The sequence below is a fragment of the Prionailurus bengalensis genome, chromosome C1, assembly GCF_016509475.1.
Source record: "Prionailurus bengalensis isolate Pbe53 chromosome C1, Fcat_Pben_1.1_paternal_pri, whole genome shotgun sequence".
Taxonomy (NCBI): Eukaryota; Metazoa; Chordata; class Mammalia; order Carnivora; family Felidae; genus Prionailurus; species Prionailurus bengalensis.
The window spans coordinates 71,367,450-71,511,628 of NC_057345.1; the positions used below are offsets into that span (position 1 = coordinate 71,367,450).

Here is a 144,179-nt window from a genome sequence, read left to right on the forward strand (position 1 = left end):
TTTTCCAGAAGGCTTCTCTAACAATCCTATTTAAAAGCTGCAACTGCCCCTCTACCCTCTCTTCTTCCTTTATCCGGTTCTATTTTTTCCTTGCCATGTGTTACTTTATAGCTCATCACACTATTTGTGTACTCATTTCAGGTCTTTCTCCAGTAGAATGTAAATTTTATACAGCAAAGACTGTTTTGTTTCAGTATTTTGAGGATTCGGCAGATAGCAGATGCTTAATAAAGACTTCTGCGAACTCATCACTCCACTATTCATACAGCTGGGCAGCCCCCCTAAACTTTCCTCAAAACTAAATTTCAGCACCTTCTAAAACTGCTGAAGCTCACAAAGTAGTCCACATTTTTCTTTAAGAACTTCCTGACCCCGGAAGTAAAAGACTAGGTAAGGGAGTCGGAGGGGTAAGCTATTTCCGTTTCCGTACAGACGCTACGGGGCAAACACCATGGCGAAGGCCGGGGATAAGAGCGGCACTAAAGGAAAGAAGGGCCTGAAGCGGAAAGCAACCGCCGAAGAACCTCAAGAGGCCGCAGTCGCTGAGGATGGGGCGACGGAAAGCGGGGTCCAACCCCCGAAAACGGCTGCCTTTCCCCCAGGCTTCAGCATTTCGGAAATTAAGAACAAACAACGGCGACACTTAATGTTCACGCGGTGGAAACAGCAGCAGCGAAAGGTATGACGGGGCTGAGGCTGCAGGGCGCATGCGCTGCATCCGCGCGCGCGCACGACAGTGGGGAAGGGAATAGCACTTGCGTGGTGGCCGTGGCTTGGCGTCCCAGAGGCGGTAATTAATCGAGAAGGATGACGCTGACGTTCTGATGCCCTGGTCCCCTCGCACTGCTTTGGGGATTCTGTCTAGGTTCAGCTTTTTGCCTGAGCGACGGAGGATTCTCTTTCCAGCCCCTGCCTACGTTCCCTGGCTGAGAATGAAAGCAAGAAGTCCCGCTCTCCTAGCAGTGAAAAAAAAAAATTTTTTTTTAAAATCCCCCTCCTGACCTGGAAAGAGAAAGTCTCCCATCTCTGTGCTTCGACCCGTGCACCTAACGTTGGCAAATTTCTAGAGCCTGTAATACAGGCAGTACGTGAATCCAGTGATGCTTTTCTGATTCCTGGGCAGCAACTCTTACCTAAAGTATTTCTGTGAAGTTTCTGGTAATAATATTTGTAGCGTTGTCCTCATACTGTTCTAGGAGATAAACAGATATGAGGAGATAAAGCTCAAGATCACAGTGCTTATTTGTGGTTACGTTGCACCCGGAAGCAAGCATTTGTTTATTCCTGTACATCATAAAAGTTCCCGCACATAATATTCTTTTTACTTGCCTGTCTCCTCTTATTAGATACTACATCTTTTGAGGCCCTGAATAGTGCCTTACTCATAAGCGCCAGAGTGCTTTTGGAGTACGTAGAGAATCTAACTCATTCTGGTGAGCGCGTTTGCGGGAAGGGCCTCCTCGAAGACTTCTTAACACTATAATCTGAGATTTGATGTATGGAGGGTCTACAGGCGTTGGGGGGGAGGGCGTGCCCGGGAGAGCACTTTCTGTGTGTGTAAGTGAGCATTCTGTTCAGAAATGTCCAGCAGGTGCAAATTTACAGTACAAATGTAACTCACTTTGCAAGTCCTTAATAATTTTAAAAGCATATTTTGATTGTAAAATTTATGAATAACTAATGGTGGTTTATTGGAAGCAATCTGAAAACGCATCTCCCATTCTCATTTACTTGTAGTATTTTCCAAGAGAAGCAACCGGCATAGCCATCATGGTTTTCTTTAGAATGCAACTGGTTAGGAATGCAAAATAAAACAGCCACAAAAACGTGTTAACTAGTTTTAGATGGGCGTTTCACATTTTCACTTAATTTGAGGCTTTATAGTAAGATAAAAAGTAAAAGGTAAAAAGGCAAACTTTAAATATTCATACTTGCCAATTTCAATTTTTTGAAGGAGAGAGACCTTTGTTTATTGATTAGCCAGCTTATTTGGTTTACAATAACTTTGGTATGAAAGTCTGTGTCAGGGTGTTTGCTTTAATGCGTTACAAAGATTGCTGAGATTGGCCGTAGCATTAGTAATGTGTAGTTTCAGTATGTGTTTGTGATATAACTGATGGTTTCTCAATATTTTTCTGTTTTGTTTTTTTTTAAACCTTTTAGGAAAAGTTGGCAATTAAGAAAAAACTTAAAAAAGAGAGAGAAGCTCTTGGTGATAAGGTAAATAACATTTTTGGCCACCTGCTTTCTGTCTTATGTTGAGTAATGCTCCCTTATGTTTATGTTGTATCGCTTTCTTTTAAAACTTACTATAAAATATTTCCAATGTATAAAAGATATGAAAATAAAATAACAAACCCCTTCCCATTCATTACCTAGCTTAGAAAACATTGCATTAGCAAATAATTTTCGAAGTCCTTTGGATGCTTCTTACTGATTGCTTTCCCCTCCAAAGCTAACCACTTATGAAATTGCCATTTTCTTGTTCCCATGCATTTCTTTCTTATCTTTAGGTTTGTGTCCCTAAACAACGAACACAGTAGTGATGTTTTGCATTTTTTTCAAAATTTCGTGTAAATGGTGTGTCTACTTTAACTTGCTTATTTTACTTAATTTTACGTGTTTGAGAGATAGGGACTTATCTTTCTGACTTTGGAAAGCTTTTGGGGAAGCTTCCCAGTTTAGGCCTGTCGTTGGAGTTTTTGTGACTTGAAGCAAAGGCTCTTGGGGAAAGGCAGGATGCATGCAGCCTGTTCTGTTGTAGGATTGAGGTGTGTAGGAATGAAAGCTGATACAGAGGATATTAATCCTTTGAAGACTGAGAATGGCAAGTGGGAGGAAAGTGAGATACTTGGATGGACTATGGCAAAGAAGAGAGTAAAGATAATACATCCAAAAACGATTTGGCTACTTTTGTGATATTGATAAGAAATGAAGTCTACTGAAAATTTTTAAAAGGACTGCTAAATACATCCACAACTAAGCTGTTTTCCTTTAATTTCATTTTATTTATAGCTAGTGTTAGATTTTGATTTGTGCTTGCAAAATTTTTAGAACATACAACTCTTCCTCCTCTACTGTCTCTTAAGATAAGGTACCAAGGAATGATAAGCATTTTTGAGGAAAATGAAAAATGTAAAGATTATATGCAAACTAAACACTCTGCCTTTTCATGCCTTCTCTTAATAGGACTAGGTTAAATCACATGAAATTGCCAGTTTTAGACTTTTAACCTGCAGAATTCTATCAGCAGTTATTCTCTTTTAACTCTCAGTAATCAGCCAGTTATAGCAAATATGCCAATCACCTTTGGATATATCACCATTCTTGTTTTTGGACTGAAAAAATGAATTCCTAGAACTGCCTCCTTTAAAAAATTACTTAAAACTTAATATTTGTTTCATAGAGTAATAAGAAATGAAATCCTGAAGAGTTTAGCAGTTCTTATTTCTTCCTATCTCTGCTAACATTCAAAACCATATGTTTTGAATTTGTTTTAGTCAGTGTATGCTTACAGTTCTGTATTCCTGCTCTGTAGCATTTCATTTACACAGTTTTTTTCGTCTAAGCTGCGTATACATGATTGCCAATTCTAACAATATTCCATTATGTTGAAGTGTCACAGTCTTTACCCTGTTTTTGGATGTTTGCCGTATTTGCTGTTCATAAATTGCTTCTCTCTTTCATACCTTACCATAAATGCCTCAAACTGGAATTACGAGTTCAGCAGATAGATTTGTAGCTTTGGTTGTTTACTTCTGGTGTTTTTTAAATTTTAATTTTAGAGAGAGTGTGCATGTATGTATGCGTGTGGGGAGAGGGACAGAGAGAGAGAGAGAGGAGAATCCCAAGCAGGCTCCATGCTTAGCGTAGAACCCCACACAGGGCTCAATCCCTAGTCCCTGGGATCATGACCTGAGCTGAAATCAAGAGTTGGGCACCCAACTAACTGAGCCACCCAGGCAACCCTTGTTATTTATTTCTGAAGAGCTTTCTGAAAGTATTGGAACAAAGTTCCATATATATGTACCTTTGTACATTTGACTCTTGAACAACATGGGGGTTGGGGTGCAGAATACCAACTCCACTCCTGCACATGTGAAAATCCCACACCCTACTATTGGCCTGAAGTCTTACTGATAACATAAAGTGAATTAACACATATTTATGTGTTATATGTATTATATGCTGTATGCTTACTATAAATTTTTTTTTAATGTTTATTTTTGAGAGAGAGAGAGAGACAGAGCATGAGCAGGGGAGGAGCAGACAGAGAGGGAGACACAGAATCCGAAACAGGCTCCAGGCTCTGAGCCATCAGCACAGAGTCCGACGCAGGGCTCAAACTCACAAACTGTGAGATCATGACCTGAACTGAAGCTGGACGCTCAACCAACTGAGCCACCCAGGCGCCCTTGTATGCTTACTATAAAATAAGCTGGAGAAAATATTATTTGGAAAATTATAAGAGAAAATACCCTTATAGTATTATACTATAAAAAATGCACATATAAGTGGGCCTGCACAGTTCAAATCTATGTTGATCAAGGGTCCACTATAATTTTTCCAATCTATTTGATATTTTTCTTAGTGTATAATTACTTTGATCACAGTTTCTTCTTTCTGCTACTTCTGAATGGTTTTAGACCATTTCATTCAGTTAGCAATTCTTCCAGTATGTTTAGGTCTCTGCTTAGAGTTAAAAAAAAAAAAAAAACCTCTTACTCAGTATTATTATTAGGATTGATACAGCAATGGAAATGAGGAACAGATTGAGCCTTTGGAATATTTACAGATTTCTGTTACTCTTCCCTAACCCAAATGCAAAATTATTAATGTAAAATCCTTCTAAAACTTAATCTGTTTTTTTTTGTTGTTTTTTTTTTTAATTTAGGCTCCCCCAAAGCCTATACCAAAGACCATTGACAACCAGCGAGTACATGATGAAACTATAGTAGACCCTAATGATGAAGAGGTAATGTTGGAAGTCTTAAATAAATTTGGATGACCACATTTGACAAATTATTTGTTCATATGTTGATATTTAAAGTACTGGCTGGTGAAGTTGTGTAATGGACTGATTCAGCTATAATGTTGGTATATTATTTGCTATAGATTGTTTCATAACTGAATTTCTCAATAATGCTATGGGAAAAACTCTGATTCTACTTATTTTATAGAAATGTATTATATTTTATGACCAGGTAAACTTTTTGTCATTTAATTTATAGTACTTCTGTTGTTTTTAATATCATTTGAAAAGCATTTCTCATTATAGAGTTTTATAGTACTAGAAATTTTGATATAAGGATAACATTTGATATTTTTGTGTCCTCATAAAACTCTTGGTTTCAAGATAATCATCCACTTTTCACTTTTCACATTTCCCTTTAAATAGTTTGTTACAGTATGGTGAGAGAATCAAGTTTTAAATTTTTTGTGTGTGTGCAGGGAATTTGGTTTTGGTTATGTTTGTTTGCTTTCAAACCATACAATTATTGACATTCTTTCCTATTTCCTCACATAGTCATTCATTCATTCATTCATTCATTCAGCCAGTCAGTCAGTCTTCTAGCAAATGTTGATTGATTGCCTGCTGTGTACTGGGATCTGTTTTAGGAACTTGGCATCTGTCAGTGCACCAAGCACCGTGCCACATATACACACAAAATATCAGCCTTTTTCTGGGCTATTGGTCAGTTTGGTCAGTTTGTCACTGTATCACTTCTTTATTTTTATAATTATTTATCTTCATGGTAAGTTTATCTATTAGAGCAAGATGCCCCTCCCCACCTCCATCCTCAAATGTCTCTCTTCAGGAATGTTCATTCTCTTTTTGGACCTTTGGTCTGCCATATAAAATTATAAAAATTGTATTAAAGCAGATCACTCAGGGGATCTATTTATATATTGCTCTTTTTAGGTCTTTCAAAATGTAATTCAGTGAATTTTATAATTTGCTTCATGCAAGGTGTACATATAAATCTTGTTAGAGCTATTGATGGCTATCTTATGTTTTTTATTAGTGTAAATAACAACATCTCATTGAGAATTGTTTTATTTGCTGATTGATAAAAATACAATTGATTTTTGGACTGTGATCTTCTAAACAGTAGATCACCTAGATTCGTCTCCAATAATTTGTCTAAATATTGTTTTCATTTCATGTTTAGCTAATCATTTCTACAAATAACTTTGAATCCATTAATCATTTATTTCTTTTGTGCTGACTAGAGCCTCCAGCATAACGTGAAATAAATAGAAAACGCAATAGTGGCATCTATGCCCTGGTCCTGGTTTTAAAGAGAATACTTCTAACATGCCATGTTTAATGTTTGTGTCATTAATGGTAGATTCTCCTTATATGTTAAGGAAAATCTATTTCTTTTTTTGCTGCAGGGAGGGGGGTGTTTGTTTTATCATGAATGAATGTGAAACATTATCAAATCCTTTTTCTGAAAATAGAGATAATTATGTACTTTTTCTGCAAATATTGAGATAAATATGTAGTTTTTCTCCTTTATAGTACCAATGTAGGAAATGAAATGGATCTTCTAATGTTAAATCTCTTTTGCATTCTTGGGGTAAATACAATTTAATTACAATGTTTTATCTTTTACACGTTTTGGTTTGTCAGTACTTTGTTTAGAATATGTACATCTATGTTTATAAGTGAGACTGCAAAAATGTCCCTTTCCATTCCTAATATTATTTATTTGGGCTTTTCACCAGAGATACATCTATTTTGTTACTCTTTTCAAACTACTTTTTTCTTTGATCATCTCTTGAAATTTTGTTTTCTAATTTATTTATATCTCTCCTTATCTTTATAATTTATTTCCTGTTACTCTGTTGAGTTTATTCTTCTTATTTAACTCATTTTTCATCTTCCTTTCTATTTCTTCCTTTCTATTGTGAGCAATTAAGGCCACAAATTCCCTGTAAGTACCACTTTTGGTATATCCCACAGTTTTAAGATGTGTTTCTTCATTATTATTCAAATCTAAGTATCTCCTTTAATGGGAGATTTGTTCATTTCTTCTGGTAATTTCTTTTTTTTTTTTTTTTTCTTTGCTTGATGTTTATTTCATTGTTTTCCCCCGGTTCTTATTATATTGTTTCTTTTACTTATTTAAGGTTTCATTTATTCTTCTTTTTCTGGTTTCTTAAAATGGAAGCTTACATTACTGATTTTATACTTTCTTTCTTTTTAATATAATCTGATAAAGCTATCATTTTCCTCCAAAGCACTGCTTTAGCTACATCTCATACCTTTTGATATGTTTGTTGTGTTTTCATTTTCATTCTGTTCAAGATATTTTCTAATTTCTCTTGTTATTTCTTCTTTGGCTCATTGATTATCAAGAAGTGTGTTGTTTAATTTCCAAATATTTGAGGATTTCCCACATATATTTCTGCTGTTGATTTCTAATTCAATTTTATTGTGGTTCTGGAACATACTCTGTTTGATTTTAGTCCTTTTCAGGTAAAGAACTGTTCTGTGTTTTAGGATAAGATCTATTCTTGAAAATGTTCTGGGGGCGCCTGGGTGGCGCAGTTGGTTAAGCGTCCGACTTCAGCCAGGTCACGATCTCGCGTCCGTGAGTTCGAGCCCCGCGTCAGGCTCTGGGCTGATGGCTCAGAGCCTGGAGCCTGTTTCCCATTCTGTGTCTCCCTCTCTCTCTGCCCCTCCCCCGTTCATGCTCTGTCTCTCTCTGTCCCAAAAATAAATAAACGTTGAAAAAAAAATTAAAAAAAAAAAAAAAAGAAAGAAAATGTTCTGTGTTCCTTTGGAAAATGTATATTTTGCTGTTTTGAAGTATATTAAGAGTTGTTTTAAGTTGTTTGATTGTGGTGTTCATGTTTTCTATATTCTTGCTGAATTTTCTATCAGTTACTGAGAGAGGAGTATTGAAACCTCCAACTATAATTGCTGAATTATTCATCTCTTCTTATTCAATTGACCCTTAATCCAGTGTCCCATATTGTCCCATCCCTTCGATTGTCCATAGCCGTATTGCTTAATGTCTATTTTGTTTCATATACACATAGCCACCTAAACTCTTTTATGGTTACTGTTTGCATGGTATATCTTCTTTTTTACTTTCAACCAGTTTATATCTTTGAATTTAAAGTGTCACAGGGGCATCTGGGTGGCTCAGTTAAGTGTCAGACTTCAGCTCAGGTCATGGTCTCATTGTTTGTGAGTTCGAGTCCCACATTGGGTTCTTTGCTGTCAGTGCAGAGCCTGCTTCGGATCCTCTCTCCCCACCCCTACCCCTGCTCTCTCACTCTCTCTCAAAAATAAACATTTAAAAAATAATAAAGTGTCACAGATGTTGCTTTTTTTATTCAGTCTGACAATTAGTATGTATTTTTTTAATTAAAAATTTTTTTTAATGTTTATTATTTATTTTTGAGAGAGAGAGGGACAGAGTGTGAGTGGGGGAAGGGCAGAGAGAGAGGGAGACACAGAATCCGAAGCAGGCTCCAGGCTCTGAGCTCTCATCACAGAGCCCAACGCAGGGCTCAAACCCATGACCTGTGAGATGATGACCTGAGTACAAGTCAGACGCTTAACTGACTGAGTCACCCAGGCACCCCTGACAATGAATATTTAATGTTAACTATTGATGTAGTCATATTTACATCTGCCCTTTTACTTTTTCTCATTATATTTTATATATATTTTTTTAATACTTTTTTTTAAATGTTTATTCTTGAGAAAGATAGAGACAGAGCATGAGTAGGGGAGGGGCAGAGTGAGAGAGAGACACAGAATATGAAGCAGACTCCAGGCTCTGGGCTGTCAGCACAGAGCCCGACACGAGGCTCAAACTCACAAACCGTGAAATCATGACCTGAGCTGAAGTCAGACGTTTAACTAACTGAGCCACCCAGGTGCCCCACTATATTTTATACCTTTATTCTGTTCCTCCTTGACTTTCTTTTATATTAAAAAAATATTTTTATTATGCTATTTTAATACCTCTTAATCTTCTAAGTTATATATTTAAGGGTTTTCTTAGTAGTTTCTGTAGGAATTACAGCATGCATCTTTAATTTTTCACAGTGTACTTCCAGCACATACTGACATGATTCTGGTAAATACAGCAGGTTTCCACCAGTATAGCTTTGTTCCTTCACTCTTGTTCATGCTGTTGTCATATATAACATTTGTCTGTGTTATGAATCCAGTGTTGTAATTTCTGCTTTAAAATATCTCATTGTTGGGGCGCCTGGGTGGCTCAGTCAGTTGAGCGTCCGACTTCAGCTCAGGTCATGATCTCGTGGTTTATGAGTTCGAGCCCCGCATCGGGCTCTGTGCTGACAGCTCAGAGCCTGGAGCCTGCTTCGGATTCTGTGTCTCCTCCTCTTTCTGCCCCTCCTCTGCTCAGTGCTGTGTCTCTCTGTCTTTCAATAATAAATAAACGTTAAAAAAAAATTTTTTTTAAATATCTCATTGTTTTTTAAAAAAAGAAATTTACACATTTTATAGTTAACTTCGTGTTTACCATTTACAGTCCTTTTCTTTCCTTTCCTTGGATCTAAGTTACCATCTGGTGTCATTTTCTTTCAGCTTGTAGGATTTCCTTAAATTTTTTTTTTTAGGTTTGTTTATTTATTTTGAGAGAGAGAGCATGAGCATGAGTGGGGGAGGGACAGAGAGAATCCCAAGCAGGATCTGTGCCGTCAGCACAGAGCTCTAAGTGGGGCTCGGTCCCACAAACCGTGAGATCATGACCTGAGCCAAAATCAAGAGTTGGACACTTGATTAACTTGAGCCACCCAGGCACCCCGGGAGATTTTTACTCTTATCTTTGGTTTAAAGTATTTCTTTTAGGTTATTTGCTTGGGGTAGAAATAGATCCCAGGCTCTGAAGTTTGGCGAAATCATTCTGACCTTGGTAAAAGTATAACTTCCTTGGGAGCCCAGGAGCAAGGCCCACAAACATTAAAAGTTGAATTTCCTTTAACAGCACTGTGTCTCCACTTGTTTGTTTTATTGTTATTTTTAACCTGCCTCCTGAGTGATTGTCCTTGTGTTTGTGTGGCTCAATCGTAAGCCAGTGATTCTGGCAGAGATTGTGTTGAGATACCTTGAGCCTCTGAGCCCCTATCAACTGAGCTACCTGTGGGTTGAGGACTGCATTCAAAGTTGCAACCAGTTTTCAAGTCTCCCTCACCTTTTGTGTGCACTGGTTTTTTTAGGTCTGTCCCATGTATAGTTCAGCTGTCAGCCAGGGATTTGTAGAGAGATTATCTCAGCTCCTCTATGGCTCTTACATTTCCAGAGCTCTCCTTTAAATTTCTGGCTGATCCACACCTAACCTGAACTGGCCCAGTAACTTTAGACTGGCAAAGCTAGGGTTTTCAAACCCACCTCTCCCCAAATCCAGTTTACCACCTTTGATTCAAGATTGCTGGTTCTTGCCTACCATCAGACCCGAAGTTGATAAAGTTACTATTTTTGTAGCCATGTTTATGGAAGAAATGGAATAGTTCTAAGGAAGATTCCTGATGTTTTTGCCCACAGCCCTAGCCATTTTTCAAGAAAAAACAGTTCAGTTTGTGTCTTGAAATTGTTTTTGACAGTTTTTTCCAGTTTTATACTTGTATTCTACAGGTAGAAAATCACCCAACCTCTTTATGTCACCATTAATATAAGTCCCTCCTGGCTGTCTTTAAATCCCCTATCAGCCAGGAAGGAGGTCAGTGTCATAGGATCCTGCTGGAGCTACTTTTAAAATTCTGGCCCAGTACAGTGTTTGATATAAAATTATCCTTTTTCTGTTCACAGGTTGCTTATGATGAAGCTACAGATGAATTTGCTTCTTACTTCAACAGACAAACTTCTCCCAAGATTCTCATCACAACATCAGATAGACCTCATGGGGTAAACATATCTATCAGTGTAGTTACTGAATTCTTAATTTTCTTACATTACTTAGACTATTTAAAAGAACTCTTTTCAGAAGATCTGAGTTAATTAGTAATTTAATAGATAATGCCTGTGAGTAAGCCAAATAAAATGAATACTGGTGATGTGATGTAGGTTCTCTAAGCATGATTCTTCAGGATAGGGTTTATCAACCTCAACACCATTAGCATTTGGGGCTGGGTAGTTTTTTGTTATGGGGGTTGCCCTGTTTATTAGAGGGTATTTAGCGGTATCCCTGGCCTCTACCCACTAGATACCATTACCAGCTGTCCCCTACTATTACCACCAGTCATAACCACCAAAAAATGCTTCTAGATATTGTCAAATGTCCTCTAGTGGGGCCTAATCACCCCCAGTTGAGAACCACTGCTTTAGGATGGTCAGTCTTTGATAAAGGATTAAATACTGTTCAGATTTCATTTTTTTCCCTACCCTTGCTCTTTATTAATAACACATATTAATCATTGCTCCTTTCCTTATTAATGTATACCAACTTAAAATTTTTATTCCTTTTCACCTCAGAAGATTTCTGTTATTTTGTTTTGCAGAGAACAGTACGACTCTGTGAACAACTCTCCACAGTTATACCAAACTCACATGTTTATTACAGAAGGGGATTGGCTCTGAAAAAAATTATTCCACAGTGCATTTCAAGAAATTTCACAGATCTGATCGTTATTAATGAAGATCGTAAAACACCAAGTATCCTTTCTTTATTAAAGTTTCCCTGTCTCACCTTCACCCCCTTTTAAAACATATTTAAAAGAATAAGGAAATGTTTTCTATAACTTACAGAACATAATTTTTTAAACAAGAAAATTATGTATCTCTATCCAAGAATCTATAAACTATTTTTTTCATTTAGCAAATATTCATTCAAGCAAATGCTATAGGCAAGACATTACTTTAGTCCTTAGTAAAAGAGGAGAAAATAGACATGTAAACTAACAAAAATGTAGAGTGGGTAGTACAGTTAAAGAGAAATACAGGATACAGTGCACACTCTGGTAAAAATCTGCCCTGGGGATATCAGGGAGGAAGGACTTGACCGGAAAAAATGCTTAACTCAGTTTGGTGAATATGGGCGAATGAGGTGAATAAGGCAGAGGAAGAGTGCCCAGTGCAGAGAGACCATTTGTAACAGCAGAGGCATTAAGGAGCAGACCCAGTTGGGGATCTGCAAGTAGTTTGATATGGCTAGATTTTATGTTACCAGAGGTGGTATCACAGGATTACATTTTTGAGGCAGATCTGAGCCCATTTTATGTATTTACTACTGTTTCAGATGCCAAGAATACTCTATCCTTTTTCTGTGAGTCTCAGATCCTAGGTGACTGTGTCACTTGAAACCAAGGTATTTTTTCCTGTTTGCAGAAATGAGATCATATAAAGAATGCCTATATTTGTTGTTGCTGTTGTTTTACTTATTTATCAAATTGTGGCTGTGAGATCACTAATTTTAAAGATGATCAATTGAATGGGTCAAATTCTTAAAATTATTAAGGATTCATAAAAAATAGGGACAGGAGTTTCCTGTTGCCAGGATAACTTTTTTTTTTTTTTTAATCAATGAACACTGCTTTAAAAAAAATGGTGTCAAAGCTATTTTTTAAAAATCTAGATAACTTTTATGGTTTTTACTATTTTCAATGGAAGTTAAAGACGTTATCCACTTGTACGAGTTGCTTTCTAGAGACTAAAATAGACTAAAGCTAGCTTTGTAATGTGATGTTTTTTTGGCCATATTATAATTTGGCTTGGATTTTGGGTTAATGTACCAAAATAACTAAAATCTCTTGAATACTTAACTATTCCAGAAGAGGTCTGTTTTTAAAAATGTAGTTGCTGCCTTCTTAAAACTACCTCCCAAAATAAAGTGGCAAGGTCTGTGTTCCTCTTTTATTTTTGGCAGTTAAAAAAACCATCATTATTTTAAGGCTGCCAGCAGGTATTCATCAATTGAATAAACATTGTATCCTTGTTTTATCTGAGCTATTTTATATGGATACTGCGTTTCACTTACACCATCTATTGCCTTTAGAAAGCTATGTTCTCTTTTCCTTATAAAATTGTATTGTCTTTTTACTCAAAATGTATTAATATTTTTCTGATTACCATATTGGACACCCTGTAGGGTAAGTTAACCATTAGATTAAGATACCATCAGTACACAGACCAAATTTATATTAAGGAAATAACTAGGCTAATGAAGTAATCCAAATATGAGATTGCTTCTCCTATACACTTAAATATATATGCACACAGGTGTGTATGGGTGTCCCAGGATTATAAGTTTTGAGTATAGAATTATGCAGCAGTTTCTAAAAGTCCTAATGAATAGAGTTTGTATCAGTATAATCCTGCCTAGATGTTGATTTTTATAATTTCAGAGAGATTTCATTTTCTTTTCTAATTGATATATAGTAATGAGTTAATGGCAAATTATTGGTGAAACAAGCTAGGAAAGCAGACCTCCTAAATTGCTTTTGTGTTCTCTGTTAACAGAGAATCGTCTTCAAGACTAATGAGGAGATTGCTGGGGGGCCCTGGAAGTCCATCTTGGATAAAAAGTTTGTAAGATAAGGCCTAGAAACTCTGAATAAGGTCAGATATCCTGGCTTCAAAGACTATGTGCACAAACTTGTAAAGGAGACTTTGCTACTCTGGGGGAAGATACATGAGACAGGCAAGTGGAGGAAGGAGGGAGAAAGAGGACTGCTGGTTAATACATGCCATGATCCAGAAAAAAACATGTCAAATAATTAAAGGGAGACTAATTTGTAAGCGCATAATAGAAATGGTGTATGATTCCTAGGGACTTAACATGGGCTTACAAATAACAAATCATGACCCCTAATGATGACACTTGGAGAAAACTTGAAAGAATTGAGGATGTACAGCCTTTGGGAAATTAGAATATGGGGCATGACAAGATACCGAAGGGCTGCTGTGTAAAAGAGTAGTGCCAAATGGTGGGAGTGGCTTATAAATTTTCAACTTAACTCTAGAAAAGAGCTTTGTCAACTATCTAAATTGAGTCTGGTGGCTTTGGGTCAGGCAGATGTAATGTTAAATACAGACTTCATTACGTGTGACTTTTGTCAAGTTTCTTGGTTTCCTCATCTTTTAAAATAGGAAATGATACCTAAATCTTCAGGTTTCCCACAAAGACCACATTAAATGTATTATGTTTCTTTTTAAAAATTTTTTTTTTAATGTTTATTTACTGTTGAGAAAGTGAGACACAGAGTGTAAGCAGGAAAGGGTCAGAGAGAGAGGGAGACACAGAATCTGAAGCAGGCTCCAGGCTCTGAGTTATCAGCACAGGCCCCATGCGGGGCTCAAACTCACAAATGGTAAGATCACACATGAGCTGAAGTCAGGCGCTTAACTGACTGAGCCACCCAGGCGCCCCTAAGGTATTATGTTTCTTAAGGCATACCTTAGTCCTGTTGTGGGCATTTTAGTAAATGTTATGGTATAGGAGAAAGCGCGGAAGTTTTTCCTGGAGACACCTAACATCTTCTATTGATTATTTCTAAATGGAAATTTGAGTTAGGTACGTCTTTGTCCTATACTTTTGGCAGCTTGTAGGCTGTTTTGCTTTCTTGGCCTTTGGGGACTAAATGTCCTTTTTGCCCCAGTCATCATAACAAAATACCTGTATGCATTAGGGCTTGGGCACAGGTGTAGTCCCACCTGTTACGATCTGCCACCTAGCTCTGAAATTTGAGCTTATCTACCTAACCTTTCTCAACCTCTTTTCATTGTTACTAAAATAGGGATAATGAACTCCTATTCTTCAGGATTTATGTTAGGAATTAGTTAGGAATTTATGTTAGGAATAAGTAAAGCTTTTTGTACAATGTGGGTACGTAGGAAAGAATTATTTTGGATTTTGTAGTTTTGACAGAAACCACAATTGAGTTGCAATGTCCTAGAAAGTTGGGGATCTGCAATTTGTTTGATATTGCAGATTTGATTTAGGTTGGAAGTGTTGATTTAGGTTGGAAGAAATTACCTTTACCTCTCTTAGCTCCCATGAGTGTGATTTTTTTCATTGTGCAAATGATCCAGAAATACTTCTGGCTGTACCTCAAGAAGTTGAACCTGTGATGAATTTTTGAAAAGAAGGAAATTTTGAAAAGAAGGAATTCAAACATTACTGATCATCTGGTATGTGGTAGGCACTAGTATTTATCAGAAACAAATGTATCTTCCAAAAGTTAACAGATTAGTTGGGAAGAAAGTCATTTACATAATTATAACTCAAATCAGTGACAAGTGCTATATATAGTTAAGTAACAGTGACAGCTGAGATTTAAAGCTTAATGTTAACTGTGTAAAAAGAGGTGGCATTTGAAGTGAGCCTTAATAACAGTACTGCCCTTCTTGGTCAAGCTTGCATGAGTCCCAAGGCCACAAGCTCCTTCCCCAGTAAACCAACAGAAACCCCCGCCCATACGACATCTCCCTATCTGATTGCTCCGCAGGGCTTCAGTTCTAGTGGAAGTAGTATCTTGTCTCATTTGATAAGCAGATCAGAGCACACCTAGTGAAAATTGACCACATTCTGGCCAAGTACTAAACATTGCCCCCTGCAGGCAAGGCCAGCCTCTGCAGATGACTGGCCTGAAGGATAGAGCAGCCAAAACACAACTGAGCGCACACAGCACACACGAGATATTCCCTCAAGTGCCAGGCCCTGGACATTATGGGACCTCTTCTTCATAAAGCCATTACTCTCAAAAGCAGGAAACCTAAAGGGCTTTTCTAACACAGAGAAGAAGGCAGAGACCTAGAAAAAAAATGCCAAGACAGAGGAATTAATCCCAAGTGAAAGAACAAGTGAAACAGACATAAGTAACATGTCTGCTGGAGAATTTAAAGCAACAATCATAAGGATACTCACTGGGGTTGAGAAAATGAAAGACTCTGATCAAAATCAAAAGCAGTCCAACACCAAGATACATTGTAATTAAACTTGCAAAATATACTAATAAAAACATCTTAAAAGCAGCAAGACAAAAGAAATCCCTGACTTAACAAGGGAAGACCCATAAGGCTAGCTGCAGCTTTCTCAACAGAAACTTGGCAAGTCAGAAGGGAGTGGCATGATGTATTCCAAGTGCTGAATGGGAAAAACCTACAGCCAAAAATAGTCCAGCAAGGCTATCAGAATAGAAGAGATAAAAGAATTTCCCCAAACAAAAATGGGGAAGTTTGTGACTATTAAACCAGCCCTGAAAGAAATATTAAAGGGAGTTCGTGACTATTAAACCAGCCCTGGGGCGCCTGGGTGGCGCAGTCGGTTAAGCGTCCGACTTCAGCCAGGTCACGATCTCGCGGTCCGTGAGTTCGAGCCCCGCATCAGGCTCTGGGCTGATGGCTCAGAGCCTGGAGCCTGTTTCCGATTCTGTGTCTCCCTCTCTCTCTGCCCCTCCCCCGTTCATGCTCTGTCTCTCTCTGTCCCAAAAATAAATAAAAACGTTAAAAAAAAAAAATTTTTTTTTAAACCAGCCCTGAAAGAATTATTAAAGGGAACTGAGTAGAAAAATCTCCAGAAACGATGACAAAACAAGTATTAAATGGCACTAAATGTATATCTGTCAATAATTTCTCTGAATGTAAATGGAGTAAATACTCCAATCAAAAGACATAGGGGGAGTGGGTGCCTGGGTGGCCCAGTTGATTAAGTGTGTGACTCATTAATCTCAGGGTTGTGAGTTCAAGCCCCGCATTGGGCTACACGCTGGACATGAAGCCTACTTAAAAAGCAAAACAAAAATAGGGTCTCAGGATGTGTAGAGAAACAAGATCCATCTATGTGCTGCCTACAAGAGACTATTAGACCTAAAGACACGTGCAGATTTCAAGTGATGAAAGACTTGGGATGAAAGACACGGGATGAAGAAACATTTATCATGCAAATGGATGTCAAAAAAGCCAGAGTAGCAGTACTTGTATTCGACAAACTTTTTTTTTTTTTTTTTTTTTTTTTGGGACAGAGAGACAGAGCATGAACGGGGGAGGGGCAGAGAGAGAGGGAGACACAGAATCGGAAACAGGCTCCAGGCTCTGAGCCATCAGCCCAGAGCCTGACGCGGGGCTCGAACTCACAGATCGCGAGATCGTGACCTGGCTGAAGTCGGACGCTCAACCGACTACGCCACCCAGGCGCCCCTCGACAAACTTTTTAAACAGAGTGTAATGAGATGAAGAAGGGCACTGTATCATAATAGACAATCTAACAAGAATATATAACATTTGTAAATATGCCCCCAACATGGGGGCACCCAGATATATAAAATAATAGTCATAAAGGAATTCACTGATGAAGTGAGCCTTAATGGAGGAGTTAAATATTGCAGGTGTTTCAAATAGCATGAACAAAAGTACATGATAGGATTAATATGTATGGTGTATAAGACTGTAAGTGTCTACCAGTTAGGAAACATGGGGAAGGCATACAGATTAGAAAGGTGGTTTGGGGCCACAGAGTGTTACAGTGATGTTTTTACTCTGTAGATAAGCTGTTGTGAGAGTATTCTGAAATTAGGTACAGTTATCAAGACTCAAGGTATCTAGTTTGTTTTTCAGTTAGCACATGAGAAACAGTGGTCCAGATACAATGAGTCACATCCCATAGCCTACTATACAAATTTGATTTACCGTCTGTATTAGAAATGTACTTGGAATGGTGGGAGAGACGTTAGGCCAGCAAGGATCCTGTTTTAATCTAGTTGGAAAATCTCAAGGACCTCAACTAACAATAGCAGTAAGGGTGAAGAGGAAGTTATGGAAGTGAGGAATTTATGAGGGTAAATAGGATTTGGCAAGGAAGGGAAGAAGGAGGAAGTTGAAGATAACCATAGTTTTTAATCTGGGTTAATGGGAGAATGTTGATACCTTTATCAAAAATGGAAACTTCTGTTTTGTAAAACTGTGTGCAGTTAGATTTGAAATAAGTAGTCTGATTATGACCTCCTTTTAAGGTTCAGTATTTGGAAAAATCAAGTTGTTACAAAAATTTGAGGAATGTTATGTTAGCTAGCTGCATTCCAGACTTTTAAAGCCCTAGCACCGCTACCCCTGCTAATTGTAGGTAGGGCTCTTATACTTCATTTGTAGTTGAGAGTGTCTAGCACCAAGTCTGTTTGTGGTAGACAATCAGTAAATGGTTATTAAATAGTTGATTCTAATTTGTGGCACAGTAATCCCAAGAGTAAGAGCTGGTCTTTTGAGAAACACTAATAACCTTGATTTTAAGAAGAGAGCCGAGTCTCTGGTTTATGGGACAGTATTTCAAAGCTGACTGCATATACTTACAAATGTACAAAAAAATGTACATACAAATGTGTAAGTATGCATTTTTAGGGTTATAAGGCCTGAACATTATACTAGAATTCCATCCGGTCTATCATTCCTATTAGGGTAGTGTATATAAGCTCTTTGAAGAAACCTACTTTGTTGAATATGCAACATACCCTCTTGAGAGTGATGAGGTATTTATCATACCATGAAGAGACAAAGTGGGACTACTATAGGGGGACTAATATAATCTATTTTTCTGAAATATTTGGTTGACTTATGGTCTTTAGTTTTAGGTATGGTAAGAAAATTTCTTTTCACCCAGAGGAATACATGTATCTACCTATTCATCTAGCTACAGAATTAGGAGCCTTTGCACATACACAGGATCAGTTACTTATGCAATTTAAGATTTAAATAACCGAGTTCAGTGTGTTCTTAGCTTTATGAACAGATGGATTAATTCTAAGTCACTTGCCCAGTGGCCCAACCGCTCATTTTAAAATGAGCAGTGTTCGTTTGCGTAAAGAAATTAAGGTAAGTTTTACGTGTTCCTTAATTGGCATTGGTCTCCTTGCAGTTTTTGATTAAACTCTGTAACATATATAGATCTAATTGCTTTTATAATGGCCTTTGCTTTCCTGGTTAAAGCAAGTTTTATCTACCAGTAGTTTTCTTATCAGATTGTAATTGAGTTATGGCAGACAGGCAATAATAGCCTTCATTACTCTGAAACCAGTTTCTTTTCTAGTAGGACTTTTTGGTACAGCCACTACATGTTAAAGTTATTTTAGAAGTATTATATTTCATGGAATTGATGTTATCTGTGGTAATTGATCATTAAGAAAGATACCTTTAAAGTTTATCAGTTTGTCAGGTAAATTCTGAAACTTGAACTTGCAATAAGGATATTAATTCCTTAATGTGATTTTTTTTCATAATTTTTCTAGAGAAGAGGTAAAGACCCTACAGAACACGTACCAGAAATAATTTTGAATAACTTCACAACACGGCTGGGTCATTCTGTGGGACGTATGTTTGCATCTCTCTTTCCCCATAATCCTCAGTTTATTGGAAGGCAAGTTGCCACATTCCACAATCAACGGGACTATATCTTCTTCAGATTTCACAGGTGAGGAAGGTTCTTTAACTCCATGGACTCTGATTTCAATTATGAAATACATTTTCAACATAAAATGTTTTCTAATGTATTGTGACAAGTATTGTAGATGAGAAATAAGTATCTTTTGAACTCTGTCATATTAAAGAAATTACATTTGGCTTATTCAGACTGTTTTCCCTAATTCTTTATCTTTGAAGGTACATATTCAAGAGTGAAAAGAAAGTGGGAATTCAGGAACTTGGACCACGTTTTACCTTAAAATTAAGATCTCTTCAGAAAGGAACCTTTGATTCTAAGTATGGAGAATATGAATGGGTCCATAAGGTATGTGCCTTATTCTTTGAAGAGCCATTTTATATCATTTCAAAAGTATAGAATGAGAAGGAAACTTTGTACTTTAAGCTTTGAGTGCTTATACCTTGTGTTTCTGACCTCCACGAGCTTGAAAGAACCAATCTCTGATAAGGTATTTGGGTCTGATGACTAACACTGGTTCATTTGAAGTATCCTAAATTAGATCAGTGGTCCTTAAAGTGGGACCACCACTGTTAGAAGGCAAATTGTAGGGCCATAGACCTAATCAATCAGCAACTTAGGGGCCTAGCACTGTTTATAAGCGTTATGATTCTGCTGTATGTATGAAAACTGCTATAGAGGTTTCATAGAAGTTTGGAGATCACTTTAAGTCCTAAATGAAAACTTAAATATTTTAAAACCCATCTCTTTTCTAATAAGCAATATTTCACCTAAGTACTTACTTTAAAATTTTATACATCATTACACACACACATACATATTAGAACAGTAACTTCTAAAGACTATTCAGTCTCAGAGATGGACCCAGAGGTTTTTTTTAGCATTGTTTACTTTTTTTTTTCCTTCTAATTTTCAGCCCCGGGAAATGGATACAAGTAGAAGAAAATTCCATTTATAAAGTACTGAAGGAATAGTATTGGATTGTGCTACAACAGGGCCTCTTGGATTTCAACTCTGGCATCTTTTCAAAATGGCATCTACTGGTTGGGTTTCATAAACCTTTCATGTCTGGACAAGTGCCATGAATTATCTTTCACTGTTTATGTAGCAAATACAAATAAAAGTCATTTTGGTGAGTTTAGAAATTGCAGTTTAAGAGTCCTAAAATTTAATTCTCTTATTTCTAGGTATTGTGAATAAGTTGTAATCAAGATTCAAAGTAAGTTTCTCATGTGTACTTTCATGGAACATTCGGTCTGGAGAAAAAATACAGTCCTTGGTAGATACTGTGTAACCCAGGGGCTTTCTACCAGAATAAACTTGGATCTGGCACATCTTTGGAGGCCAGGTTTCTGGGATATTTTAATATTTCTTTAAGCCTTTCAGAATGGCAAATTTTTAAAGCAAAATGGTTTACCAAGGACTTAAGGCAAAATTGCAAATTACTGAAGCTAATCTTCAGTTCCATTTTTCTTGGTACTTTGTACCTCATTACATCGTACTGTAATATTCCACTCAAGAATTGTGTAAAACTCTGAAGTTTTTAACATCTTCTAATATTCCCATGTCTTCTCTCTACTGTCCTTATTAGGAGAGCAGTCTATTAAGTAATTAATTTTTAGGTGTAATGGTAATACCCTACACAAGGGAGTTTTTTAGTATTTCTCATTATTAAGTAACTTTTATTAAAACAAAGTTAATCCTGCAAATAACTCATGTGTAGAAACTAGTATTAGCAGCCTCCTCCTGACCTTGAAAGAAAAAAGTTTGCAACTTATGTTTAATTCTCTAACAGTCTTTCATATGTATGGTATACAATTATGTGAGATGAGCTGTTGAACAAGCCCTAAAACGTAAACCTCTTCTTAATGACATTGAGAAATTGCCATTATCTTATGTGTTCAAAACAAATTAATACATAGTATATTCAATACCAGTAATTAACCAAAAAACTTTTACACTAAGTATTTTATTGTATGTGGCTGCCAGTGTATATAAAATAATTACCCTTGTGAAATAGAAATTTATGAAAATTCAGAGAGGTAGATGTTAAGGACTGACGAAAGTAGAAGTTTATATAGTATGGCACGTGTTATAGGGATAAGCTTTCATACAGGCTCCAAATTTAGTTCTCCTTTGAATATGCACTGGTTCATGAAAAATGGTTTAGAAAACCTGAAATGGAAAAGAAAAGAGTGGATTAGGGGAAAGGACCAAAACACAATAGTTTTTTCTGAAAAGTAATACATCTTCTATTACTTTGAGGGCATTCATTTGCATGTTAGCTTATACAATGCTTTCAATTAAACCAAGCCTTTTAGGAAGCAGACATATCACAGGGTTTCAAGGGAAAAAATGAGAAATAGATCTCTGTGGTATATAAAATAGAATTTTCTCTTAATTTTCACAACCACTCTGAAGTACAAATCACCCATGGTTTATAAAAAACAGACTTACAGATTAACTTGCCAAGATCACTGCCAAATATACTCTATATCCTAATTTTTAAAAGTTAACATAAAAATCTCTTAAATTCAGAAAAATCTGAATATCCCTAGAAAATAAGCAATAGCATTGAGGAGAGCAGTTTGATAAATTCTACTAAGGTAGAAGATGCAATCCCACTTCTATTTACTGTAGAGGCCACTTTTAGGCAAACAGGCTTGAGCCATGGAATGTAAAAAGTGCCCACATGGATCCCCTGCCTGGATACACACAGGCCCATCAGGCGATCCACATTAAAATATCCTTAGGCCCTAACTAACCAATGGGCTACTTACAACTAGGCACAGTTACCAAAAGGAAGATTCCATACATCGCCTCATGTTCTCCCTTTAAAAACAGCCCCTAACTGCTTCCTCACTGCAGAAAGCCTCTCCTTTGCTGTCCTGCCCAAAGCTCCCCCTAAGGTGTATTCCATTCCCACTGCCTCATGGCACAAGCCTTTCTGCTGTCCTGCCTTCCCGGTCCCTTATGGTGTATGCAATAAATTTCTATCTCCTTTGTTCTGTCTTGGGTAAATTCTTTCACCTCCCTCACCATCAACTTCCACCTGATCACTGCCTCACATGTGGGGGCCCCCATTCAACTGGACAGACACCCCACTTAACATTTACCTAGATAAACCTATACATAAAGTGAAACATACATGGATGTTGACTATCGTGGTGTTTTAAGAGGGAAGAACTAGGAATAGCCTAAATGTAACTCGGCTGGGGAATGGATAAACAAACCGAGGTTTATACACACGTTGAATACTAGAGATAGAGAGCAGGTAAAACAATCTACAAGGATCAACACAAATCTCAAACAATAGTTGGTTCTTAAAAAACAGTAACTGTTTTAAAACTACAAAACACAAGAAACATAGTAAAAAGTCAAAACATGGGTATACCCACTTCAGAGTAAGTTACCTATACAGAAAGGTAGAAAAAGTGTCTTTTATTTCTTTTTGAAAATTAGTAACGGGGCGCCTGGGTGGCTCAGTCAGTGAAGCGTCCGACTTCAGCTCAGGTCATGATCTCGCGGTCCGTGAGTTCGAGCCCCGCGTCGGGCTCTGGGCTTATGGCCCAGAGCCTGGAGCCTGCTTCCGATTCTGTGTCTCCCTCTCTCTGCCCCTTCCCCATTCATGCTCTGTCTCTCTCTCTCTCTGTCTCAAAAATAAATAAACGTTAAAAAAAAAAAATTTTTTTTTTAAATTAGTAAGGTAAACTACTTAATTCAGGATGGTAGATACATGGTTCTCTATACTTATTTGGAAATTTCTATTGTCTTAGAACGAGAATGTTCAAGAGGCTTAAACAGAATGGTGAAAAAAATGTTTAAGCTCAGTCAGTTAACATTTGAATTACTAGATCAGTAGAAAAACTAGAAAAAACTAGATCAGTAGAAAACAGTAGCAAATAGGCTGAGGTCTGTTTGGCAAGGGCTCAAGAGAAAGCACTCTTGAGCTCCATGTGGAAAGTTTGTTCCCAGTTAGCAAGTGTTATTAAATTTTAAATGTCATTCCTTACTGAATAATCTTACTTCTAGAAATTTATCTTAAAGAAAACAGGTAAACTATACATAGGAGTACCAAGATATTTGCCTCAGTGTAGCAATATTTAATGATGTTTAAGCTGTATTAATGATGTATAATACAGCCACTAAAAATTTCATTTACAAAGAATTTTTAATGAAATAAAGTTCAAGGTTTTTTTTTAATTTTTATTTTTGAGAGAGAAAGAGAGCATGAGAGGGGGAGGGGCAGAGAGAGAGAGAGAGACAGAGAGAGAGACAGAGACAGAGATAGAATCCGAAACAGGTTCCAGGCTCTAAGCTGTCAGCACTGAGTGGGGCTCAAACTCACAAGCCGTGAGATCATGACCTGAGCCGCCGAAGTCAGATGCTTAACCAACCGAGCCACCCAGGCATCCATAAAGGTTTTTAAAAAGCAGAATAAAAACTGTACATACTGTCTGTAAACCAGCATATAAATTTTTTTTCCTCTTAAAAGGAAATCTAGATTAATAATGATTGTCTCTAGGTCTGCTGATCATGGTCTTTGTATTTTCCTTGTATTCTAACCTATTGCTAAGTTATCTATGCTGTCTCTCTTTAAACTATATATTTTTAAAAGATGTAAATATAAAGACTCAAATATAGAATCTGTGTATCCCGGCCATTCAGTGTGGGCCCAGGACCACCAACATCTGTATAACCTGGGCATCTGTAAGAAATGCTTCAGCCCTATGCCTGGGTAGCTCAGTTGGTTGGGGATCCAACGTCATGGTTCATGAATTCAAGCCTTGTGTCAGGCTCTATGCAGATGGCTCAGAGCCTGGAGCCTACTTTGGATTCTGTCTCCCTCTCTCTCTGTCCTCCCTCACTTGTGTGCAGTAACTCTCAAAAACAAACATTAAAAAGAAAAAAAAAAATCCTTCAGCCCTTAGAATTCAGACCTACTGAATTTGAATTTGCATTTTAACAAGGTAATTTGCAGATACATTCAAGTTTCAGAAGAAATACTTTTACATCCAAACATCCTTTTCTTGGCCCAAGGTGCTTAAAATCATATCCATAAACCTGTTTTATTAAACTGCCAGGATTAGTAGCTGTTATTTAAAAAAAATTTTTTTTTTCAACGTTTATTTATTTTTGGGACAGAGAGAGACAGAGCATGAACGGGGGAGGGGCAGAGAGAGAGGGAGACACAGGATCGGAAACAGCTCCAGGCTCTGAGCCATCAGCCCAGAGCCCGACGCGGGGCTCGAACTCACGGACCGCGAGATCGTGACCTGGCTGAAGTCGGACGCCCAACCGACTGTGCCACCCAGGCGCCCCAGTAGCTGTTATTTTACTTTGAAATCTGGGTTCTTATCCTAGCTATATTATAATTTTGAGCAAGTCATTTAAACACTTATCTGCAGACTCCTACAAAATGAAACTGTTAACAGCCAGGTAAGAAGCCACGTTTCTTAACAGTATTTTATATCAAATGAAAATAAACCACTTTATAAAGTGAATACAATGGGGAACAGAGGTTTAAAAAGAATCTTTAATAAGCCATAAAAATATGAAATACCCAAAAACTGCCATGAAGAATTAATATTGCTGAAGCAAAGAAGTATTAAGTATTAAATACGAACATGTTAGGCTGTTAAAAAAAAAAGCTACTTCCTTATGGAAAACCTGTTACTCAAAGGTGGTTTCTGGTGTTTCAAAATCTTTACCAATCATTGTATTTACTGGAAACATGCTGACTTCCTGGATACTCCCAAATCCACAAAGCTTAATTAGGGAGGGCACCAACTATGTAACATGGTATTTTAAGAAGCTGGCTTCCTGCACTTTGAGGAGTTAGAATGTTTGTAAAGGGTGTGTGCCATAGTCTTTTTTTTTTTTTAAACACTATTAGTTTGGTTGCTTCTCATAGGTCAATATGAGTACACCCTCTGACTTAAGTACTGTGAATTTATAAAAGGTAGCAGCACCCTTGGATTACATATTAAATTATCCACAGCATGTTTTTTTGATCAAATCTCTCTTGGATTAACATTACACAATTTTGCACACTGACACTTGAAATGGAAGCCACAGATTAACATATGGATACATGCTTTAAACCAGCCCATCCTGAAATCTGAAATCAAATCCACTGCCTGCCACCATGAACTCTCATACACTTCATTTCTCTCTTGTTGTATCTTTACCTACGAATAAAGAGTAAAACCTGTTATCCCCCACTACAAATGTCCACAACCATGTCAGTCTATTCAACTATATCCTGAATTTCTCTTGCATTCCCAATTCCCAATTAATTCTCTGCTATGCTGTGCTACAGCTGGTTTCTATTAGAGAAATGACATCAGAATCCAAATCAATTGGTAGTACACGTATTCAAAGTTGTCCCCATAAACACTGCAGTTTAAAAAAAAAAAAAACCCTAAATATTAAAGAAACTTACCAAAGATTCGTTTTACTACAAAAAGGAACAGACTTTCTGGGGTCTGAAGGGATTTGTACTTGAAGATACTCCAGTCAGCAGGGGATCGTGTTGAGCATTCTGCAGACAGAATTGTTTCAAATCTGCAGCTGCCTGGGAAACCTGTACAAGACAAAAGGAGGGGGTAGTGGGAGGAGGTGAGAATGTTTTCAGGAAGGTTTTCTCAAATCTTTGAAATACCCGCAATAAACACTTCTCTTAACTCAAAAGAAGACATATAAAGAGTCATACTGAGCTCATCATACTCAAAACACTGCACATACAGTGGACTAGTTTATAGTATGCTTTCTTTTGCTTGCTTATTAAAAGCATCAAATGATTTAGTACATCTGCAAAGAAAAACCCATCTGGGTAGTTTATTAATAAACTTCAGAGGTACTCAACCTTCAGGTTACTCAACATCTTGTTTTTTACTAAAAGCAGTACACAAGATGCAAACAAAAGGTGTTAACTGTCTTGAAAGCATATATATTACTGAGAAAATGAACATCATGTTCTAAATCTGAACCACTCAGTTCATTGTTTTGGCATTATGTACCATCTGCTGTTTCATGTTACAAAACTGGACAGTTCAGTGTCATGTAACTGAAAAGCCGATAGCAAACACTGAATTATTTTAGCCACTTCACCAAGCAGCCTGCCTTTAAGCAGCAGTGTATTTGCTTAAATGTGATTTAATTTTCATATATGTATCCAATGCCACTCAAACAGCACTTAAGGAATTAGGTATCACTTAAACACCTACGATTTGTATATATTCTGATTAGGTGATGTAGAATACCAGAACGGTGAACTGAACGGTTCAGATGTAGAACATGAATAAAAGATGCTCCAAATGAATACAAGATCCTAAGTCTTGAGGTTTAGGAAGATGGTAAAAACAATCATTTTATTTTCAGTTTTAACTATCCCCAAGAAGGGTGAGAGCAGGTGTCCAGTTCAGTTGGGCATTTGAAAGGGAGGTGAAAGCATCACAAATACTCTAAGAAATCCTGCAGATTACTGCTGTAACCCAGACATTTACCTGGTAAAAGGATACACCATCCCAAAATGAATCTCAAACCTTGAAATGTTTGTACATTACACAGTATTTTATCCACTTACACAACAGTTTATCCACAGGTTAGCAACTGTGTAAAGTAATATGTAAATACCTGTTAGCAAGTGCTACAAGTGGCCACCCTGTTTACCCACCAAGAGAAGGTGTAGCTAAAGTGGGGAATGCAAGGTATCATTTTACACAATCTTAAAACCTGGTTTCATTCACATTAACTAGCAGTAAGGATAAAGTATCTGACAACTTTCTGCCTAAAGTGTAGGCAGGCTTCTAACTTAATTAATTCCCTTTCACAAACTTCTCAAGCACCACTATGTGCCAAATATACTTCTAGGCACTGAGAATACATAAGAATAGCCAGGTTCCTGTTATGGAGGTGACAGTTCAGGAGAAAATACAGACAAGGAGCTATTCAGAAATAGAGTGGTTAGATCTTGACCTAAGGAAAAGTGTCTCTGAGGAGGTGACATTTTTTTTTTAATTTTTTTTTTAATGTTTATTTATTTTGGGGACAGAGAGAGACAGAGCATGAATGGGGGAGGGGCAGAGACAGAGGGAGACACAGAATCGGAAGCAGGCTCCAGGCTCTGAGCCATCAGCCCAGAGCCTGACGCGGGGCTCGAACTCACGGACCGCGAGATCGTGACCTGAGCTGAAGTCGGACACTTGGACACTTAACCGACTGAGCCACCCAGGCGCCCCGGAGGTGACATTTAAACTGACATCTCAATGACGAGATCCAGCCAAGTAACTATCAGTGAGAAACAACCATCAGCGAGAATTCCAAGCAGTGGGTGAACTGAGACAAAGGCTCTAAACTCAAACAAGCTGCTAGCCCCTAAAGCACAGTAATAATCACCATCCAGGAGATTGAAACCTTATAATCCTGGCATAATTATTAGTGCCCTCTTTCACTCTCCAAAGTGCCCTGGTTGGCAATACAATGCATGGTCACCCTACATATGGTATAGTTTGTCAAGCATTTGTGAAAATTTCTATCAACTGTGGTTAAACATAAAGGTTTAACAGTAAACTCGTGCTAGTTTAAAATATCACCAAAAAAAGCATCTAGCACAGAGTCATGGATAAAATAGGTGCACAAAATAAAATCTAACCAACCACACTTTACAACAGAGTTAAAAGTTCATTTAAAGTCCCAAGGTGGGACGCCCTCCCCTCCTTGCTACATCCCTAGTAGGAGATGAAATAACTCTAAAACCAAAGCCACCTGTGGTGACTTTAATCCTCCAGAACAGAAGCCTCCTGAAGAATTATGTCCAAGAGGCAGGCATCACCTGGAAGAGTCACTGGAGTAGCTGGTGTTTTCATAGTAAAACCCTCAGAGTACTTTAATCTGAGGCCTTCATCTCATTTTCTTTGGAGACAAGGAACTAAGTACCCCCAATGAACACTTACTACTTTCAGCCAGCTTTTTTTTTTTTTTTTTTGCATCCCACTCCCATTTTTTTTCTTTCCTGGGCCACTCTAACCTGTGATAAAGGCGCACATGTGTGATAATGTAATGGTTGGTTAAGAAACATAGGATTTCGGGGCGCCTGGGTGGCTCAGTCGGTTAAGCTGCCTACTTCAGCTCAGGTCATGATCTCACAGTCTGTGGGTTCGAGCCCTGCATCGGGTTCTGTGCTGACAGCTCAAAGCCTGGAGCCTGCTTTGGATTCTGTGTCTCCCTCTCTCTCTGCCCCTCCCCCGTTCATGCTCTGTCTCTGTCCCAAAAATAAAAAAATAAAAAGAAACATAGGATTTCAAGTTTCAGAGTTAAATCCAACCGAGACTGACCATAAATCACTGAGATGAGTTAAGAAGCTGGAGATGAGAGAAATGGATTCCAAACAGCAATGTAGTCTACAGCACTTAAAGGACAGGGAGGGGAATCCCACACCAAACTGATGGGAATTTCCCTTCCCTCCTGAGGTGACCACAACTGAGTAAGCTAGGTCCCTGACATTTCTATTTAAGGAAGTAGGTAAATGGGAGGCTATCTTACTCCATAAAACATTTCAGGGAGAAGTAAACACTGAGCCAGATGAGTACACAATCAAGTCATCTTGAAAAGTGGCTGCTTCTTTCAACAGAGGGCATGATTTATATTCTTGTTTCTTTTTTTAATTACAAGAAGTGTTTCACTTGTAAGATGACCTGCACCAGAAAGAAGCCAATCCACTTAGGATTTTAAAAATCTGGAGAAACTTGGAACAGCACTTGAATGTCAGGTTGTCCTGCCAACACACACAAAGGTTTCTCCCCGCAAGGTAAATGCCCCAAGACAAGGTCAGTATTAACTAGACGGCAAAACAAGTAAGAATGGTCCACTCTGATCACTAAGGTATGCAAACCAATAGATATTTCCAAGGTCAGACACAGTAAACTGCCAACTAAGTATGAAATGCACGCTTTGTATGAGGTTGTACAGAACACACCAGTGGTAACCTTAGGCACCGGGGACGTTTCGAAAACAAACATGCTTCTTTAACTTACAGTTTGCGTTTGCAAAAATTCGTTTTCAAGTATGTGTTCGGTGGATAAGAGGAGCTGGCAAGGAGTGGGTTTGGGAACGTTCCGACATGCAAATAGGTTCTGTTCTGAATTAAAAGCCAGGTAAAACTCTGTCCAGTGAAAATAAAGGGTGGAGTCTGGTAAGCTAAGGACTAGAAGGGTGCGGACGGCGCTCGGAGGAGCAGCTGTTGCCCAAGCCAGCCGCGGAGTCACGGCGGAGGGAGGGAGAGAGAAGGGCCACCGGAATGCGGAAAGCCATGGTTCAGCCCCGGGGCCAGCCTGCCTTGGAAAGTCCTGGCGCGGAAAGGCGCACTAACCGACCCCCGAACAACAGCGCCGATCCGCGCCGCTACTTCTCTAAAGCTGGCACTCCCGGATCGGGTCGTCGCCGCCGAGCGCGCGTCCTCCCCAGAGGAAACAGGAGAGGGACAAAAGTGCCGCTCGCCCCAGCCACCTCGGCCGCCCGATCCCATCCGCCGCCGCCGCCGCCCTCCCCTCCCCCTCGTCCGCCCGCCCGCCCGCCCCCGCACACCTTCACGCGGTTGAGCCCGGCTTCCAGCCGGAGCTGTTGAACCACTTTCTTCATAGCGGCGACGCTGGAGGAACCCGACATGGCGCTCGCGAGAGCCGGGCAGATTCGTCGTTGCGGGAATCGGTCCGGTAGAGGGTCCGCGGGGTCTGACGGCGGGGCAGCGCGGCGGGGGGCGGGGCTCCGAACTTTGTCTCTAAGTTTCCGGTTCTTTGCCCAGCGGCTCCACCCGCGGCGCGCATGCGTGTCCTCCACGGCTCTCAGTTCCAGCTCCTCTCCCCACGCAGGAGCGGAGCCGGAGGAAGGGGAAGAAGGGAGTGAGAAGGGGAGGAGCGCGCTTTGGGCAGAGGAGCAGCGGGACGCCAGCGAGACCCGTCGCCCATCTTCCTCTCCCGAGAGGCCGACTTAGGAGAGGTAAAGAAAAAGCTCCTCATTAGCCGCCAACACTCGAGGGGAACCTGAAAAGGACTGGTTAGGAAAGGCGGGTGCTTGAAGGAGTTTATAAAAGGCCTGCTGGACAGGTGACAAAGAGGTTCCAGTTCTCCTGACGGCCTTGGCGGCAGAGGTTGTGGGAAGAGAGGGGCCCAGCCGAGGAGTAGGAACCTGAAGTAGCCGGCGCGAGTAACGGACACCCCGTCTCCTTAGAGACGCGTCTCTAAAACGCTACCCGAGTTTGTGGGGCGGCCGGTCTTCAGCCAGTTTCCGGTCCTCAGACCCCCCCCTGAGGCCCAAAGCTCTCTTTAGAGCTCGGAGGTCGCCGTAACTGACCGAGGAAAGCGGGGCGGCGGGGAGCAGGGGTGCTGGTTCGCTAGGGGAAAGTGCGTCTTCTCAGGATTTGGCTTCTCTCGCTTCTTATCTCTTGGTTTTCTCGAAGAGGTGGTGAAGAAACCAAAGTACTTGCAGAAGATTACACCCGTCTCATCTTGTTATCCACTTCACTTGGGGAATTAACGCTTATTATACCTTAAAAAATAAAACAACTTTTTGTGCTTCCGGAAAGTTTGTTTTGTATTTCAGTGGTAGTTTATTACCTGCTGCTTGAAATTGACCTTCAGAGGAGTTGCTGGAGAGAGAAACAGTAGTATCTAATCAAGCAAAATAGGCTCAGCCAATGAATGTCTCACCCATGGAAACTTATTTGTTATGTCACAGCGCTTAGGATAAGTGTTTCCTCCTATTCAACGATTAAAGTACATCAAGGAATACACTACTGTTTTCTTTCTATAAACGTGAATAATCACTGAGACATTTCAGATTTTTTGTGTAGTGAGAAAATCCACATATAATTTGCTCTAATTGACAAATAAAACATTATTTACTAAACAGTTTAAATCACTTTACAAAAATGTACAGGGTGCTTTAGTAGTTTATTTAATTCATACAATAGATGTAATAACTAGGGTTAAAAACCAAGGTTTAAATTCTGGCTCTACCACTTACCTTGGTATTCTCCGCCACCACCCCTCCCCACCCCCTCCTGCAAGCCAAAGCCATTTAAACTTTGCTGAGGCACTGTTTTCCCATTTCATAATGAAGTAATAAATCTATCCAGAATTTTTTAAATTTAATTGAAGTATAATTGACACACCATGTTAGATTAGTTTCAGGTGTAGAACAGTGATTTGACAACTCTCTTCATTATGCTATGCTCACCACAAGTGTGGCTGCTACTGTCACCATACAATGCTATCACAGTACCGTTGACTCTATTCCTCGCTGTACCTTTTATCCCAGAGACTTATTCATTCCATAGGTGGAATCTTGTACCTACTACTACCCTTCATCCATTGTGCCCATCCCCCCACCCTCCTTCCCTCTGGCAACCCTAAGTTCTCTGTATATGGGTCTCTTTCCGGTTTTGTTTGTTCCTTCATTTATTTTTTCGATTTCACGTATAAGTGAAATCATATTGTATTTGTCACTCTTTGATTTATTTCACATAGCATAATATTCTTTAGGCCCATCCGTGTTGCAAAGGGCAAGGTCTCATTCTTTTTTAGAGAGGAGTAATATTACATTACTGAATGACATTCTGCATGTTCTTTTTTAAATAACTTTTTAGTGTTATTTACTTTTGAGAGAGAGAGAGAGAGAGATGGAGTGTGAGCAGAGGAGGGACAGAGACAGAGAGAGGGGGAGACACAGAATCTGAAGCAGGCTCCAGGCTCTGAGCGGTTAGCACAGAGCCTGGCGCTGGGCTCGAACTCACAAACCGTGAGATCATGACCTGAGCCGAAGTTGGATGCTTAACCGACTGAGCCACTCAGGTGCCCCTACATATTCTTTATACATTCATCCATTGATGAGTACTTGGGTTGCTATCATACCTTGGCTGTTGTAAATATTGCTGCAGTAAACATAGAGGTGCATATATCTTTTCAAATTAGTGTTTTCATTTTCTGCAGCTAAATATCAGGTAGCAGAATTACTAGATGGTATAGTGTTTCTATTTTTAATTTTTGAAGAACCTGCATACTGTTTTCCACAATGCCTGCACCAATTTACATTCCCACCAACAGTGCAGGAGAGTTCCTTTTTCTTCACTTCCTTGCCAACACTTTTAGTTCTTGTGTTTTTGAAACTAGCCATTCTGAGGGGTGTGAAGTGATCTCCTTGTGGTTTTGATTTGCATTTCCTTGGTGATTATTGATTTGGAAGATCTTTTTATATGTCTGTTGGCCATCTGTGTGTTGTCTTTAAAAAAAATGTGAGTTCAGGTCCTCTGCCCATTTTTTAATCAGATTGTTTTTTGGTTATTGAAGTATGATTAACATACAATGTTATATTAGTTTCAGGTGTATAACATGATTCAACAGCTTTATACATTACTCAGTGCTCATCACAATCAGCATACTCACCATCTCTCACCAAACAATATTATCACAATATTATTGGCAGTATTCTTATGCTGTACTTTTTGTTTCGATGACTTATTTTATCACTGCAAGTTTGTACCTCTTAATTCCCTTTATTTCACTCATCTCCCTACTGTCCTCTGGCAACCATCAGTTTGTTCTTTGTTTTTAAGGGTCTGGTGTTTTGCTCATTCATTTGTTTTTTAGGTTCCACATGTAAGTGAAATCATATGGTGATTGTCTCTCTCTGTCTGACTTATTTCACTTAGCCTAATACCTTCTAGTTCCATTCATGTTGTTGCAAAGGGCAAAACTACATTCTTCTTTATGGCTGAGTAGTATTCAATTGTTTATATAAACCACCTCTTCTTCATCCATTCATCTGTCAACGAACAGTTGGGTTGCTTCCATATCTTGGCTAGTATAAAATAATACTGCAATAAACATAGGGGTGCATATATTTTTTGAATTCATGTTTTTGTTTTCTTTGAGCAAATACCCAGTAGTGGAATTACTGAATCATAGGGCATTTCTGTTTTTAATTTTTTTTTAATTTTTTTTTTCAATGTTTATTTATTTTTGGGACAGAGAGAGACAGAGCATGAACGGGGGAGGGGCAGAGAGCGAGGGAGACACAGAATCGGAAACAGGCTCCAGGCTCCGAGCCATCAGCCCAGAGCCTGACGCGGGGCTCGAACTCCCGGACCGCGAGATCGTGACCTGGCTGAAGTCGGACGCTTAACCGACTGCGCCACCCAGGCGCCCCACTGTTTTTAATTTTTGAGGAACCTGCATAGTGCTTTCCACAGTGGTTGCACCAACTTACATTCCTACCAACAGTGAATGAGGGATTCTTTTTCTCCACATCCTTGCCAACACTTGTTCGTGTCTTTTTGATTCTAGCCATTTATATATGTGTAAGGTAATAAATATCTCATTGTGGTTTTGATTTGCATTTCCCTGATGATTAGTGATGTTGAGCATCTTTTCATGTGTCTGTTGGACATCTATATGTCTTTTTTGGAAAAATGTCTATTCAGATCATCTGCCCGTTTTTTAATTTGATTATTTGTGGGTTTGGTGTAGAGTTGTAGGAGTTCTTTATATATATTGCATATTAACTCCTTGTCAGATATGTCAATTACAAAAAAAAAGAGAGAAATCTTCTCCCATACAGTAGGTTGTCTTTTCATTTTGTTGATGGTTCTAATGCTGTGCAAAAGTTTTTTATTTTCGTGTAGTCTTAATAGTTGTGTTTTTTTAATAATTTTTTAAAAAGTTTATTTATTAAATTTAAGAGAGAGAGAGTAAGCATGAGCAGCGGAGGGGCAGAGAGAGAGGGAAAGAGAGAATCCCAGGCAGGCTCTGCACTGTCAGCACAGAGCCCTGATGTGGGGTTCGAACTCTCAAAACCTCAAGATTATGACCTGAGCCAAAATCAAGAGTCAGATGCTTAAGCAACTGAGCCACCCACGTGCCCCAGAGCTTTTTGATTACCAACTGAATTTTGTTACTAGTAATCAGCCTGTTCAGATTTTTTATTTCTTTCTGATTCAATCTTGGAAGATTGTATGTTTTTCTATGAATTTATTCTAGGTTGTCCAATTTGTTGGCATATAATTTCTCATAGCAGCCTCTTATAATTCGTTGTATTTTTGTAATGAAGCTTGTTATTTCTCTTTCATTTCTGATTTTATTGAGGCCTCTCCCTTTTTTTCTTGATGAATCTGGCTACAGGTTTATTAATTTTGTGTATCTTTTCGGAGGACTCACTGTTAGTTTCACTGATTTTTTTTTTCTTCTGTTTCATTTATTTCTGTTCTGATAGGATTTCCTTTCTTCTCTGGTTCCTTTAGGTGTAAGGTTAGATTGTTTGAGATTTTTCTTGTTTCTCAAGGCAGACCTATATCATTATAAACTTCCCTCTTAGAACTACTTTTGATACATCCCCAAAATTTTGAACCATGGTGTTTCCATTTTTATTTATCTCTTGGTTTTGATTTCCTATTTGATTTATGACTTATTGGTTGTTTAGTAACATGTTTTCAAATCTCCACATTTGTATTTTTTCCTTTTTTTTTGTATTGATTTCTAGTTTCATATTCTTGTGTTCAGAAAAGATGCTTGATTTTATTTCAGTCTTCTTAAATTTATTGAGACTTGTTTAGTGGCCTAACATGATCAATCCTAGAGAATGTTCCATATGCACTTGAAAAGAATGTATATTCTGCTGTTTGGGGATGGAGTGTTCTGTATATATCTGTTAAGTTCATATGGTCTAATGCATAATTCAAAGCCAGTCTCTGTGTTGATTTTCTGTCTGGATGATCTATCCATTGATGTAAGTGAGGTGTTGTTAAAGTTCCCAACTATGATCATATAACTGTCAATTTCTGCCTTTATGTCTGTTCATATTCTTTTATATATATAAGTACTCCTATATTAGGTGCACAGATATTTACAATTGTTATATACTTTTGTTGTATTAATCACTTTATCATTACATAATGCCCTTCTTTGTCTCTTGTTACAGTCCTTGTTTAAAGTCTATTTTGTCTGATATAAGTATTTCTACCCTAGCTTTTTTTTTTCCCACTTCATTTGTGTGAATATCTTTTTCTATCCCTTTACTTTCAGTTTGTGTCTTTAGGTATGAAGTGAGTTTCTTGTAGGCAGCATTTGGAGAGTTGTTTTTTTTTTCTTTTTTCTTTTTTTTTTTATATGCGTTTTGTCACCCTGTGTCTTACCTGGAGCATTTAGTCCATTTACATTTGAAGTAATTATTGATAGGTATGTACTTACTATAATTTTCTTCGTTGTTTTCTGGTTGTTTTTATTGTTCTCTATTCCTTTCTTCTCTTGATCTCTTTCCTTGTGATGACTTTCTTTAATGTTCTCCTTTGTCTTTATATTTGTGTATCTGTTACAGGCTTTTGGTTTGTGGTTATGAAATTCATATACAACATCCTAAGTATATAGCAGTCTATGATAAGTTGATGGCTGCTTAAGCTTGAACACATTTTAGAAGCATGACATTTTTACTCTTTCCCCCTTCACGTTTTATGTATATGATATCACATTTTTCACCTTTTTATTTTGTGACTTCCTTAACTACTTTTTTTTTTTACATATAATTGATTTTACCACTTTTAATGTTTAACCTTCGTACTAGCTTTGTAAGTGAATGATTGACTACCTTTACTATATGTTTGCTTTTATTAGTGAAATTATATCCTTTTATAATTTTCTTCTAGTTATGGCCTTTTCCACTTAAAGAAGTCCCTTTAACTTTTCTTGTAAGGTTAGTGGTGATGAACTCCTTTAATTTTTGTTTGGGAGACTCTATCTTTCCTTCAATTGTGAATGATAACCTTGCCGGATATAGTATTTTTGGTTGTACTTTTTTTTTTCCTTTTAGTGCTTTGAATATATCATGCCACTCCCTCTGGCCTGCAAAGTTTCTGCTGAAAAATCGGGTGATAGATAGCCTTATGGGGTTTTCCTTGTATGTAACTAGTTGTTTTTCTCTTGTTATATTTGAAAGTCTCAATCTTTAGTTTTTGATGTTTTAATTATTAGGGGTTTGATGTGGACCTTTTTGGGTTTATCTTATTTGGGATTCTCTCTCTGCTTCCTGGGCCTACTTCTCTGTTTTCTTACCCAGGTCGAGGAAGTTTTCAGCTATTATTTATTCAAATAAATTTTCTGCCCCTTTCTCTTCTCTTTCTGGGATTACTACACTGCAAATGTTCGTATGTTTGATATTGTCCCAGAATTCTCTTAAGATTTCCTCATTTTTAAGAATTCTATTCTCTTGTGGCGCCTGGGTGCCTCAGTTAAGAGCCAAATTTGGCTCAGGCCATGATCTTGCGGTTCGTGAGTTCAAGCCCTGCGTGGGCTCTGTGCTGACTTCTCCGAGCCTGGAACTTGCTTCAGATTCTGTAACTCTCTCTGCCCCTCTCCTGCCTGCTCGCTTGCTTGCTCTCTCTCTCTCTCTGCCCCTCCCCCACTTGTGCTCTGTCTCTTAAAAATAAATAAACATTAAAAAAAATTTTTTTTAATTCTTTTCTCTTTTTGCTGTTCAGCTTGGGTACTTTTTGTTACCCTGTCTTCCAGATCACTGAATCTCTTATTGTTTCCCTATATCTGTTATTGTTTTCCTCTAGTGTATTTTTCATTTCAGTTATTATATTCTTCAACTCTGGTTGGTTCTTTTGAATGTTTTTATCCCTTTCTTGAAACTCACTTGATTTATTCACTCTTTTCTGCAGCCTGGTGAGCATCTTTTTGACCATTCTTTGAACTCTTTATGAAATAGGTTTCTTATCTTCATTTCATTTAGTTCTTTCTGTGGTTTTGTTTTCATTTAAACAAATATTCCTCTCATTGAAACCATATTCCTGTGTCTTCTCATGTTGTTTCATTTTCTGTGTATGTTTCTATGAATTAGGTGAAACAGCAATCTATCCCAGTCTTGAAGGAATGGTGTTGTATAGGAACCATCCATGTGTAGACTGCATGTGCCTGGTGACTTTGGCTGGCTGGCTGGAGCTGGAGTGGGCACAGACTGGGAGTTTTGTAGCATGCTGCATCGGGGCCACCCCAGTGGGATGCCTAGAGCTGAAGTAGGCCTGGGCTGGCAGTACCCTGGATTCTCAACACCAGGTCATCAAGTGTCAGAAATTTTTAAGCTTGATTTTTAGTTCTGCTGCTTACCCCAAAATGATTTTTGGAGTAATGCAGAGAAAGTACGATAGGTCATTCTCTTTAAAGTACAGACCAGATCAAAGTGACAGGTGATATATCTACGAGCACTTACTCCCTCTCAAACCCATAATTGACTAATGATAATCTATTTTTGAGAATTCTGAATCTTGAGTTCTCCCAGTTCTAATTTCTAAGGTCTCATCTTTATATGCAATGCCATTTTATTGTCCAGGATTTAGTCTTCAGCATTGATCCAGTCAGAAATGACAAAATGGAGGTATCATTCAAAATATGGCTTCTTTGCTATACCTTTAGAAGGGATAACGTAATGGGGCAGTTTACCTGAGGACAATATTAAAGCAGGTCTTGGTTAATGACTTGAGTTTGCTTAATTAAATATTTGTTCTGAATGAAAATGTCAAGTTTTTTTTTTTAATGTTAATTTATTTTGAGAGAGAATGTGCACATGTGCACAGGCCCATGCTGTCAGTGCAGAGCCCATCTTGGGTTCCATCTCATGAACCGTGAGATCATGACCTGAGCCAAAATCAAGAGTCAGAAGCTTAACCAACTGAGCCACCCAGGCACCCCAAAAATGACAAGCTATTAATGCATGCACAGAAATTAACAATCCTAGCCTCCCAGTTTTCACATCAGTAGCAATTTGCATGCCCATGGACTGTAATTCTTATAGGTTATTACAAATAATTTTTACATAATAAAGACATTACCATATATGTATCTGAGTTGTGTTTAGGTTCATAATATAGGCTGATATTAGTACAATGGCAGAAAGAGCCTTTGGGTAGGTATAGAAATGGAAATATCTAAATAGTTAAAAAAAATACTAATGTAATTAAAATAATGTTTGAGATGGTTAAAATAACAAAACATTTTAAGTTTTAATTATCGTAAGAAATTTGCATAGGAAGTAATATGTGAAACTAACTTGATTTAAAAGATGTTATGTCCCAGGATATAATTTTTTAATTTTGATACCATTAGAATAATTAGTGGTCTCTGATATGATTTCATAGAGCTGTAATCAATACCAAATAACAGAAATTTTAAATTTTGTTGCACTTACTGTTTTAATATAAATCAAGATTGTGCAATGCTTTGAAATCTTGAAAAGGCTTCTGTTCTGGTATTGGTATCACATCCTTTACTTAAGGATTGTCCTACTTTGATAATTCCTGTTTAGAGTAATTCAGCTACCTTACTTTTCAATTTTTATTATATAATTTAAATGTTATTGTGGATTCTTGTAAACTGTTTTAAATCCTCTGAGAACAATACAGGAAACAACACAAACATAGCTTAAAGTACTTAAAAACTGGCATTTTCATCTGGAATAATTATTCATATTATATTTGAGATATCCAAGCCCAGGAAGAAATGTTTATGGTAAAACAGTTTTCATCATTGTATAGCCATTTGCACAAATTTAGTCTTTATACTTCCAGAAACATATTTCTACTTTATATAAAATACCATATATATTTAACTTTAATTTTCAACCTTGAGAAAATTGTTTAGAATACTAAAATATGCCCTGGTCACAAGTCTTTTATAATGTAATTTAACAATTTAGTTGTATTGAAGATATATATATATGTGTGTGTGTGTATATATATATATATATATATATATATATGTATACATATATAGATGTGTGTATATATATATGTATATACCCACACACAGACTTACTAGTAATAGGTCTTTTTAAATTATGAGATTGTGTACATTCCTAAGTTTTCATTTTCAGTGTATTTTAAAGCCTTTTGTGTTTTTCTTTTCACTTTTTGAATGAATCAGAGACCAGAATTGAGTGGAATGCTATCTTAAACAAGTCAAAAATCTGTTATAACCTTTACATATACTACTTAAATGAAGAAAGGTAAAACACCCCACAAAATTCCAACTGATAATCACCCTATTCAGACACTGGTGAATATGTCCCTCAGTCCAAGCCGACCTTCTTCATCAGAGGTAAGAAAATCTTGTAAACTAAAATATAAGAAAATATAAGAAAAGCTTGCTTAATATTGTTTTTGAAAAGTTCTGAGAAAGCAAAATATGGATTATATAAAGTATTAGATATTAACTCCACTGTGTATCCCATTGTCTGATTACAATTATTTTATCCCAGTTCTTTTATCTGTAGTTCATTTCCTCTAAGTACTCTGATTTTATTGGGTTCCCAGTGCATTGATCCTATCACCTGTTTTTTGTTTTTGTTTGTCTGTTTGTCTTATTCATCACCTTTTGATGCCCTCCACAGTTTAAATACCATAGAACGATCTGGATTACTCTCTTTCTGATACTTTTGACTCCTTGGCCCTCTCTCATTTCATTATACTGCTTGGCAAAACAAAAACCCTGGTTAATCTAATTCTTCACCTATGCTATACCTATACCTACAATGGAATGTGGCTGGAGAAAAATATACCAACATGAACATTGTTCTCACTTTAAATTCAGGACCATGAATCTCAACTGGAACCTTTTGCTGATAGGCAGACTGTCTTCCACTCACTCATTTACTTTTCCACTGTTCTATGAATACCTTCTCAAACCCCCAGTACCTTCTCTCCATTTTCTCTTTAAACCAGCTCCAATCAAGTTTTCACTCCACTACTGCACCAAAATTGCTCTTGTTAAATTCACCTCTACATTACTAAATCTGTTGTTTAATTCTTATCCTGCATATTTTTGGTCTATCTGTGTGCAGCAGTTGACACTGTTGATCACTCATATTTAACATAATTAATTCACTTGGCTTCTAGCATACACATCTTGGTTTTCCTCCTGCTTTCCTTGTTGTTCATTTTCAGTCTTCTTTGCTGGGTTTTCGTCTTCTTCCTGATCACTTAATACTGGAGAATTTCAGGGGCCAGCTCTTTGTTTCTTCTCCATCTGCACTCATTCCTTGGTGGTCTCATTCTGTATAATAGCTTTAAATACCAACTTTAGGCTAAGGATTCCCAAATTTATATCCTCAATCTAGTCTTCTTTCCCAAACTGCAGATTCATGTTTTCAGCTTCCATCCCACATGGATGGCCAATACACATCTTAAAATTAGCATATCTCAAACTGAACTATGGATCTTTTCTCCCTCCCCTAAACATGTTCTCCCCATGACATTCTCCATCTCAGGTGATAGCAAATCCATCCTTTGAGTATCTGTGGCCACATGCCTTAGAGTCATTTTTGTTTGTTTGTTTCTCAAACTTCACTTCCAATGGACTAACTGTAGCTTCAAATTATATGAAAATCTGACCATTTCCCATCACTTCTGCTAGTACATTGGAATGAGCCACCATCATCTCACACTTTATTCAGATAGCATCATAACAGGTTCCATTTTCTTGTCCCTTACAGCCTGTTGTATTAACCCTTTAATAGTTATTGAATATAGTAAACTTTGGAAGTAGAACATTGTATGTGTCCTATTGAAAGGCAAAATGAAATACAGGGCACCATTTATAAAGTATTCTTGCCCCCAGCTGACTAATTGTGTCAGTTGAAGACTATACACAGTTAACTGTTTACAAGAGGGAAGTCTTTGTTTCAAAAACGCTTGTTGAACAAGGTTGGCTGGGAAGATGGTAGAGTAGGAGGACCCTAAGCCTGCTTCATCCAAGGATACAACTAGATAACACATCATTGTAAATATCCAAGAAAACTACCTAAGAAAGACTGGAAGAACAAACTCTACAACTAAGGTAGGGAAGAGGCCACATCGAAGGAGATAGGAAGGGCAAAGACAGGGTCTAGGAGCAAAAGGGACTATGGCCATCTTTGGTGGAGAAGGAGAGGTGTAGAGAAAGGCAGAAAACAGACTTTCACACTGGGGCACCTACAAACAGGTGCCCCATAATATTTGCCTTTGAAAATGAGAGGGGCCAAATTTCTTGAGTTCTTACAACCAAAGGGACTTAAAGCCTGGAATTTTAAAAAATCAGCATACTCTACTCTGGAAGAGTATAGAGGGCTGTAGAAAGCCCCACCCATAAAGAGCACAACAAACAGTCCATGAAGACACAGGGTAGAACCAGCTGTTTGAGACATGTTAGGGGAAGTGGGAGGGTGAGTGATTTGTCACCACAGAGTGTGACCCAGAGACACAGGGATTGCTGAGAGACACCTCCAGGAAAAGGAGCAGACAGGCACCATTTCCCTTCCCTGTTCCCCCTCCTCTGGAATAAATACTGGCCACCTGTGGGAACCAGGGTGGTGCCTACACTCGTTACCTAACTTGCTTGCACTGAGTCCTGCCCCCTCATGCTTTGGCAGATCAGCCCTTCCCAGTCACACCTACCTCAGTCCCCACATTGCACATTCCTCCCCCAGAATACTGGTGCAAACCCTGCCAACACCAAATCTGCTGACACATACATTTGGCAGGGCCTTATTTCTGGGAGCAGGAGGGGCAGATCCCATTTCACAAGCTGACTACTACACACCATGTTAAAATGTATGCCACTCCTGTTGAGGACCACAATAGGCAAAGAGAGCCTCTGCAGACAACTGGACTGAAGGAAATAAGATACTAAGACTCAACAGCAGAGCACATGCAATGCACATAGGAAACATTCCCTGAAACACTAGGCCCTGAGGAACAGGGGACACTGTACTGCAAGGTACTATAGGACCTCTTCTTCATAAGACTGTTATTGTTAAGAGCAAGAGAAGTAGCTGACTTTCCTAATACAGAGAAATGGACACAGAAAGTCGGACAAATAGGGAGGCATAGATATCCCCCAAATGAAAGAACAGGACCAAACCACCAAAAGAGACCAAAGCAAAACAGTTAAAAATAATATGCCTGATATAGAATGTAAAGTAATGATCATAAAGATACTTACCAAACTTGAGAAAAGATTGAAGACATCAGTGAGACCCTTGACAAAGAGATTAAAAAAAGAGAGAGACAGATAAAGAACACAGTAAATGAAACTGAAAATATATTTGATGGAATAAATACCAGGCTAGATGAAGCAGAGGAACAAATTAGTGACCTGGAAGACAAGTAATGAAAAGTAACCAAGCTGAGCAAAGGAGAGGAAAGAAAATTATGCAAATTGAGAATAGTGCAAGGGAATTCAGTGACTCCATCAAGCATAATAGTCATAAGGGATCTCAGAAGAAGAAGAGGTTAGGGGGCAGAAAATTTACTTGAAGAAATAATAACTGAAAACTTCCCTATTCTGAAGAGGATAATAGATGTCCAGATCCAGGAGGCACAGAGAGCTCTCTAAATATTCAATCCAAGGAGTTCCACATGAAGACACATAGTAATTAAAATGGCAAAAAGTAGTGATAAAGAAAAAAGTTTTTAAGCAACAAGAGGAAAAAAAAAGACTGTTAAATACAAAGGAAACCCCATAAGGCCATCAGTGAATTTTTCAGCAGAAACTTTGCAGGCCAGAAGGGAGTGGCATGATATATTCAAAGTGGTGAAAGGAAAAATCTACAACCAAGAATATTCTATCCAGCAAGGCTATAATTCAGAATAAAAGGAGAGAGAAAGAGTTTCTCAGACAAAAACTAAAGGAGTTCATGAATACTAAACCAGCCCTACAAGAAATATTAAAGGGGACTCTTTGAGTGGAAAGGGAAGACCATAAGTGAGAGTATGGAAAGTAGAAAGCAGAAAAGCAGTAAAAATAAATATTTCTGTTTTATAATATTGATATCATAAATATCAAAGGACTCATAAAATAAAAAGATGTAAAGTATGATACCATATACCTAAAATGGGGTGAGGGGATAAACAATGGGTTTAGACTTAAACTGACCATCAACTTGATATACACTGCTATATGCAGAAGATGTTATATACAAAACTAATAATAACCACAAATCAAAAACCAGTAATACATATGCAAAGAATAAAGAGAAAGGAATCCAGTCTATCACTAAAGAATGCCAACACACTATAAAAGAGAACAAGAGAAGGATCAAAGAAAATCTGTAGAAATAACCATAAAACAAATCACAATGGAAATAAATACATGCCTATAAATAATTACTTTGTAAATGGACTAAATGCTCTTATCAAAAGACATACAGTAACAGAGTGGATAAATTAACAAGACCCATCAATATGCTGCCTACAAGAGACCCATTTCAGACCAAAAGACACCTGCAGCTTGAAAGTGAGGGGCTGGAGAAATATTTATCATGAAAATGGATGTCAAAAGTAACCTGGATAACAATACTTACATTGGAAAAATAAGACTTTAAAACAACTGTAACAAGACAAGAAAGGACACTATATAATAATATTTATGTACCCAACTTAGCACAGAAATACATAAAACAGTTAATAACAAGCATAAAGGAAATAATTGATAATAATACAATAATGGGGCACTTTAACACCCCACTTAAATCAACAGACAAATCATCCAAATAGAAAATCAACAAAGGTATAGTGGCTTTGAATAACATACTGGACCAGATGGATTTAACATATATTCAGAACATTCTATCCTAAAACAGAGTACACATTCTTTTCAAGTGCACACAGAACACTCTCCAGATAGATTAGGTCACAAAAGAAGTCTCAACAAATTTTAAAAAATCAAAGTCCTACTGTGCATCTTTTTTGACTGCAATGCTCTAAAACTAGAAAACCACAGGAAAAAAATCTGTAAAGAGCACAAATACATTGAGGTTAAAATATCGTACTGCTAAACAACGAATGGATCAACCAAGAAATTAAAGAAGGCAAAAATTACATGGAAACAAATGAAAATTGAAAAGACAATAGTCCAAAGTCTTTTCCTCAAGTGTGGTCCTAAGAGGGAAGTTTATAGGAATACGGGTCTACCTCAAGAAGCAAGAAAAATCTCAACCTTACACCTAAACAAGCTACAAAAAGAACAAAACCCAAACTCCGCAAAAGCAAGGAAATAAAGATTAGAGCAGAAATAAATGATTTAGGCAGCCATTGCCACAACCATGATGTTGAAACAAAAGAAGCAGAATTAGCAGCAGCAGCCACCACTGCAGCAGCCTCAGCTGCCAGAGTGGAAAGAGACTGGAGACGAGGAGCATGGAAGTCCCATTGGACCACCAGCCTTCTGGGCCTTACTCCCATGGCCACTGGAAAGCCTGGTGACTCTAAGTCAGCTCTTCACAGAGGTCTTCCAGGGTCAAGGGAATGAATGATTCAACCACTGCTGAGTCTCCCACCTCCTTCCTGGGGCAGAGGCCCAGTCTGGGGAGGCCTAGGCCCCAGGTGTGGCCCATGTGGTTGTGGTTGGTGGAGGGCCAATACTGAGCCTTTTTCCTGGACCAAGCCATGGAGGTCCTTTCAGGGGAGGCTTTCACAAAGAGCAGAGAAATCCTCGAAGGTCAAAAGTTGGTCTCTTATCAAAAATACCTACCCACCCAAGTATGGCCCCCAGGTTATGGAAAAACAAATCCTACCACCCTGTCTGCTGACATTTTGCCAAAAAGGGTCACTGTCGATATGAGGACCTCTGTGCCTTCTGCCATCCAGGTGTCAATGGATCTCCTCTGTGAGACTGTGCCTTTCCATCGAGGCTGAAGGGAGCCCTCTGTAACCTAACAGCCATATATTTCCTTGTGGCCCTGTGATGGCTACTGTGAGGCTGTTCCACCCACTGCCCTTAGACAGTGACACCCACCCCCATCTGTGACCTTCCCATTTGGGGTCCAGAGTTATGTTTCATCACTGGTGCCCAGTGTGTGGTCTTTTGTCTGATTCAGCCTCTAGAGACTTGTCTTCAGGACCCCATCTTTGCTCACTTCAACTGCCTCCTAGATCCTCTTCCCCCTCACTAACTCACTGCTGAACAGGAAACCTCTTTGGTGCAGTTTCTTGTGCATCTGTCCACCTAGCCCCCGGTACTGCCCTCGATTCTTGAGAGCCCTGGAGCAGTTTCATACCATTCCCTTCCAGCTGCTTGAGTCCTTTTTATGTGACAACTCTTACCCACAAAGTTGCCAGTTGCTCTGTGAAACTCACCAGGTTGACCTGGGGTCAAGTATGGATGACTGGTGCAGTTACTCCCTGAAAGGCCACTCTCCCTGCTTTTGGATTTTGTAGTTTCTGCATCAGTAGCATGATCCCCACTGCTCTGGTCTGGTCTGACCACAGTGCTTTGTGAAACTGTTCATCCCCTTGTATGTAGCCTCTCTCTGCCCGTGGCTTTGTGACTTCCCAACACTAGACTAAGTTTTTCTGCCAAAATGAGTGAGACTTCGTGCCCTCTAGACTTTCCAAACCTCCCAATGTGGGAGAATTGTGAAACTTTGTGCAAGACAGCCTCCCTGGTCTCCCCATTCTGGGGTCGGTTTTTCTGGGTTTGACACAAGCCCATGAGACATCTTCTAAAGCTTCTGAGGGGTTACCCTCTCCTCTCCAGCCCACTTTAGTTAGACTATGTCATTGTGAGGCCACCAGCCCTTTCATCTGAATTCTGTGAATCTCCACCCAGCCTACCTTTGGGTAGAACCTGGACAGTACCGTCACCCTCATCTAACTTTCTTCCCTCCATCCCTGGCACTGGTTGTTTTCTGTGAAAATGGCAGTGTACAGGCTCAGTTTTGAACTGGCCCCGAGGAAATGGATCAGGAATTGTGTGGGCAGGAGGGAAGGATGAGAGCCATTGGAGAACAGAGAATGATTTTTTTTTCTTTTTAACTTTTTTTTTTAATATTAGTAATAAAGGCAGTGAACACAAGCAAAAAAAAATGATATAGAACAAAAATAAATAGATCAATGAAACCAGGAGCTTTTTCTTTGAAAAGATCAACAAAATTAATAAACCTCTAATAAGACTCATTAAAAAGGAGAGGACCCAAGTCAACAACATCACTAATGAAAAAGGAGAAATAGCAACCAACGCCACAGAAGTACAAACAATTGTAACAGAATATTATGGAAACCTGTACACCCAACAAATTGGATAAATTAAATTAATAAATTTCTAAAAACATATAACCTACCAAAACTAAAGCAAGAAAAAATAGAAAATTTGACCAGACCAATTACCAGCAATGAAAGCAAATCAATAATCAAAAAACTCCCAAAAAACAAAGTCCAGGACTAGATGGCTTCACCAGCAAATTCTACCAAACATTTAAACAGTTAATACCTATTCTTCTCAAACTATTCCAAAAAATACAAGAAGGAATACTTCCAAATTCATTCTATGAAGCCAATATTACCTTGATATCAAAAGGAAATAGATACCAGAAAAAAAGAACTGTAGGCCAATATATCTCATGAATATAGATGCAAAAATCCTCAACAAAATGTTAGCAAACCAAATCCAACAATACATTAAAAAAATCATACACCATAATCAAGTGGGATTTATTCCTGACATGAAAGGGTGATTCAATATTCACAAAACAGTAAACATGATACATCAATAAGAGAAAGGATAAAAACCATATCATTTCAATAGATGTAAAAAAAAAAATCTGAAAAAGTACAAGATCCATTCATGACAAAAACTGTCTGCAAAGTGGGTCTAGAGGGAACATACTTCAACATAATGAAGACCTTATATGAAAAACCCATAGCCAACATCGTACTCAATGGTGAAAAACTGAGAGCGTTTCCCCTAAGGTCAGGAACAAGATAAGGATATCCACTCTCATCACTTCTATTCAACATAGTACTGGAAGTCCTAGCCACAATAATTAGACAACATAAATAAAAGGCATCCAAATTGGTAAGGAAGAAGCATAATTTTCACTATTTGCAAATGACATATATAGAAAACCCTAAAGACTCCGTCAAAAAAAACTACTAGAAGTCATAAATGAATTCAAGCAAAGTCACAGGATACAAAATAAATGTATAGAAATCTGTTCCATTCCTACACACTAATAATGAAGCAGCAGAAAGTGAAATTAAGAAAACAATCCCATATACAACTGTACCAAAAACACTCAGATATCTAGGAATAAACTTAAGCAAAGAGGTGAAAGACCTGTACTGTGAGAATCACAAAACACTGATAAAAGAAATTCAGGAAGACGCAAAGACATCCCATGCTCATGGATTAGAAGAGCAAATATTGTTAAAATGTCCAAACTACCCAAAACAATCTACAGGTTTAATGCAGTCCCCATAAAAATACAAATAGCAATTTTTTATAAGCCCCTTTCAAATTTTTTTTTTATGTTTATTTATTTTGACCGTGCAAGCGAGCAGGAGGGAGGGGCAAATAGAGGAGAGAGGATCCCAAGCAGTCTCTGCGCCACCAGTGCAGAGCCCAACACAGGGTTCAAACTCACAGATTGTGAGATCATGACCTGAGCCAAAACCAAGAGTCGGATGCACAATCAACTGAGGCACCTAGGTGCCCCACCCATAGCATTTTTCACAGAACTAGGACAAACAATCCTAAAATTTGTATGGAACCACAAAAGACCTAAAATAGCCAAAGCAATCTTGAGAAACAAAACTGGAGGAATCACAATTCCAGATTTCAAGTCATATTATAAAGAAGTAGCAATTAAAACAGTATAGTACTGACATAAAAATAGACACATAGATCAGTGGAATAGAACAGGAAAGCCAGAAGTCCATTATTATATGGTTAATCTTCAACAAAGAAGAAATGAATATTCAATGGGGAAAAAAATTCTTCAACAAATGGTGTTGGGAGAACTGGACAGCCACATGCAAAAGAATGAACCTGGACCACTTTCTTTCACCACATAAAAAATAAACTCAAAATGGATTAAAGGCCTAAATGGGAGACCTGACCTGAAACCATAAAAATCCTAGAAGAGAACCTAGGCAGTAATTTCTCTGACATTGGCCATAGCAATATTTTTCTAGATATGTCTCCTCAGGCAAGGAAAACAAAAATGAACTATTGGGACTACATCAAAATAAAAAGCTTCTGCACAGTGAAAGAAACAATTCAACAAAACTAAAAGGCAACCTATGGAATGGGAAAAGATATTTGCAGATGACATCTGGTAAAGGGTTAATATCCAAAATATATAAAGAACTGATATGACTTGATACCCCCCAAACAAATGATCTAATAAAAAATGGGCAGAAGACATCCAGATGGTCACCAGAGGCATGAAAAGATGCTCAACATCACTCATCATCAGGGATATACAAGTCAAAACTGAAATGAGGTATTACCTGATGCCTGTCAGAATGGCTAAAATCGAAAACACAAGAAACAGTAAGTGTTGGAGAGGATGTGGAGAAGGAAACTTCTTGCAGTGCTAGTGGGAATGTAAATAGGTGCAGTCACTGTGCAGAACATTATGAAGATTCCTCAAAAAAATTAAAAATAGAATTATCCTTCAATCCAGTAATCTCACTACTGGGTATTTATCCAAAGAATACAAAAACACTAATTCAAAGGGATACATGCACCCCTGTGTTTATTACAGCTTCATTTACAATAGTCAAATTATGGAAGCAGCTCAGGTGATTGGATAAAGGAGTGATTTTACATATATAAAAAAAGTGATTATATGTGTGTGTGTGTATGTACACACACATATACAATGAGATATTATACAGCCATTAAAAAGAATGAAATCTTTCTATTTGCAACACTATGCATACAGCTAGACAGTATAAAGCTTAGCACAATAGGTCAAAGACAAATACCATGTGATCCTATTTGTATGTGGAATTTAATGAAACAAAGTAAATGAGCAAAGGAAAAAAAGAAACCAAGAAACAGACTCTTAGCTATAGAAAACAAAAACTATAGAAACAAGGGGTGAAATGAGGAAAATAGGAGATGGAGATTACAGGATACACTTTTCATGACAAAAAAAAAGATTAAAAAAAGAAACTATAGTATGCTTAAAAAAAGAGAGGAATTGGAGAATTAAGTTAAATGTATCTTAAGGAGTTAATAAGGTAAATTCAGAATGCAAAACATTCTTTAAAACAACTACCCAGTCTCTTTAAAAAGTTAATGCCATTAAGAGGGGGTGGGGGAGAAGGTCTGGAAAATTTGCAGATTAAGATTTTTAAAGATGTGACAAACTCAATGCAGTGTGTTATCCTTGATTGGATTCTAGACTGAAAAACATTCTGAGAACAAATGGACAATTAAGGAAATTTGAATGTGGAATGGATATTATTTTACATTAAGGAACTGTTAATTTTCTTAAATGTGAAAATGTGAAAAATTAGACAAGTCCTTATTTTTAGGAGATGGATGCAGAAGTATTTAGGATTATATTTTCATGATGTCTGATTACTTTGAATGGTTTGTTAAGGGAGGGAGAGAGGATTGAGGACAATCTGGTTGTAACATCTGTCACCCCATTGATGACCAAGGTTGATTGGACTGATCTGGCTGGACAGGTGGGTGTCCCCTTTCTCTCTCACAACTCCATATGTGTCCCTCCAAAAGTTGTGTGCTGGGTTGAAGAGGACGACCTTCCCTATAGAGGAGGATCATTCTTCAGTCAAAGGGTATACAAGTAGTTCTGCTCCCCTGCTAGAACCTCCAAACAAGCTCTCAAGGTCTGATTGTAGAAGGCAGGGTAGTCAAGTTTCCAAGACTTCAGACACATCCAAATAAGGTGCTGCATGTGGCAGTCCCCTTTAAAAAAAGAGGTTGGGTGGCGGGGGGGGGGGGGGAGGGGGGGGCGGTGAGAAGAAGTAAATGTGGCATGATGTTTACTTTTGAATCTAAGTAGTAGGTATTTGGGTGTTTGTAGTATTCCTTTTATTTGTATGTATGTTTAGAATTTTTCATATTAAAATAATAAGAATCTAAAATGAATGTCAGATGTGCTTCTATTAAAACCCTGAATTGGCTTCTCATTTTCTAAGATGAAGAGCTTACAGTGGCCTGGAAGACCCTATTTAATTTGTTCCTTGTCCTCCTCATTTTTCTTACTTGATCTTTTACTACTCTCTCCCTCACTCTCTCTGCTTTAATCACACTAGCACTTTCTCACCTTAAGACCTTTGCTTTAATTCTTCTTGGAACTTTTTACTTCTACATCGTCACTCATCTAATTTCTTCTTCACCTGCAGTCTTTACGTAAATCTCACCTTTTCTGGGGCGCCTGGGTGGCTCAGTCAGTTGAGCGACCAACTCTTGATTTCGGCTCAGATCGTGGTCTCACAGTTCTGTGTTGGAGTCTGCTTGAGAGTCCCTCTTTCTCTCTCTCTCAAATTAAAACAAAACAAAACAAAACACTGAAACCTACTTCCTCTTTTATCTTCCCAGTTTTCCTCACCCTGCTCTACTTATTCTTTTTTTTCAGTACTGACCACTTTCTAATGTACTATATAATTTATCAGTGTTTTATATTTACTGTTTATTGTCTGTGTCCCTCACAGACCTGGGTCTAGTCTGAGGCAAATGAGTCACTTGCCTGAGGTGCAAAATTTAAGCCCCCCACACACACAAAAGACCCCTCCATAATTAAGATAAATAATTCAATACAAGTTTTTTTTAATGAAAAAATTGATGCAAAAGAAATCCTAATAGCATTTTAAAGAGAAACAGAATTTGATAGGCCATTTTGGAACCTGAGGCAAAAGGCAAAAATATGTGCCTATAAATATACCTTTTAATGTATTTTTTAATGGTTAGTAGTTTTGATGAAAATATTATTGATGAGCTGCTTCCATGAAAGCCATAAAAGTAAAATTATAATAAATTCATGTTTTGGTATAAATAGAATATTTAACCTTAAAATAATGTTGTGAGTTTTAGTATGTACTTTTAAAATTCTCAGTATTTTTTCAACTACTTTGTTATTCTGGAAAAAGTTAACCATTAAGAATTTTTGTTTGTTTTTTGTTTTATTTACTTTTGAGAGAGAGAGAGCGTGAGCAGGAGAAGGGCAGAGAGAGAGTGAGACACAGAATCTGAAGCAGGCTTCAGGCTCTGAGCTGTCAGCACAGAGCCCAGTGCGGGACTCAAACCCATGAACCATGAGATCATGACCTGAGCTGAAACCAAGAGTCAGACACTTAACCAACTGAGCCACCCAGGTGCCCCCAGAAATGTATTTCTTTTAAGAAACATGTATTGAGGTTTGGGGCGCCTGGGTGGCGCAGTCGGTTAAGCATCCGACTTCAGCCAGGTCACGATCTCGCGGTCCGTGAGTTCGAGCCCCGCGTCAGGCTCTGGGCTGATGGCTCAGAGCCTGGAGCCTGTTTCCGATTCTGTGTCTCCCTCTCTCTCTGCCCCTCCCCCCTTCATGCTCTGTCTCTCTCTGTCCCAAAAATAAATAAACGTTGAAAAAAAAATTAAAAAAAAAAAAGAAACATGTATTGAGGTTCATATTTTTCCTTTTGCTTAAGGCTATAATAGTAGTATTAATTTCTCTCTTTATTTAAATTTTTGATATTTTGCTTATCATGAAAGTTTTTACATTGAATAGGTTTTTTTTTTAATGTTGTATTTATCTTGATTACGGAGGTTTTGTTGCAGCCTTAAATTTTGCATCTGAGGTGAGTGCCTCACTTGCCTCACTCTTCTTCTTGTCCTGTTACCTCATTTGAAGGTAGAGTTATGCACAAGCAAGGATCTTTTTCTTACTCACTGCATATCTCTAATGCCTAGACCAGTGCTGGCACATGGTAGACATTCAGTAAATATTTGTTGAGGGAATAAATAAACACAAATCCACTATAAATTATTTTATATCACAAAATGTTTCAAAGTCCAAGAAATGTTTTAACTATATTTTCTCTGTATTGCCTACCCACTCAATTATGGAATTAAATCTATACAGGCACTTTGATTTATAGTTCATGAATTATGGAAATATTGACAGAATTTACTTTGTTTATAAAAACAAAGTAAAAATGTTTAGTTCAATAAATATTTTTTCTCCTGTAAAATATTAATTCATTTATATAAAGGATAAGGTCATATTTACTAAAGGCTTCTGAAAGTTTTACAAATATTTAATCATGTAGCTATTAAATATTATAGTATTAATAGTATAGTGTAGGGGTGCCCAGTTAGCTCAATCGTTAAGTGTCCGGCTCTTGATTCTGGTTCTGGTTATGATTTCACAGTTCGTGAATTCAAACCCAACACATGGGATTCTCTCTCTCCCTCTTTCTCTGTTCCTACACTGCTTGCGCTCTCTCTCTCTCAAAATAAATAAACTTAAAAAAAAATAGTATAGTGTAGTGTTAGCTGTGAATAGTATAGTATAGTTAGGAAATTATCTTTTAAATGCTCTGGTATTCAAAATACAGCATATGCGAACTTCAAACTACAGCAGATCTATACACACATCAAATGTATAGAAGTAATTTACTTGGTCTATAAAAACAACTTGAGCAAAACATTCAGTTCAAGAACCAATTTTATCTCCTATAAAGATTACTAATATTAATGGTAGGTCATAATCAAATTTTTAAAGTTTTACTCAGGTATTTAATACTGTAAAGTATAATCATTTGAGTTTTAATATGCAATGAATAACAAACTTCATTAGACTAAAAGATAAGACTATATTTGCTCTAATTGTTTTGTTTCTGTTGTGGTAATCTAAATATTCATCTAAGTGGAAGGATTCTAATTGAGGTTTAACAAAACATTAATAGAAAAGAAAATGGTATTGGGGTACGTGGGTGGCTCAATCGGTTGGGTGTCTGACTTTGGCTTAGGTCATGAACTCGTGGTTGATGAGTTCCAGCCCCATGTCGGGCTCTGTGCTGACAGCTTGGAGCCTGGGGCCTGCTTCAGATTCTTTGTCTCCCTCTCTCTTTGCCCTTCCCCTGCTTGTGCTCTGTTTCTCTCAAAAATAAATAAACATTAAAAATAACTTTTTAATGTTTAAAAAAAAAAGAAAATAGTATTTATTAATTTTTTAAAGTTTATTTTATTTGGAGAGAGAGCACGAGAAAGGGGCAGAGAGAGAGAGAGAGAGAGAGAGAGGGAGAGAATCCTAAGCACATCCTGCACTGTTAATGTGGAGCCAGATGTGGGGCTCAAACCCAGGAACCCATGAGATCATGACCTGAGTCCAAACCAAGAGTCGGACGCTTAATCCACTGTGCCACCCAGGTGCCCCCAAGAAAATGGTATTAAAAGTACAGATTAAGCTGGCAGACATGCCCTACACAAGAACAACCATTTCTTCCCCCATCACTGTCAGGAATAGGTTCTTCCTAGAATTCTGGGAAACAAAAATATTTCCCAGACCACAGTTGAGAATTGCACAGTTGCAGTTGCTGAGAACTAGCAATCATCACAACAATGTTAGGGAGACAATATGTAACGTGTAAGGACTCCACAAGATCACTATAACAGAACTGAGTAGGTGGGGATCAAGGGAGAGGGAAAGGTTGGTAATCAGAAAACTGATCTTGGTGGTCTGCGACTCTTACTTCAAGCCACAGAAAGAACACTGTATGTCAGGGATGTTATGGTACCTTAAGACCACATCTATGACATTGTTTCTAGGGAGAAGATGTGCTGTAAGTGCCAAGTAGCCAACTTAAAATTTTGGCTCTTCATTTTCTTTTTTGTGTTTGTTCAGAAGGATACATGTATTCCATCTTTATTTCAATTATGGTTATTAACTTTAAAATTCTAGAGGACATCAGTTGATTTTTTCCATTTTAAAAATATTTTAACTGATGTCTTCTCAATTTATTCAGTTGGTGGAACTTCATGTTTTCTATGTCCCTGAAGGATCATGGAACTATAAGCTAAATACCATTTCAATAGAAGTTGTTAACAAATTCATTTCAGCTGGATTTATAAGGCAAGTATTTTGTGGTCATGTTATGATGTGCCTGAAAAAGCAATCTCTTTTTTTTTTTTCTGCAGAGAAAAATGGGTTGTTTTTTTGGGGTTTTTTTGTTTTTTTTGTTTTGTTTTGTTTTTGGAAATTTAGGTTATAAGTGAAAAATTCTGGTCCATGTTATGGATCCAGTTTCTAACTTAATACTATCAACAAATAATGTTATATAACAGTTAATATGTACTGGAGGAACAGATGTCACTTAACCATAATACTGCCACCCAGAAAAGGTATAACTGGTATATTACTGTGGTTACACACAAAAAGAATATAGAGAGAAATTATCTGAAATTAGAAACCTGTTGAAAGCTGTGAATAGTGGTTAAACCAGCGTATCCACAATGACTTTTTCAAAAAGAAACAGAATATAAGTATATGTGTGTGTACATTTACATGTATGTGTATTTTCACATTCATAGAAGCATACATGACATTATTCCTTATCTTCCACATCACTTCAAGCATACCAGTCTCTTTTCTGTTCTGGAACACATCAGACATGGACCTCAGGACACTTGTACTTGCTGTTCTCTTAATCTAGAATGCTCTTTCAGCCCTTATGTATCCTATCTCACTCATCTTCAGGTCTTTACTCCAATATTACTTTTTTGTTTAGATCTCTGATCACTATATTTTAAATTGTAGCTACGCTTCCTTCTCTGCTTTACTTTTCTCCATAGTACTTAGCAATGTCTTATAATTTATATGTTTTTCTTATTTTCTTAATTTTTTTCTTTCCCATCATTAGATTGTAAAGTCTGTAAGGGCAGAGATTTTTGTCTCTCTTGTTGATTGCCATATTCCCATTCCTTAGAACAATGCCTGACACATACTGGGTGCTCAGTAAATACTTGTTGGTTGAATGAATTAGTTATATAATGTTTCCCATAAGATCCTAGAATAACAAGAACTCAAAAAAATAGCATAAATGATGGCTTTAAATTTTAGATTTTGAGTGATGAAGTATCCCTAAATGAGCAAAAGTGTAGAGTCTGACAACATTTGCTCATCAAAGAAATTTTTAAGCACCAGATAATCTTGTCAAACTTCCAAATAATTATCTATGGGTAAATCATTCTTTAATATATGTGTAAAAAATATGTAAGTTCCATAACAAAGATTTTTAAAAAATAATACCATTTAGATGTGGATGAGAAAAATAGGCAAGCATTTTCCTTTCAGTACAGAAAGGGCTTTTTTTTTTCCCCAATGTTTTTATTTATTTTTTGGGGGACAGAGAGAGACAGAGCATGAATGGGGGAGGGGCAGAGAGAGAGGGAGACACAGAATCGGAAACAGGCTCCAGGCTCTGAGCCATCAGCCCAGAGCCCCACGCGGGGGCTCGAACTCATGGACCGCGAGATCGTGACCTGGCTGAAGTCGGATGCTTAACCAACTGCGCCACCCAGGCGCCCCTGAGAAGGGGCTTTTATAAACAGTATTTATTTGTATAATCATTTTTTAAAATTTCCTGAAGTTTTACAAAGTGCCAGGCAATATAAAACCACAATATATTAAGTCATATATGATATATTAAATTAGTATTTATTTTTGAGATAGCTGACTAATGTTATCAAATGTGTAGTATAGCTGAAACCTATTTCATTTTACATTATAAAGCAATGTCATATTTCAGAGTATCTCCTCACCTTACTTTACAAGCCCTGAGAGAGCGTCTTGGTGAGTTCCTTGGTGAAGATGCTGTTGCAGAAAAATTTTTATTTCTGAAATGCATTGGAAATAATCTAGCTGTGGTAAGTTTTCTTATTTTTTTCTTTTTGATTAAAGAAAGCATACCTTAAGAAATTATGTTTCTTAAATGCTTATCAACTCAGCTTCTTAATATGAGATAAGTAATATCAATCATAATGAAATGACAGTATAACTAAATACATAGATCATTAAGAAAAGATGGGTTGTGGGGCACCTGTGTGGCTCAGTTGGTTGAGCAACCAACTAGGGCTAAGGTGATGATCTTAAGGTTCCTGAGTTCAGAACGAGCCTTGCGTCTGGCTCACTGCTGTCAGCTCAGAGCCCTTTTTGGAACCTCTCTTCCCTCTCTCTCTACCCCTTCCCCACTCGTTCTCTCTCTCTCTCTGTCTCTCAAAAATAAACATTAAAAAAAAAGATGGGTCTTATTAGCATATTATTGGACACTAAAATGATGGGGATATTTTCAGGTGTGTGTTTCCTTGGGAAGAAAAGGAAGACAAAGTTAAAATGTGATTGTATAAGTAATATGTATTTTTAAATTTAAATGATAGGTTTAAAAAACATTTTAAATAAGTACTTGTGTTCTGGACAGAAATGGATCCTCATTGTTTGGGGCACAGCTAGCTTCATTTGGTGTGAAATGATAGGACTCCAGCATATGTACATATATTTTGGGGGGTTTCAGCTATTATCTGTTGAACAATCCTATTTGTAGTTTCTGTGATTTAATGGCAGGCTTTTCTCAGTTTCTCCAGCTGAAATTCTTAATTCTTAAGCCATTGGATCTCAAAAGTTTCTGGTTTCTCATATCAACATGAGGTTTCTTTCTTTAATCAAGACTTTCCATGTTTAAACAAAAGTCAGTATATTCCTATTCCACTCTGGTTAACATATTATGTCATTATTATGTATTTATGTGATTATTTACTTAACATCTGACTCTGCCATTAGACTATAGCTTCCTGTGAGCAGGGACTTTATTTTATTCACTATTGTATTTATACAGTGCCTAGCAAGGTGTTTAGCTCTTAAAGACACCTAAATGTTTATGGACAAATAATGAATGATAATGGAAAAAAAATAAACATTTCCCTCCAAAGTAGTACTATTAAGGAATTTTCTATGTGGAATTCTCAGGATCAGCAGCTAGATTTGAAGTTTTTGTCACTTGAGTTCTATTCAGTATGGTAGATTCTTAATTTACTCATTAAGTTTTTCTCAAAGAAGAATAAGAACAGTTCTCATAACTTTTTATTCTTTTTCATGATATCTAAAATTACACAATATCAATCACAGAATCCTAGGTTGGAAGGTAATTTAAGTGAACTTCCAAAATTCTTCTAATATTTTACTGTTTTCAACAAATATTTATTGATGTTTTTCTACAAACAAAATGAGAAAAAAGAATTGGATATGGATCCTTCCCTTAAAGAGTATTCAGTGTAGTGGTGGAGAGAAATTAAATTAGCATATTTTGTATATTCAGAAGAAAAAGGGATTACATCCAGCAGGAGAAGAGGGGAGATGGAGAACTTTGACAAAGAAGAGATATATTCAGTTTGGAGTTTGTAAGATAAATACTTGATCTTGCAAAGATGTTGGGTGGGGAAAGCTTTCTGAGAAGAGAAAATAGAATGAGCAGCAAAGTGGAAAAAGCAGGCAGCTAAGAAAGAGTGGAGTTTTTCTTTTTTTAAATTGGAACATGGTGTGAAAAGAAATAGTAGAGAACAAGTTGTAAAGTCATTTGTTGAAGTTTTTGAATGCCAGATTAATGAGTTTTGTTTGTTTCTGAAGCATTGGAGTTTTTGATCAAAAGGTGACATGATGAGAGCCTTAAGAGACTAGAGGCAGGGTTTATAACTAGGAGACTTGCCGTGGTTAGGCCAGAGATATGGAGGGCCTAAGGAATAAGCTGCTTCTTAGATTTCATCTATTGCTATTTTTCTCCTTGATTTTCCATTTTAACCACAAAAATCTTTGTGTGGTCCTCAAATATAGCAAACTCTGTTCTGATTTATGTTCTTTGAACTTGCCTGGAAATTACTTCCCCTTGATTTTCAAATAGCTTGCTTCATCTTTTCATAATTCAAGTCTCAAGCTCAAGTATTATCTTTTCCAAAGGGCCATCTCTGACCACCTACTTTTTAGATATTCTTACTCTTAAATTACTCTGTATTCCATCACTCTTTTGTTTTCATAAATCACATATCACTGTTCTAAATCATGTTTCTTTAACATCTGTTCTCGTAAGTAGAATAGAAGCTACATGAAAGCAAGAACTCTGCGTTGTTTACTGTTGTATCTCCTACCATAGAGAATACTGCCTGAGTATGCCCTCAATATTTGTTGAATGAATGAATGGATGGATGGATGAATAACAGATGAACTCCATGGGTTATATATTTAGGAAATAAAGTATACAGCTTTGGACTCTGAAGCCAGATTTCCTGGTTTTGAGTCCCAACTTGGAAACTTCCTAGTTATAACATCATGGACAAGTTATTTAACTTCTCTTTGCCTCACTCTTGTTGTCTGTGAACTAAAACGTGTGCCCATCACATGGAACTGTGGAGATTAACTGAGCTATTACATGTAGGGCACTTAGAATAGTGCTTAGCATATAGTGAGTCCATGCAAGTGATAGCCATAGTCATTATCACTAAATGACATGGAATTTCTTTTATGTTTTGTACAGCGAATAGAAATAGGGTTATATTCTACATTTTCTAGACTCTAACCTCAGTTATCAGCTTTTAAGTTTGATTTGTATGTCACAGATATGTGCCTTCTGCAAAAAAAAAAAGTTGGACTAAAAATAATTGAAAACATACAAAAGCTTTACTTTTTTTCCTCATTTATTTGTTTCTAGGTGAAGGCAAAGCAAGAATCAGAACTGAAACTCAAGTCATTTGTTCCTCCATATGTATGTAATGTGACATTTTAAACTTACGCTAATTTTTTAACTTAACTGTTTTTTAAATTACAAGCTAATTTTTTTAATTTCCTATGTGTTTTAGGCTCTTCAGCCAGAATTATATTTGCTTCCTATAATGGATCACTTAGGAAATATTTATTCAGCATCAACAGTTTCTTTAGATGAGCGGCAGACTAATACCGGTGTTGCTGAGGCTGATGGAATAATCCACAGACCAGTTAGTGTAACTTTGGTGAAGGAAGAACCTGGAACAGATCCCAGTTTTTTAGTAAACACTTTGAAAGAGCTTCTTAACAAGAATCGAGAAGAAGGTGATTTCAACTGGAATGGGAAAAACAAAGAGGTTATTATAGTACATTTTAGTAGTCAGGTCGGTGAGCAAATTCTGGGCAAATCTAGCCTTACAAATGTGGCAGTATAAAAGGAAAGCTACAAGTCCATTGGGGGATTTTTAAAAATAGTTTCACCAAGTGAGAGAAAAAAACGCAACTTAAGTACTATGTTAAAAATCAAGTCAAAATACTTATAGCACATAAATAAACTCCACTACCTTCTTTTATAATAGTTTCAGATAGTTAAGGCTGAAGGAGAAAGGAAGTGATTACTGCATAGAACCCTGGTATTACTACTATAAGTGAGAAGGATCTTAGCCACGAAAATAGTATCAAACAGAAGCAAAACAATTTTAATGCTGGACAACATTTGTATTTCAAAGAACTGTAAATTTTTATCTGATTACTTTCATCAATTCAGTTCTTAAAAAGTGGTAGATAATTAAACAAATATATAAAGGTGGAACTATTGTCTAAGAACATATTGAAAAAAATAATGCCCATGGGAAATAAACTGTGATGGAAAAGCAGATATATTAAATATTTATAACTGAAATGACCCCCACCCCCCAGTTAATGGCAACATCCATTACAGCTGCAAAATATAGATGTTCTTAACCACTAACATTTTTCTCCATCTTCAATTATAACCATTCTTATATTCTAAGTTTATGCTATATCCAATGATAACTCAAACTTAACACCTTCTTTAATCATAGGTCCATTTAGTATTTACTCTTCTGATGTGTTTTACTATTTCTGATGAGAAATGTGGATGAGATCCACCTACTTTATTATTTGATGGCAGCAAGATGCTCAGTGAGAATCTTTACTTCCTTCTTGATCGAGTCTTCTCTCTACTACAGTGTTAAATATTGCTTTCCAGTCATAATATCACTTAAAAGGTTAAAGGGAAAAAATACCTGGGAAAAAAATTCCGAGTGGAATCCCAGTATTCCTGAAAAGTACAAGGTCAAGTGATTGATGAAGTAGGCGATTGCCCTACATAAAGCTGTGAGTAGTGTCATATTTCATATCCTGGGCTACTGGCCAGATTCTTGAATTATGATATTTGCACAAAACCCAAAACAATCTTTGGTGAGAATATTTAACCCTTGAATTTTGTGAAAGTGTAGTTTTTAAATGGTATTAATATCTTGGTGCTTCACTTCAAAAAGTTTAATTATACTTTATAAGAGGCCAGCATATGCTCATTTAAAAAAGTTCTAGATATAACAGTAACTATAAAGAAGATAACAATAATTTCACCATCCAGAGATGGCTTCTGTTAGTGTTCTGGCATATATTCTTTCAGTTATTTTTTTTTTCAGTTCTTGTATATAATAAATATTTTTTTGGCTTTTAAAAATGAGGGCACATATGAACCCTTAAAGCTTCTTCTTGTATTTTAGAATATGTCATAAACATTTCATATCAATAAATATAGATCTACATCATTATAGAATTCCTTGTGGTATAATTTATGTATCCAACCCTGTGTTAGTGTTTTTGCTATTATGAATACTGCTGCGAGCAACATTTTTTTAAGTACTTCGTGCATTTGTCCTGTTATTTTTTAGAAGTTTAATGGCTGTGTCTAAGGCTGTATTTTTTGTTGTTCTTTTTCTTACAAGCACTTTCCAATCTTGTGTGTCTTTCTCTGTCACATCTTATTTCTTCCCCAATGAACTATTACTTTGATTTTTTGAGATAATTTTTTTCTTGCTTTTATTTATAGTTTTACCAACTGAATATGTATTTATTTTTTTTTTTAATTGTCTTCATTTACTCATTTTTGAGAGACAGAGACAGAGTGTGAGTGGAGGAGGGGCAGAGAGAGAGGGAGATACAGATCTGAAGCAGGCTCCAGGCTCTGAGCTTTCAACACAGAGCCCAACATGGGGCTCGAACTCACAGACTGAAAGATTATGAGCTGAGCCGAAGTAGGACGCTTAACCGAGACACCCAGGCGCCCCTAAGTATATATTTCTTAACAATAGTTTAGTTTTGAATGTTTTTAATTTAATTTAGATGGACTCATATTGAAAGTATTTTATTTTTGACTTGTTTCTTTTGCTCAACATTATAAGATTCAGTCATGTTTCACATATAATACTATTTTTTTCATTGTTGTGTAATATTCCATTATAAGACTATACCATAATTTATTTGTTCTGATGATAGATATTTGGTTTATTGCCAGTTTAGGGATATTACAAATATGTACATTCTTCTACATGACTCTTAAATGTATAGGTCCATGAGGAGCTCAGAGAATGTAACTAGCATTGGCATTGTTTGCACATATTCAGCTTTACAAATAATGCCCATGTGTTTTCCAGAGTGGTTGTACCCATTGGCAATGTCTGAAAGTTCCTATTGAACCATAACTTTTCATCCTATCAGATATTTTCTGTCTCCTGTTTCTCTGCTTTAAGTTGTAGATAATTTCTGCAGATTTTTCTTCCAAATCTATTTTACTGATTCTCTCTTTAGTTGTGTTTTATCTGCTATTAAATCCTTACACTGAATTTTTAATTCCAAATATTTTACTTTTCTTTTCTAATGGTTCTCTTTGGTTGAACATGTTTTCATATGTTTATGGCCATTTGGATTTGCCTTTATTCAAATGTTTTGCCCATTTTCTTTCTTTTAAATATAGCTCCATTTTATATACATATAAGTTTTTTCCACCATATGTGTGCATGCATGTGTGTGTGTGTGTGTTTCTATGTTTGTATATAATTCATTCTAGATTTTAGTTTGTGGCTTCTTTTTATTCTCTTTATGATTCTTTTGATGAAAGGAATTCTTAAATTTTGTCAACATGCTCTAAAATTACAAAGAAATGTGTTGACATCAACTCTTCATCAGTTTTGCTTTACATATTTGAAGCTGTTATTAGATGAGTGACATTTAGGATTATTATGTCTTCTTGATAAACTGACCCCAATGTAATTATACAATGTTTCTCTTTATTTCTGGTAATAGTTTTTATTTTAAAGGTTAATTGCTCTAATATTAATATAATTATTCTAGCTTTTATTTTTTAAGTTTATTTATTTTGAGAGAGAAAAAGCATGTGCATGTGATCGAGGGAGGGGCAGAGAGAGAGGGAAAAAGAGAATCCCAAGCAGACTCTGTACTGATGGGGTGATCCCATGAACTGTGAAATCATGACCTGAGCCAAGATCAAGAGTCAGAGGCTTAACTGAGCCACCCAGGCACCCCTCTAGCTTTTTTTTGATTGGTGTTTGCATGGTATATCTTTCTCCATTGTTTTATCTGTTACTGAATATCCAAAGTGGGTTTCTTATGGACAGCATGTATTTAGATCTTACTTTTTAGTCCAATTTGGCAATCTATATCTTTTACTAGGGGTATTTAGACCATTTACATTAATTGTAATTATTATTGATGTGGTTTGTCTTAAATCTACCATCTTGCTATTTTAATCCATCATTTCTTCCATCTTCTATTGTTCCATTTTCTTGCCTCTTTCTTGATTGAGAAGTTTTTTGTGATTCAGTTTTATCTCCGCTATTGTCTCATTAGTTATTTCTCATTTTAGAAAACTTTTAGGTGCATCTGGGTGGCTCAGTTTAACTGTCTGACTTAAGCTCAGATCATGATCTCGTGGTTCATGGGTTCAAGCCCCGTGTTGGGCTTTGTGCTGACAGCTCAGGGCCTGGAGCCTGCTTTGGATTCTGTGTGTGTGTCTCTCTCAGTCCCTCCCCAGCTCATGCTCTGTCTGTCTGTCTCTCAAAAATAAACATTAAAAAAATTTTTTTTTAAAAAAGAAAACTTTTAGTGGTTGCTATATTTATACTTCTTTTTTTAAGATTTAAACTTTTTAATCTCTATTAATAATATATTAATATTATAATATCAATATGGAGCTCAAACTCAAAACCCCAAGATCAAGAGTTTCATGCTCCACTGATTAAGCCAACCAGGCACGCCTATTTTATTTTATTTTAATCCATGCCTTATGGATTGTTTTTTATAAACTTTTATTGGAACACAGCCATACCATTTTGTTTACATATTTTCAGTGACTGTTTTTATACTACAATGACAGATTTGAGGAGATGTGACAAAGACTCAGTGGTCCAGAAGCCTGAAAAATTTATTATATGGCCTTTTAAGGAAAAGTTTACTACTCTTGCTCTAAACTATATACAGTGCGCCTTTAAATTTGAAGTTTACTTTCAAATTGTATACAACTTCATATATAATTTAAGAACCTTACAGCAGTATTACTTCTGTTTTCTCCCCCAATTCCTTTGTGCTGTTGTCATATATTTTACTTCTGTATATAACTCCACAATACATTTTTACTATTTTTATTTTACACTGTTATCTTTTAAAGAATTTTAAAGTAAGGGAAAAATGATTTTTTATATTTAGGAGAGAGTTTCTTCCCCCTCCCCCAACCCAGTGGCAGTAAACCAATGCTTTGTATCAGTGCATGATCCTGGGGCCAAGATAATCCTTACAGCTTTTGCTTCTACCCTTCCTTCAGGCTTTGCCTAGGACTGGTGATGAGGTTTTCCACTCCTTCCTCAGTGGTAAGACTTCTCAAAGCTAATATTGTTGAAAGGGGAGTCACTACTCTTCCTCCAAAGCAGATGGCTTTTGCCTCTGTTCCTCGAGAACCAATACATTTTTGCCTGGGTCCTGAGATGGAAGAGTTTCCAGTTCCTCCCCAATTGGCTTAAGGCTTTTGCTTTGTGTGAAAGAAGAGTGTTGAGAAGGATGGAATGTCATACTTTTTTGCCACTGATGGCTCTCCTGCCAGGTCTCCTGCCCTGCCCCTAGTCTTTCATGTGAGCATATGATACACGCACCTGGAAGGGAATTTGCTATTAAGTATTGACTTCCCTTTGTGTCTGAAGATCCCAGAGATTCCAAACTATCCTCGTAGCCCACACTGGCCTTTAGAATTCCTTAAAATTTTAGCTGTTTTCTTATTTCTTTTAATAGCAGTTACCACTTCCTCCTGTGCTCTGCCAAAGATGAAACCATTTTCTCCTAGGAGGGAATTGGAATTCAGTTCCCCACAACTATAATTCTCTGGTGAAGTCAAGAAAAGTTATTATTTTATTGATTATTTGCCTTTTCTTCTTGTTCCAGTGGGAGCATTGTTTCATCTTTCTATAATCCTGAGCACAAATGGAACTGCAGTTCTTACATTTTAATATAGTCAAGTTTATTGATATTTTCATTTATGGATAGTGTTATTTATGTCTTTTTTTTTTTAATCCCTTTTCTACCCTGAGGTCATGTATTGTCTTTCAAACATGTTTTGGTTTGTTTTTCCAATTCAGTTTATTAATCTACCTGGAACAAATTTTTATGTGTGACGTGAATAAAGTTCCTTAATTTTTTTCCTATATGTACACTTCCATTTGTTGGTGGTAGTTGTATAGTTTCTTTAAAATACCAAATTACTCTTTAGTGGTGCATGAGAATGCAAAATATCTGAACTCTAACATTACATTATCAAATATAGACAGTTACAATGCGCGTAGTGGGGCACCTGGGTGGCTCAATCTGTTAAGCACCCAACTTTGGCTCAGGTCATGATCTCACAGCTCGTGAGTTCAAGCCCCGCGTCAGGCTCTGTACTGACAGCTCAGAGCCTGGAGCCAGCTTCAGATTCTGGGTCTCCCTCTCTCTCTGCCTCTCTCTCTCTCTCTCTCTCTCTCTCTCTCCCAAAAATAAACATTAAAAAAAGTTTTTTTAAAATAATGTGCATAGTATGCTTTACAAGTCCTTTAATGAAGGAGGAAAGAGTAATGCTTTACCCATTTTCATATTGAAGTGGGTATTTCTTTCCATTAGTTGTCTTCTGTTCTTTCCCATGGGTCTGTGCTACACACCTCTACATTTTTGACATGCCTCAACTTTAACATATTTAATACTTGACTCCACTGTTGCCCCCAAACTAGTGTACTTTCTTGACTTCTTTGGTTTCATCACTCTTCCAGTTGTTTAAGCTTTGAAATAATCCTTACTGTAGACATATATATATATATATATATATATATATATATATATATAAAGGAACCTTAAAAACCATATTGTAGCCCCCCTTGCTTATAATCTGCTTTCCAGTCTATTCTGCAGAGTGCAGTCAGCATCATTCTCGTTGTTACAAGCTGGATTATTTATCTGTCTGCTTAAAAACCTTTGGAAGACTCGTTGATTACTACTTAAGGCCCAAGTTCTTTAAGATGGCATTGAGAACCCTTTATATTCAGACTTCAAACCCAGGGTTGCAAATGTTTGGCCATGCAGATTGTTCACTGCCTCATTCCAGAAGGCTTCCTTCACATAGATCATGATATGAATGGGGTTTTCAGGATTTGCTTAATATGGTAATTGGTTCAGTGACTTTTAGCTGTTATTAGTAGTAATACTATTCTTCTTCTTATTATTATAATTATTATAGTTTATGGATAAAGGGGAGGAAGAAGTACCATGAAGTACAACTGGAGAAGTAGGTAGAAACTTGAACTGCAAGACCCTTGGTTCCAAAACTAAGGAATGTTTAAGCAATGGGAAGCCATATTAACTTCGTTTGTTTCAAGTTTTTATTTAAATTCTAGTTAGTTAATATATAGTGTAATTATTAGTTTCAGGAGTAGAATTTAGTGATTCATCACTTACATATAACATCCAGTGCTCATCACAACAAGTGCCCTCCTTAATGGCCATCACCCTTTTAGCCCATTTCCCACCCAACACCCCTCCAGTAACCCTCAGTTTGTTCTCCATAGTTAAGATTTTTATGGTTTGCCTCTCTCTTTTACCCCTGTGTTTATCTGTTTCATTTTTTAAATTCCACATATGAGTGAGATCATACAGTATTTGTCTTTCTCTGACTTATTTCTCTTAGCATAATACACTCCAGCTCCAACCACATCATCACAAATAGCAAAATTTCATTCTTTTTTATGGCTGAGTAATATTTCATTGTATATATATACCACAACATCTTTCTCTATTCATCAGTTGATGGACATTTGGGCTCTTTCCATAATTTGGCTATTGTTGATAATTCTGCAGTAAACATTGAGGTGCATGTGTCTTTTGGGTAAATACCTAGTGGTGCAATTGCTGGATCATAGGGCAGTTCTATTTTTAACTTTTTGAGGAACCTCTATACCACCTTCCAGAGTGGCTGTACCAGTTTGCATTCCCATCAACAGGGTCAGAGTATTCCCCTTTTTCTGCATCCTCGAAAACATCTGTTGTTTCTGTGTTGTTAATTTTAGGCATTCTGACAAGTGTGAGGTGATGTCTCATTGTAGTTTTGATTTGTATTTCCCTGATAATGAGCGATGTTGAACATCTTTTCATGTGTCTGTTACCCATCTGTCTTCTTTGGAAAAATGTCTATCCATGTCTTCTGCCCATTTCTTAACTGGATTATTTGTTTTTTGAGTGTTGAATTTGATAAGTTCTTTATAGATTTTGGATACTAACCCTTCATCAGATATGTCATTTGCAGGGGCACCTGGGTGGCTCAGTCGGGTAAGCATCTGACTTCAGCTCAGGTCATGATCCTGTGGTTTGTGGGTTTGAGCCCTGCTTCACATTCTGTGTCTCCCTCTCCCTGCTCCTCCCCCACTCATGCTCGCTCTCTCTCTCTCTCTCTCTCTCAAAAATAAAGCTTAAAAACATTTTTTAATTAAAAAAAGATATGTCATTTGCAAATATCTTCTCCCATTCTGTTGGCTGCCTTTTAGTTTTGTTGATTGTTTCCTTCGCTGTGCAGAAACTTTTTATCTTCATGAAGTCCCAATAGTTCATTTTTCCCTTGCCTCCAGAGATGTATCTAGTAAGTTACTGCTATGGCTCATGTCGGAAGAAGTTGCTACCTGTGTTCTCCTCTAGGGTTTGTTTCTCTTGTCTCACATTTAGGTCTTTCATCCAATTTGAATTGATTTTTGTGTATGGTGTAAGAAAGTGGTCCAGTTTCATTCTTTTGCATGTTACCATGTACCATGTTACATCTTTTGCATGTTCCTGACACCATTTGTTGCAGAGACTGTCTTTTCTCCAGTGGGTATTCTTTCCTGCTTTGTTTTAATAGGAGTAACATGATTGGATTTCAATTCTAGCAAAACCACTTAGGTGACACTATGGAGAATAGATTGAGGTGATAAAGATCTGAAATATGAAATGCAGTGGAACAGAAATCAGAACTTGAAGTCAAGACACTCCTAAGGATTGGGTACTGTGCTGCGTGCTTTCCATGCACCGTGCCATTTTAGAGATAAGGAAACGTAGGTTAAAAAAATAACTTAGCTGAGGTCACACCTGCTGTGACAGTGCCAAGACTTGAACTCCTGTGTGTTTGACTAAAGCCCATGCTTTATTTACAACACCATGCAAGAGTCACACTGAACTTTTCACTATTGCCAAAAATGCTGCATATATTTGTACTGTGTATTTTGCAAATGCCATTTTCTTTGCTTAAATTCTTCTTGCTCTCTTCTTTGCCAGGCAAACATCTCATAGTTCAAAACATAGTTTCACAGTTATCATATCCCTTTCTGTGAATCTATAACATTTTATGCATATATTACTGTAGCTCTCAAGACACTATTATGATTTTTTTCAAAAGTGAATAGGCCTGCTTTCTTTATGTTATTAAACTGCATAGGTATGAATGGTGCGGTACATCATGCTCTAGACTGTTACTATGAATGAGATACATGTGCCAGATCCCTATCAAAATTACTTAGAATCTAATGAATTTTTCATTGTTTTTTCTTTCTTTGGTGGGGGGGGGGAGTAGTATTTTATTATTAACCTTTAAGCAGCTGATACATCTGGTTTTTGTTCATTTTGCATTGAATATATCCTTTAGAAAATCCCTGTTTATTGTCTTTAAAAGACTATTTAAAATATACCAGCTGGGAAATATAGCAGCTAGACTAAAATTAAACCAGTACAGGCTTCAGGTTGCAAAATTCTGTGGCAACTCTTGTAAAATGGCTTTTCAAATACTAACATGACTCATTAATTTTTTCAAAATTAAAAAATTTGATTTATCCAAAGAAAAAATATCTGCATTAATATTGTGAGGTTCATGGATCTTTTGTTCATATAGATCATATAGAACATTAATGTTAACATTTTAAAGACATTGTATAGTTTTCCTATATAGGGAAATTCTGTTAAAATGAAGGGAGGTTTTATAAATAGAAATGTATGTGAAATAACAAATGACATTATATGCTCTGTATTTACACCAGCCTTTTCCAGAGAAGTTTCCTCAATACAATTTCAAAAGATGCTTTTGGCCAAAGCTTTCTAAAGACAATTAAGTTTAAGTAAAACCTAACTTACCCCCATCCTGTAGATTCACATTGTACATAAAAACAGAGAAATCCTACAAGGGGGTGTGTGATTGTTTTCCTGGTAGGGTTTCTTAATCCTTTCTTTTCCTCAAACTGAATTGACACAAAGAATTCTCCTTTCACATAAACTGTTTTATGAAATTTACTTTGGAAACTGTTGCCTTATATCATGTGTAGTAGAGTTCATGGAAAAGGACACAGGACAAGATAAGAGTATGTCCATATATATACATATTTGTATAAAATTTTATTTTACTATTTTCTTAATATTATTAACTTTATTTGCCATGGATGAACATGACCATCAGCAGGGGGAAAGGCCACTCCAAAAGGAAACCAAACTGGAAAAAATCAAATTGGAAATTCTGAAGTGCCAGGATCATCAGAAGAATCAAATAGTGATTTAAGAAACAAAAACAGGTAACTAGTATAGATGTTGATTCTACATGTCATAATCTAAACTATAAAGAATGAGATAACCAGGGTACTGTTACAAGGACTTCTAATTACAACAAATATATGAGTGAAATTAGTGATTTTTAATTAAAATTACCTTGATTCTAATCTTTAATAATGAGGAATAATTGTTGCTTAAATTTATTTCTATTATAATTCTTATGTCATCAGGAGCAGCTTTCTGACAGAAAATTTTGTCTTTGCCTTTCTTAGAATGAGTTGTTCTACCTCACTTAGATTCTTGGTTATGGGGAAACTAATCAGTATGCTTGAGTTTCATATGGTATCATTTCATGGAGAATTACAGTACTTAAGGCAACAGTTTTTCATACAGTCTTTTGAAATTAATAGAATGGATTTTATAAACAATCATTCACAAAAGAATTACAAACAAAATGTGTTTCCAAAATTTTTATGTTACTTTGCTATAGATATTATAATGTGATTTGAGTTTAGCTAGTACTCATACTAAATGTAGTTTATGAGCTTGAAATATAATGTTCTCAGGCTTTTTGAGGCTTTAATGTTACATTTGTGTTTACAGAATGTCAAATAAGATAAAATGTGAAAAGCTAATATTCATGGAATCATTTTTTAATATGACTTTCAAATTTGTCATTCCCTTTAAGTCTGTTTCTTTGGAAAAATGAAGATGATAGAGTTAATACCATTAGAACAGAGAACAATCAGGTATGATTTAAATATTTTTTGTTTAAATGGGGTATTGCAACATAATATTTATACTGAAATTGAAACAAAACTGCAGCTTAAAATGTCTAAGTTTTCTAACCTTAGAGGTGAGAGGATGGGAGATAAGCCTCAAAAAAAATTCAGGAGCCTACCAATTCAGTGAAATCTTTGGGTATACTGTGGTATGGATAGGACATATTGAGGTATGTCCTAAAGTGAAAGCCAGGTTTTTATATCTTGCCCCATTTATCACTGAGAATGAGTCACTTGATGGACCTCTTTGGAATTTGGAGAGAGATTTGCCACATTTGGATGTACTGCTCCAGTCTTTTTTTTTTTTTTTTTTTGAATCAAGTAATCCAAAAGACCGCCAACTTTGGGCCCAAAGGAAGTGAAGGCTCACAAGGTGATCTGAGAGACATTGCAAACAATGTTGCCACTTGTGTTTTAATGTCCAGCTGATCAAGTGCTGGAGTACTGAGTGCAGTCTGAGTCATGTCCTGTAGGCGAATCACAGCTCAGAGCTCTTGGGTTTCAGAGCAAAAGGCACGCCATCTTCAGCAATAATTGTCCTATCGTAATAGGACAATTAGATATTAATAAAATATGCTAGATTTTAATAAAATCTAGATATTAATAAAATATGCTATCTTCATGCTTTAAAATTTTTGTCAGTCTAGTGGATGCTTACTGCTATTTGTGTTTTGAATTTTAATTTCCCAGGTTACCCATAAAGTTGATCATGTTTTAATATTTTTATGGACTTCAGTTTGGTAACTTTTTTTGGAAGTGCATTTTCAAGTGTTTCTTTTGGGTTGTCATATGTTTCTGATTTGTATAAGTTTTTAATATACTCTAGAGATATTTATTTGATGCTTATTTATGTTGCAAGTATCTTTCCCTACTCTGTGCCTATAGTCTACCTTGCTGAATACCTTGCTTAGTATTTCTTATCCTTATTTTTTCCCCACATTCTCTTGCTAGGTAGCTGCGTATATTGCGTATATAGCAATGGTGTATTGGCATCTCCTATTATTAGTGTGTTACTGTTTCTCCCTGTATCTCCTGTGGTTTCTGGTTTGTTTAGATTTCTATGTGTTACTTGGCACAAAGTTGTTCTTATGTGAATACTAATATCACTTTTGTGCTATGAAGTATCCTTTTTTTGACTCCTTAAGTGCTTTTTTTGGTCTGAATTCTCCTTTATTGCATATCAAGATACTAACCTGTACTTTGTTTTTGCATACATTTATTTGATATACCCTCATCTTCCTTCACACTTTTTCCCCCCAGCCTTTCTGAATTGCTTTGTTTTAGATATGTCTTTTACATATAGCCCAGATAGAGTTGGGTTTTGTTTTGTGAGAGTGTGTGAAAATATTTTTTATTTAGTAGATGAATTATGTCAACTTATGTTATTGATAGGACTGATGTGTTTAAGATTTGTCATTTTATGTTACAGTTACTGTGAGTTACTATGTGGTTTATTTGTACTTTTCCCCTCTCCTCGTGTTTTAGGAAGGTTGTATTTTTGTTCTACTGTTTAGACTAATACATTTATGTTAGTATACTAGTGTTCTTTTCCCATTTTTTAAAATTTATGCTTCTGCTTTTCATTTGTTACCTCTAAAACTATCCACTGATCTGTCCTATTCAGGGTAATCAAAAAAATCTTTCTTCTCTAATGTATTTTAAGTTGTGTTACTTCTATTTTGTCAGAGCATATAACATTTATATGCCATACTTCTAGACTTAACCTCTCACCTTGGTTTTAGTCTCAGATCTGTAATTAAATATGTTCAACACACTGCTAGTTCTTTTACAGAAGACTTTTCAGTCATCTCTTGGTTGGATTAAGTTCAATTTAGAAAAAGCTCCTAGCTACAATATTCTCTTCTTCCACATTTAAAACTTTGTCTAGAGCAGAGATCAGCAAACTAGGGCCTGCAGACTATTTTGTAAGGCCTTGGACCTACAAATATTTTTTTATTTTATTTTATTTTTGAGAGAAAGCACAAGTGGGGGAGGGGCAAAGAGAGAGGGAGACACAGAATCTGAAGCAGGTTCCAGGCTCTGAGCTGTCAGCACAGAGCCTGATGCAGGGCTCGAACCCACGAACTGTGAGATTATGACCTGTGCTGAAGTCAGATGCTTAACTGACTAAGCCACCCAGGTGCCCTGGTTTTTTACATTTTTAAGGAATTTAAGGAAAAGAATCATGACAGAGACAATATGTGGCCCACAAAGCCTAAATTATTTACTCTCTGGCCCTTTACAAAATTTGTTCATCATTGTCTAAAGTTTTGATACCTGAAGGATAGCTTGATTGGATGTCACATCCTTGGCTTACATCTTTTTTTCCCTTGAGTTTCTTTAAAATGTTGCTCTACTGATGTTTTATATGTTACTGTTAAAAAGTGTGATGCCTGGTTTTCTTTTCTTTGTAAACTAGCTTGGGTATATTTGTCTGGAAGGCCAGAGGATTCATTTAACGGTACTAGTTTTACCGGGCTGAATCTTAGCTCAGAATTCTAGATCAGGTTTTTCTGGATACACAGTGGATCCTTGCAGTATGAAAATCCAGACATATTTCAAGAGCATTTCCTAAAATTATAATTTCAGAAAATAATTTAGGTAGCAGATCTATTGTTTCATTTTTTCTTTACCTTTTATATACGCTATCTTTTCTCTGATCTATTTCACTTTTTTTTTTTTATGTTTCATTTCCTTTGCATCTTTTATTTGTATTCTCCACTATCCTTACTGTATTTTTGGTCATATTTGTTGCTTCTTGGGTACTTGCTAATTTATTCATTTCTGAGACAATTTTGTTTTTTAATTTCTTTCTTCACTTTAGCCAACTTCCATTTCACATCTTCCTGTTTTTCCATTTTTATTCTGAGTTTTAAAATTCTTGATTTATTGTGTCTGTGGTATCTGCAAATGTTTATTTATATTTAATCTGTGTTGGAAGTATTGTTTAAGTTTTTCTCTGCTTCATGGCTGTCTGTTTGGTTTTAGTTCTCAATTGTGAAGGTTTTTTTAAAATGTAAATTTGTGTGGATGCTTGAATAATTTGTAGATATTGTTCATGTTTATTTGTGTTAATTTTTCTGTTTAATAACTTATTTTTATAGAGGAACAGGGAGCCCTGTGTTGGTGGTTTCGTTTGCTTCTTAGGTTGGATGCTCCCTCTTCTGTTCATATAGTGAAATGCAGTTATTTATTTATTTTTAAATAAATGGGGCTTTTGGGGTCTGTTTTCTTTGAATTCTTTTCTACTAACTTAATTCAGCAGAGCTGTTATCTTGGCCACTTTCTTCTTTTCTCTTACCAGCTATCCCTGAGGGAATCTCTCTTCCAAAGTATTTTCCTCTCTTCAAAGCTGTCTTCCCATAATTACCACTCAGGCCCCCTACATTTTATAATCCCCTTTCATTTGGCCTCCTCATCAAAAGTGCTCTGATGTACAAGATTTTATCCTTACTCTCCGGATTTCTCCTATGCATGTGGAGCCCCCTCCTTCCAGACTAAATCATGGTTGATGTTTATTGTGTTATCTTTGTATAGTGGCCTCTAATGCTTAAGCAGTCCACATCTGCTTGGAGGTGGGCTCCTGAGCACACTCTGCTGGTCTAGGGTGTTTATTTCTCCAGTTATATGCAAATTAAAGTATATGTAAATTAACGGATTTTGTGTCCTACTTATGCTGTAGACATAAGTTATGGGTATTATTTGCTCTCTTTTTATAGCAATTGGAAGGATATGTAGAGAGATTGTAATTTAGGTGGTTGTCATTATTCTGTAGGAGACTGAACTTATAATAATGTAACATAACATTAAAAACCAGAAAAAGAACAGTAAAACAAAGGAGTGAGGGCTTAATGAAGATAGAAGGAGACACTAATAACTCAGAGGTAAAAAAACTAGCAGAATTGAAAACAACTCAAGATCTATGAAGTGATGGTGGGAGAGACATCCACATTGGTAAGGCTCGAGGTAGTTTATCATAAAAGGGTAGAAACACAAAAGTTAAGAAAGATAAAAGTGACACAAACACAAATACAGAGCCAATAAAATATATGCTAAATTTTGAAAATGCAATAAATTTTCTTATTTTCTAAGCAGACATAAGTTATCAAAATTGGCTCAAGATAAAAAAAATGAATATAATCTTAGAAAAATGTTAAAGTTATAAGAAATCTTGGAAAGAAATCATGTTTACAAAGTAATAATGGATTTTTTTTCTTTTAAGTTTGAAGTACCTGTGTATAATGTCCAAGTAATGGTGGAATAGAGAAGTTGAAGCACAAGAGAGAATCTATAGTTATAAATACAGATTTGGGATTTTGTCACCATATAAGTAAAAAAAAAAAAAAATCCATTGCTGTTGTACATTATCACATGCTTACAGACAGGTGAAAAATGTGTTATTCTACCAGATCTTACTGGTTTTCATATTTGCTTACAGATAAGTAAGAAAGAGTGCATCACCCTACCAGATCTTATTGATTTTCCTTCACTTCCTTGTCAACCTGCTCTTTCTCCAGTAATAACTGATATCTCTTTATTACAGATTGAAAGTAAGTATGATGATACCGTAAGTACAAATAACTCTGTGAGGTAAAGTTAAATATTAATGGAGGGGCACCTGGGTGGCTCAGTCGGTTGAGCACCCTGTGTTGGGCTCTGTGCTGCCAGCTCAGGGCTTGGAGCCTGCTTCAGATTCTGTGTCTCGCTGTGTCTCTGCTCCTCCCCTGCTCGCGCTCTGTCTCTCTCTCAAAAGTGAATGAAGATTTAAAAAAAAAAATTTTTTTTAATAAAAAAATATTAATGGGGAATTATTGTCCAATAGGTACAGAGTTTTAATTTCGGAAGATAAAAAAGTTCTAGAGATGGACAGTGGTGATGGTTGTACAGCATCATAAAAGTACATAATGCCACTGAACTGTACATTTAAAAGAGGTTAAAACTGTAAATTTTATTATGTGTATTTTACCACAAAAATGTTAAATTATTTTAAAGAATGTGAATTATATGTTAATTACTGCATATATTTAATCAGTAATATTATTTGCGGGTAAAATTTATTCTTGCTATTTTAAGCACTTTTAAGTTTTACACTCCTAACTTTTAGCTTTTGGACATTGACGGGTTATAATCCTTTAGGAGAGAAGATTATTGAACAACTGAAACAAGTAAAGAAAGAAAGAAGATATCTGGAAAGAATTAGAGAAGAACTAATTAAAAAAGTTGAAAAACTATTTGAGCAAAGCAAGTTGAAGCAATGTCACGGTAAAATTTATTACATCTTTTATCACTATTTTGTCATTAATTAACATACTTTACATAAGGTTTTTTAAAATTTAAGTTCAAATTTTTTTATAACATTCCTTTATTCATTTACTAAATAAGTATGTATTGTCTACTGAACTTAGCCACTGTTCTAGGGGCTGAGGAGATAATAGGCAGACACAATTTTGTCTCTGCCCTCAAAGAGCTTATAGTCCATTGGGGAAATGATAAGAAAACAGTAATAATACATCCTGATGATGCTATGATAAAGGAATTACAGAATTGTATGCACAGGAGTACAGAAGAAGAACACCTAAATTAGATGGAAGAGATCAAGAAAGGCTTCCCAGAAAACTGTTAAATATGCTTAAATCTGAAGTGTGCCTCCTCTTGGCTGTAGGCTTTCAGACATGCTTTCCCTCTGCCATCTACATCTCCTTTTCCTTCTACCCACCCCTTCCCAGTTTACCTGGCTAGTTCCTACTAATCATTCAATCTCAGCTTAGATATTACTCTAGAATCATCCCCTGAATCCCTTGTCTTCTCTACATGCTTAATTTTGTGGTATGTGTGTCTGTTTTGCCAAACTGAATGAATGAATGAATGAATGAATGAATGAATAAGAGAAATTAAGTAGAAAAATAGGTAGTTTTCCTGCAACAGAATTAGAAACAAGTGTTATTAGGACTAGGTAGAAATGGAAAAACAAGCCAGGGTAGAGAGATGTTAAAGGATTGGAGAAGACTGCATTTTGGGTGGTATTGGAGGATTATATGAATAAAAGGTATATATGGAATTAACTGGTTGTAGGATTCTCAATTTACAGCAAAATTATTACTTCAGTGTTAGAACTGACTGAATGTTATAGGCAATGTCAGGAGGTATTTCTGCAGGTTCTACCTTATTAAGTGGTATCCTGGAAATGATGGCAATGACTAAGTTTTTGTCGTACTGTTAAAAGTGATTTTATCAGACAAATTTGAGTAATGGACTAGAAATCACAGGACCAGGATTCTAATACCAGATCAGTGATTTATGTAGACAAGTTATTTCTCCTCTTTGTGTCTTCCTTTTTCTGTTTATAAAATGAGAGTATCAGGGGTGCCTAGGTGGCTCAGTTGGTTAAGTGTCAGACTTTGGCTTAGGTCATGATCTCATGGCTCATGGGTTCAAATCCCCGCGTCAGACTCTGTGCTGGCAGCTCAGAGCCTGGAGCCTGCTTCAGATTCTGTATCTCTTTCTCTTTTTGCCCCCTCCCCTGCTTATGTGCTCTCTTGCTCTCTCTCAAAAATAAACATTTAAAATGAGAATGATTACTTTCTATTTCAACAGGAATGTTTCAAGATAAAAGGCATGTATCAGCTATCAAATACGTAGGAAGCCTACTATGTGCATCAGTTCCTTGCATTGTTTTAAATGCTGAGGATACAGTAAACAAGATGAACATGGCCCTGCCCTTAAGGAGCTTTCTTCTAATGCAAGGAGATAGATGTAAACAAATAAGACAATATCAGCTCCTGACTAGAGCTCAAAAGTCCCTTTAAAAGAGCAAAGAGTGATGGGGCAGAAAAAAATGTTTTAGCTTGAATTTTCAAAGAAGGCATCACTGAGGAGATATCATTAAGATGTGATTAATAAGGAGGCAGGCATCTAAAGAGATAAGAGAAAAAAAAAAAAAAAAACCAGTCCAAACAGAAGGAACACTAAAATGTCAAGGTCCAGAGATGGAAGTGAACTTGCAGTATTAAGGAGCTGAAATAACGCCAGTGTGGCTGTAACTTAATATGGAGGAATGTAGAGGAAGATAAAATCAAAAGCTCACCAAGGAACAGACAGGCCAATTTAAGGAGTTTAGATTCTATTCTAAGATGAGAAGCCATTGGAGGATTTTTAGAGATGTATAGGACTTTAAAAATATTTTTAGAACATCAGAATGACTGCTGTATGGAATAGCCCATAGAGGGGCAGGAATGGAAGCAGAGAGACCAGTTAGAAACATAATCCACTTTCAAAAGATGATTGTGCACTGACTAGGGACATAGCATTGAAGAAGACAGAATGTGCCAGATGCTGGAAGTATTTTACAGTAGTACCAATAGAACTTGCTGAGGGATTAGATATAGGACATGAGGGAAATAAATAGTTAAAATCTTGAGTTAAAATCCCATAAAGTTGTAGAATTTTAATGAAATCAACTTTTATATCTGGGGTTTTCATTTCTTTGGTAATTTTTTAAAAGAGAAGCATAAGCATATTCTGATATAGTAGCATGCAGTTTGTGTTCCTGTTAAGTTTGTATTTAGAATCTCATTGGGTCAAAATGATTCCCTAAATTGGCATTATTTGATTTCTAATTTTCTCAACTACAGGGCTCAGGCTTAAATTCTGCCCTACATACATTTGGGGATATATTTGGAATAATTTTAATAAGTGATAAATCAGAATCAGCTTATTTTATAAAACATAAGTCATTTAAGGGGATGAAAAAATATTATGCCTTTCTCTTGTTTTAATTATGATTTGAAATCAGACTATGGAAAAAGTAATCAAAATAAATATACACATTTTTCTATAGGTAGTATTTTTAATCAAGATTTTTCAGAAATAATTACAAGCTTAAAGAACTTGGTTTGGTTCCTGGATTCATCACTATTTTCTATATTTGTAGGCCAATCCTTTTATTATCTAATAAACATTTCAGTCTTTGCTTTAATTTCCTCAGCATATGAGGAAGGAAGAGTGGGGGAGTAGAAGGGTTTAAATTAACTCAAAGGTCCTTTCCGAGTTGAAAAGTTTAATCCTTTAGTCAGACTCACATTATAGTCCTTGCTTTTTTTGTAGCCTGTGATGATTGGAAGAAAAAATACTTTGAAACAAAGAAAATCACAGCATCGTTGGAGGAGGTTTTAACAAAACTTCGAGAAGATTTAGAACTTTACTATAAAAAACTGCTCATGCAGCTTGAAGCCAGGGACATTAAGATGAGACCAAAGAATTTGGCAAACATCACAGACTCTAAGGTACTTATTACTAAATGTGTTCACATTCTATTAGAGAAGTTCTACTCAAAATGCATGTTTTATTATTGCTAGTATTATCATAGGTAGAATGCTTTGGGCTACGGGTAACAAAAACTTAACCAATAAGAAAATTTATGATCTCATGTAATGGGTGCTGAGAGGATACAATTAGGAGCTTAATGAGATCTTTAAGGGACTATGTGCTTCTGGCATTCCTTACCTATTATTTTCAGCATTGGCTTCATTATAAGACTGCTTGTCCTCATGGTACCAATAGAGTTGCCAATGGTAAGTAGGGCTATCTGCCTCCTAAAGAAGAATATATAAAACTTTTCTCCAGTCTTACACTAATATTATACACCAATTATATCTCAGTAAGGTATATAACATAATTATTTATGTATGTATTATGAAATGATTACCATAATAAATTTAGTTAACATCCATCATCTCACAGTTATAGATTATTTTTCTTGTAATGAGAACTTTTAAGGTCTATTTCCTAAGCAATTTTCAAATATACAATACTGTTAATTGTAGTTATCATGCTGTACATTACATTCTCAGAACTTATTTTCACCCCAAGTTTGTGCCTTTTGACCACTTTCACCCATTTCCCTTCATTTTCTACCCTCTGGCAACCGCCAATCTGTTCTCTGTTTCTATGAGTAAAAGTTTACCATTTTAGATAAATCTAATGTAAAACTCAAATAGGCTCAAGTAATGGATTATCCATCTTAGCTGATACTAATTATCTTGCATAGCTGATTTTTTTGTTTTATCAAGTTCAATATACAATTTTTTTTCACAGAGGCAGCTTAAAATTTTAAATAGTTTTTGTTGACCATTATACCTCATAAACTTTTCTGAACAAAAATAACTAAAAAAGCTTCTTATATTAAATAGGTTTTCTTATATATAGTATTTAATTATTAAATATTTTAAAGTAATACTATCCAATTCAGCTGATAAATTGTTATGACAATTTCAAAAGGCTTGCTAGTATCTTAAACCTAGTATAGTCCTTTTATAGTAATATTTCTTACCATTAAATTGGCACCACAAAGGCAACTTGCACACATATCTACTTATTTTTATAAAACATGAATAAATGTAATACAACAGAAGGGAATGTGGTCCCTAAGACATAAGAAAAAGGTCAATTCTAATTTACTCCAAAGCAATGAGTTTATTTTGTGCAATAGGTTATTCTTATGATTTGCTTTTTTGGTATTTGTTATCACTTGATAGTTTGCAAGACAATTAAAAATAAAAATAAATAGGGGCACCTGGGTGGCTTAGTTGGTTAAGTATCTGATTCTTGGTTTTGGCTCAAGTCATGATCTCACAGTTTGTGAGTTCAAGCCCCACATCAGGCTCTACATTAACAGCATGGAGCATGCTTGAGATTCTCTCTCAAAATAAAGAAACAAACTTAAAAAAATAAAAATAAATAAAAATGAATTTACTAAATGTCTTTGTTTCATACAGAATTACCTTATAATCCAGATCACTGAGGTACAGCATGCTATTGACCAACTTAAGAGAAAACTGGATACTGACAAAATGAAACTCATAATGGAAGCTAAGGTAATTTGCATTTCTCCTAATCAGACAACATTTATCTTGAAATAAATTGTTTTAATTTTGGGTATCAAAAGCCTAAAGATAGTACAGATTGTCTTAAAGTCATTACCTTAACCAAGAGCACGAGTGAGAAAAATGCAAGAAGTAAATCCTGTGAAAAGATGCCTGTTATAACAAGGCCAAAGTAAAATTTCACTAAGAATTAAAGCAAAAGGACCTTGTGAATCAGTAGAGTCTCAATATTTTAAAAGTAATTTATTTATGGATGACTCTAATATATGCAAGTCTGACAAACCACTTAGCTCTCTGAGCTCAATTTTTTTTTAAACCCATTCTAGGGTAAGTCTCTCATTCTGATTATTTTCATGTATATATAATTAATGCTCTAAATTCATTTCTTTATCAGAAATAGCTCTACGACATGAATAATGACCCCTTTCTAGAATGAGCACTGTCCATTGTTCTACAGTGATGGAAATGTTCCATATCTGCACTGTCAGATACAGCAACCACTAGCCACATAAGGATATTGAGCACTTGAAATGTAGCTTGTTGTGTGACTGAGGAACTGATATTCAATCTTCATATAATTTGTTAATTTATATAGCTATATGTGGCAAGTAGCTACTGTATTGAATAGCCCAGTTCTAGAATCTTTTTACTAGCAGCAATTAGGACTCTCTGAATTTTAGAACAGTAAAATGAAAGCTAATTTTTGAAAGGTAATTGTTTTTGTAGGTGAGAAAACAAGCAGTTTCAGATTTACGCATGCTGAAAACTGAACTGGCACAGAAGAAAAATAACACATCTGTACAGCCTCAATTGGGTATGTTAATTTAAAACTTATTTGCCAAAAAAATGTAACCATTGTTTTCCTTGGTGCGATACTTTATATAAATCATAAGTTATATATTTTTTTCGCTTTTCATTTGGGTTTCAAAAAATGTTTCAGGAACTATTAGATGTAAAAAAGCAAAACACTAGCTATTTGGTTATTTTTGAAGTTTTTAAGTCTATTACACATTTTACAGTACTATATTTTATAAAATAGTCTTAAAGTTTAATAGCAGTATTTCATATTTATTAAAATATGATTTAAAGAATCTATCTGAATTTAAATACAGACCATTTATTCATTGTATTTGATTAAAAGCAATCTAGAAATTATAGTTTATAAATAGGGATATTGAATTTACATCCAGGGCTATGACAGAGATTAGTATCTAAGAATTCAAATTTTTAAAATTTTAGAAATACAAAGACAATAGTAATTCAACAAATACTATGGAAAATGGTTGGTTTCACTCTGTCATAAGTAATTGGATAAACAGGAAGTATTCTCAATAACAGGTGACTGAATCATCATTTATTCCAAATGAGGGAAGAGGGTGAAATGTACAGAAAAGACAGGATTTATGTAAGTCCAGAGTTCAAGGATGCAGATTTTTAATAAGTGTAACACAATTGCCCTGAGGAAAAGAACAGAGACCTCTTTACATTTAGAAAAATTATCTTTTAGAGAGATTTTGTGCAGAGAAAAAAGTTGAAAAACCAATGTCTTTAAATAATTAAAGGAAAAATGCACATATAGAAAAAAATTTAACAATGGAAAGAAATTATAGATGTTCATAAATGAAGGAATATTAATAGAATCATGTTCAACACTAAGATTTTCCTGAAAGTTTCTGCTATAACCTCATAAAAATAATTTAGGTAAAAAATATTAGGTAGTTCTAACATACTAATTCAAAATATGACTTATATTTTATTTTTTCCTCTGGAGGCTTTCAGAGAATTTGAGTACTATATGAAATCAGGAAGCAGAAAAATTTTTGGAACAAAAAGTACAGAGCTAACTGCTTCTCAAAGACTAGGTTTTAAAAAATCTAGTCTAAGCAAATAATTTCCAATTCAAATTATACATATTTTAAAAATCAGCAATAAAATTCTGAAAACAATTTTTCCTAATTATAGTATTAAACACAGAAGAATAAATATAGCAAGTTGACTTCTTACCTTTGTTTTTAGATAACCAAAGCATTTATCTGCTTTTAATTGCTTTTAAATATAACTAAATTATATGACAAAAATGTATACATTTTCATTTCTTCAAGAAACGGATCTATTTATACAGATCATTTTTCTAAATCTTAGTTTGACAAAAGATGCTCATCTGTCACAGCTTTGGGTTTAAGACTTTCCACATTTCTTCGGTTTGCTGTTTGGCTACAGCATCTCCAGAGTAGTCAAGACAATTTGCGTGCCACATGCCAATGCCTCGTAAGCCATGCTTTTGTATGTATGCTGCCTTTAAAGAAATGCTCTGAGGGTTATCATACCACACTTGATGCAAATGGCCAGAAGAATCCTAGAAGAAGAAATTAAACTATTCAGCACAATATTAAATCCAATGACTCAAAAAATGATACAATGAAATAAAGATTTTAGGGCACAATATTTTCTGCTTCCATGATTCTGTATGTGGTACTTTCTAGATATGATTGTGGTGAGTTCACAACAGAAGAGAACAAATGAACTTCATAATATATTCTATATAAAGTCCTATTCCTTCCTTGGTCTGATCTGATGATTATCAACCAAGATGTACATCTGAAGCACTTGTGTGGCTTTAAAAAATACAAACTACTGGGACCCACACCACATGAAAAAAATCTTCAGGGCTGATGACAGGGCATACATTTGTTTTGTGTTGTGCCATTCCATTAGATAATTCTGATATGCAGACACGGTTAAGGAGGATCGCTGCTCTGGTCCTCTAAGCCAGTTTATGTATTTTTTTTTCTTCTACAGTTCCTGGAAATGTGCCTAATTAAGAACTCAGCAGATGACTTCATCTGTGATGAATCAGTCATATCAAAAAGTAATGGGTGAGGAAAATATCTCCTTTTCCAGGTCTTACAGAATTGATTTTAAGAGCCTGTCGGGTGTGGATTCCATGGGTAACTTATGCACACACATTTTTGTAGATGAGAAAATCTGAAAATGGTCTTATGCTCACCTTCCACCCTTTAAAGTCCTCCTCAGCATCAACTGCCTCTAGTACTAACACAGTCTCTCCTAGAAGGTAGATAAGCTATTGGATAAAAGAAAGAGAAAAGGAACAGAAAAACTAGGCAAAGGGTAAAGGAAAGGGGGAAAAGATAGGAAATAAAAAATAGAATCAACTGATTTTAAATAATTATACTGATTTTTATATACATCTGGGAAACTTTTAAAGGCAATTCTCAATGGATGCCAGTAATAATTTTATTTATGGTAGCACCACTGGAATTAGGACTACTTTGCAGGACATTAGTCACTTGGTAAATGAATAAACTGGCATATTTAAGTATAGTAGGCTCATTTACTACAAGCATATTTTATATTCTATTTAAAATTTTAAACTGTGATTCACTATTAAAAGGCAACCTCTATGTAAATATAGAAATATTTATTTTTGCAGGTTCAGGGATGAATCCAAAGACACATATCTCTTTGCCATTATTTAGTGAGTACTTTGAGTCCTTTTGGTACTGTTAAGAAATTTCAAATGCCTCAAAGTAGTGAAGGATGAAAAACTGAGCATATGTAAAATTGATCTATTCATGATTAAGGCATACATATGTTTTTGGGAATATCGAGTGCATGATGAGGCTGCTATGGCTCAAACAGCATAAGAAAGCAAAAACGATTCTCTTCAATCACAACAAGAAACTTGATTTTGGTTGCTATGGAATTTTACAATGAATGAAAAAGAGGAACAAAACAGTTTTATAGCTAAACTGTTGTCTAAAGTGCCATTAAATAAATGGCTTTCAAAAGGTTTATCAAAAGGCTTCCTGAATTGTAAAACCTTAAAGAATTTGTCGTATTCATTAAGGAAAAAAATAAGTCAGGGACTACAAAAAATAGTACCCCAGAGTGTAAAATATTACACTGTTTGGCAAAGACAAGATTATAATATACCCTAGTTTAATGGGTATATAAAGGTATAGAAATCTCTACACCAAAGCTTTCTATATAATTGATACATATGTACATGCCTGTATAGCAAAATTTATTAAATATTTTTCATAAATTGGGACCAGGCCATTATTAAGTAAATTCCTACTGGAATCAACTTACATCATATTTTAGGGCTCCTTTTATTTACAGTAACAGAATCTAAAGTAAATTCAAAGATGGCTTGTAATTGAGGTGTGTGGAAAAGTTTGTATTATATTAAAGGTAAATTATGAAAAATATTACTTTTGCCTCTTTGTATGGCAATTACTATTTATCAAACACTACCTGACAGAATTGCTCTTGTCATTTCCTCTACTTCTTCAAGTTTCTGTTTGTAATATAATTTGTATAGTGTCACATAGTTTATACCATTTTCCACTGATTCCATGATGATGCATTCTTTATTCTCAGCCTCATGCCTCCCTATAAAAAACAGCCTCATCAGAACCTTTAGGCTACCTTGAAATGAAGGCTTACTGAGTGGTAACCTATTTTGGCCCAAAGCCACAGTTATACATAGCTGTCAATTATTACAGGAGACCCTGTTTGTGATATGCATGTTTTTATAACCTTATCTAACATGACAAGTGGCCCATGCAAAGAAGTTATATTATTAGCATAAGTTGAACTGCTCAGCTAGAAAGTAAAGTACCTGATTACAAGTTTACTCATCTAAACTCTATGTTGTACCCTAAAAGAAAACTGATAGAAATTCTTAGTATCAAATATGTAATTATGAAAACATGCAGTTATGAAAATAGAATGTTCATAACTTGTGAAAAGTCTTACTTTATAGTTATAGTAAGAGGCCTTCTGATTTTTATCCCAGTGGCTTCCAGAAATAGAACTATTTACGTGCTTCATAATTATTTTATAGGGCACCTGCTGTCCTGAAGCAATACCACAAGAGGCCCTCCAGGAAGGGACTTTTGGAATGGTACAAACACGATCCTAGAAATATAAAATGTTCATGTTATACATTTATCAGTTAAGCAAGTCTTAGAAACCCAATCAGAAAATGTAATCAAAAACTATTAAAAATAAAATATGTACTATAAGTAACCTGACTATACCTAATAAAAGTAAAAAGAAAATATATAACATTCAGAAACTTCCATGGGATTAAATAAACGCTACCTTTTTAGTCTCAAACTATGTTCATATACAAAACAGGCTCCAAAAATATAATAGAGAAAAAAATCATATAGGAAATAATCTGTTCTTACCTCCAATAGCTTTAGACAGGTATAGTCATAACCATACCAGGGGATACCCATTACAAGTTTCTCAGGATTAATGCCGATCTTGATGTAGTCATCATACCCTAATCAAGTTGGGACGGAAAAGGCATATTTTTTTCTTTATATTCTACTAATGGGTTTATACAAGCTATTCAACCATTCGGAAGCTAAGTTTGAAAAAACAAGTACATTTATGCAAAATACCAATAGAGTGTTTCTCTAATATGACATAAGTGATTTGTTTTGAATATTAGAACACATTTAAAACAAGATCAAATTAAAGCAAAAAACTCATAAAATTTACTTCTAGGAAGAATGACACATTTCAGGAAAGCATGTTAATTGTGTATTAACTGCTAAGACATGATATAACTCTCTGGCAGGGATGGCCTCAGAATTTCATATAGCATATTTCTATAACATGGAACAATTGTGCTTTCTATAAGTATGAATTACAGCTAGGGACAAGAAATGTCCCCCAATTACTCTGTATTCAATCTATAGTTAGGAAACAAAGAAATATGAACAGATTCCTGGTCAGTCCCTGCTGTGCCCAATGCTGCAAAATGTTTTCCCACCCAAAGATGTTCCAAGATTATCAGAAAATTGAAGTAAATTTGCTGTTTTTAAGAGCCTTTATTGTGTACTGTTAAATATCCAAGAGAGGGGTACAGTATGCCTTATTTCACAAACATATTTGATAATGAGCCTAATATTGTTAGGACACAATTATCTCCTTTATGAAACACAGTTTGGAAAAATGAACTACTTTGTAGTTTTAACAGTTATTTTCCAAATTATAAGTGGCATATGCATATGATCAGATTATTAATTTGGACATGATGAGGCTAGGTTCTAAGATTTTTCTCTCTAAATTGAAAAATCGTTTTTTATTAATCAATACTTAAAGCAGGGCCAATTATCTCAGAAAATTTCACTTGAGTCCAAAAGATAGCAAGAAATCTTTTATTGAATTGGCTGATGTGATATGAATGATAGATCAGAAGTACTCTTAATTCTAATAGTGATATAGCATGGGTGCTAATAATAAATGCCAAATAAGACAGTCCTCTATCAATCATGCACAGTAGCTACTCACATTATAACTATCTTTGCTATTAGCTAACATTGGTTATTTCAACAAAAATATCATGTCAAATTCTAGATAAGCAAATATCTCCTTTATGTAACTTTGGGTGAAAAGTTTTGACTTGAAGTTAGAACACCTGCTTGAGCCCCAACTAAATAATACTTAGTAGCAATACAAAGAGAACTTAACACTCATCATCCCATCTATAATAGAGGATTAATAATATATCCCACAAAATTTTTAGAAGAATTAAGTGAAAACTTTATGTAAACTTGAAAGCTCCCCAAATTAAGTGATACTCATGTTTCAAGAAAGCTTTACAAATGGAAAAGGTATACAAATGATTTAGAAATACTAAAATAACCTTAATGTTAAAGTGATCATTTTGTGGATTCTTACCAGTTAATGTCTCCTTATAGGGAGCATTGGCTGCTGCAATACATTCTGACAAGGCCGGACTTTGTTCATCATAAGACATCACAAAGAGAAAGTCACAAGCATCTGCAATTCCAGTGTAATTATAGCACCTGTCTTTGCACTTTGGAGACCAAGTTACATCAAAGGTTACCTGTGGAAAAACACGTACCATTTTATGTAACATGATCAAATATGCTTATTATGTCAGTTTTTTATTATATATATTTGCTTCATACTACCCAAGAAAAAAAGATCTATTTACATATATGAACATAGGGTTCTATATGCTTATAGAAGTAGAACAGTTCTAAGATATTTTTACCCAGATGTGTTAACCCAGACATATATTTGGACAGATACAATGACCAGGAGCAGGGCACTGTGTAGAAGAGGAATTTTAAATGTCTTTAGAGCCTAGACTGGTACCTCAACTGATTGAAATAGACGTAATGACAATAGGGTGTAGATGGGTCACTAAGCAACTAAAGAGTAAGCACAACTAAAATCATTCAAGTACAGAAGTTTTTAAAAATATTGTGTGGGCTAGATAGGTCATCTCTTGGTACAAGTTGACTGTCCTGGGTTGGGAGTCTAATATTCAATTATGTTACATGATAGGTTTAATCCAACATTACAGTTAAAGAAAGTGGTTCATGGCTATAGGGATAAACTAATCAACTCAAAATGTTGAACAAATCACTTAAATGTTATTTTATGGGAATATTCAAATAAAACCTGAATGATGAATTACCTTTCATTTTTGTAAGCCAGTCTTCAACAAAGATGAGTCTCTTTAAAATATTTATTGCCTTAACCAGATATTAATTTGCATTATTTTATATATGGACAAATGTTCTAAAGCATCATTAAAGGTTTCTTTTTCCTTTAGATACTCATTAAACACATTAATTATTACAAAAATTAAGATAATGCAATTAAAATTTTTACACTTTGGCCAATTTATTGTTATAGAATTTTGACAAAGTCCTAAAAAGAGTTGTAATTCTCTATTAACAATAATGGAATCTCAGCTTTATAAGTACAAGCTTTCCTCAATAGCACTACAGCAAAATAGGTTATAAAGTGAATTTTTTACACATCCAATCCCATTTTATCACTGCTTCCTATTATAAAATGGAGCTATACTATAGTAACAGAGAAACCAAATGATCACCTCTAAAAAGGAAAATTTCAAATCCACTGTAGAAGTCCTTACCTCTCCTGAGCATTAGTACTTTTACCTGGGGCACCTGGGTGGCTTAGTCGGTTAAGCATCTGATTCTTGATTTCGGCTCAGGTCATGATCTCACAGTTAGTGAGTTCGAACCCCACATCCAGTGAGCTTGAGCCCTGCTTCGTGTGAGCCTCACTTCTCTGTCTCTCCCTTTCTGTTTCTCTGCCCCTCATGGGATTCTCTCTTTGCCCTCATTCACTTGCACCCTCTCTCCCCCTCAGAAAAAAAGAAAGACTATTTTTACCTGGATTTCCTGTCATGGTTAATCTCCTATTTTTGCGAAAGCAGCATTCGTATATTAGACAAATCAAAATGATTTTGGTTCTAGTTTTGGCTCTGTTATAACTAGGTCTGTGTCTCTAAAAACATCTGAATTGGTTTTCCTACCTGTAAAAAAATCATTGTGTGGGAAGAACTCTTCTGGTATATTTCTAGCTCTTTAATTCTAGGACCATAATTCTGTAATATTTTTTTTTTATATATAGGCAAAATGAATTTTTTTTAAATATAAAATTTATTGTCAAATTGGTTTCCATACAACACCCAGTGCTCATCCCAACAGGTGCCCTCGTCAATACCCATCACTCATCCTCTCCCTCCCTCCCTCCCTCCCCCCTTAACCTTCAGTTTGTTCTCAGTTTTTAAGAGTCTCTTATGTTTTGGCTCCCTCCCTAACATTTTTTTTTCCCTTCCCCTCCTCCATGGTCTTCTGTTAAGTTTCTCAGGATCCACATAAGAGTGAAAACATATGGTATCTGTCTTTCTCTGTATGACTTATTTCACTTAGCATAACACTCTCCAGTTCCATCCACGTTGCTACAAAAGGCCACATTTCATTCTTTCTCATTGCCACATAGTATTCCATTGCATATATAAACCACAATTTCTTTATCCATTCTCAAATCAATGTGATACATCACATTAATAAAAGAGCATAATTCTGTAATCTTAATCATCATTTCCCCAAACCTCATTTCTCCTTCCAGACTCTATTTGTCTTTTTTTTTTTTTTTTGGTGGCCTGTTTAAGAACTTTAGAGCTATTATCTGACTTCTCTCACACCCCATAACTAATCTCCCATTTTCCTTTGGGTGGCTTCTCATAACTGGTTCTGCTTCTTTCTTTCCATTAATTAATTCAATATTTATTGAACACTTCCTGAGTGTTAGGGTTATGCCATCATCCTAATCCAAACTATAAATCTCAAGTTATTAGACTTGGATTAGTATTTACTGGTTTCCATTTCTCCTCTAGACTATTATACATACTACTATGGAATAACCTTCCCCACTTTCTACCATGTAACACACCACATACAGAATAAAATGCATATGCTTCAGTCTGACATTCTGGACCTTCCACAATCTGGCATGCCTTAGCAACTGTACCTTCCACTAATTTTGATACATGAATTTGACATAATAGGCCAAATTGTTCTACTTGCCCCTCAAAATTGGAAATAGATACTCCTATTGCAAAGTCTGCTCAATTTCTTCCTCCGTGCCCTTTCACTGTAGCATAATCTGGGCTAGCAAAGAGGTTGTTTCCCTTACACTAACTCTAATCTCTTAGTAACAGCAATCTAGAAAATGAAGGAAACATTTTCTGAGAACAAAATTTGTGAGGAGAGGAGTATGTTGGCCTGTGTACCAGGTATTTGCTATTCTTGATCTAAACTGTATTCGTCTGAGGAGGGAAGGTCCAAGATGGTGATGTAGGAAAACCCAGAAACCACCTGCTCCACAGACATACTAAATCTACACCTACTTATAGAGCAGTTCCTCTGAAAGAACTGACGACTGACTGAAGAGCTTTTGCACAACAGAAGAGAAACACACCACCTAGAAGACAGCAAGAGAGATGTAGACACGGGTACAAAGGAAGTCCCCACCCCCCTGATGCTGCTACTTGCAGTGGGGAGGGATATCTACTGGGAGACCATGAGAAGATTTGTCTGCCTTGGGGTACAGGGGGAAAAAGCAACTTTTTAATAAAAGATCAATTAGAGGGGCTCCTGGGTGGCACAGTTGGTTAAGCCTCTGACTTTGGCTCGGGTCATGATCTTACTGTTCATGGGTTCGAGCCCCGTGTCAGGCTCTGTGCTGACAGCTCAGAGCCTGGAGCCTGCTTCAGATTCTGTGTCTTCCTCTCTTTCTCTGTCTCTTAGCCCCTGCCCCACTTGTGCTCTATCTCTCAAAAATAAATAAATAAATATTCAATCAATTAGAATATACAAAATCTAGCCCTAGAACTCTGTCAAAAAGTGGGGGAGCTGCTAGAAATCTTGGGGTCAGAAGGGTTGGCAAGCACCAGGGTTTACATTCCCTCACTACCTGGACATGATGAACAGGAGCAGGGCCTGGGTGGGTACCCAAGGCAGCTTACCACTTCAGTAAGCCCTGGGCTCCTAGTCCACACCAGCCCTACCCATCCCACAAGGCAGATCAAATACGGTGCACATAAGACAACCCTGGTCAGCATTTACCATAGTTACAGCTGTCTCACCAAAGTGACAGAGGTGCATAACACCCTAAAACTTTCCAGGCCTGCACTGCTTTGGCTCCAGGCAATTTGCCAGGGCATTCTCCACCCAGAAAAGCACCCGGAGACACTCTGGCCTGTGCCTGCCTCGACTCCAGCCACCCTGCAAGAGTACCCATGCACAAATGTCCTGAGAAGTCTACCCACTTAAGCTTCACCTGTCCTGCCAAGGCACCCTCTGCACAAAGAACCCTGGGACTGTCCTAGCCTATGCCCACTTCAACTCTGACCATCTCACCAGGGTGGCCCCACCCTGCAGGGGAACGCATGCTAGCCACCACTCCAGCCAGCTGGCCAAAATTACCAGGTGCACACAGTCTACACATGGGATGATTACACACACAGGACCATTCCTTCAAGTTTAGAAATAGCTGTTCTACCTAACTCATAGAAACAAACACAGAAAGTCAAGCAAAATGACAAAGAAGACTATGCTTCAAACAAAAGAATTCAGAAAAGGAACTAAATGAAATGAATATAAGCTATCTACCCAATAAAGACTCTAAAGTAATAGTCATAAAGATGCTCACCAGAGAAGAATGGATAGACTCAAAACATTAAGAGGAGACAGAAACTTAAAAAAAAAAAAAATCAGAGTTGAATATGGTAACGGAGATGAAAGATACACAAGAGGGAATCAAGAGTGGATTAGAGGATACCTAAGAATGGACCAACAATCTAGAAGACAGGATAATGGAAAGCACTCAACCTGAACAGCAAAAAGAAAAAAAAAATTTAAATGGGGATATGGTAAGGAATATCTTGGACATCAAGTGAATAAGCATTCACATTCTAGGGGTTCCAGGAGGAGAAACAGGAGAGGAGGAGGGAGAGGAGGACAGAAAATTTATTTGAAGAAATAATAGCCAAAATTGTCCCTAACCTGGGGAAGGACACAGACATCTAAGTTCAAGAATCAGAGAGTTCCAAATAAGATGAACTCAGGGAGGTACACAACAAGACTATAATCAAAGTGTTAAAGATTAAAGACATAATTTTAAAAGCAACACAAGGAGTTAGTTACATACAAGGGTTAAAGCTATTTGATGAGTTTTCAACAGAAACTTTATAAGCCAGAGAGAACTGGCATGATCTAGTCAAAGCACAGAAAGGGAAAAACTTCCAAGAATACTCTAACTGGCAAGGTTATCATTCAGAATTGAAGGGGAGAGAGAGTTTCCCAAACAAAAGTTAAAGAAATTTGTCACCACAGTTACGAGAAATGTTCAAGGGACTTCTTTACATGTAAAGAAAAAGGCCATAATTAGAAGAAAATTATGAAAAATTTCACCAATAAAAGGAAATACAATAAAGGCAGAACAATCACTTATGTAGCTAGTATGAAGGTTAATAGACAAAAGTAGTAAAATCAATTATATCTAAAAATGTAGTGATGGGGCTCACAGTAAAAAGATACAAAATGAGACAACATACATAAAATGAGGGGGAGAAAAATGAACTACGTACAAAATGTGTTTGAACATAACTGACCAACTTATAGACTGCCATATACTTAAGACACATGAACCTCTTGGTAACCACAAACCAAAAATCTATGATGGATACACAAAAAATGAAGAGAAAGAAGTCAAAACAATGCTAAAAAGTCACCCATCACAAAAAGAGCAAGAAGACAAAAACTACAAAACAATCAGAAAACAACAAAATAGCAGTAAGTACATACCTATCAATAATTACTATAAATGTGAATAGTCTAAATATTCCAATCAAAAGACAGAGTGACAGAATGGTTAAAAAAAAAAAGACTCATTGATGTGTTCCTACAAGAGACTCATTTCAGACCTAAAACCACATATGGACTGAAAGTAACAGGATGGAAAAATACCCCATGCAAATGGAAGGAAAGAAAAAGGTGGGGCAATACTTATCTCAGACATAATAGACTTTAAAATAAGACTATAACAAGAAACAAAAATGAGCATACATAATGATGAAAGCATCAGTCCAATGAGAGGATATAACAGTTGTAAATATGCACCCAACACTGAAGCACCTAACTACATAAAGCAAAACTTAACAGACCTAAAGGAAAAAATGGACAGTAATATAATAGTGGCAGGGGACTTTAAACCCAATGTACATCAATGGATTGATATTCAGACATAAAATCAACAGGGAAACAGTGGTTTTCAATGACACATCAGACTAGATGGACTTAACGTATATATATATCTGTGTGGGTATGTGTATATAGACGTGTGTATACACAGAATACACAGTCTTTTCAAATGCAAATAGAACATTATCCAAGATAGAGGATGTGTTAGGCCACAAAAACAAGTCTCAATAAATTCAAGAAAACTGAAATATCAAACATATTTTCCAACCACAAAGGAATGAAACTAAAAATCAATTACCAAAAAAAAAAAAAAAAGAAAAAAAACAAACACATGGAAGCTAAACAACATGCTACTAAACAACAAATGGATCAAATAAATCAACTTTTTTATTATTTTTCTGATTTCTGAATAGTTATTTTTAATGTTACTATTGCAATAGTTTCAGGGTGCCACAAACCATGCCCATATAAAATGGCAAACAACCCATAATATTGTGTGTGTTCTGACTGAACCCAGTAGTTTTTGCCATGTCTCTGTCCCTCTGCTTGGGCATCCCTATTCCCTGAGACACAACAACATTTAAATTAGGCCAATTAATAACTCTACAATGGCCTCTAAGTGTTCAAGTGAAAGGAAGAGTCACATATCTCTCACTTTGAATCAAAAGGTAGAAATGATTAAGCTTAGTGAGGAAGGCATGTCAAAGCTGAGACAGGCCAAAAGCTAAACTTTTTGTGCCAAACAGCCAAGTTGTGAAAGCAAAAAGTTCTTGAAAGAAATTAAAAGTGCTACGCCAGTAAGCACATGAATTATAAGAAAGTAAAAATTGTAAGAAAGTAAAAATTATAAGAAAGTAAAAGCCATATTGCTGATATGGAGAAAGCATTAATGGTCTAGATGGAAGATCAAACCAGCCAAAATTCCCTTAAGCCATAGTCTAATCCAGGGAGAAAGTCCTTAACTCTTCAATTCTTTGAAAGCTGGGAGAGGTGAGGAAGCTGCAAAAGAGAAGTTTGAAGCAGCAGCAGTTGGTTCATGAGTTTTAAGGGAAAAAAAACCTTTCTCCATAACATAAAAGTGCAAGGTGAAGCAAGAAGTGCTGATGTAGAAGCTGCAGCAAGTTATCCAGAAGATCTAGCTAAGATAATTAATGAAGGTGGCTACACTAAACAATAGATTTTCAAGATTGACAATACAGCCTTTATTGGAAGAAGGCTGTTATCTAAGATTGGAAGAAGATGTTATCTAAGGAATTCCATAGCTAGAAAAGAAGTCAGTCAATTTCTGACTTCAAAGCTTCATAGGACAGACAAAGTCTCTTGTTAAGGACTAAAATAGCTGGTGACTTTAAGCTGAAGCCAATTCTCATTCACCATTATGAAAATTCTAGGGCCCTTGAGAATTATGCTAAACCTGGAAGAGGGGGCCATGATGCTGGAGCAGCATGGAACTTCTTTTTTTGCCTCTCTTATTTCTGAACTGCAGCTAGATCAACACCAAACTATCTTGCACACCTGGAAAACTGATTTGAGGATTAACACAACAATCTGCACAACTTGAACCACAGAACTTGGCAGTTACATGGCATGGAGAGATGAACTGGGGGGAGACAGAAGCCACAGAGGGTAGGGAGCTGTTTTTTCTTGTGGAGAGAGGACAGAGACAGGGGAGAGTACAGGAAAAGCACTCCCCCCCAACCCCCAAAAGCAGATGGAGAGAAGGAGAAAGAGTGGACTGAACAAAAAAGAGAAAAAGGGACTGCAAGCCAAAAAAAAAAAGGGGGGGGGGGAGAAAGTAGAAAGAGGGCTTATATACCATTAAGTCTCTATAAACAGGGAAGAACAGAGTCTGAAACTCTGCAGTTCAATACCTGGCGGAGCTCTGGTAGGAAGGGCAAATCCCCAGGAGCAGAGAGCAAGATCCGAGAGGTCCTCAGGGAACATGGGGAGAGGTGATTCCCCTGCTGGGAGGACAGTTGGTAGAAGCTGTGTGGCCTCCCCACAGGCAAAGGTCCCAGCAGACCCTGGAGAGCAGCCACATTCGCTGGTGTTGGAACAAGGACATTAAGGGTGAAGCCTGGCACCAGGTGTGTGTTGTGATTTACCATAATCCCTGAAATGCTGCTGCTACATGATCATGAAAACTTTTTCTGGAGTGGGCTGGCACCCAGCTGCAGTCTCTGGGCATCTGCAGCAGTTACAGGTGCATGAACATTCCAGGGGGTGGGCTGGCACCCGGCCATTGCTCAGCGAGACCATCCCCCAGAGGGTTTGAGTGGGTCAAAGCCGCAGTCCCTCAGAAGTGAGGGGTTTGGAAACAGCCCCATCTGAGATAAAACTCTGGAGGGAGGTGCCCCTGGTGGCTGACGGCTTTGTCATGGACTCTGTAGAAGTGGGGAGTGGACAGAAGCCAGAGACAAAGGAAGGGTGCATGATTGCCAGTCAGTGAGAGCACAGAATTCTGATACTAGAGACTAGGTAGCTGGGTGACACCATTTTCACCCCTCCTGCATAAGAGCATATATGCCTACATGTGTCACCCCAGTAAACTAAGCAGTGCCATCTAGTGGAGAACAGAGCCATTACACCAAGCCCTGCCCAACTGGGCCAACCGCACTCTAGAGGAACACCACAAATCTCTCCACCTGCTTAGTTTACAGATTATAAAGTGCTTCATAGTTTGACTTCTAGGGGAAAATGGATGTAATTTCAATCGTATTTCATTCTGTTCACTGGTCCCTCTATTCATTTTTTTTTCTTTTTCTTTTCTTATTCTTGAATACAGAAAGAAAAAAATTATTTTTATTATCCGTTTTTATAAAAAAGATTTTTCTTTAATTTTTTTCTTTTTTTTTACTTTTTTGTAAATTTTTGAAATTCTATTTTACTTTCATCATTTCACTTTATTCTATTTTATTGTATTCTTTTTTTTTAATTTTTGTTTTCCTTTTTTTTCCCCTTTTTTTCTTTTCTTTCCCTTTTTTTAGATCTATTATGTCAAACTTCTTTCAACAACCAGACCTAAATATACCTAATATCTAACATCCTTTATTTGATTTTTGTGTGTGCTGTTTTTAAGTTTTTAATTTTAATTTTTTTATTTTTTTATTTTATTAATCCTTTTTTTTCCTTCAAAATGAAGAAACAAAGGAATTTACCCCAAAAGAAAGAACAGGAAGAAATGACAGCCAGGGACTTAACACAGAAAGAAGCAATATGTCTGAACCAGAATTTAGAATCTCGACAAGAAGAATACTAACCGGGGTTGTAAAAAGCATAGAATTCCTTTCTGCAGAGATAAAAGAAGTAAAATCTAGTCAGGATGAAATAAAAAATGCTATAACTGAGCTGCAATCTTGAATGGTTCCCATGGCAGCAAGGATGGATGAAGCAGATCAGCGAATCAGCAATACAGAGGACAAACTTATGGAGAATAATGAAGCAGGAAAAAAAGAGGGAAACTGAAGCAAAAGAGCATGATATAAGAATTAGAGAACTCAGTGACTCATTAAAAAGGAATAAAATCTAAATCTTAGGGGTCCCAGAAGATGAAGAGAGACAGAAAGGGGTAGAATGGTTATGTGAGCAAATCATAGCAGAAAACTTTCCTAACCTGGGGAAAGACACAGGCATTGAAATCCAGGAATCACAGAGAACTCCCATCAGATTCAACAGAGGACAAACTTATGGAGAATAATGAAGCAGGAAAAAAAGAGGGAAACTGAGGCAAAAGAGCATGATATAAGAATTAGAGAACTCAGTGATTCATTAAAAAGGAATAGGGGCGCCTGGGTGGCTCAGTCGGTTGAGTGTCCGACTTCGGCTCAGGTCATGATCTCGCACTCCGCGAGTTCAAGCCCCGCATTGGGCTCTGTGCTGACAGCTCAGAGCCTGGAGCCTGTTTCAGATTCTGTGTCTCCCTCTCTCTCTGGCCCTCCCCCCGTTCATGCTCTCTGTCTCAAAAATAAATAAATGTTTTAAATAAATAAATAAATAGGAATAACATCTGAATCTTAGGGGTCCCAGAAGATGAAGAGAGAGAGAGAAAGGGGTAGAAGGGTTATGTGAGCAAATCATAGCAGAAAACTTTCCTAACCTGGGGAAAGACACAGGCATCGAAATCCAGGAAGCACAGAGAACTCCCATCAGATTCAACAAAAACCGGCCATCAACAACGCATATCATAGTCAAATTCACAAAATACTCAGGCAAGGAAAGAATCATGAAAGCAGCAAGGAAAAAAAAGTCCTTAACCTACAAGGGAAGACAGATCAGGTTTGCAGCAGACCTATCCACAGAAACTTGGCAGGCCAGAAAGGAGTGGCAGAATGTATTCAATGTGCTGAATCGGAAAAATATGCAGCCAAGAATTCTTTATCCAGAAAGACTGTCATTCAAAATAGGAGAGATAAAAAGTTTCCCAGACAAACAAAAATTAAAGGAATTTGTGACAACTAAACCAGCCCTGCAAGAAAGTTTAAAGGGTACACTCCGAGGGGAGAAAAAATAAAAGGAAAAAAAAATTCCAAAAGCAACAAAGACTAAAAGGACCAAGAACACCACCAGAAACTCCAACTCTATAGGCAACATAATGTCAATAAATTAATATCTTTCAGTACTCTAAGCGTCAATGGACTCAATGCTCCAATCAAAAGAAATAGGGTAACAGAATGGATACGAAAACAAGATCCATCTATATGCTGTTTACAAGAGACCCATTTTAGACATAAAGACACCTTCAGATTGAAAATAAGGGGATAGAGAACCATCTAACATGCTAATGGTCACCAAAACAAAGCTGGAGTAGCCATACTTATATCAGACAATCTAGATTTTAAAATAAAGACTGTAACAGATGAAGAAGGGCATTATATCATAATTAAGGGGTCTTCCCACCAAGAGCTAACAATTGTAAACATTTATGCTCCAAACGTGGAAGAACCCAAATATATAAATCAATTAATCACAAACATACAAGAAACTCATTGATAATAATACCACAATAGTAGGGGACTTCAACACCCCCACTTACAGCAATGGACAGATCATAGAAACAGAAAATAATCAAGGAAACAATGGCTTTGAATGACACACTGGACTGGATGGACTTACCAGATATATTCAAAACATTTCATCCTAAAGCAACAGAATACAATAAACATTCTACTTGAGTGCACATGGAACATTCTCCAGAATAGATCACATACCAGGACACAAATCAGCCCTCAAGAAGTACAGAAAGATCGAGATCATACTGTGCATATTTTCAGACCACAACACTATGAAACCTGAAATCAACCACAAGAAAAAATTTGCAAAGATAACAAATACTTAGAGACTAAAGAACATCCTATTAAAGAATAAATGGGCTAAACAAGAAGTTAAAAAGAGGAAATTAAAAAGTACGTGGAAGCCAATGAAAATAACACCACAGTCCAAAACCTCTGGGATGCAGCAAAGGCAGTCATAAGAGGGAAGTACATAGCAATCCAAGCCTTCCTTAAAAAGGAAGAAAGGTCTCAGATACACAACCTAACTTTACACCTTAAAGAGCTGGAAAAAGAACAGCAAATAAAACCCAGGGGGCACCTGAGTGGCTCAGTCAGTTAAGCTCCCAACTTCACTCAGGTCATGATCTCGCATTTCATGGGTTTGAGCCCTGCATCAGTCTCTGGGCTGGCAGCTGGGAGCCTGGAGCCTGCTTCAGATTCTGTGTTTCCCTTTCTCTTCCCCTCACCCACCCTCCCTCCCTCTCTCTTTCTCTCTCTCTCTCTCTCAAAAATAAACATTTAAAAATTAAAAAAAAAAAAACAGCAGAAGACAGGAAATAAAGATTAGAGCAGAAATCAATGCTATCGAAATCAAAAAAACAGAACAGATCAATAAAACCAGGAGCTGGTTCTTTGAAAGAATTAACAAAATTGATAAATCCTTAGTCAGTTTGAACAAAAAGAAAAAGGAAAGCCCCAAATAAATAAAATCAAGAATGAAAGAGAGGTCACAACCAATGCTGCAGAAATAAATAAGAGAATTAATTTGCAGAAATTAATAGGAGAATATTATGAGCAATTATACACCAATAAAATAGGCAATCCGGAAGAAATGGTCAAATTCCAAGAAACATATAAACTACCAAAATTAAAACAGGAAGAAATAGAAAACTTGAACAGACCCATAACCAGTAAGGAAATCAAATTAGTAATCAAAAATCTCCCAAAAAACAAGAGTCCAGGGTTGGATAGCTTTCCAGGGAAATTCTACCAACATTTAAAGAAGAGTTAACACCTACACTTTTGAAGCTATTCCAAAAAATAGAAATGGAAGGAAAACTTCCAAACTCATTCTATGAAGCCAGCATTACCTTGATTCCAAAACCAAAGATCCCTCTAAAAAGGAAAACTACAGGTCAATTTCCCTGATGAACATGGATGCAAAAATCCTCAACAAGATACTAAACAAACGGATCCAACAATACATTAAAAGAAGTATTCACCATGACCAAGTGGGATTTAGACCTGGAATGCAGATTGGGTTCAATATCCTCAAAACAACCAATGTGATACATCACATCAATAAAAGAAAGGACAAGAGGGGCGCCTGGGTGGCGCAGTCGGTTAAGCGTCCGACTTCAGCCAGGTCACGATCTCGCGGTCCGTGAGTTCGAGTCCCGCGTCAGGCTCTGGGCTGATGGCTCAGAGCCTGGAGCCTGTTTCCGATTCTGTGTCTCCCTCTCTCTCTGCCCCTCCCCCGTTCATGCTCTGTCTCTCTCTGTCCCAAAAATAAATAAACGTTGAAAAAAAATTAAAAGAAAAAAAAAGAAAGGACAAGAACCACATGATCCTCTCGATAGATGCAGAGAAAGCATTTGACAAAACATAGCATCCTTTCTTGATAAAAACCCTCAAGACTGTAGGAATAGAAGGATCGTACCTCAAGATCATAAAAGCCATATATGAAAGACCCACCGCTAATATCATCCTCAATGGACAAAAAAAAACTGAGAGCTTTCCCCCTAAAGTCAAGAACACGACAGGGATATCCACTCTTACCACTGTTATTCAACATAGTATTGGAAGTCCCAGCCTCAGCAATCAGACAACACAAATGAATAAAAGGCATCCAAATTGGCCAGGAGGAATTCAAACTTTCACTCTTCATGTCTGACATACTGTATGTGGAAAACCCAAAAGACTCCACCAAAAAGCTGTTAGAACTGATCCATGAATTCAGCCAAGTCACAGGATATAAAATCAATGCACAGAAATTAGTTGATTTCTATACACCAATAATGAAGCAAAAGAAAGAGAAATCAAGGAGTCGATCCCATTTACAATTGCACAAAAGCTATAAAATATGTAGGAATAAACCTAACTGAAGAGGTGAGTTGCAGCGCTAGTCGCGGTCGGATGAAGCTTTTTCATCACTTGCAAAGGTTCGCCGGGTCATGGTGCCAGCCTGACTGAGAAAAGGATGCTCCCGGAAGATGAATGCGGAACCACCTCCTCCTGCTGTTCAAGTACAGGGGCCTGGTCCGCAAAGGGAAGAAAAGCAAAAGACAAAAATGGCTAAATTCGTGATCCGCCTGGCCACTGACACAGACTGCAGTGACATCCTGCGGCTGATCAAGGAACTGGCCAAATACGAATATATGGAAGAGCAAGTAATATTAACTGAAAAAGATCTACTAGAGGATGGTTTCAGAGAGCACCCTTTCTACCACTGCCTGGTTGCAGAAGTGCCCAAGGAGCACTGGTCTCCGGAAGGACACTTGTTGGTTTCGCCATGTGCTACTTTACCTATGACCCGTGGATTGGCAAACTGTTGTATCTTGAGGACTTCTTCGGAATGAGTGATTATAGAGGCTTTGGCATAGGATCAGAAATTCTGAAGAACCTAAGCCAGGTTGCCATGAAATGATGCTGCAGCAGCATGCACTTCTTGGTAGCTAAATGGAATGAACCATCGATCAACTTCTACAAAAAAAGAGGTGCTTCTGATCTGTCCAGCGAAGAGGGATGGAAACTCTTCAAGATCGACAAGGAGTATTTTTGACTAAAGATGGCAGCAGAGGAGTGAGGAGTGCTGGTGCAGAAAATGACAGCTGCCATTCTATTTTAGATTAAATTCTCAACTGATCTTGCTTTCTATCCTGTTTGTAGTCGAATAATAGAATGAACACCCATTCCAAAGCTTTATTATCAGTGGTGGTGTTGCATGTTTGAAATGCGGTCTGTTTAAGATGGCAATCCTGTATGCAGTTTGGAGTCAGATTTCTCCTTGAACATCTTTTGATAAACAGCAAGGTGGTATGACCTTAATGTATAAGGAAAAAACTTAATTCTTGTGAGTCATTTAAATATGTACAATGTATACGCTGGTACTTAGAGTTTTTGTTTTGATTCTTTTTTAATAAACTACCGTTTGTTTAAAAAAAAGAGGTGAAAAATCTATACACTGAAAACTATAGAAATCTTATAAAAGAAATTGAAGGCGGCACAAAAAAATGGAAAAATATTCCAAGCTTATGGATTGGAAGAACAAATTTTGTTAAAATGTCAATACTACCCAAAGAAATCTACATATTCAATGCAATTCCTATCAAAATAACACCAGCATTCTTCACAGAGCTAGAACAAACAATCCTAAAATTTGTATGGAACCAGAAAAGACCCTGAATAACCAAACTAATCCTGAAAAAGATAACTAAAGCTGGAGGCATCACAATCCTGGACTTCAAGCTGTATTACAAAGCTGTAATCATCAAGACAATATGGTACTGGCACAAAAACAGACACATAGATCAGTAGAATAGAGAACCCAGAAATGGACCCACAAACACATGGCCAACTAATCTTTGACAAAGCAGGAAAGAATATCCAGTGGAATAAAGATAGTCTCTCCAGCAAGTGGTGCTGGGAAAACTGGACAGCAACATGCAGAAAAATGAACCTGGACCATTTTTTGCACCATACACAAAAGAAACTCAAAATGGATGAAAGACCTAAACATAAGACAGGAAGTCATCAAAATCCTAGAGGCGAAAGCAGGCAAAAACCTCTTTGACCTTGGCCACAGCAACTTCTTATTCAACACGTCTCCAGAGGCAAGGAAACAAAAGCAAAAATGAACTACTGGGACCTCCCCAAAATAAAAAGCTTCTACACAGCGAAAGAAACAATCAGCAAAACTAAAAGGCAACCAACGGAATGGGAGAAGATATTTGCAAATGACATATCAGATAAAGGGTTAGTATCTAAAATTTATAAAGAACTTACGAAACTCAAGACCCAAACAACAAATAATCCAGTGAAGAAATGGGTAAAAGACGTGAATAGACACTCCTCCAAAGAAGACATCCAGATGGCTAACAGACACATGAAAAAATGCTAAACATCACTCATCATCATGGAAATACAAATTAAAACCACAATGAGATATCATCTCATACCAGTCAGATTGGCTAAAATTAACAACTCAGACAACAACAGATGTTGGAGAGGATGCAGAGAAAGAGGATCTCTTTTGCACTGCTGGTGGGAATGCAGACTGGTACAGCAACTATGGAAAACAGTATGGAGGTTCCTCAAAAAATTAGAAATAGAACTACCCTATGACCCAGTAATTGCACTACTAGGTATTTATCCAAGGGATACAGGTATGCTGTTTCAAAGGGCCACATGCACCCCAATGTTTATAGCAGCTCTATCAACAATAGCCAAAGTATAGAAAGAGTCCAAATGTCCATCAACAGATGTATGGATAAAGAAGATGTGGCACATATATATATAATGAAATATTACTAAACAAAAAGAATGAAATCTTGCCATTTGCAACTATGTAGATGGAACTAGAAGATTATGCTAAACGAAATAAGTCAGTCAGAGAAAGACAAATATCATAAGACTTCACTCATATGAGGACTTTAAGATACAAAACAGATGAACATAAGGAAAGGGAAGTAAAAATAATATAAAAACAAGGAGGGGGACAAAACATAAGAGACTCTTAAATACAGAGAACAAACTGAGGGTTGCTGGAGCGGTTGTGGGTGGAGGGATGGGCTAAATGGGGCAGGGGCATTAGGAAGGACATTTGTTGTGATGAGCCTTAGGTATTTATACATAAGAGATGAATCACTGGCATCTATTCTTGAAATCATTATAACACTATGCTAACTAACTTGGATGTAAATTTAAAAATAAATAAATTTTAAAAATTATGCTATATCCACTCTGTGCTCTATAAATGGAACAACAAAGTCTGGATGAAGGCACACCTGTTTACAATATGGCTTAGTGAATGTTTTAAGCCTACTGTTGAGACCTACTGAAGAAAGTTTCTATTCAAAATATGACTGCTCATTGACAATGTACTTGGTCACTGAAGAGCTCTGATGGAGATGGACAATGAGATAAATTTTGTTTTCATGCCTGCTAACACAGCATCCATTCTGCAGTCAATGGATCAAGGAGTCATTCCAAATTTCAAACCTTATTATTTAAGAGACATATTTAGTAGGACTATAGCTGCCATAGACAATGATTCTGCTGAAGGATCTGGGAAAAGCTAATTGAAAACCTTCTGGGAAGGATTCACCATTCTAGATGCCATTAAGAACGTTTGTGATTCATGGGAAAAAAACAAAATATCAACATTAACAGGAGTTTGGAACAGGAGGGTTGATACCCACCCTCACTGAAGACTTTGAGGGGTGTAAGACTTTAGTGGAGGAAGTAACTACAGATGTGGTGGAAACATTAGGAGAACTAGAATTAGAAGTACAGCCTAAAGATGTGATTGAATGGCTGCAATCTCATGTAAAACTTTCACAGTGGAGGAGTTGCTTCTTATGGATGAGAAAATGGTTTGAGATGGAATCTATTCCTGGTGAAGATGCTGTGAATATTGTTGAAATGACAACAAAAGGTTTATAATATTACATAAATTTAGTCAATAAAGCAGGAGCAGAGTTTGAGAGGATTGACTCCAATTTTGGAAGTAGTTCTATTGTGGATAAAATGCTAGTAAACCACATTGCATGCTACGGAGGGATTGTTCATCAAAGGAGGAGCTGATCAGTGCAGCAAACTTCACTGCTGTCTTATTTTAAGAAATTGCCACAGCCACCCCAAACTCCAGCAACCAACACCCTGATCAGTCACAGCCATCAACATCGAGGCCAGACTCTCCCCCAGGAAAAATATTACAACTTGGTGAAAAGCTCAGATGGTGGTTTGCATTTATAGCAATAAAGTATTTTTTAATTAAGGTATTTACATTATTTTTCAAACATACTACTGCACATTTAATAATTGACTACAGTACAGTGTAAACATAACTTATATGCACTAGAAGGCCAAAAAAATTCATTTAACTTGCTTTATTGCAGAGAGAGAGAGTGTATGTGTGTTTAAATACTCTTGGTTATCTTGTTATGAGGCCAAGTTTGAGATCACTGATCCAGGGCCACATTATCTTTTGTTACCTATATATTGCCTGTAAATATGCCTTTTGCTCTTTTAGCAAAAAGCTAAAAGATCTTCTGCTCTAATCATGCTCACTATGGCAGTGGGGAAGCCTTTTGCCATAGCTCTGTCAAGTTCTATAGAGTTAGTCCTTTGAGACTTATTGGGCCTCAGTTTGCAAGTAATCAGAGCTTATGAAGCAAGTGACTTCCCCAAACTACCTCTACTCTTAGACAAGAGGGATTTCCGTCCTGCACTGATGAAAGCAGGACCTGGGTGGCTAAGCACTTTCTGATTCTTGCCAATCCAGTTGCCTATTTAATATCTCTAACCTTGCTGCAAGACAAGTAGGTCGGGCATTCTCAATGTTATATTGTGCTATGAATAGAAAACAGATTTAGCACTTTAAAATTCTGTAAAACTTCTCTAATTAAGAACCTCAAAAGTTCCAGAAAATATTTTTAGGATATATGTGCTGAAATTCTTTCCTACTCAATAAAGCTGAGATTCTATTAGTCATACCTTCATGAATACATTTTGATAGAGAAAATGAGTTTCCAAAAAGTAGCAAATGAATTTTTACCTGTGATCCCTTAATTTCACGATGGAAAGAGTCTGTGGCTTCTTTGACTAAAGCAGTTAATGCATAATATTCAGGTGAAAAACAATTAGCTTCTTGTTCTATGTCTATATTCATTCCGTCCATATATTGTGCTTTGGCCAACTTAACTTTTTGAGCTATCCAGGATGCTCTGAAAGTAGGATCAATTATATCTTTTAAGGGTATATCTCCTACGGAAGAAATATACATCTTTTGTGCATATGTGCTTTTCATAGTTTAATGGAATTTATTTCACAACACCTTAAAACATCTTATTATCTTGGAATACTAAGCCCCCAATTTAAGTTTTCCAAATAGAGAAATAATATACCAAAATAGAAAGTCATTACTCAATCTCCAAAATAACCATTATGAATAACTAGTAAAATCATTCTCAAATTAGAAGTAGAAATTGTGGACTGACTAGCTAAAAGTCATCAGGCTAATTAGGATTCACATTTTGCTCAAAATCAGAGTGGTTTATTTAATTCTTTAAAAATAACTATCTGTGAAATGAATTAAACAGTATCTGAGATTAATTTTAGGATGATAAAGCACATACCAGATAAACACGAAAAGGGAATTTTTTGGAAAGTCAGGATGACAAGAAATGCAAGTAAGCTTACCAATTGGCTGGACACATCTAGTGAAAAACTGTTACCCACCTTTTAGCACTACTCTGGCTCCATGTGAATGAGCATAGCACATAAGTTCTGAATCATATTTTCCAAAAATTACCACAGTTGTAATCTGTGACCAGTCATAAAATTTCCAAGTTTTATATCCAACATCAAACACAAAGACCTGCCAAAACAACAAAGATAAGCATCATTGCTTAAATCAAAGAGATTACAATGCTGACCACCCAAAATAACATTAAACACTGGTCATATACCAGGCACTGAGAGTACAACAGTGAACAAGACATAGGTGTCCCAGTATCATTGGTGGCAGGGGAAATTAACCAGGCCTTGAAAGTTGGGCTAGAGAGAAATGTGGAAAGAGCCAAGGCCTAGAGGCAGAGAAAGCATGGTGATTCTGCAACTCAGTATTGAGTATAGCTGACACCTAGGATTTGGAAGGAGACAGCAGTAAAGAACCAAAGAGATCTAGGCAGGGTTAAGTCATGAAAGGCCTTATAAGCCCTCTTGAGAAATTAGCATATTATCCTGAGAGAAAGGGTTTTAAAAGAATGTACACATGTTAAGTATGCATTTACATATGCATTTTAGAAAAATTCCTTAAGCTGAAATGGGAAGAGAGGCTAAAACTGGAAGCAGCACTGCTGACAGGAAAGCTGTTGGAAGAATCCAGGCAAAAGATGAAGGTGACCTCAGTTAAAATTGTGGAGCAGCAGAGATACGCCAGATAAATGAACAGATCTGGAAGATCCTAAGGGCAAAATTAACAGAATTCTGTGATGATTGAATGAGTAAAGTAAAAGAAAGGGAGGTTGATTCATATTGAAGTTTCTGGCTGCAGCAGCTGGAGCCACTGGCTCTATGCAAACACACCAGATAATTGCATTTACTACAAATGGCTTTTGGCGAAACAAACTTCTTAAGAAGTCCTCAAGTTAAGTTCTAAGGTGGTGGATGTTATGCTTCACCAGTATTTTCCCTTCACAGATAATTCTAGAAGCACAGAAGTCTCACTGATAATTTTATTACAAATAAAGTTTTAATTCACTGATTTAACAAATGTTTATTGAATTCCAATAAGGTATGGGGGATGCACCTCGCTAGACATTGGTGACAGAAGTTAAAGAAACCAGGTCCTTTAGCTGTTCAATTACAATCGTGTCAAGGGCTGCATGGAAATGCAAGAGGCCATGACACCATATGAAGGGGGCCTGCTACCCTGGTAGGGCAGGGTAGAGCTACACACTTTGGGGGAAAACTGAAATCTGGGTAATGATTTGGACACGATGGAAGGTTACCTATGAACAAAAAAAGAGCGTTCTCAGGAGAGAACCAAAAGATCAATGTGGCAAGATCAAGTAGGGCTTTGTAGATACTCAGAATTTTGTATTTTACTCTGAGATGTAATGGGAAGCCATTAGAGTGTTTAAGCAGGGGAGGGACATAAAATTTGCATTAATATATGAGAAAGAGGGAGAGATCAAAAATCACTGGGCCACTATGAGGAGAATGGAAGGGGGAGGGGAGATATAATAGTTAAAACAGACATTTCTTAATTTTCTCAATTTAAAAAAATTATTTCATTTCTATTCATTTCTGTTTTCAGAATTATTTCATTTCTGTTATTTCATTCTGTTATTTCATTTCATTTCATTATTTCATTTCTGTTTTCAGAATTAACTATGTATAATCCATTTTTCTCCTAGGTAACTTCCCACTAAAATAAAAATTACAGAATGTGAAATTGGAATGGCCCTTATTTTTTGGAGTTTTTAGATGCATATTTACATCACAATCCTTATCCCCTATTTTAATTCCAATAATTAAGATTGAATTTGTTTTTAAAAATACTGAAAGCTTGTGACATAATACAAATCCTAAAAATATAGCTGGATGAATCAACTGAAAGTATAAGGGAAAAAAGAGCAATGTAGTCTGTGTTTGAAGAATATAGGTCAGTAAAGAAAAAAACCATGAACTTACAAATGAACAAAATCTTTCTTCTTTGCATAATTGATTTTCCAAATGCCCACATACACTGCCCAATCCATGAAGAGGTATTGGGCGCTACAGGAAGTCTTTCATATGTTAGGTTTCCACACTGAGTAGGTTCTTTATAAACACTTTATCACCTTTACTTACCTTAAGCAATGTACATATGCCTTTTTACTGGCATTTAAATGCCTTGCCTCAAAATCTGTTAGATTAAGAACTGGAAATTGTCCCTATCTTTACAATAGGGTTGCTCTTTACACTGTTAGCCATAAAAATAAAAACTACCAGTTATTTTACCAGCAAAAAACTGCGTTTAGCTGGGACAAGCAAGCTATGGCAACAGCACTGGTAAATCTGCAGAACAAAGGAGAAGAATGCTCTTTTATAGAGGAAAGGAGGAAAGTGAGAAGGCTATTATAAACACAAAGTCAATCAGAATATACTGGAAGCTTGAAGTATGGTGGCGTTTGGTTGGCTGAGTTATGACAGTCTAATTGCTTGGGCATTAATGGGGCAGGAGGAAATCCTTTCTTCTTGCTAAGATACTAAAGTAGTATCCATGTGCAGGGTACCTCTGCTCTTCCCCATTGGGTCTTCAATCGATGACAGGTAGGACATCAGAGCTCCCTCTGCCAGTCTCCCAACTCCAGTCTAAATGAGGTTTCTTTTTATTAATTTTCACACTTCCCACTTTTGATCAAGATCCTTTTTTGGAAGCATCACTGATCAAGAGGCAAGTTTTCCACATTTAGTGATTTTGTCCCTAATACCTGGAAGGATCTTCCCTGATTGTCACAGCCTGTATTAGAGGGAAAATACTGCTATAGTTGGAAAGCACTTCAGGCCACATTTGAGTAACAAGAAAGATTAGGAGAGAGAAACTCAGGTATTCCCACCTAAAGTCTGTATCCATTCAAGGTCCTTACTACTGGAAATAATCTCGAAGAGTTGAGCCAGCATCACATTACTGGATACAACATTTTTTTTTAAGTCCAACAGGCCACAAAGTATGAAATTTAATTATACAAAGAGGAAGTAACATAACAACTCCAAATTGTATAATGATTCTAAACCAGGACACTAGGTCTAGAAGTAGCCACAGAAATATTTACTGACACTTATTCCAATTTAGGGGAGAAAGGTTCTTCCTATGTAGGCAGAGGTGGAGTCATGTATGCCTCCTGGAAGGCTCCACTTAAAGAAACCATGAAAATAGGAGCACCTAGGTGGCTGAGTTAAGCATCTGACTTTGGCTCAGGTCACGATCTCACAGTTTGGGGTTCAAGTTTCACATTGGGCTCTGCACTGACAGTGGAGAGCCCACTTTGGGTCCTCTGTTTCCCTCTCTCTCTGCCCCTTCCCCCTCAAAAATAAACATTTTTTTAAAAACTAAAAAAAAAGAAACCATGAAAACAGAATCATAAATACTGCAAGCCCACAGTAAAGGAATTAACTGAGGCATCTTGAGAAGTTACAGTGTAGGTGTAAACTTGAAGCAAGGGCTGACGAATTTTTCGTAAAACAGCACAACTTGAAAGATGTTTTAAAATAGTATTCTTATCTCAAAAGACTGTTTGGAACCAAATGTGTTACTGAAAATACAGGTTGGGGGCGCCTGGGTGGCTTAGTCTGTTAAGCATCCAACTTGATTTTGTTTCAGGTCATGATCTCATGGTTCATGAGCTTGAGCCCAGCATCAGGTTCTGTTTGAGATTCTCTTTCCCCCCTCTCTCGGCCCCTCCCTTGCTTATGCTATCTCCCTCAAGATAAATAAATAAGCAAAGAAAGAAAGAAAGAAAGAGAGAGAGAGAGAGAGAGAGAGAGAAAGAAAGAAAGAAAGAAAGAAAGAAAGAAAGAAAGAAAGAAAGAAAGAAAGAAAGAAAGAAAAGAAGAGAAAAAAAAGAAAAGAAAAGAAAGGAAAAAGAAAAGAAAAAAGAATCTGTAAGGCTGCAAACTCAGAAACCATGAATCTGGACAAGAATCCAATGTCAGTTAATAGTTCAGATGAAACTGTGAATTCTGAACTTCCTACCTTTCAAAAATAAAGTGAAAAAGTAGCTTGTCCCAGGAGCATGATAAGGCTCTTTCCAAAAAGCTATAATCAAAAGAAGAGGGTTCCCCCTTCCACAAGGGCTTGGGAAATACAGATGAGGTATTGTCTTCCCACAAAAAAAGAAGACACAACGGTGAGAAAAAGGTATACAGGCCTGGTCCAGACATCTTGGGAAAGCTGTCTTGTCAGATGCCATCCGCTTTAATTCCAGGAAATCTTAACTTTCACGTCATTAGATGTATGCGGGTCCGGTCATGGTTTGGTGCTTTCTTTAGATATGTCATGTGAATCTATTCCCTGGAGTTTTGTGGCATAAGGCTTGGTTTGCAGTTCCTGATAAGGAAGGGCCTTTCCAATGAGGTAGAAGACTCTCTATGGAGGTGGGGTTTTTTTGTTTTTTGTTTTTTTCCCAACAAAATCTCCAGGTTGCAAGATGTGATGATGTTTCAGGTCACCTTGTCCTAAGGGTGCATGGTAAGAAGATTGCTCTACCTAAGTATGGTTATTTTTGAACCCAGAAGATGACCTAAAGACTGGAAGAACAGACTCCATAACCAAATGTAAAGAAGAGGCCACATCAAGGAGGTTAGGAAGCACTGATGTGGTCAGGAGCCAAACTGACCCACGGGACTGTCCATGAGAGGGAGGGATGCCGCAGGTCTGGGTATCAGGGTGGGGAGTAGACCCCACAACAGGCACAAAGGACCCACACTGGGAAGACAAATGCCCACAAACATTTGGCTTTGAAAACGGGAGGGTTGAATTTCCGGAGTTCTTACAATCAAAGAGGCTTAACACTTTGAACTTAAAAAATCAGCTGGCTTGGCTCTGAGAGCCAGAAGGCCATAGGAAACTGTCCCTTAAAGAGACAGCACAACAAACAGCCCCACTGAGATCCAGCATAGAGCAGCAACTTGAAAAATTCCAGGGGTATACAGGAAGGAGATTTATTTAATAATCTCAAGAGTGTGTGCTGGAAGGGCAGAGATCTTTGGGAGACTTCAACAAAAGAGCTGGCCTGCACCATTTCCCTCCCCCTGCCTAAATACACAGACACTGGCAGAAAACAATGCAGCAGGAACACTCTCCACCTAGCTTGCTAAAAGCATGCCCCACCCCCACGTGTCTCTGTAGATCTGTCCCCTCCAAATTGGCTGGCCTCAGAAGTTTTCCTGGATGGCTGCAGATCCTCTCCCACTCTGGACCAGCACAGGCCTTGCTGGCACAACACACCCCTGCCCCCACGTTCTCCTGTAGACCAGACCCCCCAGTACATATAGCCTTACTCAGAGCCCATCCAAAGTAGTGCCACAAACCTGGCAGTGTGCAAGCACCCCCCACAGAGGCCAGCACCACTCCAAAGTGACTCCTGCCCTGGGGAGAGAGGAACATAACTTCACAGACCAGCACAACCACGGCCCAGCAGTGGGCTAGGGACAGACATCTGGTTGCCCCACCCACCAAAGAAAACTTCTCAAGGGACAACACAGGGCAAGTACCCTGTAGTTCCATGCTACTGCATCCCTGACAAACACCTGGTCAAACTCAACTCAAGCCAAAGGCAGCCCCAGTCTGGCGCACTAACAACACAGGGACTAAGTCCTTCCCACAACAGGCAAAAAAGAGCCATTGCAGATGACTGGACTGAAGGCAAACATGGCTCAGCCACAATAGTAGGGTGCATGCAACACACATAGGAGAGAAGTGCCAGGTTCTGGTGAACAAAGGATGTTGCACTGCAGGGCACTACAGAACCTCTTATTCATAAGCCCACTACTTCCAAGAGCAAAAGACATAGCTGAATTTCCTAACACATAGAAACAGACACAAAGAGTTAGTCAAAATGAAGACAGAGAAGAATGTATCCCAAATGAAAGAACAGGACAAAACCACAAGAGAGCTAACTGAAACAGAGATAAGTAACATGCCTGATAGAGAATTTAAAGTAACAGTCATAAAGATATTCATTGGACTTGGGAAACAAGTGGAGGGACCTTCATGAGACCCTCAACAAAGGGACAGAAAACATAAAAAGGAACCAATCAGACATGAAGAACTCAATAACAGAAATTAAAAAGCACACTGGAGGGAATAAATAGTAAACCAGAGGAAACAGAAGACTGGATCAGCAACCTGGAGGACAGAGTAATGGAAAGCATTCAAGCTGACCAGGAGGCGAAAGAAAGAAAGAAAGAAAGAAAGAAAGAAAGAAAGAAAGAAAGAAAGAAAGAAAGAAAGAAAGAAAAAGGAAAATCAACAATATCATCAAGCATAATAACATTCACATTATAGGGATCCCAGGAGGAACAGAAAATGTATTTGAAGAAATACTAGCTGAAAACTTCCTGAATCTGGGGAAAGAAACAGATATCCAAATGCAGGAGGCACAGAGGGTCCCCCAAAAAAACCAACCCAGGGAGGTCCACATCAAGACACCTAGTAATTAAAATGGCAAGAAGTAATGATCAGAGAATTTTTAAAACAGCAAGAGAAAACAGTTACATACACAAGAAATCCCATAAGGTTATCAGCTAATTTTTCAGCAGAAACTTTGCAGGCTGGCCAGAAGGGAGTGGCATGATACATTCAAAGTGATGAAAGAGACAAATCTGCAACCAAGAATATCCTATCAAACAGGCCTATTATTTAGAATAGAAGGAGAGTTTCCCAAACAAAGGTTAAAGCTAAAGGAATTCATCACCACTAACCCAGCACCACAGGAAATGTTAAAGGGAACTCTGAGTGGAAAGGAAAGACCATAGGGAAGAGCAAGGAAAGCAGGAAGCCATGCACCCCAATGTTTATAGCAGAACTATCAACAATAGCCAAATTATGGAAAGAGCCCAAATGCCCATTGACTGATGAATAGATAAAGAAAATGTAGTATATAAATACAACAGAATATCACTCAGTGATCAAAAGAATGAAATCTTGCTTGCCATTTGCAACAACATGGATGGAACTAGAGTGTATTATCCTAAGCAAAATAAGTCAGTCATAAAAAGATAAATGTCATATGTTTTCACTCATGTGGAATTTAAGAAACAAAACAGATGAACACAGGGAAAGGGAAGGAAAAATAAGATAAAAATAGAAAGGGAGGCAAACCATAAGAGACTCTTAAATACAGAGAACAAACAGGGTTGCTGGAGGGGGATGGGCTAAATGGGTAATGGGCATTAAGGAGGACACTTGTTGGGATAAGCACTGGGTGTCATACTTAAGTGATGACTCACTAAATTCTACTCCTGAAACTATTATTACACTATTATTAACTAACTTAGATTTAAATAAAATTTAAAAATTAAAAAAAAATTAAAAGGCAGGAAGCACAAAAGCAGTGAAATTAAGTGTATCTATAAAAATCAGTCAAGGGATTCACAAACTAACAGGATGTAAAGTATGACACCATATACCTAAAACATGGAGGTGAGAGGAGTAAAAATTTAGTGCTTTCAGAATGGATTCAAACTTCAGTGACTATCCACTTAAAATAGATTGCTATATGCCTAAGAATGTTATAAATAAACCTAATGGTAACCAGATCAACCAAATAAAAAACCAGAAACATACAAAAAATAAAGAGAAAGGAATCCAAGTATATCATTAAAGAAAGCCAGAAAACTGGGGGAAGACAGTAAAAGAAAAAAGGAACAGAGAAAAACTACATAGGAACAGGGTAAAACAAGTAACAAAATGGCATTAAGGACATACAGATCAATAATTACATTGAATGTAAATGGACTTAAGGCTCCAATCAAAAGATATAGGGTGACAGAGACACATTTTAGACCTAAAGACATGCAGATTGAAAGTGAAGGGATTGAAAAGCATTTATCATGAAAATGGAAGAGAAAAGAAAGCTGACGTAACAATACTTATATCAGACAAAAGACTTTAAAAAAAAAGACTGTAACAAGAGACAAAGAAGACACTATATAATAATAAAAGGGACAATCCAACAAGAAGATATAACAAATATAAACATTTATGCACCCAACAAGAGAGCACCCAAATACATAAAGCAGTAAATAACATAAAGGAAGTAATCAATAGTAATGCAATAATAGGCGGGGACTTTAATACCCTACTTACATCAATGGATAGATTATCTAAACAGAATCAATAAGGGAACAGTGGCTTTGAGTGACACACTGGACCAGACAGATCTAATAGATATACTCAGAATTCCATTCTCAAACAGCAGAATACACATCCTTTTCAAGTGCACATGGAACATTGTCTCGGATAGATCACAGGTAAGACCACAAAACAAATCTCAATAAATTAAAAAAGATAGAAGTCATACCATGCATCTTTTCTGAATAGAATGCTATGAAACTAGAAATCAGCCACAAGAAAACATCTGGAAAGACCACAAATACATGGAAATTAAACAACATACTACCAAACAATTAAAGGGCCAACCAAGAAATTATAGAGAAAATTTAAAAATTCATAGAGACAAATGAAAATGAAAATACAACCATCCAAAATCTTTGGGATATAGCAAAAGCTATTCTCAGAAAGAGGGGGTCTGGGTGGCTCAGTCAGTTAAGCATCTAACTTTGACTCAGGTCATGGTCTCATGGTTCATGAGTTCCAGCCCCACATCCAGCTCTGTGCTGACAGCTCAGAGCCTGAAGCCTGCTTCAGATTCTGTGTCTCCCTCTCTCTCTGCCCCTCCCCTGGTCACACACTCTCTCTCTCTCTCTCTCTCATTCTCTCTAAAATAAACAAACATTTAAAAAAAATGGGGGGAGGGTGTCTGGGTGGCTCAGTTGGTTAAGCATCCTACTTCGGCTCAGGTCATGATCTCACAGTTCCTGGTTCAAGCTCCCTATCAGGCTCTGTACTAACAGCTCAGAGTCTAGAGCCTGCTGCAGATCCTGTATTTCCCTTTCTCTCTGCTCTTCCCTTGCTTTCACTCTCTCTCTCAAAAATACCTAAACATTAAAAAAATTTTTTTTAATTTTTTTTTAAAAGAACAAAAATCTCAAACAACCTAACTTTACACCTAAAGGAGCTAGGAAAAGAAGAACAAACAAAACCCAAAACCAGTAGAAGGAAGAAAATAATAAAGATTAGAAATACGTGAAATGGAAACTAAAAAACAATAGAACAGATCAATGAAATTAAGAGCCAGTTCTTTGAAAAGATCAACAAAATTAACAAACTTTAACCAGAACTATCAAAGGAAGGAAGGAAGGAAGGAAGGAAGGAAGGAAGGAAGGAAGGAAGGAAGGAAAAGAAAGAAAGAAAGAAAGAAAGAAAGAAAGAAAGAAAGAAAGAAAGAAAAAGAGAGGACACCAAGTCAGAAATGAAAGAGGAGAAATAACAACCAATATCACAGAAATATGAAGGATTATGAGAATATTATGAAAACTTATATGCCAACAAATTGGAAAACCTAGAAGAAATGATTAAATTCCTAGAAACCTATACCTTCCTGAAATGGAACCAAGAAGATAATAGAAAATTCGAACAGTCTAATCACTAACAATGAACATGAATCAGTAATCAAAAAATGCCCAACAAACAAAAATCCAGGACCAGATGGCTTCACAGGTAAATTCTACCAAACATTTAAAAAACAGTTAATAGGGGTGCCTGGGTGGCGCAGTCGGTTAAGCGTCCGACTTCAGCCAGGTCACGATCTCGCGGTCTGTGAGTTCGAGCCCCGCGTCAGGCTCTGGGCTGATGGCTCAGAGCCTGGAGCCTGTTTCCGATTCTGTGTCTCCCTCTCTCTCTGCCCCTCCCCCGTTCATGCTCTGTCTCTCTCTGTCCCAAAAAAATAAATAAACGTTGAAAAAAAAAATTAAAAAAAATAAATAAATAAAAAAATAAAATAAAATAAAAAACAGTTAATATTGGGGCGCCTGGGTGGCGCGGTCGGTTAAGCGTCCGACTTCAGCCAGGTCACGATCTCGAGGTCCATGAGTTCGAGCCCCGCGTCGGGCTCTGGGCTGATGGCTCAGAGCCTGGAGCCTGTTTCCGATTCTGTGTCTCCCTCTCTCTCTGCCCCTCCCCCGTTCATGCTCTGTCTCTCTCTGTCCCAAAAATAAATAAACGTTGAAAAAAAAATTTAAAAAAAAACAGTTAATATCTAGTCTTCTCTAACTACTCCAAATAATAGAAGAGGAAGGAAAGCTTTCAAATTCATTCAATAAGGCCAACATTACCTGGATACCAAAACCAGGCAGACACTACCAAAAGAGAGGGAGAGAGAGAGAATGAACTACAGGCCAATATGTCTGATGAACAGACATAAAAAATCCTCAACAAAATATTAGCAAACTGAATCCAACAATACATTAAAAAAATTCATTCCTCACGATCAAGTGGGATTTATTCCTGGAATGGAAGTATGGTTCAATATTCACAAATCAATCATTGTGATACATCACATCAGCAAGAGAAAGGATAAAAACATATGATCATTTCAGTAGATGCAGAAAATGCATTTGACAAAGTACAACATCCATTCAACTGTCAACAAAGTAGATTTAGAAGGAAAGTACCTCAACATAATAAAGGCTATATAAGAAAAATTCACAACTAACATCATATTCAATGGTGAAAAACTGAGAGCTTTCCCCCTAAGATCAGGAACAAGACCAGGGTGTCTATTCTCACCACTTTTAGTCAACATAGTACTGGAAGTCCTAGCCACAGCCATCAGACAAGGAAGAGAAATATAAGGCACCCAAATTGGTAATAAAGAAGTAAAACTGTCACTACTTATAGATAACATGATACTAAATATAAGAAAACCCTAAAAACTTCACCAAAAAACCTGCTATAACTGATAAATGAATTCAGTAAGATCATAGGCTATAAAATCAACATAGAGAAACTACATTTCTCTAACACTGTAACATTAGTGTTACATGTAAATGTAACATTAGTGTTACATTTCTAACACTAATAATAAAGTAGCAAAAAGAGAAATTAAGAAAACAATCCCATTTACAAGTGCACCAAAAATAATAAAATACTTAGGAACAAACATCCAAGGAGGTGAAAGACCTGTACTCTGAAAACTATAAAACACTGATGAGAGAAACTGAAGACAACAAAAATTGAAAGATATTCCATGATCATGGATTGGAAGGGCCAATATTGTTAAAATGTCCATACTACCCAAAGCAATGTACAGATTTAATGCAATCCCTATCAAAATACCAACAGTATTTTTTCATAAAACTAAGAGAATAATAAAATTTCTCTGGAACCACAAAAGACCTCAAATAGCCAAAGCAATCTTGAAAAAGAAGAACGAAACTGGAGGTATCACAATATCAGATTTCAAGATATACTGCAAAGCCGTAGTAATCAAAACAGAACAGTATGGTATAGCACAAAAAATAGACACATAGATCCATGAAAGAGAATATATAGCCCAGAAATAAACACACAATTATACGGACAATTAATCTTTGACAAAGGAGGCAAGAATATGCAATGGGAAAAAGAGAGTCTCATCAACAAATGGTGTTGAGAAAACTAGATAGCTACATGCAAAAGAATGAAATTGGACCAGTTTCTCAAATCATACAGAAAAATAAACTCAAAAGGTATTAAAGACCTACAAGTGAGACCTGAAACCATAAAAATCCTAGAGGAGAATACAGGCAGTAATTTCTCTGACACTGACCATAGCATCATTTTTCTAGATGTCTCCTGAGCCAAGAAAAAAAAGCAAAAATAAACTATTGGGACTACATCAAAATAAAAAGCTTCTGCACAAGGAAGGAAACAATCAACAAAACTAAAAGGCAGCCTACAGAATGGGAAAAGATATTTGCAGGTGACATATCTGATAAAGAGTTAGTATCCAAAATACATAAAGAACTTACACAGCTCAACGTAAATCCCAAATGATCCAATTAAAAAATGGGCAGAAGACATGAACAGACATTTCTTCAAAGACAACATTGGGATGGCCAACATACACATGAAAAGATGCTCAACATCACTAATCATCAGGGAAATACAAAGCAAAACCATAAAGAGATATCACCTCACATTTGTCAGAATAGCTAAGAAACAACAAGTGTTGGTGAGGTGGTGTAGGAAAAGGAAGCTTCATGCACTCTTAGTGGAAATGCAGCCACTGTTAAAAAACAGTATGGAGGTTCCTCAAAAAATTAAAAATAGAGCTACTATAAGATCCAATAACTTCACTACTGGGTATTTACCCAAATAATATGAAAACATCAATTTGCAAAGATATGTGCATGCTTAACATTTATTACAGCATTATCTACAATAGCCAAATTACGGAAGAAGCCCAAGCGTCCATCAATAGATAAAGAAGACGTGGTGTGGGGGGTGGGGGGCACCTGGGTGGCTCAGTCAGTTGAGCATCTGACTCAGTTTCAGCTCAGGTCATGATCTCAGAGTTTGTGGGACTGAGCCCAGTGTCAGGCCTTGCACTGACAGCATGGACCCTGCTTGGGATTCCCTTTCTTCTTCTCTCTTTGCCCCTCCCCTGTTCATGCTCGTGTGCGCTCTCTCTTTCTCTCTCAAAATAAATAAACTTAAAAAAAAAAAGATGTGTGTACACACACACACACCACACACAGTGGAATATTACTCAGCCATCAGAAAGAATGATATATTGCCATTTGTGACAACATGGAAGGATCTAAAGGGTATAATGCTGCCTTTCAGCCAGAACAACCATCTTCCAGTAATTCACCAAAATGACCAACACAAAGGGAAAAAGGAGAGGTGCATGCTATATGTTCTTTAGACCTTTTGGAAAACATGGCGTTGTTCCCTCAGCCACATACGTAGGAATCTACAAGAAAGGTGATATTGTGGACATCAAGGGAATGGGCACTGTTCAAAAAAGAACACCCCACAAACGTTACCATGGCAAAACTGGAAGAGTCTACAGTTAGCCAGCATGTTATTGGCATTTTTGTAAACGAGGGCAAGATTCTTACCAAGAGAATTAATGCATGTAGTGAGCATATTAAGCACTCAAAGAGCTGAGATAGCTTCCTACAGTGTGTGAAGGAAAATGATCAGAAAAAGAAGGAAGCCAAAGGTACTTGGGTTCAACTGATGAAAGCCACCAGCCTGCCCCACCCAGAGAAGCATACTTTGTGAGAACCAATGGAAAGGAGCTTGAGCTCCATTGAGCTCCAAAGGAGCCCATTGCCTATGAATTTAAAAAAGGGTATAATGCTCAGTGAAATAAATCAGAGAAAGACAAATACCATATGATTTTACTCATATGTGGAATTTAAGAAACAAAGGAAAAAAAGAGAAAACAGAAAAACCCTGTTAAATATAGAGAACTGATGGTTACCTGAGGGGAGGGGGATTGGAGGACGGGTAAAATAGGTGAAGGGGATTAAGAGTACACTTATGATGAGCACTGAGTAATGTATAGGACTGTTGACTCACTGTATTGTACAACTGAAATTAATAAACACTATATGCTAATCATACTGGAATTAATTTTTTTTAAAAAACAACAAAGTATGGTTATCTTTAACAGAAGCAATTAGGCTTTTACAATACTGAAGTGGATTTCCTTTTATTAACTGTGGATCAGAGGAGGCAGGGGCTAAGTGCACTGGGTATTCTGTGCTATTACAAAGGGTGAGACCCTCAGAGTTCCAGTGTGGGTGGATCCGAGATTTAGAAGAACCAACAGCAGTGCTTTAGGCCAAGGTATTTGGAGGATCTCTATAAATTTTGAGAGGTGGGTCTAAATAGTGCTGTTTGAAGATGGTATGCACAATGGAAGTGTTGTAAAACCAGCCAAACCACACAGAATTAAAACACATCCGTAAAATAGTAAAACAGTAAAACAGGTTCCCTGATCACTATGAAGTTTGAGAGGGGTTCCCCAGGTATAATCTTTTCAAACAGAAGCATTAGCCTGTCTATAAGAGAAAGCTTCGGTCCAGTGAGAAAACATACAAACCATTACTAAAACACATTTAGCCATGAGAGGGAAGGTTGTATAAAATCCATTTGTAGGAATAGGTTTCTCTAGATAGTAGGCACTTTGGACAGCCTCATTAACTTTTCTTTACCAAAATTGGTTCATAAATGCCATCCTCTGTCAGCATGGTTCAATGCATGTACAGCAGGAAATACGGGAAATTTTAGAATTTCTGGTAAGGCCAGATTGTTATTTGGTTCAAACCAGGGTTCTATTTTTATGCAGCCAACAATTATTATTATGGAGCCAATATTGTTTTTCCCTCTCTAGGGCCAGCTATTAGGCATCTCTTACCAATTTTTCCAAAATTATCATTTGGGAGAACAGCCCGTTGAGCTGTGGCAGAGGTTTGGCTATTGATTTCCTTGAGAGTAGCAATTTTGGCAGAAATATCAGTGAGTTGGATTACTTTGGCCTACAGGGAGTGAGTCTGGAATGCCCAGGAACCTTAAGAGTCAGGTGGGTCGACAAAAATATGGCATCTAATACATTTTGGACATAGGAGCTATTTTAAATTCTATTTCCATTGGAAGTAAGGACAACCCATTGTTTCCATAATATTCCAAAGTCATACCAACTAACAGTATAAATGCTTGTGGTTTTACCCTTGGCTACAGTATAAATTCAAGTAAAGCCATAGGGGTCAGCGTGTTGCGCTGAAGTATACAAAATATAAAGGTGCTGCTTCAAGGACTTCAAAAGGAGTTGCACTAGGATATTCAGTATCATACTCATCATGTTTATCCTTTAGGTAAGAACCATCAGTCAGTAAACCATGAAAAACCTGCACTCACAGCAGTTTCATATAAATTGCCACAGGGATTCAAAGGTAATCTGTCAGCACCAAGCAGTCATGAGGGGTTTCGCCTGGATGCAAATGTAGTCCTTATTCTCAGATCAGGTGCCTCAATGATCAAACCTGAGTTTGAGCAAACTGCAGTTTTTCTTTGTAGACTAAGTCCTTTGAAGTCCAAAAGTTTGAGGGGCCTCTGGGCGGCTCAGTCGGTTAAGCCGCCAACTTCAGCTCAGCTCATGATCTCACCGTCTGTGAGTTTGAGCCCCACATCTGGTTCTGTGCTGACCGCTCAGAGCCTGGAGCCTGCTTTGGATTCTGTGTCTCCCTCTCTCTCCCTGCCCCTCCCCCACTCATTCTCTGTTTCTCTCACTCTCAAAAATAAACAAACATTAAAAATAAAAATAAAAAAATTTAAAAAGGGGCGGCGCCTGCGTGGGTCAGTCGGTTGAGCGTCCGACTTTGGCTCAGGTCATGATCTCACAGCTCGTGGGTTCGAGTCCTGCGTCGTCCTCTGTGCTGACAGCTTGGAGCCTGAAGCCTGCTTTGAATTCTGTGTCTCCCTCTCTCTCTGTCCCTAACCCACTTGCATTGTGACTTTGTCTCTCTCAAAAATAAATAATAAACATTAAAAATTAAAAAAGTTTGAACAGGTATATTCTTCCTGTGAAGAAGTTTGAAAAGAGGAGCAGAAAAGCAAATTGTCTACATATTCTAACAGGATAGAGTCTGCATAAAACTTTATCACATCCAAATCAGCTTTTAAGTTTCATGAAAAGTAAAAAGGACTGTTCAAGAAACGCTGGGGCATCACTGTTCAGGTATATTTCCCTTCTTTCCAAGTAAAAGCCAAAAGATATTGGCTATCCTCACCAGCTGGAGTACTAAAAACATGCCGCATAGATCAATTACTCACTTAAGAATTTGCTATCAGTGGGAATTGATGTTAGTGGCATGTGGGTGTTAGAAGCCACAGGGTGCCAAGGAATAACAAGGTTATTTATTGCTGGCAGGTCCTAGACAAACCTCCATCCTCAGACGTTGGGTTTTCTCATAGGTAAAGAGGGGTATTACAGGCCAAGAGCAGGATAAGGAAGCCCCAAGCCTTGTAATATCCTATAATGGGCTTGATGTCTCCTTGAGAGGCTTATTTATAGGGTGTTAATTATACGAGAGGGTTTAAGAGATCTATTTGAATCTTGATGGGAGGTTCACTGTGCATCTTGCCGATGTCAATTGAGGCTTTTGCCCATAAAAAGGAGGGTAGCTCAGCCAATAGAAGCTAATTTAATTTCCCTGATTGGCTTTTATTACTATCGTCAAATTCAAGAATTATTTCCCCCTTTTGGGAAATATTTTGGCATGATACTTATCTAAGAAATCTCAGCCCAATAAATGCATAGGGGTGGAATAACTAAGGAGAAAAAGGGTATGTCTCCAAGGGCCTAGACAAAAGGGAAAAGGTTCAGAAATAGGATCCTGTTGAGGTTTTTTAGAGATACCCACTATTTTAACTGTTTTAGTGCTCAAAGGCACTGCTTTGTAGCAATAGGGTTAAACCCTGAGAGTGTAGCTCTGGGGTCAATAAGAACAGAGAGATTTTCATTTCCAGTCTGGGCAGTGGTTTCTCTGAAGCCAATTAAGAGGGAGGATTGAGGGGCGCCTGGGTGGCGCAGTTGGTTAAGCGTCCGACTTCAGCCAGGTCACGATCTCGCGGTCCGTGAGTTCGAGCCCCGCGTCGGGCTCTGGGCTGATGGCTCAGAGCCTGGAGCCTGTTTCCGATTCTGTGTCTCCCTCTCTCTCTGCCTCTCCCCCGTTCATGCTCTGTCTCTCTCTGTCCCAAAAATAAATAAACGTTGAAAAAAAAAATTTAAAAAAAAAAAAAAAAGAGGGAGGATTGAGAAGAGCCCCTATAATTCCTTGGAGCTCTGTCACTGGGAATTAAGAGGACATTGGAAAGACCAACTGGAAGGCTGAAGGTACCTGCAACACTTAAATTCATAAGAATCTTTTTTCCCCAATGTCCTGGCTCTCTGCAGTAACAACAGAAACTAAGGGGTTTTTGTTTGTTTGTTTGTTTTTTCATTTTGTTTAGGGGGCTTCATTTGCTGGAGTTGAAAATTGAGAATTTTAGCAGTCTTTTAGGTGATTCATCTAATTCACTCGATGTGAGCGAGCAGATTTGCCAAATTAACTAAATCTGTAATGGTGAGTTTCCTGTTTCATCCTGATCCTTTTAACTAAAAGAGAAAGATCCCAGGTAAGCCCACTAATAAACAGAACTAAATGCTACCCAGGTAGACTCAACATCTAAAGAAAGAGGAAAAAATTCTTAAAATACAATTTGGAGTTGATTGTAAATAGTCATGAACAGGTTCATCAGGCTTCTGTGTGGAAGCCTGAATCTTGTTTCAATTAGCAGGTTTAACAAAAGCTACCCTAATTGCTCGGTAGAGATTTCCAGTGAGTGTTCTACCCTCTTGCCAAAAGTTAGGGGTTTCTCTAAATCACCTTCAGGATGTTACCTCGGGGCTAGTTTCATCCAATCTTTGGCCTGGTCCTCACCACCAAGCAGGTGAACTAATTAATATAAATCTGAGAAATGAAGTTAAGTCTGAAAAACGATGCTAAATTCTTCAGCAAATTTATGGGGGTCGCCACTCACTTTAGGAAACTTCATGACTCACACACAATTCGGTCTTAGTCCAGGGAAAATAAGAAACTTGGGTTTTATTTAGATCCTCAAAAGACTTAACTTTAAAGAGGAAGGTTTTAACAGGCTCAGGAGAGGAAGGAGGGGAGAGAGATTCCTGTCTGCAAAGAGGGAGGGGAAAGGGGCCTCAGAAGCCATTTTGATTCCTTTCAATTGTTGGTTTGCCTCAGTTAGATTAGAAATAGTATCTTGCAAAGAGGCAAACTTAGAATCCTGAAAACATCTGGGAGCCTCAGGGTACAATTTAATATAAGCATTCCATTCAGTTTTTTGCTTTGTTTTAGAGCCTCAGCTTTCTTTTTTTTTTTTTAATTTTTTTTTTCAACGTTTATTTATTTTTGGGACAGAGAGAGACAGAGCATGAACGGGGGAGGGGCAGAGAGAGAGGGAGACACAGAATTGGAAACAGGCTCCAGGCTCTGAGCCATCAGCCCAGAGCCCGACGCGGGGCTCGAACTCACGGACCGCGAGATCGTGACCTGGCTGAAGTCGGACGCTTAACCGACTGCGCCACCCAGGCGCCCCTAGAGCCTCAGCTTTCTAATTTAATTTTGAGTAAAACAAGTTTGGGGAGATCGAAATTCCCCAGAACAGCCATTGATGTTCTAAATTTTGGTTAAGTCAGTCCATTTAGTTATAAATGCGTGCAGGGAGGGACCATTGTTTTAAAACAAAACCAGCCAGAGTCGGGGGGGGGGGGGGGGGGGGGGGGGGGGGGGGGGGGGGGGGGGGGGGGAACCCTCAAAGCATTCTGATGACTGGAATCCCATTTCATGGAGGTTTTTCTCTAGAGCAAAGAGAAAAATTTCTAAACAGCAGTTTTAATAGATACAGCCTGGTTCCAAAAGGAATCAAACCAAAGGCCAGCACAGTTCCAGTAGAAACAGTCCGGTTCCAAGCAGGAGTCCCAGCAAAGGCCAAATGAGTATTCTCATACAAAGAAAAAGGAAAAAAAAAAAGAGAGAGAGAGAGACAAACAAACAAACAAAACCCAAGGCCTTAAAACAAATCCCAAATAATGCCTGGAGAATTCAAACACAAAGCACGGAGCTCAAAATCCAGGATAAAACTTACCCTCAAACCCCAGGGTGGGCGAGAAAGCAGTGAACCCAGGCTCTCTGAGCACCAGCACCCATTTGCTCACCACCTTCAGAGCTGTTGGGGGTCTTCTCTAGATCCCACTTCTGCTCACTAAGTAATATTAACCTTGAAAATAAAACTGCCAGCTATTTTACCAGCAAAAAAAAAAAAAAAAAAAAAAAAAAGTGTTTTTTCGGGAATAGCAGAGAATTGCAAACCAGGACAAACAGGCTACCGCAAAACCATAGGCAGATCCACAGAACAAAGCAGAAAAAAAGTACTCTTTTATGGAGGAAAAGGAGAAGTTAGGAAGGCTGTTAAAAACACTCAATCGGAGTAAACTAGGAGTCTGAAGTATAGTGATTGGCTAAGTTGTAACGACGTCTCATTGGCTGGGCTGTTGCCAGGGGGGGAAGAAAGCCTTTCTTCCCCCTGCTAGGGTAGTAGAGTGGTATCCACAGGCGAGGTGCCCCAGCTCTCCTCGTTGACAAGGAGTGGTCGAGTGTGAGAGCTCCCCCTCCTTGGCCTCCTGACTCCATTCCGAAGGAGGTTTCCTTCTGATTTTCACAGGACTAAGTCTTTCCTGGTTCAACAGGAGTTGAACCAGGAGTCATCAAACTCTAGGTGTCACGTGGTTTTTCATCCTGCCTGCCAAAGGGTGTTTGGTTACGGTTCCCAAAAGCCTTAGACATTGTTAGGTGGGCGAAAGGAAAAATTAAAGACCGATTTTTACCGCCCTTCTTGGGTTGTTTTGAGGTACCTAACAGAAAGGGCTGGTAGATAGGGAAAAGCAAAGGTAAGCAGAACATCCTGCCTTCCAATGTACTGTTGTAGGGCTGAGATTCTTTCAAACTAAATATTCATTTTCTTGCAAAACGATGGAACGTGCTGCTTGGGAAATACCTCATCATCCTACTTCCTTGCTAGTGTGCCCAGAGTGCCACCCGAAGGGCACAGCAGGGCAATGAAACAAATTTGCATTTGAGGTCAGACCTGGGTTTGAATGCCTGCCTGCCTCTTTCGGGCAGGCACTAACTGTGAGACCTGGGAGGTTACTCAACCTCTCTGAGTTTCCTCATCATCGGCTGAAGGCAGGCCCCTCAGGGAGTGGTCAAGGTGGGTGACTACACCCACACCACCTCTTCTTAGGGCTCAGTTTTGCTTTTCTTACAGGGCCACGAGGACCGGACCTGGAGGGGCAGGGGAGAGGCACTGACCTCGAAGTCAGGGTGGTGGCGGATGGGTTGGCACAACGCTGGATCCTGGCAAGGGCAGCGGGCCCCTGCCCAGAGTGGCAGCACCAGCAGCGGCAGCAGAGCGAGCCCAGGAATGCCACGTGGCCGGCAGGCGAGGAGGCACAGGCGAGAGAGCAGCGGCAGGGCCATGACGGCAGTCACTGCCCGGCAGGAGTACCTTCCTCCAACTGGTGGCTCAGGTCCAGCCTCTCAGCAAGGCGGACCCTGCCTCAGGGCAGAGGTGATGGCGTGGGAGGGGCTGAGCTGTCTGGGCCACTGGGGACATGAAGGTCGGGTGAAGGAGAAAGGCCGCGGTGAACATCTCCCCTGGCAAGCCAGTGCCTCATGCCCCCAGCAGACCTGCTGACTCAATCAAGTAAATATCATCACTCCCTCAAACTCACAGACACCCCCTCAGCACTCTACACCTGTCTTTGTGTCGTGGCCTTTGTACTCCTCGTGCAGTATAAACGTGGAAGCAGTCCCCCAAATGAGAAGCAGGGGGCTTTTAAAGAGATGACTGAGCAACATGGTTGGAATGGTGCGGGTTAGGGAGCTCTCCTGGGGTGCTCTGAAACTGGCCCCCATGCACAGAGGGCGGGGAGAGACCAAAGACAGAGGCAGCCACTCCAGGTTGGTAGGTGGCAGTTTTAACAAAACAGCAAAAGGAACTTACATACGAGGCTCGTCTGGGACAGCAGCAAGACAAATGGATCCCTGTGGCTGCCCTCCACATCTTAAAAAGCTTATCAAGAGGCCCTAACTGGGCTCAGGCACATAATACCGTGCAGATGTTTTTACCACCACATCACCACCTCAAGGTTATGTCCTTGGAGCAGCCTCTGGGAGCAGGAAAGGCAAGCAGAACCTGTATTCCAAGGACAGGGGCGCGGGTGAGGAGCCTCAGAGTGCTCACAGGTCAACGGGCGGGCGGGCATGTCTTTTTGATGACATTCCCCAATGCGCCACCCTCAGTAACAGGCTGTTACAATCTCACATGCCTGAATGGTCAGCAAGGGGTTTCATTAACGTAGAGGTGCCTCTTTTGATGGCTATCTGCTGCATCGGAGGAGGATGCCACAGCAACAATACAGGCACCTGTTAGAGAAAACACAGATTAAGACAATAATTCCCCAAATTAGTGACACCTCTTTCTATTAAGAGCCCTAGGATCCAAGCCATTGATTTATTCAATCTTCTAGCCTGGGGTTGGATCACTCAGGGCATTTTCACCTGTGTCCTCATGTGATTCGATAAAGATCTACATTAGCATACTCATAAGGTATGAGCTCAGAACATTTTGGCTTGATAATGGCACAGGCACCTCCTTGTGAGGTAGTAATAATGTCCAAGGACATCCTATTTCAGAAGATAGTTTTGCTTGGGGTGACTCAGTCAGTTAAGCGTCCAACTTTGGCTCGGGTTATGATCTCACGGTTCGTGAGTTTGAGTCCCGTGTCGGGCTCTGTGCTGACAGCTCAGAGCCTGGAGCCTGCTTCAGATTCTGTGCCTCCCTCTCTCTCCCTGCCCCTCCCCTGCTCTCACTCTGTCTCTCTCTCAAAAATAAGTAATAAACACTAAAAAAAAATTTTTTTTTTAAAAAAAGACAGTTTTTCTCACTAGAGTCATTTCAGTGTTCAGTAAGGACAGGTTTTTTTTTTGGTTTTGGTTGTGGTTTTTTGGCTATCGTTCAGGGCGTGCTGACTGAATTTTTTAGTAAGGGCTTCTGTGTATGCTATAACATCCTCCAGGCCTATGGAGGGAGCAAAGACAGTAGCCAAATAATCAAACCAGTGAAAGACAGTGTCTACCTGGCCTTGAGGAGAGGGAGGCTGGCAGCTTTAAGAACCTGACTCAGTTGTGCACACTACACATGTTGGCCCTGGGGGGCAGTGCTGTGAGGTGTGAGGAGATAGACTGAGGACAGGATTTGCCAGAAGAGGAACCCCCATCTTCTCTTCTCTCTCGGGCTGTACGTTCTGTTTCAGACACAGTTCATTTCAACAGGTCCGGCTTGCGGCAAGACAAGGGGACCCCGGTGGAGACTGGGCAGTTTCTCCCCACCCAGGAATTTGAAGGAACTCACCAGCCCTGGCGGTATGCCCTGTTGCAGATTCCAGTAAATCATTCCTTTCCCAGGGGTGACGGGGCTCGGCATTCTCAGCAGATAGCATATTGATCCACAGTGGAGAGCTGGGGCAACGGCCGTTTCCCGTCATTTCCACACCTTTTTCGTGTTGGGGGCCTTGCCAGGGGTCCCCAGTCTGGCATATGGGGCAACTGGCCCTGCTCACTGAGTATTCAAATGTATTATTCCACCTGGTTTTATCTGTTAACAATTTAACATGCTGTCTTAATATGTTTTCTTTCTACCAACCCTGCCGCTGGTGGATTATAGAGGAGATGAAACCTCCATTTAATGTCATTTTTTTTTTTGCCCAGTCATATACAGCATGACCTCTGAAATGTGACCACCACACCCGACCCCAGTTGCTATCTGATGAAGGTGTCCATAAATGGCACTCACTCTCTCTAATCTCCTTATGGTGGCAGCCTGTTTTGCATTGCTCCAGGGGATGGCTTGGGTCAGGCCAGATGCTGCGTCCACAGAAACCAGGGCATATTTAGAACCCTCACTTGGAGGGGACCAACACGATCAACTGGCCAGTCCCTCACTGGTTGGGAACTCCAGTGAATGGCCCCAGATTCTTTCAGCAGTTGCCTTGGGTGTTGTTTAGAACACACGGGATAGCCTGTCACTTCATTAGCAATGTCACTGTACTTCAAGGGCACTTTTGGCATCTTTGGCAATACACCATCCCACCTGGGCCTCGTGATGGCCATTCTTTCTGTGCACCCAGTCTGCTGTATCTACTGCAGGGTCTTTAGCTAAAGCTTGTATCTGAGACAGGGGGCATCAGCTTCCAGATTGCCAGAGGGGGTGGTCAGTGCCTCAGGAGCTGGGACATGGAAAACAGTGAGGGCTGCCACCAACTGTAGGTTCACGTCTCAGGAGCTCTCCTGGGGTGCTCTGAAACCGGCCCCCATGCACAGAGGGCGGGGAGAGACCAAAGACAGAGGCAGCCACTCCAGGTTGGTAGGTGGCAGTTTTAAGAACAGCAAAGAGAACTTACATACGAGGCTCGTCTTGCACAGCAAGACGAATGGATCCCTGTGGCTGCCCTCCACATCTTAAAAAGCTTATCAAGAGGCCCTAACTGGGCTCAGGCACATAATACCTTGCAGATGTTTTTACCACCACATCACCACCTCAAGGTTATGTCCTTGGAGCAGCCTCTGGGAGCAGGAAAGGCAAGCAGAACCTGTATTCCAAGGACAGGGGCACGGGTGAGGAGCCTCCAATCACCTGGGTCCAGCTCATGGGTCAACTGGCAGTTAACATCTTTTTTGATCATGTCCCACCAGTGAATGGCTAAGAGATTTTTAAGATACAGATATTTGTTCTGAATACAAGCATCTAATTTTGCTTCCTCTCATGCTTAAACTCCAGTAAAAACTTAAGCCCACAAGGACAAGGAGATGACAGCAACCTCATTTGGCAGCTGGAAAGCATGAGAGGTAAGTACCCCAAACCCCAAAAGTATGGAAAGCTGAGAAACAACCCAGTTTAAACCACAGAATCCTTAAAATGTTCCAGAACTGCAAGAGGTGCCTCAAGAATTAGAGCAAAGGGGGGCGCCTGGGTGGCACAGTCGGTTAAGGGTCCGACTTCAGCCAGGTCACGATCTCGCGGTCCGGGAGTTCGAGCCCCGCGTCAGGCTCTGGGCTGATGGCTCAGAGCCTGGAGCCTGTTTCCAATTCTGTGTCTTCCTCTCTCTCTGCCCCTCCCCCATTCATGCTCTGTCTCTCTCTGTCCCAAAAATAAAATAAAACGTTGAAAAAAAAATTTAAGAATTAGAGCAAAGGGGGAATAGGGAGAGGCTGTCTGAAAATAAGGGGGAACATGGTGAAAGCTGCTTAACAAGCAGATCATTTCTCCAGGCTTATGTCTCTAGGCAACTATCTCTCTCCCATCTCGACTGAAGTCTGGAGGTTTCATTCTTTGGAGTGGGTAAATTCTCTAATGTCCTTCCAGGAGAAAGATAAGAAAATTGGGAGAGCAGTCCAGCAGATAAGAAATCATCAATTAAGTAATTCAAGAAAAACTTCCAGGACTGAAGCACTTGAAGTTTCGGAATGAAAAGGCAAAGAATAGATCCTAAAAGCTTCTAGAGAAAAAAAAAAAAGTCACAAAAGATCAAGAATCAGAATATCATCAGATTTCTCAACAGCAACGCTTGAAGCTCAAAGACAATGAAGGAATGCATTTGAAATTCTAAAAGAGTATGGTTTCCACCTAAAATTATTAGTCAAGTGGGAAAGTCATTTCAAACGTCAAAGTATTTACCTATCATACAGTCTTGCTCAAGCAACCGCTAGAGAATGTGTTTTACCAAAACAAGGAAGCACGCCATGAAAGACTAAGAGGGGTACAGAAAATAGGAGATGGCACTAGGAGCTGGGGCCTTTGAGAGGTAATCAGGTCATGAAGTAGGCATCCTCCTGAATAAAATTGGTGCCCTTATAGAAAGGACCCTAGAGAGTCCCATCACCTTCCTGTTGCCTTGTGAGGATACAATGAGAAGAGAGCCATCTTTGAGCTAAGAAGCGGGCTCTCACCAGACACCAAATCTGCCAGGGACTTGCTCTTGGACTTCCCAGCCTCCAGAACTGTAAAAAATACGTGTTTGTTGTTTAAGCCACGCAGTCCTTGCTACCTCTGTTATAGCAGCCTGAGAGGACCAAGGCACCAGCTGGGGCTGATGCGGCCAATGTAAGGACCACACTCTGAGAACCACTGCCTCAATAGATCCTGTCCTTTGGAACTTGAATATTTAGGTGGTCTTCTAAACCCGATTTGTTTTTCAAGAACTGATTACAGCTTGGTGGGATGACACCTTAGGGTTGAATCTAAGTGGTGTTTCCACGTACTGAAATCATTTTTGAGGCTAGCTCGAGTAAACATTTCAATGCAGGTGTCAGCCTGCATTAAAAATTAAATATGAAAGTAGCAGTGGGCTCTGTTCACAGTAGGTAATACCCCTTTGCTCATTTAATTCTCACAACAACCCACGAGACAGACTCAAACTAGTGTCATCTCTAGTTTACAGAGGAAGGGGCATCAGAAGTTAAACATTTTCATACAGATAGTAATGTGTGGAGCTAGGATTTGAACTTAGTGTAGCTCCAAAGGCAGGATCTTAACCATGCTATTCAGTCTCCATCCCCAAAAAGAACAAGGCTCAGGCTGGTCAGATGCCTGGGAGCCTCATCCCTCACCACCTTTAAGCAAGAATCATCAGTTCAGATGGCGGAACACAGCCTCCTAGGGCTGTTTTCAACAACCATAGCAATGTGATTTTGGTAGATGGTAATTTAAATTAGATAACAAGACCACAGTCTGCTTCACAGCGATGGAGAAAACTGGGTCACCATTAGGGTGACACAGTCTAAGACCCCACCACGAGAGGGTGCAGCGTGGGCCAGGATGGCTTCCAAACTCTCCATGAGCCATCCTTTCCACACTGTGAATAGAAACTCTCAGAGTCCCATCTTACATCCATCTTCCCCTCCTATAAGCAAAAGCGTTCAGCCTTTACTGGGATCTTCCAGATATAACAAGGTGACCACCCCATTGAGTAAGCAGCCCAGCATACCTTAAGGAAAATAGTAATTACAAAAAGCTTCTTAACCTTGAGCTGGAAATTGTCTACTATGACCCTAACTGTTCCTAGGTTTTCCCTTGGGAACCTCCAGAGCAACTATGATAGCTTTTCCACAAGGTACTCTTCAGGCATCGAAGATGAGCAACCAGTATCTCCTCCTCTTCTGCTTTCCAAAGCTTTCCTTTTTGGGGCTAAATAAATCAAAGTCCCTCAACTGTTCCTCCTATAACATAGTTTCCAGACTTTTTGCCATCTCACTCATAACCTCTTTTTAATGTTTTGTTTTTTATTTTTATTTTTGAGAGAGAGAGAGAGAGAGAGAGAGAGAGAGAGAGAGAGAAAGCATGAGCGGGGGAGGGGCAGAGAGAAAGGGAGGCACAGGATCGGAAGCAGGCTTCCGGCTCTGAGCCATCAGCACAGAGCTTGATGCAGGGCTCGAACTCACAAACCTCGAGATCACGACCTGAGCCGAGTCAGATGCTCAACCGACTGAGCCACCCAGGTGCCCCATCACCCATAACCTTTTTTGATGAACTTGAAGGATGTGGTGCAAAGCTAATCTGTACATTCTAGGTCGGGCATGGTCTGGCATACAGCAAAATTGTTACCTCGTATGGGCGCTTTCTGGGCATTAACGATGTCTTAGCTTTCTAGGCAGTGATATACCTCTTAGCTCATAATAAATTCATGATCAACTAAAACTCCTTGCTATGTCTGACAGGAAATATTGTTCAGCCAGGTCTCTTTCATTTTTATCCATGCAGTTTGTTTCATGAAAAAAGAATTTTACATTCATCTCTTAAAATCCTACCTTATTTGAGCCAGTCCATCTTGAATGCAGAGACTCAGAAGCAACGTGTCCGCGTGTACTCCAATGAGAGAAGTTTAGGAAAAACGTGACAACCTGTCAAGCCTGACTTTTTTAAATGGCTTCTCAGGGGCACCCGGGTGGCGAGTCGGTTAAGCATCTGACTCCTGGTTTTGGCTCAGGTCATGATCTCACGATTGGTGAATTTGAGCCCATATTGGGCTCTACGCTGATGGCTTGGAGCCTGCTTGGGATTCTCCCTCTCTCTCTGCCCCTCCCCTGCTCTTTCTCTCTCTCTCCCTCGCCCCCTCTCTCAAAATAAATAAATAAATAAGCTTTAAAAAAAAAAAGACTTCTGTCTGCATGCATGGACAGCCACCAAAAAGGTGTCCACTTAGCAGCTGCCAGACAGTGGAGACCAACAGGGACAGAGGTGTCACTGCGGCTGCTGCTCCTTTGGGGGCTGCTGCTATTATTGCTGCTTTGCCTCTCCTTGCTTTTCACATCTCTCGTTTTTGAATCCCAAAGCAAGTAGAATATGTTTCAAGAAGACACTAGGATGCACAATCTTCTCATAGGATTTACAGAAATGTCTCTGACTCTCTGCAAATGTTTCTTTGACAGTTTATGTGTACGTGTCAGGGAGGGGGGTGTTTTTAAAGCTTTGAGAGTGCAATCTCTTACTTTGAAAAGACCCACTGCTCAGAAATAATTGGGCTTTGACTTGATACAAGATCAAATGTGTGGAAAAAGGTTTATAATTTATAGTTTGCCTTTACTAAGCGATAAGAATATTTTGCAATATTATGTCATAACTGTTTTTGTTTCAAACCCCAATTTTCAAGTTCTCATTTTTTATAGTTGAAAATTCTGATTAAAATCACAAGTTATCTAACCCTGGCTCTCAGCTTTTTTTTTGTTTTTAATATTCCTTTCCAGTGCAAAAAAAAAAAGTACCATGAGTTGTTCTAGTATGAACGAGAACCAGACAGCCGTGGCCATAATTGTGCATTCCTTAAATCCCATCTCTATTGCCCGGGCAACCCTAGTTAGAGATTTTTTTTCTTCATCAATGGAAGATGTGTTCTTTCAAGATTGGAATTCACACAATTGGAAGATGTGTTCTTTCAGAATTGGTAGAGGAGTAAGACCTACCTTATATGTGTGGGACAATCTGAAATTAATTGGTGGCTCTCCAGTGGAATCTTTGAACCAAGGGAAATACGCTATGTAGGATACCTTTTGATGGGAAACAAAACCCTACTGCTGTAATTTTAAGTGAAGAAACAGAGCCAAGTAAAATTTTTAAAAACCGTCCATTCTACAATCAAAACTGAAGCCATCTAACAAAATTTAAAATAGGAAGTAACGGGGAACAATTAAAATGATCACGTTAAGAATTCTGAAGACAGGAAGAATCATTATGGGAAAGCAAAGGGCCCGGGCAAATGAAGTAATGGAATCATAAACAGAATGATTAACAACATCCTTGAGCTCAGATTTATTAGAAAACAACCAGTTGGTCATCCTGGCAAGGTAAGAACCTTACTATATGGTGACTGTCCACAGAAACAAAAAGATAGAAAATAGGGCCATTTAAATTACATATTGAATTAATAATGGCAAAATAACAAAAGCCTCTTTGGTATGGAGTTTTTAAAATCACCCATTTATTTACTAATAATATTTGTGATCACTATTATATCATCAATAGCAATAGTATAAGTAATTATTTTCAGTTGCCATGTTGCTGTGCACAATGCACTTTAGTATGTATGATCCTATTAAAACACATCCAGCGGATGATCAGTCACAGATTCAGATCATTGTGTCTCTTTAGCATATTCCAAATAGATATCTGAAGTTCAGTCCTTGAATTTGGTGGCATGATTACTACCAACGTTAGTCCCTTGCCTTTGTGAAGATGCCAGGGAATTTCCTCTTCCTCCTCTCTCTCTGTCCCTTAGGGTTTTTGCTCCTTTGGCTCCGTGCATAATGTCGCTGAGGCTGCACCGCCGCTATCGGGGCTCTGGTACCACTGCTCGTATCGCCCAAGACCATCTGTGTTGGGTTTTGCTTTCTTCCAAGTGTGTTTGCTTCCCCTCTGGCTGCCGAGGCCTCCACGGCGCTTCCCGCCAGGACAGCGGCTGCCAGGGTCCTTGCTGGGGCGCCCCCCTGCAGCCTCTGCGTTGCCCTTGCGCTTTGCTGGGAGACCCAAGTCCCAGTTTGGGGCTTGCACTTTCCAGGAGATGTTACAGAAAATGTTACCATTTTTTATAGAAACGTGAATGGGTTTTTCCTCTTGCTTCAATGTGGATTTCAGAATTTCACTGTTATGTATTTTGTTTGTTTGGAGACACATGCTTATTTATGTTGGTCAAGCTTGTTGATGATGTCTTCAATTTTAAGCTATGAATAAGATGATGATGTTGATTACTGAAAAGGGGTCCCAGAGCAGAGTGATTAAGAGTTCAAGCTCCGTTGGGGCACCTGGGTGTCTCCGACTCAGGTCGTGATCTCACGGTTTGTGGGGTTGAGCTCCGCATCCTGCTCTGTGCTGACAGCTCAGAGCCTGGAGCCTGCTTCGGGTTCTGTGTCTCCCTCTCTCTCTGCCCTTCCTCTGCTCGTGGCTTGTGCTCTCTCTCTCTCTCTCTCTCTCGCTCTCTCTCTCTGTCTCTCTCTCTCAAAAATCAATAAACATTGAAAACATTAAAAAAAAAAGAGTTCAAGCTCTGTCAACACACAGAGCTGGGTTCGAATCTGCTCAATTCTAATCATTTGACTACGAGAATGTTATTTAACTCTTAGAATTTTGATTTTGTACAAAACAGGTAATAACAGTATGATTCTCACAGGATGCCTTGGGAATCATGAACAAAAATGAAATGCGGGGCGCCTGGGTGGCTCAGTCGGTTGAGCGTCCGACTTGGGCTCAGGTCATGATCTCCCCAGTTTGTGTGAGTTCGAGTCCCACGTCGGACTCTGTGCTGGCAGCTCAGAGCCTGGAGCCTGCTTCAGAGTCTGTGTCTCCTCCTCTCTCTCTGCCCCTCCCCTGCTCATGCTCTGTCTCTGTCTCTCAGTAATAAAGATTAAAAAAAAAAAACAAAAAACGAAATGCATGTAAAAGCCTTTGGACGGAACACATATTACTACTAATTTTCATTACTGTTCTTACTGGAGTATCAATTACCATATCCTACATGCAGCTCTTTGTACAAATAAGCATTACATAAGTTTTGGTTTCATAATGAAATCAGTAAATGAATATGAATATATGGTACCTCTAATATCTTATCCAGTGAAATTGTAAGATTTAAAATTTGCATATGCCTTTCTTGAAGAACAAATGTTTTCATTATTACTTTATAAAGTTCTCCAAGGCTTATGCCATCAAAAGCTAACAGAAAAGATTTCTGGCTTCAGCAAAAATTTTCTCTGATAGACCTTAAAACAAAGCAAGTGCAATTTTTTCTCCAGGGAGAAAAATCAAATGCAAGTAAATATTTATAAATAAGTATTTAAGGAGGAATAAAATAAAATCTGTCAATAGTCATCTATTCATCCACTTGTACATACTATTTAATGAATATGTGTAGAGTGTTACAATGTCCTAAACTGATTCTGGATTAATCCCTTTAAATGCATTGCTGGCTGAAGAGAAGGCTGCACTGGGCTTAAGGTTGGGATGAAGGTGGGGGGACTTGTGGGCCAGAAAGGAGCCCATTCCAGGGCTCAGTATCTCTATCGTCAAGTGGGGATGTGGCTATTCCTTCCCTGCCTTCTTTGCAGGATGCCCTCATCTTCCTGATCCCTGTGCTGGAGTGTCCCAGGGCTCCCTCTTTGACCTCTTTTCTTCTTAATCCATGCTCACTTTTTGAATAATTTCAATCAATCCCATGACTTTAAATACAACCTATATGCTTATGATTCCCAGCTTTATATCTTCACTCTAATCTCTCACTTGAGCTCCAGATTTGCACTTTTAATGGCCCACTTCGTACTGCCATTTGGGCATTAAATGGGCATCTCAAACTCACCCTGTGGAAGATGAGCTCCTGAGTCCCCCCTCCCCCCACACCTGTTCCTGCTCCAATGTTCCCCATCTCAGTAATCCCCTAGCCAATCACCAGACTGTTCAGGCAAAGCCCCTTCTCTCTCCCACATACCATGTCTAACCCATCAACTTCAAGCTCTCCCCCTAAACATTTCTCACCTCCTCCATCACACCTTAGTCCAAGTAAGCATCAACTCTTTCCAAACGTGCTGCAATAGCCCCTATTTGAACGCTTTTGTTCTCGTCCCCTTGAGAGCAGCCAGAATTATCTTTCAAAATTGTAAGTCATATTCATTGTATTATTATCCAACACATTCCAAGTTAAACCCAAAGTCTTTACCAGGACCTCTAATGCTCTAGACTGCTGGTTTTTGCTTGTCATTGGCCTTCAGTCTTTCTTGCTGAGTGGCTTCTTCCCACTCTTTGACATCCTACCTTGTTCTTCCCTCAGGGCCTTTGCAGTCGCCGGTCCCTCTGCTTAGAACACTCTTCCTCACGCTTCTCGAGGCTTTTCCCACCACTTGTTTCAGGTCTCTGCTCATCTGTTACCTCCGCATAGTTCTCCTGATCAGCCTCTCTTTAATACTCTTTCTCACATGAAATCACCCTACTTGGCCTCATTTTTCTTCAAGCATTCATCAACACCAACATTATTACATTTATTTGGTGAGTGGCTTAACTTAACTATCAGAAGAGATTCTTCTTATTCATGTCTGAAGTCTTGTCACTTGGAATAGTGTCTGATACATAAAAGACATTCAATAAATGTTTCTGAAATGGGTAACTGAATGTCTCCACTTCCTTCCCACCCAGGGAACACAGTACCATGGGCAGACTGAAGTTCGGTTCCTTGACTTTTTGATACCATTTACTGAGCACTTATGTGCTAGGCATAATACTGATGTATTTTCCCCCCGTATATTCATTATCATGTTTAATCCTTAAACTGTACAAAGTAGGTATTCTTATTGACATTATTATTTCTATCTCCTATTTTACAGATGAGGAAACAACTCAGCAAGGGTCAATAACTTGGCCAACACCGCTAGGAAGAGATAGATCTGTGTTGGGAAAGGCAGCAGTTTGTTGACCCTTGCACAGCTGCTGAAGAGTACCATGGGCCCGGAGCATTCCCTCACGTGGAGATAAGGAGCCATCACAGCCTGTGTGGGACTTACCCCTTTGTTGGGGATATCTTTCCTTGTTTTGGGTTTGGCGTATACTCAGGGGCTCTCTCCCTATTTTTTCAAGCTCCTTATCTTACGTGTATGTGCACTGGCAGGAAGATAGGGGTAAGCTATCTCTAAAACAGCTCTAATAAAACCTTTCAAGCTGTTTAGCCAAAGCTCCAGATAATTCCATTATCTCATCTAAGATTTTCCCATTCTTAAGTGTAATTTGTTTACTGTTACAAAGTAAGACACAGGACCTACAGAGAATTAACTCAGATATCTGGTACATGTGAGTGAACAAGCTTTACTCCCCGGCCCCAGGCCCCCCTCCCCCACCCCACCCCCACAAACACACGGGTGTACAATGTACTTTGTATATTAATTCTGTCTCCAGGAATTTAGAAGAATTGGGCTTAGGAAAGAAACCTTCTGTTGTTCCCGACAGCATTCAAAATTATATCCTAGATGAAACTTTTAACCAAGTAGAATTAACTCCTAGAGAAAAGAAGCTTGATGGTGCTGTACTCATTGATGATCTTGCTGTTTTTTTCAAGTCACACTTACCTCCCAAGATGCTTATAACATTGTCGACTCCTGCCCAATAAATATTCTGATGCTGGTGAAGAGGTTCTTTATATTTTTGCCCTTGGAAAGTCATTCACATGGATATTTTGTTTCAGAATATCCCATTTTTCTTCCTGAAATATGTGTCATTATATAAGGCTTAGTATTTCATTTCTCAAACCTCTATTTGTCTACAGCATTGTTAGAAATAAGTCTCTCACTGTTCTTGTGAAACTTGGCAAGAGACTGAGAACAGAAGTTTGTTTGTTTGTTTGTTTGTTTGTTTGTTTATATTAAGTTTATTTACTTATTTTGAGAGAGAGAGAGAGAGCAAAGGAGGGGCGGAGAGAAAGGGAGAGAGAGGATTCCAAGCAGGCTCCACACTGACAACACAGAGCCCAAGGTGGCGCTCAAATTCAGGAACCTTGAGATCACGACCTGAGCCAAAAGCAAGAGTCGGATGCTTAACTGACTGAGCCACCCAACACCCCAGAAGTTTTTCATATTTAATTGGTAAAGTGAAAACAGTTGATTATCTGAAGAACGTGTTTAATCCTGCTTGGCCTTTTTCTGCATCCCCAGAGTCTCCAAGACAGCTTCAGACAACCATGGGATGTTCGAACAGAAGAGACACTGGAAACTACAAACTTAATCCCTCCTTTTAGAGATGACGTGACTTGTTTCCATTGGCCTAGTTTGTCTCCGGGGAATAGAGATGCATTAAACTATTCACATGGGCAAGAAAAAGTTAGGAAAAGAAACTGGCTTTCCAAATGTACTGGAAATACAGAGTAACTGGTTTTTGTTAGCCTCCTCTACCGCACCCCACCCTCCATTAGCAGAAACATGAGAAAGTTCAGAGAATCTCATTGTTAATGTCTGTGTTTGGAGTCCAGCTCTTACATAATATACAACTGAAAGGATAGAATTTTAGGTAATTATTGGGTCTCAGGCTAGCTTAAAACCCATCCAATTGTCTGTTTGCAACGGTGAGTAATGAACACAAGAATGACTATGATGATTCCCAACATGGCGTAGACCAGATGAAACTGCAGAAGATTCCAGGACTTGATTAAATGTTTAAGATATTACCTCATGGGGACGCCTGGGTGGCTCAGTCAGTTAAGCGTCTGACTTCGGCTCAGGTCATGACCTCACGTCCGTGGGTTCAAGCCCCACATCAGGCTCTGTGCTGACGGACAGCTCTGAGCCTGGAGCCTGCTTTGGATTCTGTGTCTCCCTCTCTCTGCCCCTCCCCCACTCACACTCTGTCTTTCTATCTTTCGAAAAGAAATAAAACATAAAAAATAAAAATAAAAAAATAAAAGATAGTACCTCATAATAAAAGCAAGTTCCCTTAAAATAGCACTTCAATTTCCAGTAGTCACTCCGGATGGCCAGGTGACGTTATTTATGCCATCCTAATCAATTATGCAATTGCTACCATTATGTATTCTGGGCACATGAACTCATCACTCTTTTGTTTCCACCCCTACCAACTTCAAAGAAACATTATGAAGATAAATCAGACAAAATGCATGAAGACAGGAGCATTACACTGGGGTTCTTTGGAAGTACACAAATAAATTGTGTGTAAGATTTATGTATTTACGTACACAGAGCATTCTTTTGGTTAGAAGCTTTTATCAAATTCTTAAAAGGAATCTGTAACCTCAAAGTGGTTAAGAAGCACTTACAGTCAATCAAAAAAAAAAGGAAAAAAAAAAAAGGATTTCATTAGAGCTGTTTTAGAGACAACCTCTCCCTACCACCTTTCCCTGCCAAAGACACACACTCAGGATAAGGGTCTTAAATAGAAAGAGAGTTCCTGAACTTACAAGTGTTCTTATGATGCCCAACAAGTCACTACCCTCCATGATAATGCAGTTGTCCATGGAAGCACCAGAAGACCACAAACTGAATCAGACCCTACTTTGGCTACTCCAATCAATGGAACACCCTTTCTGTCAGCACAAATAAAGCCTACTACAGCCCGAGAAAATACATCTTCTTTAGCTATCACTGTATCTTCCCCTCCACCCTTTCCTCATAATCATTTCTGACATGCACACTGACCTTCTAAATGTCTTTTTTTAATGTTTATTTATTTATTTTGAGGGGGGAGGGGCAGAGAGAGAGGGAGAGCATGAGTCTTGAGCAGGCTTTGCACTATCAGCATGGAGCCCGACACAGGGCTCAAACCCACGGACCGTGAGATCATGACCTGAGCGGAAACCAAGCTCAAACCCGCGGACCGTGAGATCATGACCTGAGCCGAAACCAAGAGTTGGATGCTTAATGGACTGAGCGACCGAGGTGCTCCTTACCCTCTTGATTTCTAATTTAAGTTGGTAGTAAACAACAGATTCAATGCCCTAACAGGTTATTACTTAACAAGTATACATCAAGTGTCTTCCAGTTTCCAGGCACTATGCTAGCCAGGGATGCAACAGAAAATGAGGTCAGTGCTTCCATAAGAAGCTTGACCCAACAAGGTCCAGAAAGGAAACCAGTACAACGCAGTCTGGGGGGGGGGGGGGTAGCACAGGAGGAGAAACAGAGCAGACGGGGCACACACAAGAGGAATGCCTAATTCAGTCTTGATGGTCACTAAAGGAAAAGAATATTAATAAACATCCCCTAAATAGCATTCACTGTACAACCGGCACTCTTCCAAGTGCTTTGTATCACTGTTTAATTCCCTTAAGGATTCCAACAACATTAACTGAAGAGCCAGACTGCAGAGTAAGGAGTAGGGTCACAGGCACATTCCAAGCAGAAGTAAGAGCAGGTATAAAGCCCCAGACGTAGGAGAGCATGGAAGAGAAACAGACACAAAGGTGCATCAGAGGCACCTTGTGACAGCTCACCAGATCTAACTGCTAAGTATTCAGGGATTTTGCAAACCAGCAACCGTTGGTAGCTCAAAATCAGCCACAGCAGGAGTATTTACATTATGGAAGTTGGCAAATATCACAAATCGATCAAGCGATATTTGGGTTTGGCTTTTGGTTTTGAGCGGCATTTTATCAGCACACCACTATGCCGAGGTGTAGGAAATAAGGACTTGACAATGACGGTCATTAACCACTCTGATGTGAGAGTTGTGGAGCAGGCTTCTCTTAAGGTTCACTGCTTGTCTTTTGGACAGCAACCAAATGAGGTTTGTCAAAGACTGGAGTATAACTAGAAAACATCTCATACCTTGAGTCCATTTTATGCTGGGGACATGCCCAACCCGAAATGCTTTGTTTGTTTATCTTGATGTCGATCCCATAGACAGAGCTATTGTGTGTTTTTCTCTGCAGCTCAAGGTCAGTTTGTTGACAGATATCATTACGGTGGTGTGCCAACATCAACTCAAAGAGAGGAAACGGATGATATGTTAGAATATCATAGGGGCACCTGGGTGGCTCAGTCGGTTAAGCATCCGACTTCGGCTCAGGTCATGACCTCACAGTCCGTGGGTTTGAGCCTCGCATCAGGCTCTGTTATGACAGCTCAGAGCCTGGAGTCTGCTTCGGATTCTGTGTCTCCCTCTCTCTCTGCCCCTCCCCTGCTCACGCTCTCTGTCTCAAAAATAGATAAAAACATTAAAAAAAAAGAATATCATATAAAAATAATTTAACATTTTACTGGCACTTTGACCCAACTTAAACCGCACACCTAGATCCCTACATCATATCTGAAATATACATGTCACCCTCCATCTCAGTAGTGATGCTAACCTATCCCCTTCAAATTACAAAACCACTCTTGTTGTCACAGTGCATAGAGAGGAGCAATTTTTACATCCAGACTGGATGCAAAGTCTATGAGTAAAGCACAACGTCTTTAAAACTCTTAGGAAATCTTTCAGGACTAGAAGGAAATTCTTCCCCAGTTCTCCTCACCTTGAAGTAAGTAACATTAAAGTGTATATGTACAGTCTGTGCAATCAGCCCTGAGAGGCAGAAAGTTTCACTGAAGGACAGTGATGTGTGCTGTCTGAAGATGGCAACGCTCAGTAGGAAGGAAATACTATGTTTATAATGTATATCCGTTCACCCTAGGCTGAAACCTAGATTATGACAAAAAGTGCCAGCTTTAATGCAGGGGAAGCCCTAAACAAGGTGGAAATTACATGGTCCATTTTGAGCATTCAGAATGGCTGTGCCTAGAGCAAGAAGAGGCCTTTATGGAGTAAGGAAATCACTGTCACTTTTCTACGGGTCCCGTTACTATCTGCAGACAGATCATGCACTAGGTTATTTGTGTGTTCATATATTTTTTTTTTCTGTGCAATGCTCCCCTTTGTTCACGTTGCATAGATTTTAAAAACAACTCACCGAGGGCGCCTGGGTGGCTCAGTCGGTTAAGCATCCAACTTCAGCTCAGGTCACGATCTAGCGGTCCGTGAGTTCGAGCCCCGCGTCGGGCTCTGGGCTGATGGCTCAGAGCCTGGAGCCTGCTTCCGATTCTGTGTCTCCCTCTCTCTCTGCCCCTCCCCCGTTCATGCTCTATCTCTCTCTGTCTCAAAAATAAATAAAAACGTTAAAAAAATAAAATAAAATAAAAACAACTCACCGAAAGACAACTTTTGTCTTGGCCACCATGTTTCCCATGCAGAGCTTACTTTTTGATAGGATCATTCTGGCCAATCTTCCTGATGTCATCACAGCCTCTGCCTGAACCGCAGCAAGAAGGTCCAGAGCAGCAGATGAAAACCCAGACAGGGCAGAATGGTGGACGATCCTTTTCTGCCAGCAAAACAGAGCCGGAGACCATGAGGAGACATATCAGCCCGGTGCACCTGGCTGTCCTCCCCCTCCAATTACGCTGCTGTTGGCCACCAGCATGTTCTTCACCGCCTGGTTCTTCACTTATGAGATCACCTCCCTCAAGTACACGCAGGGTATATCTATTGCTTATGTGAAAGAGAAGAGCATAGAATAAAATTTCTTGATCCTATTATGTGCTAAACAACTCACCTATCTTCTTCCATTTAATCCTCACTACAAACTACAAAGAAGGTGGATTTAGGCTCATTTTACAAATGAGGGCAAGTCCCTTGCATAGGATTACGCATCTTACATTTGACTCATCCATTCAACAAACACTCATTGAGTGCTCCCTATGAGCTGGGTGTTCTGTAAACAAGAGGTGTTGGTTGGGTTAGACGATAGCAAATAAACACGGTCCAACTTCAGGTTGGTTTCAGTTTCCCTGCAGTGAAAGTCACAAGAATGCAGACTCAGTCCTAAATGTTTCAATTTGGAAATGAAGTTCAGAGAAAGCGGTGCTTCTTCAATCTAATGAACATGTGTTAAGTGCCTATAGGAAACAGGGTCCTATGTTAGAACCGTCAGACCCCTTATCCTTGGCCTCACTGGCTATCATTGTTGCTTGAAGAATGCAGCATTCCCTTCTAATAAAAGCATGGAAGCCTAAAATACAAAATCAATAAAAAAAAAAAAAAGTAGAGCTCTTCAGTTTAGAAGTGGGAATGCTTGAATCTTTGCTCATTCTGGGCAGAATATCTCAGATCGTGCAGATCACAGTTTGAAAACCACTGAGCAGGGCGCCCGGGTGGCTCAGTCGGTTAAGTGTCTGACTTCGGCTCAGGTCAGAATCTCACAGCTTGTGAGCTCAAGCCCCGCACTGGACTCTGTGCTGACAGCTCAGAGCCTGGAGCCTTCTTTGGATTCTCTGTCTCCCTCTCTCTGTCTCTCCTCTGCTTGTGGTCTGTCTCTCTCAAAAATAAACAAAAAATTTAAAAAAAATTGTTTTTTAAAGAAAAGAAAACCACTGAGCAACTCAGTATGGCATTGATTCAGGAGAGTAGGCATTGGGTTCCATGACCCCTGCGGTGCTGATCTGGGGAAGGTGCTGAGGAGCTCTGGTCCTGGGACCCACCTGAGTGTAGACTGGGAGGTCATTCATGTACACAACCCCACCACTCTCCATAACCTTCCTTTGGCAAGGGCTGACATCTTCGGTCTTGCCTACAATCACCCCGTTATGCTCGTGGTCTTCCTGGATGGCATACCTGGGGGGCAAACTCCAGAAATGCCGACTGCAAACAAGGAAGAAAACCATCAGATCACCTTCAGCTGGCAGCTGGGAGGAATGTCACCTGACCACCTCCATCTGGCAGCCAAGAGGAATGACACCTGGCCATCTCCGCCTTCCATCTGATCGCCTTCACCTGGCAGCTGGGAGGAACGTAAACAGGCCCAGGGCAGCGGTGTTCACACCCACCTCTGCGGTTCATAGATTGATTGTTTTCTTGATAGTCACATGCAGCCTGTAGGATCCTCAGCACACGATAGTGTCTGATATATTTTCAGGGGCAGAAATGTTTTCCAACCTTCCCACTGGTATACTCAAATTTAACAGGGACAGAGAGATGGAATGCCATCGTAGCGGTCACCTTTGCTGATGGTGGGAAGGGGTCTTTGGGCCAGCAGCCATTGTATTCATCAATTTGGAAACAAGATTGAATCTGAAAACAAGATTGTGGGAAATGGCTAAGATATTTTTCGATCAAAACAAATGAAAGAATACATAAAGAACATCCCTCGTATTTATCGAGTGTTTATTTAGTTCATTCTAGCAGTGTGTTTATTCATTCATCCTATAAATATTTAGCAAGTGTCTGACTGAGCCTATAGTGTGCTCAGCCTTGGGATAACTTTCTAAGAACTGGCAATACTTCCATGATGTCATACCTGAAGACGTTCCAGGACATTTCAGACTTTCTCTTATTATAGTTTCTCTCCAATTCCCTACCGCGCCCTTTCTGAAAAACTGCAAGTCTTTAGGAAAACCATCAGGCCCTGGGCGGCCATCTAATTGCCCTTGGGACAATCCCCAGTGTGGCCCGAAAGGTCACCAACATCATTTTGAGCCAACCTCCTAATTTGGACTAGAAGAAGCAGATCTCGCGTGGATGTGGGGCAGAGTTTTACCATCTGCAGGCAGAAATCTGTCTGGGTTCTTCCCAGATGGGAAAGAGAGAACTGAGAAAGCCAATTTCAAA

At 38.2% G+C, this 144,179-nt stretch overlaps 3 protein-coding genes, 1 long non-coding RNA gene and 3 pseudogenes across 4 annotated transcripts in view; 5 read left to right on the forward strand and 2 right to left on the reverse strand.

The window, feature by feature from the left end:
* The first annotated feature begins 409 nt into the window (after positions 1-409).
* RPF1 (ribosome production factor 1 homolog) lies at positions 410-20,502 on the forward strand. Its single transcript, XM_043575442.1, has 9 exons — positions 410-679; positions 2,164-2,220; positions 4,895-4,975; positions 10,802-10,897; positions 11,491-11,644; positions 18,708-18,790; positions 19,204-19,385; positions 19,574-19,700; positions 20,269-20,502. The coding sequence occupies exons 1-9, from the start codon at positions 452-454 to the stop codon at positions 20,308-20,310; spliced, it is 1,050 nt and encodes a 349-aa protein (XP_043431377.1). The 5' UTR covers positions 410-451; the 3' UTR covers positions 20,311-20,502.
* Positions 20,503-21,302: 800 nt separating this feature from the next.
* On the reverse strand, positions 21,303-30,230 carry GNG5 (G protein subunit gamma 5). Its single transcript, XM_043575444.1, has 3 exons — positions 29,940-30,230; positions 25,798-25,938; positions 21,303-21,527 (listed from the first exon to the last, which is right to left on the reverse strand). The coding sequence occupies exons 1-2, from the start codon at positions 30,018-30,020 to the stop codon at positions 25,813-25,815; spliced, it is 207 nt and encodes a 68-aa protein (XP_043431379.1). The 5' UTR covers positions 30,021-30,230; the 3' UTR covers positions 21,303-21,527; positions 25,798-25,812.
* A 6-nt stretch (positions 30,231-30,236) lies between these two features.
* SPATA1 (spermatogenesis associated 1) lies at positions 30,237-87,183 on the forward strand. The gene is given in 16 exon segments (XM_043575441.1): positions 30,237-30,350; positions 39,320-39,493; positions 54,133-54,239; positions 55,915-56,032; positions 58,861-58,914; positions 59,009-59,237; positions 68,944-69,055; positions 69,721-69,781; positions 74,253-74,364; positions 74,951-75,076; positions 77,918-78,096; positions 79,588-79,686; positions 80,422-80,477; positions 80,479-80,509; positions 82,495-82,571; positions 86,439-87,183. Coding segments are annotated over 15 exon segments (1,647 nt in total). The 5' UTR covers positions 30,237-30,350; positions 39,320-39,391; the 3' UTR covers positions 86,623-87,183.
* On the forward strand, positions 44,380-45,382 carry LOC122480704 (annotated as a pseudogene).
* Positions 87,184-99,595: 12,412 nt separating the features above from the next.
* Positions 99,596-100,486, forward strand: LOC122480703 (annotated as a pseudogene).
* Positions 100,487-117,706: 17,220 nt separating this feature from the next.
* LOC122480705 lies at positions 117,707-118,246 on the forward strand (annotated as a pseudogene).
* Positions 118,247-141,723: 23,477 nt separating this feature from the next.
* Positions 141,724-144,179, reverse strand: part of LOC122480707 — a 12,688-nt gene continuing 10,232 nt past the window's right edge. The window contains exons 3-4 of the long non-coding RNA XR_006296631.1: positions 143,054-143,642; positions 141,724-142,064 (exon numbers count right to left, since the gene is read on the reverse strand). This is a non-coding gene — a long non-coding RNA (uncharacterized LOC122480707). The remainder of the gene's footprint in view (positions 142,065-143,053; positions 143,643-144,179) is intronic.

Bases quoted from the DNA above. Each gene is read 5' to 3' on its own strand.
- RPF1 (XM_043575442.1), top strand. From the start codon at position 452: ATGGCGAAGGCCGGGGATAAGAGCGGCACTAAAGGAAAGAAGGGCCTG. The intron at 2,221-4,894 runs GTAAATAACATT...TTTTTAATTTAG, and splicing joins GAGAAGCTCTTGGTGATAAG to GCTCCCCCAAAGCCTATACC. The intron at 19,386-19,573 runs GTGAGGAAGGTT...TTATCTTTGAAG, and splicing joins ATCTTCTTCAGATTTCACAG to GTACATATTCAAGAGTGAAA.
- GNG5 (XM_043575444.1), bottom strand. From the start codon at position 30,020: ATGTCGGGTTCCTCCAGCGTCGCCGCTATGAAGAAAGTGGTTCAACAG. The intron at 25,939-29,939 runs GTGTGCGGGGGC...TGTCTTGTACAG, and splicing joins CCGGGCTCAACCGCGTGAAG to GTTTCCCAGGCAGCTGCAGA.